The 138,670-nt window shown below is 41.3% G+C and overlaps 10 protein-coding genes and 1 long non-coding RNA gene across 25 annotated transcripts in view; 6 read left to right on the top strand and 5 right to left on the bottom strand.

The window, feature by feature from the left end:
- The first annotated feature begins 1,916 nt into the window (after positions 1-1,916).
- Positions 1,917-28,250, top strand: prrc2c (proline-rich coiled-coil 2C). Of its 5 annotated transcripts, none has more exons than XM_007550570.2 (34): positions 1,917-2,292; positions 5,662-5,831; positions 6,626-6,800; positions 6,940-7,049; positions 7,760-7,885; positions 8,848-9,155; positions 9,235-9,314; positions 9,435-9,580; positions 9,685-9,772; positions 11,220-11,385; positions 11,479-12,088; positions 12,160-12,332; positions 13,639-13,900; positions 14,129-14,339; positions 14,429-16,900; positions 17,411-17,574; positions 17,684-17,838; positions 18,940-19,363; positions 19,715-19,800; positions 19,886-20,080; positions 20,165-20,422; positions 21,039-21,131; positions 21,224-21,325; positions 21,413-21,584; positions 22,367-22,588; positions 22,667-22,788; positions 23,418-23,572; positions 23,657-23,888; positions 23,965-24,075; positions 24,159-24,353; positions 24,876-24,976; positions 25,378-25,504; positions 26,103-26,345; positions 26,424-28,250. In XM_007550570.2, exons 2-34 carry the CDS (start codon positions 5,717-5,719, stop codon positions 26,676-26,678), a joined length of 8,454 nt encoding a protein of 2,817 aa, XP_007550632.1. In that variant the 5' UTR covers positions 1,917-2,292; positions 5,662-5,716; the 3' UTR covers positions 26,679-28,250. The 5 variants fall into 5 exon arrangements, with proteins under 5 accessions (XP_007550632.1, XP_007550633.1, XP_007550634.1 ...); XM_007550571.2 differs by having other exon boundaries at positions 22,370-22,588; XM_007550572.2 differs by having other exon boundaries at positions 9,444-9,580.
- An 874-nt stretch (positions 28,251-29,124) lies between these two features.
- On the bottom strand, positions 29,125-40,155 carry myoc (myocilin). Its single transcript, XM_007550574.2, has 5 exons — positions 39,152-40,155; positions 34,988-35,053; positions 34,362-34,454; positions 31,291-31,502; positions 29,125-30,529 (listed from the first exon to the last, which is right to left on the bottom strand). Exons 1-5 carry the CDS (start codon positions 39,645-39,647, stop codon positions 29,948-29,950), a joined length of 1,449 nt encoding a protein of 482 aa, XP_007550636.1. The 5' UTR covers positions 39,648-40,155; the 3' UTR covers positions 29,125-29,947.
- A 2,017-nt stretch (positions 40,156-42,172) lies between these two features.
- Positions 42,173-47,133, top strand: LOC103137055 (uncharacterized). The gene is made up of 3 exons (XR_476088.2): positions 42,173-42,675; positions 43,355-43,409; positions 46,846-47,133. It is a non-coding gene; the product is annotated as an uncharacterized LOC103137055 (long non-coding RNA).
- Positions 45,383-57,346, bottom strand: vamp4 (vesicle-associated membrane protein 4). Of its 3 annotated transcripts, none has more exons than XM_016670742.1 (9): positions 57,159-57,345; positions 54,588-54,704; positions 53,745-53,846; positions 52,213-52,259; positions 51,323-51,373; positions 50,003-50,103; positions 47,142-47,221; positions 46,589-46,640; positions 45,383-46,493 (listed from the first exon to the last, which is right to left on the bottom strand). In XM_016670742.1, exons 2-9 carry the CDS (start codon positions 54,588-54,590, stop codon positions 46,465-46,467), a joined length of 465 nt encoding a protein of 154 aa, XP_016526228.1. In that variant the 5' UTR covers positions 54,591-54,704; positions 57,159-57,345; the 3' UTR covers positions 45,383-46,464. The 3 variants fall into 3 exon arrangements, with proteins under 3 accessions (XP_016526228.1, XP_016526229.1, XP_007550638.1); XM_016670743.1 differs by lacking the exon at positions 57,159-57,345 and adding an exon at positions 56,074-57,152 and having other exon boundaries at positions 54,588-56,042; XM_007550576.2 differs by lacking the exon at positions 54,588-54,704 and having other exon boundaries at positions 57,159-57,346.
- rangrf (RAN guanine nucleotide release factor) lies at positions 57,339-59,204 on the top strand. Of its 2 annotated transcripts, XM_007550577.2 has the most exons (3): positions 57,339-57,414; positions 58,173-58,318; positions 58,439-59,201. In XM_007550577.2, the coding sequence occupies exon 3, from the start codon at positions 58,462-58,464 to the stop codon at positions 59,044-59,046; it is 585 nt and encodes a 194-aa protein (XP_007550639.1). In that variant the 5' UTR covers positions 57,339-57,414; positions 58,173-58,318; positions 58,439-58,461; the 3' UTR covers positions 59,047-59,201. The 2 variants fall into 2 exon arrangements, with proteins under 2 accessions (XP_007550639.1, XP_016526227.1); XM_016670741.1 differs by lacking the exon at positions 57,339-57,414 and having other exon boundaries at positions 57,870-58,318; positions 58,458-59,204.
- Positions 59,205-63,325: 4,121 nt separating this feature from the next.
- Positions 63,326-65,865, bottom strand: itpa (inosine triphosphatase (nucleoside triphosphate pyrophosphatase)). The gene is made up of 8 exons (XM_007550581.2): positions 65,712-65,865; positions 65,510-65,567; positions 64,474-64,538; positions 64,291-64,364; positions 64,174-64,205; positions 63,952-64,064; positions 63,794-63,870; positions 63,326-63,610 (listed from the first exon to the last, which is right to left on the bottom strand). The coding sequence occupies exons 1-8, from the start codon at positions 65,772-65,774 to the stop codon at positions 63,505-63,507; spliced, it is 588 nt and encodes a 195-aa protein (XP_007550643.1). The 5' UTR covers positions 65,775-65,865; the 3' UTR covers positions 63,326-63,504.
- Positions 65,866-65,944: 79 nt separating this feature from the next.
- On the top strand, positions 65,945-70,538 carry mettl13 (methyltransferase 13, eEF1A lysine and N-terminal methyltransferase). The gene is made up of 9 exons (XM_007550579.2): positions 65,945-66,175; positions 66,284-66,556; positions 66,638-67,109; positions 67,190-67,389; positions 67,907-68,090; positions 68,575-68,730; positions 68,839-69,051; positions 69,152-69,283; positions 70,174-70,538. Exons 1-9 carry the CDS (start codon positions 66,023-66,025, stop codon positions 70,455-70,457), a joined length of 2,067 nt encoding a protein of 688 aa, XP_007550641.1. The 5' UTR covers positions 65,945-66,022; the 3' UTR covers positions 70,458-70,538.
- Positions 70,539-70,847: 309 nt separating this feature from the next.
- On the top strand, positions 70,848-98,543 carry dnm3a (dynamin 3a). 3 transcript variants are annotated; one of them, XM_007550582.2, is made up of 21 exons: positions 70,848-71,452; positions 74,520-74,593; positions 74,853-75,002; positions 75,113-75,316; positions 76,164-76,262; positions 77,689-77,849; positions 77,926-78,068; positions 78,152-78,287; positions 78,399-78,466; positions 78,551-78,689; positions 79,895-79,981; positions 80,093-80,163; positions 80,242-80,302; positions 80,930-80,956; positions 82,951-83,064; positions 89,907-90,016; positions 94,512-94,623; positions 95,248-95,406; positions 95,544-95,767; positions 96,959-97,117; positions 98,173-98,543. In XM_007550582.2, exons 1-21 carry the CDS (start codon positions 71,292-71,294, stop codon positions 98,204-98,206), a joined length of 2,493 nt encoding a protein of 830 aa, XP_007550644.1. In that variant the 5' UTR covers positions 70,848-71,291; the 3' UTR covers positions 98,207-98,543. The 3 variants fall into 3 exon arrangements, with proteins under 3 accessions (XP_007550644.1, XP_007550646.1, XP_007550645.1); XM_007550584.2 differs by lacking the exon at positions 96,959-97,117; XM_007550583.2 differs by lacking the exon at positions 80,930-80,956.
- Positions 98,544-100,034: 1,491 nt separating this feature from the next.
- pigc (phosphatidylinositol glycan anchor biosynthesis, class C) lies at positions 100,035-104,274 on the bottom strand. Its single transcript, XM_016670748.1, has 3 exons — positions 104,157-104,274; positions 102,346-102,579; positions 100,035-102,251 (listed from the first exon to the last, which is right to left on the bottom strand). The coding sequence occupies exons 2-3, from the start codon at positions 102,571-102,573 to the stop codon at positions 101,595-101,597; spliced, it is 885 nt and encodes a 294-aa protein (XP_016526234.1). The 5' UTR covers positions 102,574-102,579; positions 104,157-104,274; the 3' UTR covers positions 100,035-101,594.
- Positions 104,275-106,873: 2,599 nt separating this feature from the next.
- tmed5 (transmembrane p24 trafficking protein 5) lies at positions 106,874-111,312 on the bottom strand. The gene is made up of 4 exons (XM_007550586.2): positions 110,955-111,312; positions 110,232-110,329; positions 109,971-110,154; positions 106,874-108,729 (listed from the first exon to the last, which is right to left on the bottom strand). The coding sequence occupies exons 1-4, from the start codon at positions 111,141-111,143 to the stop codon at positions 108,511-108,513; spliced, it is 690 nt and encodes a 229-aa protein (XP_007550648.1). The 5' UTR covers positions 111,144-111,312; the 3' UTR covers positions 106,874-108,510.
- A 1,474-nt stretch (positions 111,313-112,786) lies between these two features.
- suco (SUN domain containing ossification factor) overlaps positions 112,787-138,670 on the top strand; it is a 37,842-nt gene continuing 11,958 nt past the window's right edge. For 3 of the 6 annotated variants that reach the window (XM_007550588.2, XM_007550589.2, XM_007550592.2), the window contains exons 1-13: positions 112,787-113,082; positions 126,643-126,757; positions 129,393-129,488; positions 129,739-130,076; positions 130,647-130,787; positions 131,097-131,295; positions 132,813-132,924; positions 134,017-134,144; positions 134,315-134,382; positions 134,464-134,571; positions 135,793-135,898; positions 137,086-137,106; positions 137,380-137,435. In XM_007550588.2, coding sequence (XP_007550650.1) covers positions 113,030-113,082; positions 126,643-126,757; positions 129,393-129,488; positions 129,739-130,076; positions 130,647-130,787; positions 131,097-131,295; positions 132,813-132,924; positions 134,017-134,144; positions 134,315-134,382; positions 134,464-134,571; positions 135,793-135,898; positions 137,086-137,106; positions 137,380-137,435 — 1,541 coding nt within the window. In that variant the 5' untranslated portion in view covers positions 112,787-113,029. Of the gene's footprint in view, positions 113,083-126,642; positions 126,758-129,392; positions 129,489-129,738; positions 130,788-131,096; positions 131,296-132,812; positions 132,925-134,016; positions 134,145-134,314; positions 134,383-134,463; positions 134,572-135,792; positions 135,899-137,085; positions 137,107-137,379; positions 137,436-138,670 lie in introns of those variants that run through there. The other 3 variants (XM_007550590.2, XM_007550591.2, XM_016670745.1) reach the window with 3 other exon arrangements.

Here is a 138,670-nt window from a genome sequence, read left to right on the forward strand (position 1 = left end):
TCCCCCACCCCCGAGGCGACGCTACATGAAGTGTAAAACTCGCTACATGTACCTCGTTATGTGCGAGAGGTGAAGGAGCCCAATGTCATAATCCGCGCGTCGCCCCCTCCAGACGGGGTTTTGGCGCCCCCTCTGGTGCTGCGCCCCTATATGTTGCATAGGCTGCATACCCACTCTTTGCGCCTCTGGGTCCACCACATAAAGTGTCATTAATTTACAAAATGTGAAAATGTGCAGCAGCAAATAAATTACTTAATTCCGAATAAAATGAGATCTGCTCTTTGCTTCACACTGACTCGACGCTTAGAACGACATTCAGATCAGAGACACTTTGTTGGATCAAGTCATGGACAGACAGACGGACAGAAGAATCAACACTGATTCAGTAAATCTGTGAAGTTCAAACGTTGCGCCGCGCGTGATTCGCCGGTACGCCCCGGAAACAGATTTCGTCCACGCGTGACTCCTGAGAGTTTGGGTTGCCAGGTTTACACATTCAAGTATTCAAAAAAGTTATCCACAGGTTGTCTTGACTTTTTGATGTCCTGGGCTGGACTTTACTTTGTTTTATTTCGTGTAGAAATGCAACACTTGGAAGAACATGAGGTAGAGCTGCAGAGAGATGATGGGGAATTCTTATAAACTAAATGATGAACTGTGTAAATTACGGAGATTTAAATGACAAGCTGGAGAAAAGGTTACCTCCTGTTGCTGTCTTTCTTATGAAAAGATTTTTACAAATTGGAAAATAATTGAAAAGAGGCCTGATCAGGTCCAGGTGTGGACCTGATGGCAAGGTATTATTTATTAAAGCACCCACTGTCTTAAAGAGTAGCAAAAATTGCAAGAAAATCATAAATGATATCAAATCTGAAGGTTCTGCTCAGATTTTATCATCTTCAGTCAAATGAAAAACTAAAGTTAATGAGACCTCCAACTCAATGATATTTAATGATGTAAAAGCCAATATTTTCAAATCCTTGGCAAAAGTCGTTTTGCATTAAAATTAATCTTAATGAACTTGCAAATTGTTCAGCTATCATTTGACACACTGATTGTTTTTTGGATAGCCAAAAAATAAAGAATTTAAAAACCAAACTGTTGAAATTGTTGCAATATTTGCCTCTTCCAGAGTTAAGCAAGTGAAAGTCTGACAATTTTTTTCTTATGTTCTGATGTCAAACAGAAAATAGCCAACAAGGTCTTTATGTTGTAAAAAATTATGTGAAGAAACACAAAAACAATTGAAAACTATTTGTGCCCCAGTCTACCATTTTAACCTTACAGTAATTGTCATTCTGCTTCATCAGTTGCTACATTTATTCATGAGGTTATACAGAGTTTACACTTGCTGTTTTTAAATCATCAGTATTATTTTTATGTTTAAATTAATTACCTTTAATACATTTTTTGTATACATTTTAATGAACCTCAGCACACATCTCTGACCAACAGCAGCCATACACTTGAAGAAATAGCTAACATTAAATTCCTTCAAGCACACAGCTCTATTTACCTCTTGATAGGCACATTCATAAAGTTTTAGAAGGGGGTTTTATTTATAGGTGTTCTAGGTACTGAATCAAAAATCATAATGGGATTTATCATGCTTTAGTGGGATTGTTGGGACAGACCTTCAAAACCAATACAATATATTTTTTGCTGATATTTTAAACTCTGTGATGTGCTTTCTATACACATAATCCCGAAAAAATACTATTTTTGCTTCACAATGAAGTGACAATAAATGAATTTGTTTGAATATGACTTTATTTTATTTGAATGAATGCTTCAAAGAGGAAGCTTACCCGATATGACAGCAAACGTAGCTAGCTAGACATGTTTGAGCTCCAACGCAGACTGTTGGAAGCTCTGAAGGGGGATAGCAGACGATAAATCTGGCAACAAACGTCTGCCATCTTTGATTTTTTTTGGGGACAGGCCGCGGCGCGAGCGGGGCCTCACTCAACCAGAAAAACGGTCTGGCACGAGATAACGGAGCCACGGGACAACCGGGAATACAGCGCGCCGGCTCCCGCTTCAAAGGCCGAGCACACGAGGACAGACGGGGGGCTAGAAGCGTCGGAGAACGCACAAAGCAACCAACCCCCCCCCTTTTGCATGTGGACAGCGGCTTGTTGGCAGCTAGCGACCAGAGCTAAACAGAGCTAGCCAGCTTTTGTAATCCGCCGGCCAGACAGACAGTCGTTCACCTCCGACCAGGCCGAAACCGGATTTTTAGTGGTGGACGCGAAACATTGCAGAGGACAAGGGACACAGCGGCGGTGGCAGGTGGGTCTGTGTTTAACGCTGGAGTGTGTGGCTTCCCTGCGCTCTCTCTCTCTCTCTCACACACACACACCGCACAGCGCTAGCTGGTTAGCATACGGACGGGCTGTGAGTGGATGTGATGGCGACCAGTGAGGAAACGAAACTACGCTGAACGATGCGAGCTTGTGGCCTGCTCTGTTGCAGCACCACGTTTAGAACCATACATGTCGGGTCGAGCTGCCGAGGACACTACAGCACCTTTTACGTGCAGCTTTTATTGACTTAAGCGGTGGCATTTGCTTCGTTTCTGGTGTATTTCTGGGCGAAGAAGGCCTGTACCCCCCTGCCGGTATGAGCCACCCACCCTGCCCGTTGTTTGACTCATGGAAAAGGATGTTGACCCATCAGCGGCAGTGGGTCTGAAAACTTAAAGAAAGCTGCTAGATATACTTTGTTCAAGCAGCGAAACCTGTGGTTCTTATTGGTTTAGATTGAATTGTGAGTAACTTATGAATTAAGTCAAAATGGCTTTTTTTGGTGAAACTAGTAAATGATTTTATGGGTTTTGCTTATTAATACACACTAATTGATGAGCAGAAAGCTGTTCAGATATCGATTGAAGCTTTGATTGTCGATCGACTGGTCCGACATATGACGGGGCTCATGGAAAAGTATGGAAGTAGTTACCCAGGTCTGGATCAGCAGGGGGAAAATCAAGATGGGTTGAGGATTGTTAAGTTGCATCCATCCATCTGAATACTCATCAGACTTTCAGCTCACCTGTACTGACATCCAGCCATCGATCTGTCCCATCCATTCCTCCATCAGTTTGTCCATCAGTCCAGCGATCCACCCATCAATCCACTCGTCTGTCCAGCCATCTTTAAACCTGTCGACTATTCACTTCTCCATCCTTCTCTCAAATTTTCTGTCCTCTATCATCTATTCAGTCTGTCCATCCATCCTTCCTTTCTGGTCCATTTATCTTTTATGGTATCCTTTCATTCGTCATCATCTTTCATTCTTTCGTCCTGTTCACACGGATGTTTGCAGGTGCCAGATTTAAAGTTTGACCACTGTTGCAGTAGCTTCATAAAACTAAAAGTAAAAGCGTTTGCGAACCAGAAAGGTATGGAGTCTTCTGACAAATGTGTGAGAAACAAGGATGCCATGTTGGACAAGAGGGTTGATTTATTTATTTTTTTGTAATAAATGAATGCTCAGGAGTCATACTTTGATTTCCTCTGACAAGAATCAGACATGGCTGAAGTCTGACTTTACATTCTACTTTCTACACCTAAGAGGCGTTAATTAACACTTGTATTTGCACTTGTAAACTTAAATATATCCACTTCCCTTTAAGGCTGACAAAACTATAGTTTCTTTGACGGGACAACCTGATTTGAACCCCAGTAATTTGACATTATCTCCATTGCAAATCCCTCTTGACGACTGTACGGTCTGGAAAATCAGGGTGGTTGCAAAGATGCTCAAGCCTTCTTCTGGTATTTAATTGAAAAGGAGATTGGATCCTTGCTGTGTCTGTTCATCGTAGCATTTTCTTTACACAAGATTTCAATTAGCAGTATAGGAAACCATTATTGTCAGGATGTTTGGTTGTTCTGCATCAGCGAAGGAGTAATTGTTTTAAAGAGCATGCGGCTCAACGGATGCCTGATTTGTACAGGTCTTTAATTTTAATCTCGAGCCGCACAGTCGCTCCTGCGTTTGCCGAGTTGTTGGATGGAGTTTGTCCGTCTGCACGGTAGAAAATGGCCGTGATTAAGATGTTGCTTGATGACATCTGGCAACCACGGTTGCAGCTGAGAAGCCAAGACCGGCCGTCCTAATGCACTTGGAGACGGATCTGCGGACTTTAATGGTCCGTCTTTGTCCTAGTCTTCCTGTGCTGACCTTTCATTAGGGAGGAAATTAGTGAATTCCTCAAGGGATTTACTCTGATTCATGCCTTTCGAAGGTGTTGCTTTCTGAATGTTTGATCCTGCCACCTTTGTGCCTCTCTGTCATTAGCAGTATGTCTGCATTTGCCCTTTTATTTTGTCTCTGAGATGAGTGATTTGTCTCACTGTAAATTTCCACATCAAACCGTTTACTTTTCCGTCTTGTTTTTAGAGCATTTGGGTTAATTGGGATTGAGAATTTTGACTCATCTTGTCATTTATAGTAAAAAAAAGTGGGATTTTTTTGCACTTTTCCAACTTTATTTTAGATCTCCCCGGCCCCCCATTTTGCATCACACACTTCCACTGATTGAAATATTAGCAGCAATAGTTTTACTGGAAAGATCAGTTGCATGTACTGCAAATTCAGTTTTATGCTTTTGACATTTTACTGACTGGTAACATCTGTTTGCTTTTTCTCTTGCTTTCCTCTCGCTCGCCGATTCCGATTACAGCCAAATTCCTTAAAAAGAAACTCCTCTGCAGACATTTCTGTTCCCGTTATTAAAGGGAGAGGTGTGAACATAGTGGTGCTCTGACACAAGCTCTGCTTCTTTTCTGTTTGATGAGACGTTATCTGCAAAAATATCAGTCGTTTGTTGCTTAAAAAGGTGTTCTATGATATAAAAGATGTAAACAGGGTTTTTTTTTCTGACCCTTTCTTCCATAGTTCCTCGTAAGAAAAGACGAGGACGAGTCGAAGCAGGAAGTCGCCTCGGCTGTAGCTAGAGTAAAATTACCTTCGTTTTAAATCACATCATTCCCACTAAAAAAAAAAAAAAAAACATAAAATTTTACTTTAAAACAGAAACTCAGGAATTGTTCGTACTACTGCTAAAACAATATATGGTTGGTTTAATTATAATTTTGCTGAAAAATTTGATACCCAGACTCGATCTAAAGGTCGGCTGCCTGGTCGAAGCTAAATGGGCCTTTTATGAATACGGTAACTTTGTGAACCTTTCTTGTTAGAGAGATGTTCCTTCTGCCTGTTTAAGGGGCGAGTTCAAACATTTAGCCCCGACTGATCGGAGCTGTCAGCTCTTTTCAGCTTAACACACACTTCAACTCGCTACAGCGGTCACAAGGTCTGTTTCACCAATCCACTGTTAATAATAAATGACCTCTGTGTTGCTTGGGAAAGACTGCAGTCCCAAAATGTGCTTTGTCTCTTATCTTAGACGATCCACATTTTTAAATTCGTATTCTAGACTATAAGCCTCGCAACATTCCCTTCAAAGACCGTATTATTGTTTCCTTCCTGCCGTGTTGAGATAAAACTGAAACTATGAGTAAAATTCACCTTCTCTTGTAATGTCTGTGTTTAAAATCAGCAACAAAGCTCAATATTGTAAAAAACAAAACAAAAACAAAAAAACAATCATCTTCTGCTCCATTTGAGATGTTTTTTTTTTTTCTCTTCATGCAGGAGGCTGGTTCTGGGGGCGAGGCCAAAGGACCAGACTCAATGAGTTTCCAGCGAAATGTCAGAGAAGTCAGGGCAGAGCACCAAGGCAAAGGATGGCAAAACAAAGTATGCAACCCTTAGCCTTTTCAACACCTACAAAGGCAAATCTCTGGAGACCCAGAAAACTGCTGGTAAGAGTCGGCCGTCATTTGCTTTGTTTTAATTAAACAATGCTGGTTTTAACTAAGCCTGTAGCAATTAATCACCTAAATTAAAATGAGCCCAATGATTTACATTCTGACATTTTTTGAAGGGCAGTTTTGTTTAGAGAGACTTCATGATCATTTTTTTTAATTATTTGATTGTGTGTAATCTTTTTTTGCCTTTTTCTTTATTAGGTTTGTGTTTTATTTAAAATGTCTTCCTGTTCCAGTATGAAGATTTCTGTACCAAATCTATGAGATGGTGAACTTGCATTATTATGCCATTATCTTTATATGAGTTGAATATATTGTCTCAAAACCACAATATTATTGTTTATCACAATAATTTCTAGGACAATTTAGCATCCAGCAAAAGGATGCTAAATCCTTTTGCTGGATTTAGCATCCTAGTAGTAGTATAATTACTAGTTATAGTAGTTATACTACTTATAACTAGTATAACTAATTATACTAGTTATAAGTAGACTTACCTACTTATAACTAGGATAACCAGTGTTACACAGGACATTAAAATCAGCTTTTTGGACGCAGCATATTTGATATTTATGTTGTTGAACCCTAAAGAGAAAATTGTGAAACTAGTTGTTTTTCGTAATGGATTTTTAAGGCCCTGTTTTGTATAACTGAAGGTCAAAAAGCTTCAATTGGCTGATCAGTGATTTTTCATTTTGAAAGTCCTGTGTCGACCTTTCGTTTTTCTGAAAGCCGTATGAAAGCTTCTGATATTGATGCTTTTCTTATGTCTGAAATGTTCCCTCCAGTGGCTGCCAGACATGGCCTCCAGAGTTTGGGCAAAGTTGCTGTCAGCCGGCGCATGCCCCCTCCAGCTAACCTGCCCAGCCTGAAGGCGGAGAACAAGGGAAACGACCCCAACGTCAACATCGTCCCCAAAGACGGCAGCGGCTGGGCGTCCAGAGCCGAGGCAGGAGACGAGAGGTACGCTTCTGTTTGCTTTGGTTAAAAAAAAGGAAAAAAAAAAAAGCTGAAAAGGAACATAGCTGATAATGGAAAAAATAAAAGGTGGTGATTTAATTAAAAAAAACAATTAGCTTAATAATGCCATTATCTTCAACAGGCAGCAGGAAACACCCCCACCCCAAAACAAACCAGCACCACTCCAGCCTCAAGAGCTCTCTACCGGGGGAAGCCGCTCCTGGGCAAACAACAAGCAGCCACAGCTTGATGGTAAATATTGTTCCCATCTGCTCCCAAAGTCTTATCTCTACTTTTAACTACTTAAAAAATAAAACTTTCTATGTTTCAGCTTCATCTGTTACTGTTAAACACAATACAAACTCTCTCCATTGATGAGATTTATTAAGACCGAATTTGGTAAATAACCTCAAATGTGACTTTGGTTTAATGTTAGCAAAGTTTTTGCATAAAAGCTCCACACACTGCCGCCGCCATGTTTCCCAGTGTAGCCATGGTAACATGCACTACTCACTTTCCCAATAATTTAACCCAAAAGTTGCATTTTTAGATCAGGTGACTGGACAAATTTCTCCGTTTCCTGACTTGTGGGGAATACTAAACTGAATTTCTTTTCAGTCGCACTTCATTCATTAAGCCTTATTTCTTTAAAGTTTTCGACTGATTGTCTTCTAGCTGTTCTCTCGTCTGAGTCGTAGATCTCTCCAGATTTAGTCATTAAGAGTTTCTCTTTAAAATTTTTAACGTGTGCCTTTTGTTTGACATAACATTAATAAGACACTTATTTCTGTGATTGCAGTGTGAAAAAGTTTAAAATGTTTGCGTACATTTTGCTAATTCTGAATTAAAATGACTGATTTGTCCTGTTTTCTTTGGTTGCAGCTGTTATTCAGCTCCATAATCTGTCAAACCTTCTAACGATATGCTTTTTTTTTTTTTTTTTTTTTTTTTTTTTGTTGAAGGATCTCCTCGCGTAAGCACCCAGTTTCATCAAGAGTTTCCCAGCCTGCAGGCAGCTGGTGAAGCGGAGAAAGGCGATGGTCAAGATGAAGAGCCCTATGGACCAGGCCCAAGCCTCAGACCACAAAGTAGGGCCACACTCACACACATAAACACGAGGCTGTGTTGGACCAAATGGTTTAAAGAGAAAGCTTAAGGAAGAGGGGGGAAAAAAGAGTAACCCCCCTTAGAGGGAAAGTCTTCAAAGTTCAGCTTATGTTGTATTTGTAGCCCAGATGGAAACACTAAAGTTTTGTTTGAATCACCTTACAGAAGAAAAGTCTTTCATTCCTCCTTTGCGCATAAACAAACTTTGGCATGTACTGTAATTTATGAGATTTGTAATACCGTCTTATTATGACTTTGGCATTTTTGTTTTACTTTATTCCTTATGTGACGTTTAACAATCTCTCTGAAAGTCTAAGGCTCGTTTCTAGTTGTCAGCTGTTTCAACTTTTGTGCTGAAGTTGTTTGTGGAAGATGATTGAAACACCAGAGTGGATGTTTTTGAGTTTTCAGACCTTATTCCTTGTTCCTTTGTCTTGGATATATGGTCCGTTTTGTTCATTCTTTACTCGCCCGTCTTTTAATTTCTCCATGAAATAATTCATTGTCTGTTATCCGTTCATGGCGTTTTATCAATGTTTACATTTTTATTTGTTTTTGATCCATCAATCTGGCCATCCTTCCTTTCTTTCAGACACTTCCATAGCAACTGTCAGGATAAAATTTGAGAGATTAAGTATAATGTATCAAAGCAAAGGACCTTTTATCTGCATACCAACAAATTCCATCAATGTACAAATATGGTCATCATTTAACTTTAAGAAGTACTAATGCAATGCAGAGACAGCTATTTACTATATTTTTACTAATATTTTGCGCAGTTTTATCAATGCATTCTGCCACATCCGGCCCTTTTGGGGACGTTCCTAATCTTGATGTGACCCGGAATGAAAATGAGTTTGACGGCTTTCAATTAAACCACACATTTCAACCCTGCCTCACAAACAGGAAATGTCCAACACCTCCCTCCTCCTTGTTATTTCAGACGTTGGCAGTTGGCGTGAGGGCGGAGGCAGGAATCTGAACAGTGCGTCCAGCCCCCCTGAGATGGACGTCAAGCCTCAGGAGGAGGGCAGCACGAGCCTTGGTACCTCCACGCCCCCCGCGGAGGCTGAAGAACCCGGCCGAAACGCAGCAGGCGACGCTCAAAGGGAGAAAAGGGAAACCCGAGAGAGGTTCCCCCCCCCTGCTGCCGCCGCCGCTTCTCAGCCTAAACTCAACGGGGGGCAGCAGCCTCCTGCAGGGGTGCCAACCCACTTTGACCCGGCTTTCAGGAGCATGATGCCACCTTATGTAAGTCTCATTTTGGCAGCAGAATCAGTAACTTTTTGTTTGTTTTTACCCTGTATGACAATGTTTGTTGTTGTTGTAGATGTTCCATGCCTACCCGCAAATGTCGTTTGCCCCGGGACAGGGTAACTTCAGATACCCTGTGCCACAAGATGGGGGAAAGTGAGTTTTTTTTCTATTCAGAATCATTTAAATTACTTTTAATAGTTGCACTAAGATGGCACAATTAATCTCCTGCTTGAACCAAAATATATAAGCTTGTTTCTGCTTTACCCCCCGTTGGATCCTCAGGGGTCCTCGTTCGGCCCGCCCCCAGCAGCCGCCCCCCCAGTCCTGGCTCCAAGACCCCGACAGACCCTCAATCATCAGTGCAACAGAACTGAAGGAACTCGACAATTTGGACACCGACGCTGATGAAGGCTGGGCAGGTCAGTAGCTCCGGCTTGGTTTGTTTTTACAACTCGTTAACCACATTTAGGCAGATTAAAGATCATTTCAAGTTTTAACGGATTGCGTCCTGTGTGCCGTTCAGGAGCTCAGATGGAGGTCGACTACACCGAGAAACTGAACTTCAGCGACGACGAGGAAAACCAAGCTGCTAAAGAAAAAGGAGAAAACTGGTGAGGATTTGAGCCATCTTTTCAGTGTTTTTGTTTTAAACTTCTTGAGCTTGCTTCTGCCTGTAACTTCAGCAGCAGGTGCTTTAAAGAACAGAAAGCTTTTAGAGACTTGAATCTTCCTCCAACCTGGAAATGTGCCTGAGAATCTTTGCTAAATTGTATTGTGAGAAGAACAATGCAGTGAATTACAGGTCCCTCTCTGGAACTACTCTACAGTAAAAGCTTTTTTTTTTTGTTGTTGTTGTTGCTGTCTGAATGCTGGAGACAACTCACTGTTTGGTAATTAATTATTTTAGAGTAATCTTAACCATTTTCTAAGCTTTCTGGAGGGCTTCCAAATCTGATTGTAAATGTGTGATTCTTTTATTTTTGGAGAGAGCAAGGCCAGATTTTGATTTGACCAGTTTTAAACATGAGTACTATCAGGAGCAGCATCTGACATGAGAGAATATCTGAAAGTCTTGTTTTAGAGATTTTCTTGAATAACTTGAACAAAAATGCAACAAAATATACCTAAACGTTCAGAAGTTATTTCAGAACAACCCCTCTCTTACCAAAAATGTAATTTAAAGAGGGTTATCATGTAAGTAGACTTTTATTTTTTAGCTTTGTTATAATGTTATTTCCTCATCTAAAACACACCGGTAGTGTCGCTTTGATTCCTTCATGCATGTTTGAGGAATCCTTGAATCCCCCGTGGCGACCATTCAGGTCTGCAAAGCGTTTTCTCTCACCAAGCTGCGCCTGTTTCCACAAAGCTCCTCCCTGGAGCTGCGGTCTCCAAGCTGAGCTTCCGCCTCACAGAGCTCCCCTCTGCTCCTCCAGACCAGCCAGCAGCAATTAGCAAACATCTGATGGAACTGGGTGTCTGCTGAGCGCATCGTAGGAATTACTGCCGAGTCCAACTCTCCCGAGTGTTTGTAACTTTAAGGGTAAAACTTTGTTGTGAGGTGCTGAAGGCAGAGTGTTGGAAAGAGCAGTAGCCTCTTAAAGAGACGGAGGCCCAATTTCAAGGAGACAAACTTATTTTAGGTTTGATGTCTGCAGCATTTTTATAATAATTGAAGCACACTTAATTACTTGATTGTGCTATAAAATGACACAAAGTGCCTGGAACATGCACAATACCACTCTTAAAACATGTTTTGAACTTCCACACTGACATGGCTTTGTCACCCATAGCAATGACCCCACTGTGATTTGGCACACAGAAAAAAGAAGATGACCAATTACCAGCTCAGATCTTTGTTCATCCCCCTAGAAATCTGCATATTTCACTAAATTGCTGCAAACTATCAAAACCTAAATGGTGTCTCAGAATTTTCCATAATTACCAGAGACTTTTCAGCCACAATATAAAGTTAATTGTGTGGTTGCATTTGAAGCTTCAGAGCAGAGATTAGTGAGAAGACTGTCTAGTTGACTGCTTCTTTAATGATATTCTCAGGGAGTGGATGAGAGCTCGAACATCGGACAATCAAGAAGGCTGGAAAGAGGGACCTGAAGACTGTGGGGGCTCCAAGACCTCCTGGGCCAACAGCGTTGATCCTAGAGCGCCCTCACCTGGCAGTGTGGGGCAGTACAATAAATCAGCTGCTTCACAGGACTACCAGGTAAAAGCATGTTTGGATTGCATGAGCCCACCGTGAGGTGCTCACTCCTCCTCAATGGTTTCTCACGCTGTGTGCGTTTGATTTCGTCCGTAGAGCGGCGCTCGATCCGTCGGCAGCGGCGCTCCACGGGGGAACAAGCCGCAGGCGACTGTCGCACCAGGAGCTGACGAGGATTCTGACGCTTGGCGACAGAAGCGAAAGAAGCAGTCCGAAGTCTCTGAGGCGGTAGAGCGAGCAAGACGGAGGAGAGAAGAAGAGGAGCGGCGCATGGAGGAACAGAGGCTCGCTGCTTGCGCTGAGAAACTAAAGCGTCTAAATGAAAAACACCGACAGGCTAATGAGGGCAAACCAGCTGTTGGCGATCAGACCACTAACGAAGAAGCGGGAGCTGCTGGGGAGGAAGTCCTGTCGGCATCTGTCCCTGCGTCCAGCCCTGTACCAGCGGTCCCAGTCCCACAGCCAGAGCTCCCAGTTGTTCAAGCTGAGAGGGAGCGAATTGAGAGAGTGGAAACAAACGCTGAGGAAGAGCCTGAGCTGGCCCGTCAGGCCAGTCCCCCCATCCAGAGACCTGTAGCTGTAGCCCCGGACCCTCCAGGCGACGGAGAGACCTCTCTGGCCGAGGTCGGACCCTTGGTGCCGGAGAACCAGACCGATCGGGCCGCAGCGCCCATTCGGGACTATTTCAACATGGAGGACAACAGAGGTAGGCCAAGTCCTATCAGATGTTTTAATATTCTGGTTCCTTCCTGGTCTTAGGCTGTGATGTGTTTGCAGTGGATGAGCCCCACCTGTCCCTGTCTCACATGGAGCCTCCTGGAGGGGACGAAGTCTCCGTCGCCCCTCCACAGCTGGAAGGAGAGGCAGCTGCTGCTATGCGTCCCTCTGTCATCTCAGGCTACTCCAAACAGTTTCAAAAGTCTCTGCCTCCGCGTTTCCTCAGACAACAGGTAAAACTGTCTCAATCAGGCGCACTGATTTCTTCAAGAAGATGCAGTTATGACATCTTTATTTGCTGATGGCTCAAGATGTGGAGAAGCTGTTTTAAATTTATGTTCACAGGAACTTTCATGATTCACTTATTTAATAATTCAAGAGGGTTGAGTGAAGCAAGGTGATGGTGGATTTATTAGTTTTTGTTTAAGCTTTCATCCTCAGAACTGATTCCTGTTTCTCATTAAATACTAGAAAAACTTTATATTTTTCCTGCAGTGAGTCATCAATGATTATGTTAAGAACTGTGTGTGAGAACAGCTGCTGAAGAAAACATGATCTTATTTTAAAATGGTAGAGCTGACATTTTGAAATCAACTTAATCTAATTTTAACTACTTTAGCATTGCATAAAGATTTCTTTGAATTATCTCCCCACTGACACTGAAAACCTTTGTTTCTGTATCGGATTATTCCCCCCTGCACCTAAAATCTCCTCTAGACGCACCCCGCCCCAGCATTTCTGTCCAGCAGCATTTCCAACCCTCACACAGACTCAGTGGTTAATAATTAATGGATTGATTGTTCTCATTACTATTGTTTTCTGTTTGAGTAATCTCACTTGGGCGAGCGTTTTCTAACATCCACACTACAAAATAAGTAATTAAAGTATTTATGATTCATGCCGATATTAAATCAGCGACCGTTACTCAGACTGCAATATCGCTTTTGTATTGGAAGTGAAGAAGCTGTAATGGGGCGTCATAGCAGTAGCAGTACCTTTTACAAGAAAAAAAAAAAAACAATCAGCAAAATGCTGGCATTGTAAGGGTGCAGCAAACAATCTCTTGCAGATTATTTTTACATGTTTGACCAGGCTTGTGAAGCTGTTGATGTATTTAAGTGAACTGTTCTGGAGCAGAGTTATCAAATAAATTTGTAATTCAATACTTTTATGTGTGCATTTAAAAGCCAACGTTTTAAGTCAATTTAACTGTTTTTCTTTATCAAATTTTTACCGACTGATACTAAATTTCAGATATCTGCATTGGTTTCAGAAGTGGGAAAAAAACAGCCAAAACTTTCCCTCTCATTCATACATTTCTAAAGTTATTGAGGAATTGTCAGATTTATTAGATCACATTCATATGTTAACATATTTATCAACTCTCGGCATTATTCAGTGGATTCCTACATTGTGTTGTTTATAGTGATCTAATCATTACAAGGAAAGCCTCATTTTCTTTACGATAATTTATACTTGTCTGTCGCTGGTGAAAATGGATCAGTGTGTTGTTAAAACGTTAAATCATTGTCTCCCCAGGAGCAGATGAAGCAGCAACAATGGCAGCAGCAGCAGCAGCAAAGTGGAGGTACTGTGTCTCCATCAGGTGGCAGCAGCGTTGCAGCTTCCCAGCAGCAGCAGCAGCAGCAGCACCGCTCCATGTATCAACCTATGGGCCCCCACCACCAGCACTTGCCCTCCATGGGGTTCGACCCCCGCTGGCTCATGATGCAGCCCTACATGGACCCCCGCATGATGTCTGGACGCCCCCCTATGGACATCCCTGCAAACATTCACCCTGGTGAGGCTAAATAAGTTTGGAAAAAATGGCTGAAAAATTATTTTTACGTAGCAAAATGCCACAACAATGAGATATTCCGCAAATTCACATAATTTTGGTAATCCTGACTTAAAGGTGTGTGCACAATTGTCCGACGTTGAGGGAAGAAAAAGGCAGTCTCCCTTGTCTTAGAGTAATGATGGTTGTCGGATCAGCTGAGCAGATTTGCTCTGGTTTCAACCTTTTCAGGGCGAATGCCTCAGAAGCAGATTGTCCGCAGAGAACCAGGTGACAACTCCAGTTCCAGCTCCGATTCATTCGACCACCTGTCCCGACCAGTTCGAGACCACGGCTTCCCCTCCGACTCACGGATGGTATGGGGTTCGGACCCGTACCCTCCGTCAGAACCGTTGCCATCTGTAACTCCTCCTAAAGCTCGTGAGGATAACAAGGAGCAACGGTATGGCAAAACGTTTTGCACTAGAGCTGTTAGTTTATTGTGACAGTGTGGTGAAAGCTTGGTGAAACAGACTCTCTTCTTCTCTTCAGGATGGACTCTAGTTTGGATCTGGACAGGGGTCTGCCAGCTATTTACGCTCAGGATCACGGTGCGGCGGACTCTCTGAAAAATAATTTCTTTCGGGACTCGGATTCCCTGTCTGCGTTTACTCAGGGCCCAGAGGATGTTCCTGGGCCTCTAGATAGGGCGCCCGTAAGCTCGGCCTTTGACGCCGATGAGCGAGGCCTGCCTAGTGGGGAGGAGGTGGAGGCCCTTGGTCACGCCATGCTCCAGAGAAGTGTCTCTCAGGGTTCCAGCCACTCCATTAAGCTGGATGAGCCCAGGTTTGACGGGTTGCCGCTAGCAACAAAATCACTAGAGCTCCAGGACGCAGGGGAGCGGGCCGCTGATAAGCCCCAAAGCGAGCTCTACTCCCAGGCTGCCCTTACTAGCAACAGGGCGACTCCTCCAGCAGATGGATTACACAAACCGGAGAAGCTCCCTCTGCCAGCTCCCAGCAAGCAGAAAGCCGAGCTACGTTGGGGCGGGAGATCCGGGTCTGGTCGCAGAGACGGACCAGGAGGAGAGAGACCTGTTCGCAGGTCGGGCCCCATTAAAAAGCCCGTCCTGAGGGACATGAAAGAAGAGCGGGAGCAACGAGAGGAGCGGGAGAAGCGTCACGAGAGAGGAGACAGGGGGGATAAAAGCGAGCGGTCCAAAAAGGATCAGTCGGCCAAAGCTCCGTCAGCAGCTGCAGCGGTGTCCGAAAGCTCTCGAGCTCAGAGCGATGGGAAGAGGGAACCCGCCGAGGCAGACGAAGCCCCGGTGTCCCACCATAGGGCCAGAGACTCTCAGCCTTCCTCGGGGGTTCCTACCTCATCCTCTCAGGAGGAGAAAGCGGACAAACTGCCCAGTAACGACAAGCATCCAGAACCAAAACTACCCAGTCGGAAAGAGTTGCATCTTCCTGCGCGTGCCTACAGAAGAGAGGAGAGGGAGAGGGAAAGGGAACGGGACAGAGACCGAGACCGGGACTGGGACAAGGAGGCCGACAAGGAGAGGGAATGGCCCATTGACTCCAGTTTCAAAGGACGTGGGCGAGGGGAGTACTACTCCAGAGGACGGAGCTACAGAGGAACTTACAGCGGGCGCAGCAGAGGGAGTCGCGGTCGTAGCCGGCCGGAGTACCCCTACCGAGAGCCGCGCTTGCGCTCCGATTTACCCTCCGCTGGAGGCGCCGCTGCCTTTCGCAACAGGGAGGAAAGCGAAACGCGTAGCGAGAGCTCAGACTTTGAAGTCATTCCGAAACGAAGGCGGCGGCGCGGTTCAGACACGGACTCTGAAAGCGAAGGCGGGAGAGAATCAGCCAGCGACACCGGGCCCTCCGACCGGGAGCCGAGCACTAAACCTAGCCGTCCGCTAAGAAGAGATCTCCCCGGCGACGGGCGTTCAGGACCCCACAAGTTGAGCTTCGAGCCGCCTCACATCGGTGAAAAAGGTGGAATGAGAGGGGATGACGACGGCCGGCCCAAACCAGGGTTTCTTCCCAAAGGGGAGCCTTCCCGGCGAGGAAGAGGAGGATTGTATAGCAGACGAGGCGGCACAAGAGAGCGTGGCGGTCCTCGCTCAGCCCCCCTCAGAAGGCCAGGACCCAGAGACTCTTCCTCTCAGTGGCCTTCCAAACCGATGGAGACGTTCAGGCCGGAGGACACAGAGTCTGCAACAAGATACAACAATCCCCCTAATGACCGTCGACCCCCGAAGTTGGAGGGAAAGAAATTTGGAGAGGTGGCTCCTCAGGGCAGCAGAGAGCGGCCTCGTCGATCTCGACCGGCCCGACCCCCGAGGCAGGACAAACCTCCTCGCTTCAGGCGCTTGAAAGAGCGGGAGGCCGGCGTGTTGGGTCCTGGAGATCCTGCTACAAGTCCTTCTACGACGTTGGCGTCTGTGCCCTCTTCAGCCACCCCAAGTTCTGCTCCCGCTCCAGCGTCCCTCTCTCCAACGATGTCCAGAGCTCCAGGGACTCCTCTTACTGTGCCTTCAGAGGTGGCAGCCACCACATCTGCACATGACCAAACGTCTCCTGTCGAAGCCTCCCGGCCTGAGGCCAGCAGCCCCACCATCACTGCAGTGGGCAGCAAGTCCCCCGACCTGTCCAACCAGAACTCCTCGGATCAAGCCAATGAGGAGTGGGAGACCGCTTCCGAGAGCAGCGACTTCAACGAAAGGAGAGAACGGGAAGAGAGGAAAGGAGCGCTGGAGGCTGCCAACGAGGCAACCACCGCCTCAGCCCCAGCACCCACTCCCTCTCAGGGCACACTGACGCCCAATAAGAGTCCGCCGGACGGAGGTGTGACTCCGAAGCGAGAGGGGTCCCAGGCAGCTAAGAGGAGCTTCTCAAGTCAGAGGCCCACGGAGAGGCAGAACCGCAGAGGCAACAGCGGCGCCAAACCGGGCCGGAGTTACGCAGGAGGCAAGGGGGAGAGGAGAGGCGGCGGCAAGGGCAAGGCTGGCCGTAAAGGGTGAGTCTCAAACAAGGGGCCTCTGTCTGCTGTCTCTCTGTGTTCTTCCATTAGCATTTGCACAAAGAAATGGACTCGATGAAACAGTGTGGCACAGACTGAGATATGGAAACAATAAACCTTTGTGAAATTTGGCTACATGATTGAGATCAGCGCTGACTACCGCAGACCAAACCCAAACATCTGTGGGAGGGAGAATTTGATTGGAGTATTTTCCTAAAAAAAAAAAGAGATTATAGAGCAATATTTGCATTTCCAGACTTTATATTATATCTAATTATCCAATAATAATCCAAGTTTTGGCACCTTTTACATTAAACCTGTTGACTTAATACTCTGTGAATCATATTTAGTGACATGTTATTTACTTGTTTTGCTTATTTTATGTTAGAAATTAGTTAAGAGCATTCCTAATTCTTGGTGCATCAGCCTTCTTCCAAAGTAAATTACTACTGTCCAAAACATTTACAAGTTTATCTTATTCTGAATCTTTTTTTTAAATCTGATCAGCCCTCCAGCCCAGCAGAACTCCGACGCATCAGCCCCAGCATCTGGAGGAACCTCTCAGCGGGCTGCCAAAGAGCAGCCTGCACGACGCAAGGATGAGGCCAAACAGACCGCCAAGAAGCCAAAGGAGAACGCTCTTTCCCAGTTTGACCTCAACAATTATGCAAGTCAGTAAACACTGTTTTTCAACCGGCTCGTTCCGTTTACCAGTAAAATAAGCATGCTTTGGATGGATGGATACACAAGGGCTCAAAGGCATATTTCTGTTTATTGCAGGTGTTGTGATTATTGATGACCATCCTGAGGTGACCACCACAGAGGATCCACAGTCCAGTGCCAACGACGATGGTTTCACCGAGGTCGTTTCCCGCAAGCAGCAGAAACGGCTGCAGGACGAAGAGAAACGCAAAAAGGAGGAGCAGACATCTCAAGTAAGGATTCTCTGAAATATTAAGAAATGTCGCCTTCTAAAATGTCTGGATCTAAATTAGATTTCATAACTTTAATTGAAGTTTCCAGAATTTCTACTTAAAGGATTTGTTTTTACCATTTGTCATCTTTTCTTAGTTTATTTGTGTGGGGGGGTTTTTTGGGAGGGGGCGGGGAGGCTTCCTGACAAAAATCCCACTGAAAGAAATAATCCATGCAAAAGTCAAACATGGGCCTGTCACTGATTAAACGTTTAAATTTGGGCTTTAAACATGAATTGTAGTTTGTAAAATTGGTCTAATTGAAATAGCCAAAAAATACAAAAAATTTTTTGCTCACTAAGAATCAAAGATTACAAACTGCCTGAAAGAATCAATATTTAGTGTACAGCTCAGGTGTCAAACTCCAGTCCTCAAGAGCCGCTGTCCTGCAACTTTTAGATGTGCCTCTGCTGCACCACACCTGAATAGAATAATTAGGTCATTAGCAGGACTCTGGAGAACCGATCTACACAAGGAGGTAATTAAGCCATTTCATTCCCGTCTTTTGTACCTGTGGCACATCTAAAAACTGCAGGACAGCGGCCCTTGAGGACTGGAGTTTGACACCTGTGGTGTAGGTTAATGCAGTCAAGATGTGAGAAATGTGTTATGGATATTAAAATGCATCACAGCTGAACTCAGGCTTAGATCCTTTAAAACAGCGGTCCCCAATCCTGGTCCTCAAGGCACATTGCCCTGCATGTTTTAGGTGTATCCCTGCTGCTGCACACCTGGGTTAAATGAACAGGTGATTAACTGGCTTCTGCAGCAATTGAAAGGATGCAAAGGAGGTGATGCAATCATATGAATCAGCTGACTCGTCAGAACATGCAGGACAGGTTAGTCCCTGAGGACCAGGGTTAGGGACCACTGCTCTAAAACACTGTTAATCCAGGTGTCCAAGTATTGTGTAGCTGTATAAAACCCAGCTAGGTATGCATTTCAGAATGCTGTTTTAAAAAAAAAAAAGTAGTAAAAAGTTTTTAGAAATAGATGCAGAAATTTGTAGAAACTTTGATATCATCATCAAGCCTGAAAGTAAAGTTGCTGCTTCTCCTTCAGAACTGGGGTAAGAAAGGCTCAGGCGAGAAGAGCAGAGGAAGCGGAGGAAAGCTGCCACCAAGATTTGCCAAAAAGCAGTCGTCCCAGCAGCAGCATCCTCAGCAGCCGCATCCTCAGCAGCCGTCACAGCAACAAGCGGCACAGCCTCAGCCTCCTGCAGCCTCGGCGGCCTCTACCCAGCAGCAGCCGCCGCCGCCGACTGCTTCTGCTCCACAGCATCCCCACCACGCTCCCTCACAACCTGCTGCTTCTCCTCAAACTCTGGACGGACCGCCAGCTCCTCTACCCTCCATCTCCACGGCGACCGTGGAGTTCGCCTCAAAGAGCCTCCCCCCTGCGCCTGCACAGCCGCACAGCGCTCTCGGTACAGAACTGTGGGAGAACAAGGTGGCAGGCTCCACTGTCCTTACTGATGTCAAGAAACGTAAGTGTTGCGGATGAAAGTTATCGATTAGTGAGTTTATCTGAAGTTGATTTGTCTTATTGATCAAGTCAATTTTTTTTTTTTTTTTTTTTGCATTATGCTTTTATTTCACCACATCCTCGCGTTCGTAGCACATGAGTAGTTTTTGAATGAGAAGTTGACGCTGCTCCATTTTGCATCTCGGCTCAATGAGCGCTGTGAAACTTAACACTTGTCAGGTGTAAATATTAAATATTAACTGACAATCGTAACTCGATTATTTGCATCTCTTAACTGTGAAGGTTTTACTTTTCTGCTGATAACAGGATTTATCAACACAGCATGTGTGAAATGTTGCTTTGTTTATTCCAGTGGGCCCCATCAGCCCCCCACAGCCGCCCTCTGTGAGCGCTTGGAACAAACCTCTAACCTCCTTCACAGGCACCGTGTCGTCTGAGGTAGGTTGAATAAATAAGCTGGTTTGTTCGGACTGGTTCTTCCACCTGATATTCCTCATTAACATGTCTCTCCATCTCCCTGCAGGGTGGGAAGCCTGGTGCTGACGGCAGTGTGGAGTTGGGCATAGACAGTATTCAGTTTGGCGCCCCGTCGTCTGCAGGAAGCACCGACAGCGACGGAGGACCGGTACTGTTGGAGACGGTCTCTGAAAGCAAACTACCTGCTCCCAAAGAACAAAGACAGAAACAACCTCGAACCGGTCCAATCAAAACCCAAAAGGTAACCCTCGATTTCCAGGTGAATAATGTGGATTCATATCGGTCATCTGTCCCCTCCCTTAACATCTGACCTGTCTTGGTTAAGCTGCCCGAGATGGAGCCAGTAGAACCCAAGGAGTACAAGCCGGGTCCAATCGGTAAAGAGCGCTCTCTGAAGAACCGCAAGGCCAAAGACGCGCGTGGAGCCGAGGCCGAAGGGATGGAGGGAGGAGTGACTGGAGGAGGGGTCAGCAGAGCCACGGACTCCAGTCCCCCCACCAGTGACACCACAGTGCCAGAACTGGGAGGGGACATTGAGGGGATGATCACAGTCCCCTCAGCAGAGTACACTAGCAACTCTAAGGTAAGTAGAGCCTCTGTTTACCTAAAATAATAAATACGTTTAGGGTGCATTCACGCCAGCCCTGTTTAGTCCGCTTTAATCAAACTCTAGTTCTTTTGTCTGGAAAGTTTGGTTTGATTGGGGAGATTTGAATGTGAAAGCAAACTCTCTCGGTCTCAGTTTGTATCCATATGTGGATACAAGCAGACTGGAGACTACTTCAAAAGCAGGAAGCGAACTATAGCACACGGCATTCTGGGTAAATGCAACCAAAACAAACGCACAAGCTTGGTACTAGTGGGAGAAATGACTTGTGGTCGTTTACCAAGGAGAAATCCTACAAAAGCTAAAATCTGACGCTACTTCATGTTTTACATTTGGTGAAGAAGAAAGTTGTTCTCATGTCGTCTTCAGAGGTTTTTATTTCCTTCAGTAGTTGTTGGTGCAACACAGGTGAGGGGGGGACAGGTCTTTCAGTTAGTTTGGATCATTTGCCACAGTGCAGTATGAAAGAGAACCACACCGGCTGAAAATGTAACAATGTTGCAGCTTTGGTCCACAGTCCAAGTCCACCAGACTATCAGGTGTGAAAACGCCCTCAAGTCGTTGAATCTTGTTTCACTTTTTGTCCTCCCAGGAGTCTGTCACCGACTACACTGCCCCCTCTTCTTCTCTGGCTGACAGCGTTCCCACAGGAGGCAACAAAATGGAGGAGAGCTTAGTGGCTAATGTGGGTACAAATCCTTTTTCCTGCACACATTTTCTCAAAAAAAAAAGCATAAATATTTCAGGTTAGTGTATTAACTCCAATTTGTTTCCCAGGTGGCTCTCCCCCACTCGCTGCCCCTTCCACGCAGAGAGACCCTACAGCAGAGCTCCAGCCTCAGCACAGTTTCTCCTGCTACTGTTGACCTAACACTAAAGGTAAGGCAATCGTTTTGGCCTCGACCAGGAAACGATTTGCTCTCTAATGAAATGTCACAGAGGACTCGTTTTGCTGCCCCTCCTCAGATGGAGTCGGCTCGGAAAGCTTGGGAAAACTCCCCGAGTTTGGAGAAAAGCTCCCCAGTCACCTCCTCTTCCTCGCCCATCACTTCCTGCGCTTCCTCGTACTCGTCTTTCTCCTCGGCCTCCATGCCCCAGATCCCTGTGGCTTCTGTTACCCCCAGCACCTCACTGTCAGGTAATGAGTCCCTCACAGTGCCTGGTTAATGGATTCAGATGGAGAAGCTCATCAGAGCTAAACACAGGGAAATTAGCTGGAAAACCCTAAACGTACAGCTAGAACTATAGAAGAAACCATGTACTCTTGTTAGAATAACAAAGTCTAGTCAAAGTCCTACATCCCTAAATCCATTTAATTGTGAAAATTAGTCTAAGCCAGTAACCTTTAAAGTCTAAATATCAGTTTTGTTCTCCAGATGACAAAATAACTTTTAGAGCTGCAAACGCCATATGTGAATTTTTAGACAAATATCTGCGTTAATAAATTTCTTGTCGTGTTTAAAAAAAGAAACGGTTTCATTTCTATTTGTAGGATTTTAAATAAATACAAAATAGGAGGATATCTTTTTGTTTTAATCATAAATTCCAACCTAATGACAAGGAAAACCCATCCTTAAACATATTATTGGTACTTTTGGTGTCATTCCTTGTGATAATTCAATGCAAATATTGAAGGAAAAAATAAGCGGTTAAATAGCTGCACTATTGCATATGTATTTAAATACTTTAACTGGTTCCTTTTAGTTTTTATCCAGTTATTAAAAGCCGTTGTGGAAGATCCAAAGAGCCGCTTGTGGCTCCGGAGCTGCAGGTTGCAGACGTTCTCCGTCTGAACTGAACCGACTGAGCTTGAGCTGCTTTGTGAAAGAATGGGCTGAGCTTTCATTCTGAAGCTGTGCAAAAAAATAAAAAAGCTTTTCCCTACCTGTTAAAAAAAAATATATATATATGTTTTCCAAGCAGCGGGCTCCGGTACATACACCACCTCATCTCTGAGCACGAAGACCACCTCGGCCTCCGACCCTCCTAACATCTGCAAGGTGAAGCCGCAGCAGCTGCAGGGTGGGAGCCTGTCCTCCTCCACCAGCAGTAGCAGCAGCTTCTCCCAGCTCGGCTGCGTGCCCCCCCTCCTGCCTCAGCAGCAGCAGACGCCGCAGGTGTACGTCTCCCAGGCTGCAGCAGGTGAGAGAAACTACAGCTGCTCGAATGCAGTTTGCTGCATATTGGGTGCTTCTAGTGACCAGGTTATTGCTTGTTCAGGTTCTGCAGCTCAGATTCCAGCCTTCTACATGGACACTAGCCACCTCTTCAGCAACCCGCACCCCCGCCTGGCGGGGCCTTCGCTGGCTCAGCAGCAGGGCTTTCAGCCCGGCCTCTCGCAGGTGGGACTTTATCACTTCAGTTACAATGCCGAAACGATGAAGCATGCTGAATCAGTTGTTAAAATAATCAACTAATTTAATAACTAACTGGAGTATACAGACAAAGCTGTGCGACAAATGTATAAATTTTCCATTTAAGATAAAAATAAAAATCTAACCTTGTCTGTAAATATGTTCTACTCAAGCTCTGTCTCATATTAAGCACCTTGTGCAATCCATTTACTAATTGGTTAATCAAAAAAATAACCAATTTTTTTTTCTCAAGTGGTTGAACAGATTAGATTATATTGAAAAAGTTGAGGTTTTCACATGTTGGAATTTTTTTTTTTGCTGCAAATGCATCCTTTGCTACAGATGATTAAGCTTATGCTTAATCATCTGTAGCAAAGGATGATTAAGCATAGTGTCTGATTTTAGTGTTTGAAAATAAATATTTCAAACACTAAAATATTTTCTTATTTAAAAAAGGAACTGAATTATTTGCATCTTTTATTGTGTTTCTAATATTGTATAAAAAGACTCGAGTGGTTAAACAAAACATCTGCAGAATGTGCCCTTTTTTTTTCATCCAGAACAATTGATGTTTATCTTTGACTAAAATAACTGATGTAAACATGTTGCTTCCGTAGCCAACAGCAGTCCAGCAGATTCCCATTCCCATCTACGCTCCCCTGCAAGGCCAGCCTCAGCACCAACACACCCACCAGGCTCAGCTCGGACTCGGCACCGGTCCACCGGTTTCCCAGCCGCAGGACCTGTTCAGCTCTTCGCTTCAGCCCTACAGGTAAAAACCCGCTCCTCTCGAGTTCAGGCTCCTCCAGACTTGATTGTCTCTGTCGTCTGATCGCTCCGCTCCGTCCTCTCCCAGGTCGCAGCAGGCGTTCATGCAGGGTAACCTGTCTCAGCCGTCTATGATGGTCTCCGGCCCGTCCCTGCACAGCTACCCCGGAGTCCAAGCTCCCGAACTGGGCAAGCCTCAGTCCAGTCTGGCCTACCAGCAGCACTCCTCCACCCAGCACATTCCCATTCTGTTTGAGCCGCAGCTCAACCAGGCCTCAGGGATGGGAGGCTCCCAGCTCATCGACACACACCTGCTGCAGGTAAACCTCACCGTGTCGCAAAGCTGCTGCTGTGCGTCGTCGCGTTCCTCCACCTAAAGCGTTGCTTTCTGCTCAGGCTCGACAGGGCATGAATCAACATTCGAACATGTACTCGGGGCAGGTGCAGCAGCACGGTCAGAGTAGCTACTACAGCAACACTCAGTCTCCCAGCTCTGCAATGCAGCAGGTAATGCAGCTATAAACTGATCCGTTTTGTGTCAGATAAGCTGCTACGTTTCTTTTCAGGTCGTTAATTTCTCTGTTCTGCAGGTGACCGTCCCTCTGCCGGGCTCCCAGTTGTCTCTGCCTAACTTTGGGTCAGGGGGAGGTCAGCCCCTGCTGGCTCTGCCCCCTACTACTCCCCAACCCCAGCCTCCCAACATCAACCGGCAGCCCCCCGTTTCTCAGCCCTACCGAGGCATCATGGGTCCCAACCATAACATGATGCAGCCACCGACCAGCAAGGTGCTGTTCTTCATATGCGTCTCGCCCTGCAGTGTCTGCACACCATTAAACAGTCTTAAAGTCATTGGAAACAATAAATTGTCCTTAAATACATTAATCACTGGTCTTAAATGCAGGGGTAGCAGAACTATTTAATCTCGTATTGTCATTTTCTGTTTTCTTGCAGGACTTTACTGTGGTTGATCTCTTCAGTGTGTTCTGTGACTCAATGCAATAGCAACTACTGCTAACCAGCTGCTAAGACGGCCTTGCTAGCTAGCTTTTTCTTTTTTATATTCTCAAAGTTCAAATTTATCACCAGTTGGCTGGATGATGTCTCTGTTAGTCGTTGACTTCTGTTGCCAACCCAAATGATTTATTTAGTGCGATTCTTCTTTTGTATATCTCTTGTACACCTGTGATACGGGTCTTAAATTTGATCCATAATTGTATTAAAAAAAATCTTAAATTTCAGTTGGTGAAACTTGCAAGTACCTAAGTTTGGGCTTCAGGTTAATGAGTTTCTGTTTTTTCTTTATGCAGATGGACATGGATCTCAAACTCTTTGGCAGCGGGATGGACGTGAAGCCTGGAACTCCTCCGGTCAGTGGCCGGAGCACCACACCCACCTCCAGTCCTTACAGGTAATCATCTTCATTTTCCTGTGGCTCTGGAGGATCGCACCTCCCTTGGATTCTTGTTTTCATGAATCCCCTTTCAAAATAAATGACCTTTATGACATAGCTGTGGTCCCTCATTTTTAATCTGAATTGTTTGTGACGGCATAATCTGCCAAAAACACTGACCTGAAGCAGCTACAGGCCTCACATGATGCAGTTTTTCCTTCATTTCAAATGGTTTGTTTTAAAGATTGGAGGAAGTGGGTTTTTACTTAAATTGTAATGTGTCTTTTACATCTAAAGAGAATAAAAATAAACTCAGTTCCTGAGCAACAGAGCCCTCACACCAGACCAGTGAAAGCCTTTCCTCTGCCTTTGTTTTGCTTTTTGTGTCACTTTAATGGTTTCCTGTCTGCGCGCTGCAGGGCCAGCTCCACTTCTCCCAGTAGCCAGTCCAGTAAGATGAACAGCATGCTCTACCAGAAGCAGTTCTCGCCCAGCTCTGCAGGCATGAGAATGACTCAGCATTTTCCTGGCCAGTTCAACCCACAGGTAACGCATTAAATAATATGGATCAGCATATTTGTGTGTTTTTATGCGTGGGCTAGTTAAAAAAATAAATGGAAACAATTCTCAAGGGTTATGATTGACTGGTATATTTCCCCACCATATTTCTGAGAGCTTTAGCATCTCATGATGCATTTGGTGTGTAGTACAGACATTTAATGACCATTAGATTGACTTTTTATCTTCAGAGGTGGATTGCAGTCTGGTATTGTCAAAATGGAAATCTAGAATAAAGGCCTGCATAATTATGTGATTCTAAATTAAATTGATTGTGCACAATGTTATCCGCTCTTTGTAGCGTAGCAAGTAAAACAAGCTAACATGAGCAAGGTAGTTAGTTTTACCATCTGGTCCAGCAGAGCCTGATAACCTGCAACCTTTAAATTGATAAGATAATTTGTGATTAGATTTAGTCCCATGATTCCTTGAGTTTTGGCAATCAGAAAAAAATCCAAAAAGCCAAACTTGTATTTCTTGCAAACAAGGGAAATATCTGATTGCCTTCTTTCAGCCAGCTGACTGGCAGTGCTCTTCACCACCTGATTCATTAATATCAGCGTGGTTTGTTTTTCTTTCCTTTTAGATTCTGTCTCAGCCCAGCATCGTGTCTCCTCTGGTTCGCCCTCCTCACGCAAACTCCTTCGGTGGAGGCGTTCAGCGCTCACCCATGGGTCCCCCCATTTCACCCAACATGAGCGGGGGCCTCATGCCCCACCCGCGACCTCAGCACCCGCAGCACAGTCAGCACCCTCCCCGAGGGCCTCCCGGTTCTTCCCTTCCACCCAGAGGCACACAGGCGGCTCTGAAGGCCGAGCAGGACCTCAAGGTGAGGCGCTGCTGCTGATTTTTTACGAAGCGTAGCTCTGTCCCGAATGGTTGATTGATTTCCTCGTTTCCTCTAAAGGCAAAGCAGCGAGCTGAGGTTCTTCAGTCCACTCATAAGTTCTTCTCAGATCAGCAGCAGCAGCAACTGAAGGCGCCTCCGGTCAGCAAGCCTCGGCTCGACCAGGGAGGAAAAGCTCCGCTCGACCCAGCAGCCTCAAACCACCAGGCCGGTGGCGAACGGCCAGACGCAGACAAACCCCCCGTCTCCACAGCCAAGCCCATCCGAACTGGCCCCATTAAGCCACAGGCCATCAAACCAGAAGAGGGCAAATAAAGAGACTGAACATCTTGGATGGAAGAGAGACTCGATTCCCCCACCACCACCATTTCCGCAATCACAGCCTCATATCAGCCCTGGAGGACGGTGTGGGGGAGGACGACGAACCGGTTGGCGTCACGAACAGGAAGCGCTGTCATATACAAGTGTAATCCTCTTCCTCTTTCTTTCTCTCCCTGCCTCGCCTTGATGCAGGCAGGGCGACTTTCATCACACTTAGATGCTGATAAAATTGCTGCTCAAGTTGTTCCATAGAAATCCACCATCTGACTGAGTTGGAGAGAAATCTGAGAATTGCTGCTGAGTTAGCCATTTTTATAGCAAATTTTAGTTCTCCCCTCCCCCCAACCCACCTAATAGCTTGACACATTATTGAAGAAAAATGTTTTTGTTTACAAGAATAAAGAAATCAAATTTGTTTTCTTAAGATATCATTTATTGAAGCACACCTTCTTGTTTGACCTGTCATAACTAATCCAGAAAATTTAGTGCTGAACGGTTGGAACATGTCGCCGCAGGAAGACATGAAATCAGAAATAATGTCCTTTTGTTTTATCGGAATGGAAATGTGAAAATCTGCAGCATTTGATTGACTGTAATGATCGATTTCTTGATTTGTGAGCCTTCTGCTCCTGCCTTCTGCTCTCATCTCCTTACCTGAGAAGAGATCGTGTGTCGAGGGTCGTGAGTGTGTGTATGCGTTCAACGGGGGAGAGGAAAAGCATGGTGCCGGACTCTCGCGTGTTTTCTTTTAGCCAAAGGTTAAAACGGCACAGAGGTGACATCAGAACCCTGCAGGGTCGCTCTTTCCCGCTGCAGCAGTTTGCGTGCAGGACGGAGTCGGCAACTAGGATCGTTTATTTACAGCTGCTCTGTTGTCGGAGCAGTCCTCCACACACACAACCTTGCACCGCTTTCACACCCATCCCAGTGTGGTCACACAAATACTCGTATACACACACCTCACTGTAATTAAAAGAAAAAAAAAAAGCATCCAGAGCTGCTGCTAATGACTGATTTCAGTGCCCTTAGCTAGTGTTTTAGCAGGACAGGGCTGTTTTGAGGAAATGAGGCAGAGTTAACTTTTCTTTTACTTTTTTTTTTTTGAGCGTGCATGTTGACCTTCATAACGAGAAGGAACAGGACGAAGAACAAGGAAAAAAGATTAAATGTAAAGCCACAAGTACTAAAGCGGTTGTGCAGAAGGACACTTGCTGTTTCGTTTTGTCTCTACTGATGAGAGCAATCAGCGCTGTTTTCCGTTCTCTGCCTCAGTCCCGCCGGCTGTCCTACCCGCAGCAACGCTCTCATCCGGGGGGCTTGCAGACACGAGACGGTCCTTCAGAAATGTATAGTAGTATGCACCTCGAGATGGCGAGGGGACTCCCTTCACATCTGCCCTAGCTGGGGGGAGACTCTTTTATTTGGAGAATAGAAGAGGGAGGGAGGGTAATGACTCTTTTTTTTTGTTGTTGTACAGGGGTTTCATCACTGTATTAAGATATGTACGGTCTTATTTACATTCTCTTGGTTTGGTTACAGAAACTAATAAAAATAATATACTGTTGAGATTTGTGTTATGTTCTCTTTGTTAGATGTTTCACACTTGACCACAAGGTGTCAGTAGAGCGCCTTTATGTCACATCGACATGCGTGTCATGTGTAGTGATGCGCAGAGACTGGCAACTAAAAGTGCTGTTAGTATTTATGCGGGCTTAGGATGGGATGACATGAATGCCGTTTTGTTTTTTTCCAAAAATTTGGATAAATATCTTAAAACATAAGAGGAAGGAAAGATATTTGTATTTTATTTTCTATATGTTGAGAACTTCTTTCCTTCCTAACATCGTTAATATTTTTAGGCCCGAGCAGCTAAACGCTGCGAAGGCCTTTTGTAATCGTACTATTAATGCTCCGTTCCTCACTGGGCGGGACGTGAGCAGCAGCAGCAGCTGTGGCGAACTCTACTGATCTGCAGTGAACAGTTGACCACAGCTGCAAGGCACACTCAGCAATGAGAACCTTGACGTTCTGATGAATAAACCCAAATATTTAATTTTGTCTAACAGAAATTAAGTAATTTGACTCCACTGCGCCCCCGAGGTTATTCCATCAGCTATATCTCCTCACTGCATCAGTCGATCTCCACCATCGTCAGATAGCGCTGCCGAACGCATCGGTGCATATCGCCTGCATATCGGCATATCGGTGGAGCGGGAACTGCGCGAGAGTGTCTGCAATGGCTGGCGGGTGGCGTCCCCGGAGCTCCCGCGGTCGCCAGGAGGCCGGAGCGGCGCTGAGCTGCGAGGGCCGTTCGAGGCTGCTTCTACCTTTTCTTTGGTGTATGTCATTCATCATCTTGTTCAAACCTGCTGGATGAAATTGTTTCTGATCTTTGATTAATCCATCTATACATTTCTCAAAGTGAAACAATAAACAGGGCCGTCGTTAATAAACTTTATTTTATGAGGATTTTGGACACATATTGACTACACCGTGCAAAAACATGCAAAATTCAATACATGCTGTAGTGGAGCAGATTAATAGAAGGATGTTGGCTGATAAATCACTGAAGGGCATGTAAAACCACAGGAGCTGGCATCATAGCATTACTGAATCAAATGCATCTCATGTTTTTGGTTAAACTGATTCATGGTTTATTTAATTCACAAATATATAGCTTTACACAGAAAACAACAAAAATCACATACATGGATTAAAGGCGGTACAAAAATAATTCCTCTGAAAACAACATTGTGGACCATGCCACGGCAAAAAAAAAAAAAAAGGAACGGGAATAAAGGAAAAGCAGACCTGCGGCACCATGCCTCCAATGTTTATGGAGGTTGGTAGTTTTCCTACAGGTGAACTGGCGTTAGCTTTCTATGGAAAGACAAAAGGGTCACAATTTGTCCGACTCACTTGAAGAGATTATGTACAAAATGGATTAAGTCAGGATGCTGTAAAATATGGCAAAACAGATTTTTTGTTTGTTTGTTTTCTTGAGAACACCTCTAGAGTTACTAAACAGAAATCAGCATCAGGTCACAAAACACTATTTTATTCTATTTTAAATCATCCTGACTAATTAAACAAGGATTTTTTTTCCATAATTTCTTACACATATTGGGTGGAAACTGACTAATTGTGAGCTTTTTGCTTTTTCCATATCTTTTGTAACTGCTGCTACTGCTGCTCATGTTATGGTCTAAAACTGTGAGTCTCTGAAGCAGGAACAGGTGAGCAAAGAGTCACTGGCGTTGGCCTCAGTTAGCCTGCTGACGACCCAGCCTGAGGTCGTAGGACACTAGGTGGAAGTTGTCCCAGGCAAACAGCTTCCTCTGGGCCAAGCTGTAGTCAATCATGCTGTTGTAGCCGTACTTGTTCTTGAAGGGGATGGACACGGCCTTCAGCTGGCCGGTTGCTGTGTCATACACGTGGTTGATGGTGGTGTCACGGGCTGCGTAGCTGGCCACGGTGTAAAGCTTCCCGCAGATCATGAAAGAGTTGGCCACGGATGCCTTCCTGATGCTGGTCTCCCAGCTCCTCTTCACCTCCAGACTGTGTGGGTCCAGCTTCGAGATCACTATGGCCCCTTGGGCCTTGCTGGTGGAGTACACGGCCCACAGCCCCTTCTCGTCCACAGACAGGTCAATGTCCGTGTAGCCGCCCCAGGAGTAGGGGAACTGGCCGTGAAAGCCAGCGTGGGGGAGTTCACGACGGGCCGCCACGTTCTCAGAGACCAGGTCGTAGCGGATCAGGGTGCGACTCAGCCGTCTCTGGTAGTACAGGGACCCTCGGTACATCGTGGCCCCGGTACTTTCCAGTGGGTCCGGCAGCAGCAGGACCTGTCACAGCAAAACACGAGGCAATAACTGGGACTGATCCAAGACTTTGAGGCGCTGTCCAGGCACCTCAAGGGATTTGAGGCACCTTGATTGTCACAAATTAGGACATAATTATGAAGTGGAAGGAAAGAGACCCATGGTTTTCAAGAGGTTTTGCAGAAGAATGCCATCAGAGTCAAGAATGTATTTTTATACACATCATGTTAAGGGGTTGTTGTCCTTGTTGGGAGGTGAGCCTCTGCCCCAGCTGGAAAACATTACAACCTTTAGCAGCCTTCATTTTCCACAGCAACTGTAACCAGTTTTCCTGTTTTTGGTAGAAAAGCATCTGCTTACCATGACGCTGCCACCAACGTGTCTCAGTGCTGTGGTAGTGAGCTCAGCGCAATGTTCAGAGCCACATGCAGGGTCTTTGCCGGTTTTACCAACTCAAAATTAAGGCTATTAAAGACCTTTCTAAGACCATTATGAACGATACTTAAGACCTGCATCGTGATAGAAATGTACAAAAGAAAACTACACATTTTACATAGCAGCACTAAAAAGCTTGGCACTACTAAGCTCTTTACTAAGCTAGATTTATGTTGTGTTATCTGTGTTTGGAAGCTCAACACAAATGTCACAACTTTCAGATTTTAATTATAGGTAGTTCTGAAAACCATGTATAATTTCCCTTCCCCTTCATAAGTGTGCACAGCTCTAGTAGTGCACTAGTTTGTGGTAGGAGCATGGATACTTTTGCAAGGCCCTGCTACACGTACCTTGGAAGGGAAGCCTTTGGAGAGCTGCTCCATGTCATCATAGCCGTAAAGCTGCCTGACCTCGGGGCCAATCGTGTCGATGCGCCAGAGCATGCTGGCCCCATAGGGGGAAACAGCCTCAGCATCCTGCATCCAGACACCGTATTTACCTGCGATGTTGTCGGCCTTCCTGTGGGTGACCGGCTCGCCCACGGAAATCAGCTCCCCACATCCTGCAGGGCAAGGGAGACGAGACATGGGAGAGAGGGGAACGATGAAGAGGCTCAGTGTAGTTGTCACAAGTCAACAGAAGCCGTGATGAAAGACAAGTTTTAAATCGTGTCAAAGCTTTGAGATGTTCACTCTACAAGACTTTGACGTTCATTGGATGGCCCGAATCTGGCAGGCCTGCGATGTAGATGCATTGCTACTTAAACCGTTTTATTAATTTTTTTTTTAATAAAATGGTTGCCTGGGTTTGAATCCCTGCCTGGGTTCTTCTCTCTTCATGGGGTTTGCATGTTCTCTAAGTGCATTAGTTGGTTCTCTCCTGGTTCTCTGGTTTCCTCTCATAGTCCAAAATGATGACTGTTGGTTTAACTGGCTATCCTAGTTGACCTTTGCCCCATGTCTTCTCCACTCTTTTTTGCTTTAAGCAAATGTCAAATAAAACACTGTAGATTATACTCCATCTTTGACAGGCTTACTTGAAACACTGCCTTGAAGGCAAATCTTAATACTGATCAATCAATGAAATGTCATACAACTCATTTTCTGAAACTCTACAGTCATTCTGATAATATTTTGTAAGCCGTAGTAAACTGGTAGCAAATCGTGAACTGCACCTCTTTAGGTACCGCAACACAAATCATGGTTTCTAAAATAAAGGGAGGTAGTTTTGAAACTTTTTTATTAAAATTTTTGGTATCTTACAAGGGACTTTCATTCATAAATGGTGGGAATGAATTAAGCAGTGTTTTGAATTAATTGTTTTCAAGGTAAAGGTGCAGAGATTTTTCAACTTGAGGCAGAACTCTGACGTTGAATTGCTTTAAGAGTTTTAAGCACCTTTTTATTAGTAAACCACATTAGCTAGATATTTTGGTGTCATCTGACGATTTGTATAGTTGACCTACTTTCATAATCAGCTCACAAATAAAATTGTTTACAGAGAGACTTGCCCAGCTCCCTCTTGAAAAGGTTTACCTGGGGTTTACCTGGTTAAATAAAGGAAACAAAAAAATAAATAAATAAGCCTTCCAAAAGTATTTCTACCCCTAGAACTTTTCTACTCTGTGTCAAGTGACAAAACTTGTAGAGTGTGTTTTTTGGAAATTCCTATAAAAAAAAACCCAAAACAAAGCAATACAAAGTAGAGCAAAACTGTGAAGTGGAGGGGAGATTATGTTTAAAAATAAATAGAAATAAATACAAGAAAAGTTAGGCATGCACTTGAGTTCAGCCTCCTTCAGTCAGTACTTTACAGGATTACATTTTGTTGCTATTGAAGCCGTATAAAATGTCAGGTGACAGTTAATAGATTGGATGAAAGTGGTTTTGGCACATATTTTTAGATTTCAGTTTGGACTTTGACTGGGTCTGTTGAACACATATACACTGTGTGTTGTTTTTCTCACATCGAATCTCAATAAAATACTAAGAGGTTTGTTGTAAGATGACCAAATGTGGAAAACTTTAAGCGCCTTGAATATTGTGGAAATGACTGAGAGTGACCCGTCTCATCTCAAACGCATCAGTGCATTTGAGATGAGTCTGTAGTCACAGGTTCAACAAAAAGTGATTGATGTTCCGGAAAACTCGTAACATTTTCCGTGAAAACAAAATTTGTGTGATTTTCCAAGAAGTGGCGTTCAAATGATGTAACAGGTGTGTTGATGTATAGCAACAGCAACGAATCCAAGCATCTTTGTCAACAGATAAATTCAGTATTCAGTAGTTTTCAGCGCTTAATTGAGGTAAAAGGTAGTCTTAAAACCAGTTTATTTTTAGCACACACAACTTTTTACTATTTTATAACAACAGGTTGGAAAGTATGAGGGGCGATACTAGGATGTGACCTTTAGGGGTGCTTAGCCCCCAGCAGGGCTAAGACCCATGAGAAGATATTTGTTGGTGCGGTTTTCTAAATCTAACTGCTTATTTACATACATTCACAAACAAAATTAAGAGACATGCTGCACACAATTTCCATCCATAAATATAAAAATAGCCAGTCTAAAATAATTAAGTACTGATCTACACTTCCGGAATCGAACCAAAAAGGGAACCAGCGTGTTTTTTTTTAAGCCAATACGAGTGTTTCATCCTCAAACAAACTTGCGTCGAGGAGTTTTTCTCCGAGTCACCGCCTTCAGAGGAGAGGCTGCGTGACGCAACTCATCCCGGGTTTCAGAGAAAACGAGAAGGTTGGCTTTATTTTTATCTCTTCCTAAAATACCACCTTCCTCTCGGGTTCCGGATGTAGCCCCAGATTTAAGATTGGATGGCAAATACGTCTTATAAATACACCCATTACTATGTTGCCTCGGAGCGCTTTGGTCTCAAGTAAGATGGAAAGATGCGCCGCGCCGACTCTTTGCGTTCCCCTACAGGGGAGACGCAGGGTGTGGTTTGGGGAGCCCACCCGAGGAAACGTTTAACAGCTACTTTAAACGAGAGCCTTGTTAAAGGTGCTTTCCCACTTCATTTATGAGGCAAACATGAAACTCAGAGGGCGCCTCATACCGACGGTTCGGCATGACGTCGGTATTCTCACCCTGAATGCCTCGGTATTAATAGTCGTATTTGCTTTGAGGCTGTCAGCAGGAGGGGTGAGTGTCATGTTTGCCCGGTCGCACCAACGGAGGAGGACGAAACGGGGCTTGTATTTAAATTTCAGCTTCTTTTATGTCTTTTTATGGACACATTGGCTTCTTATTGTGTATGATATTCTCTCTCTCTCTCTCTCTCAAAAAAAAAAAAAAAAAAAAAGCTGGATTTGGGTTAGTGCGCTTGGTGGAGAACATCCCGTGTGTTTAGCTAGTTTCAGGCTAAAGAAACTAGCTAACTAGCCGTCGACAACACGGCCTCACCTGTGTTGTCCACGTTGGCGTCTGGTGCGGGCAGCTCGGTCACCTCAGCCTTCAGTTCCTGGAAGCCCTGGGCTCCATGTGGCCAGGCTGAATCTAAACCAACAAGAGATACACTGATTTACATACAAATAATCACAACATTCATTAAAATGTTACCGATTAACATCTGAAAAAAACAAAACAAAACAAACAAACAAAAAAAACAAAACAGAATGTTGCCAAGTATTTTTAGTCCAGATTGCAATAAGACAAAACTAACTTACAAGTACATTTTCAGCAACATATAGGACCTAGTTTTGTGTAAGTAATTCTTCAATATTGATTAAAAAAAAAAAATGCTATTATTCAACTGGAAGATTTGTTTTCACTTATAACATTTTCCCCATGATATAAGGGAAACAATCTGCCAGTGGAACTAGTATTTTTTAATGAATATTGAGGAATGATTCCTTCAAAACAAGCTCCTGTTTCTTGCTGAAACGTTGCTCGTAAGTCAAATATTGTCCCACTTCAAGTGTACTAAGATACTTGCCCTAAAAACTAGGCCAAAAACACTTGCTCTACATTTTGTGTTTCTACAGTGCGGTCTCAGGAAGGGAATGTTCTGCGGAAAAAAACGGCCTCACCTCTCAGGTTGCTGCTGTCGCCCTGCCTGTTGGGCCTCGTCATGAGGTGGGACATCTGACTGGAGCCTAAACACACAGACACACCGCAGCTCACCGATCCGTGTCACAGGTCTTAAGGTTGTGCACTCTGTGCAGAGTGCCTTGGAGTGTGTTTCAAACCACCCGATGAACTGAACAAGACTGGATCTGGATCTGTACTTTGACTAGGTCATTCTAACACATGGACACACATTTATCGAAACCGTTCAGTTGTATTTGTGACTGTATGTTTGGAGTCGGTTTTTTGGCCTACGACCAGTTTCCTTCCTATGATTTGGCTCCATTCAAAGGAAGCCGCTCCCACAGCATGATGTTGCCACCGCAGTGTTTCACCATGAAGGTCGTGTTTTCTGCCACGTAGGCCAAAGAGTTTGATTCTGGTCTCTAAGCAGAACTCCTTTCACATGTGATCGTTACTGCTGTGGATTACAACTGGGATTGAAGTGGAAACATGTATAATCTATTTGAATCAGTCGAATGAGTTTGATTATATAATCTTGTGTATAAATTGGGTCTGTTTGAGATTATATTTATAGTAAATTAGTGCTCAACTTTTAGTTGTTTTTGTCTAATTAGGGGAATCTGGAAAGTCACTTAGTTGCACAGTTTCCCATTATTTCTTTGAAACGAAATATAAGCTATTTATCATTGTTGTTCGCCATTACAAACTACTTTGTGTTAGTCTGTGATGTGGAATCCACTAAAATAAAACACAGGGTGTGGTTGTGGAAAAACCGCGATTATAGTTAAGTGGGTGTGATTACCGCTAAAAAGCTCCGTATCTCTTTCAGATACCACGATGTCTTTGTTATATTTTTGCTCTCTAGATTTCTTCAAACCATTTTTTTTGGTCTTTTTTTAGCTTGTTTACCTTCCAAAACTATTACAGTGAAACGTAAACCCTGTCAAACTGAATCTGACAAACTGTAAACGGCTCCGTACGGAGACTCCTCATGGTCTAAACACAGCGCTGATTACAAAAGAGAAAGTGAGACGCCTGGATGTGTTTTGGTGAAAGCTGTTGGTGCGTGAGTCCACATGGGATTTGATTTGAGTTTTTCTCCGTATGCTTATCGCACTCGCATGTTGCACAAAAATGTTCCGCCGTGTCGGGCAGGCAGCGAACCCTGACGACGCGGAGAGCATTAAGCGTCAACATCTGGAAGCTGATGTTGATTTTTTTCCCCCGTTAATGAACAGAAGCAGCAGGTCCGTAAATGGGGCAGATGATGACCAACAGGTGCTGTCGGAAAAACTAAACGGGCGCACAAAGTCTCGGTCGCTCGTAAACTTTGTCTCGTTTCCTTGCTTTATGACTGAGCTTCGGGAAGCGTTCATAGTTTGGGGATTTTATGTGACAAACCAAACCAAAATAGTCCGTAACCGTGAAGTGGAATTAAGTGTTGTATTCGTAACTTTTGGGGGAAAGTCTGAAAAGTTTAGCATTCATTTGATTATAGGCTCAAATCCGGATGGCACTTTTAAAAAGGAGTACAGCTGATTGGTTTCAGAAGTCAGCTGTATGTTTGTGTCTCTGCACATGTAGAGGCCTAAATCACCCTGTTTAGTCTTGCAAAAATAGCTCAAGCTCAGTCAGATTAGACAAAGAGCCAACGTGAACATCTATTTTCCAGCTTTTCCACAGGCTCTCAGTAAGATTTAAGTTTGGACTTTGACTGGGTCGTTCTATGACATGAAAATGCTCTGAGCTAAATCATTTGGATAAAGGTCTTGTTGTCGTCCAAGATGTTTGCTTCCAGGAATGTCCTACGTTTAACTCCATCCATTGTCCCTTCAGCTCTAAGAATCTCCCGTTGGATTGTACATCGATAACTGATTTGGTTTCACAGAATTTTATTTCAGGGTGTCTGAGTGAAGAGGCTTAATACAGGTGTATTACATACTTTTCAGATTATCTGTTTCCTCCAATTCACAGTAGTGATTTACTTTGTGTTGGACTACTGTAAAAAAACAAACAAAAAAAACAAATCCAGACATTTATGGTTGTGAAAAATTTTTAAATTTTCTTTGGGTCTTAACAGATTTGAAAGGCACTGACTGTATCGACAAGTTATTTAAATCTATTGCTGAAGTTCCCTCTTCATCCCGTTCTCCTCCAGAAATGTGTCTTTTTTTTCTCCTTTTTTCGTCCCATGTGCTCTCTTCTATCTTGCCACCTTTTTTGAGATGTTGCAAGTCAAAACTGTATTTTTTGAAAGTCGCGAATCGATGCTGCTGCAGCAACATTCATGACCGCCTTATGCCTTGGCAGCACTTTCAGAAATCACTGTGACCCATCTGAAATATGTCGGACCTCAGCGAGCCTCAGTCTCGTAAATTCGACTGAGCACAGCAGGCCAGGCCTCATATAAGGAAGATTAATACCATTTGCAGTGTAGGGTTAGCACTTGCGCTCTCAACTGTATTTAAAAGCCTGTTTTTAAAGCAAAACATAACAATCAGAGACCATCAACTCGTATATTTTAACTGTTTAAAAAGGTCACAGAAATACTGTGGGAGTTGTGAGCGATAAAAATCCTCCTGTCAAGGGTTTCACTCTTCCCTACAAGCCAAAGTGGCTTGATTTATGTTCTCTCTCTCTGTCTGCTCTGGTCCCACAAGCCTCGCTCTGAGCTTGATCTATCCGGCATCTGCCTGTCACCCTTAGGGGGCCCTCCCTGTGTATTTCAGTCTGCGGGTGAAAACATGAGGAGCTACGCCCATAGCTGAGCGGATGTAGGAGGTATACAAGCATCCCGAAGCAGACGGGGTAGAGCTGGTTTTGTAGGACGACGGGAAAAAAGATTTATCGGTCCAGGAAATCTCAATGTTAAAAGCCAATGATGCAGAATTCCAGGTGGGTAAACAGAGAGACGCTTCGCTGGGAAGTAAAGGAGGAGCGGTGAATAAGAAAGAAGGAGGAGGACGGGGAGGTGGAGGGGCAGGGGAAGAATTTGCCCCGGGGCACATCATCGTCCTCGTGCTCTCTCCTTTTAGGGCCGCTTGCGCGCATTTCCCGCCATGCTGAGTGGGGAAACACCAGCCATAAAGACAGCAGGGTCTGCCCTTAAATATGAAGCTGATCCTCTGTGGCCGCCCTCCAGCGTTTCTAAAAGTAAAGGCAGGAAGACGGGATGGCTGGGAGGGGGGGAGGGGGAGCAGGGGGCAAGGGGGGAAACTTGAGCCCGGGGGTCTCTGCTGTATAAAGGGGAAACCAAAACATTACCATGCAAACACAAACACACAAAGATGTATGTGGCATGAAAACATGGAGGTCATCCATTTCTGGTTTTTAACCCTTAAAAGCCCTGATGCAACTAGTCAGAGATAATAAACTTTGCTGTTTAAATGCTTTGGACAAAATACATGTTTAATTATTAATATTGCTACACCGATTAGCTGTAGTGACGATGACAATAGAGATAAATGTCAAATTCCAATCAAATATATATTCAAATCTAGATAAGGTTTTCAGTATAAACAGAACAAATTAAGTATCCTCCAAATAGCACGTTGTACAATGATGGATGAAATTTACATGGATAAGTAAAACAAAGAAATAACACATTTTGACCAGTTTTTCTGTAAAGCTGTCAATGATAATTATGTTTTTTTTTGTTTGTTTGTTTGTTTTTGCTGTATGACTCTAAAGCCATTTTTTTTAAGTTAACATCTTCTCTTTCCTTGGAAATAAACTTTGTAATCCGTGCAAACTGTTTCTTTTTAGCTGTGCACAGAAAAAAATGACACCTGTCCTCTGCAGAACCTGGAGGATGAGACAGCTTGAGGATCTGATACAGCAGACTTTTTTTTTTTTTTTGAGAAAGCTACCTGCTTTTTAGGGGTTTCAGAAACATCCGTATTAAAAGTGCAACATTTAGCGATGTAGAATTAACAAGCTAGATACACATTTGTGATTATGAATAAAAGTGATCAGAAATGCATGTATCAAAAAAACAATACACTTGGCATTATAAGTTTGATTAAATGAATGCGGATCACAAATTGTGGATAAATAAGCAATATTTTTAAAGTGAGAAATGAATTTTATGACGTAGTTTTTTAATATTCTTGATCAACATTTAAGCAGATGGTGGGGTTTGTTTTGTGTGTATTGTCTCTTACCAGCAGCCGGTCTGCCTCTGCCCCAGTCTTGCTGGGTGGCGGTGGCAGCTGCCACTGGGCTCTGCGACAGGCAGGGTCTGCTCCTCAGCCTCTCCGTCTCCCGCCTCATCTCTTCCATCCTGAGCTTCAGCGTGTCCAGCTCCCTCTGCAGCCTCTCTTTCTCCCCTTGCAGCAGGTTCCTCTCCGACACCACTCGGTTGAGAGCCTCCTGGAGCTCGGGCTGCAGTTTGGCAGCGGCCCCCTGCTGGCCTCCCCGCGGCTGAACGTCCCTCCCGCCAAGCTGGGCCACCAGAGCCTCCAGCACGCCGAGCCTGGCCTTCAGGCCGTCCAGCTCCGGACCTCCAGCCTGTGGGCAGGTGGCCTCCGCGGGGCTGGGCACGGTGAAGGTGTACTGGCATCGGCCGCTCCGGTCGTTCCCCCTCCACAGGGAGGCTCGGTCCTGGGCATCACCTCGCAGCAGGAGACCACATACGCACAGCAAGGAGAGGAAGAACATCTTTCAGACAGGCCTGAGCAATTTATACTAATATCTTAAGTCTTTTTTTGTTTGTTTGTTTGTTTGTTTCCCCACAATCCAACTTTCTGTTCCTGTGCAAATTTATTATTATTATTTTTTTATCCAAGCCAATTTCCAGATTTCACTCAGATATTTTTCTCTTATCAGGCTGTCTTGTGCCTTCTCCCCTTGTCTTGTTTTCTCTTCTATGAGCAGCTCTGCAACACTGAGCTCTTCCCAACTGCTCTCAGATATTTATACAATCTGGAAGGGACACAAGGAGGGAAACTGGAAAACAGGGAGGAGAGGAGAGGTGAAAGGAAGAGAGGGAGGGGAGAGGGAGGAAAGGAAAGGAAAAGGTGAAGGGAAAGGGACAAAAACACATGACTTTTTGAATGATGCTAAATTTGAAAAATGATGTTTTGGGATTTTAGGATGTTAAATCTGACACTTTGTAATAGTTGGGATTTTTCATATTTTTGAAGATCTTATCTGGAAAAACTGTCTTTTATTTTTTTTATGTGCCATGCACATAAAAATAGACTATTCCTGTTCAAATTCTCAGGAATTTAAATCATAAAAAAAGCCTTTTTTTTAAAGGGTTTGTTAAAAGTTTACAAACAGTTGTAGTAAATTATTCTTTTGGCTTCAAAAGAATTTGATCCCGGAGGCTGAACACCTAGTTCAGGAGTTGGACTGTTTCCAGCGTAAAACGTCTCAGCAGTGTATGCAGACGCCGGTTAAACGGTTATTTACAAAAAAAAAAACACTGATGATTATCTAAGCGTGAAATGGAGTTTGAAGGTAGTGGATCATAAATGATGTGTAGTCAAGTTGACTGGCTCCACCTCCAACTTCCACAGTAAATAATCATCAGCATCACCAAGACAGTTCTCACACTTAAAACCTTTCAACAGGACCTTCCTTCAACTACCCCTGTAAGGTCTGGGTCCAACATGGTGGCGAGACATGATCCCTGTTGGACACAGTTTCCTCCTGAGGAACCGGGGTCTCCTTACATCTGGTTGGGGGGGGGGCATCGGTGATCGGATAGGACGCTGACCCCCAGCACACCGTGTCCCTCAGAGCCGAGACTCTTAGGTGTGAAGTGTGCTTCAGACTCCACGCTGTCTCTGCAATGGGTTTTTACTCTCTCACATTTAAAACAACTTAATTTAGCTTTTTTTTCTTTTTTTTTTTATACGCTCACGTCCTCTCCGGTCGCCTACATTTAACACGGTATCTCACCTCTTGCTCTTCACATTTTCCCTTCTCCTTTCTTGTACGTGCATAAACTTCCTACCCATCCATCTCTGCTGACTCGATAGGCCGTGATGTCCAAAGCATCTCTGGGTCGCAAAGGGCCTGAACGCCCGAAACGGGATGAAAACTTTTAGTTTACCAGCTGAGAAAGGCAGCGTCAACAGTAGTAACATGGGAACAAAAGTAGCTAAAGCTAAAAAAGGAGAAAAACAAAATGTTCTTGGGAAAATGATGGGACTGAGAAAGTAGTTTGAAAACATTGCAAAAGTCTATGATATAATAATTAATTAGGGTAATTTAACCCTATCTCCAAAGAAAATACAAGTTAAAACAAAAACAATAGAAAGGCTGCCACTTTCTCTGGGCCTCAACCCGTTTCAATAAATCATCATGCAATTGGACCAAATAATTTAATTGCTTTTATAAATCATAGATGCGGCACTATGCCTTAATACGCACACCAAATAACAGCAATATACGTCATGACAACAAGACTTGCCATGCAGATTGTCTATCTTTGTATAAAAACAGCAAGACTTGACATAAATAACCCCACAGACAGTTGGACTGTGGATTCATTTGTCTACACTATTACGAATATATATGTTTTTCAGATCGCATTGTCCTTTTTTTTTTTTTTACTATTCTCATTTTTGGATGTGTGAAGTTGGACTTGTGAAGCACTTCAGAACAGAGTACCTTTGCCGTATAAAAACAGAGAGGCATATGAAAAAGAATATTGCCGCAGTTTAACTTTAGATGTACTTTCTTACATGTCTGAGAGGCTTCACAGAAATTGTTTTAAAATTTTACAGGGAGGTTTGGTAAAACGGTTATGCAGCTAATATCTTCCTTCCAGTATATATAGCTCTCTTGGTGACCGCGATAAGCAGAAATCCATATTGTTCACAGAGGCCGAAGCTGCCAGCCCAGAGAGGAACTAAAACCAAAGGGGATGTCTACTGTCTTAAAATACCTCAAATCGGAAAACATTTATGTGAACCTAACACTATGAATCTATTGTGAGATTGGGAGTATTTAAAGAAAAGTTGATAATTACATACAGAGTAACTATAAGTTGGAGGCAAAACAATAGCCTTCCTGTTTAGAACAACTGAAAAAGAAAACTTCGATAGAAGCATGTATATGGAGAGCCATTTCAGCCAAAATTAAATAGATAAATGAGTGGGTAAAAATAAGTAAATAAATTAGTAAAATAAATAAATAAATGAGAAATAAATGAGTTTTACCCATTCATTTATTTAATTTTGGCTGAAATGGCTCTTCATACCTGTAAGGCTTTTTAAGTCAGTGTAAACTGTCCAGTAATATGTATAGCATTTAAAAAAAAAAAAAAGCTGAAATAATATAGCAATTTAATTGAAACTTACGTTATTTTGTTTTGAAGGGCTTATTTCTCTATCATGTAGATACTCAAACATGTCTTGTTCTGAATACTTGTTTCATACGGGAAGATTGTTAGTGGCGCACATCCTCCAACATCCATTAACGTGAACGTTAATGGACGTGCTTATGGACACACAGTTTGTTTCTGTGTAATAAACTGACCAATCAAAATGTGACAATGGTTTAAAAATTCTGGAAATAGTATTGACATAAACTACATCACATGGATTGGAGCAGAGATAAGGGAGTAAACATCCGCCATGGTCCAGGCCCCACTCAGGCTAGCAGCTAGCTTTAGCCTCCAGGACCGGGTAAACTGGAGTTATACTGCATGAACACGACAAGAGATCTACTGCAGGTAAGATATTAACTTTTGAAACATTGACTCATACTCTGATAAACTTAAAAACTGATTGCTAGTCTTAATTTTGTCAGTATCCTCAGTTGTTGTACTTGCTAGAGCAGTCTGACACAGAGTAACATCTTTGCCATGACACAGGTTGAGTTTCTTTTTTTTTTTGGTTTGTTTGTTTCTGCTACTGTTGAATGAATCTCAAATTAACCACTGTCATCAAGTAAGGTGTTGGCCTCTGAAACCTTTTATTATTCAGCATAGTGTTGCTATTTTCAAGCACAAGGCTCTGTTTATTTTCTAAAATACATGTGAAGCCCAAGTACTGCCAACCCTGCTACTGTCCCTGCTTTGTACTATCATAATGAGAATAAGCATATTTATATTTTTTTTATCGCAGCCTTTCTGTAACCTGAACTGTGAAATGCAGTAGACTTATTCATCAGTGTCAGAGTGTCTGGCCAGGCTCTCGAATGCTGGTTGGCACATTGTCCACTCTCCTCTCCCGTTAAATTGACTCACTTTTATGTGACTCATATAACCATCACTATGCCCGGAATCTGAGGTCATCCAGCCTGAGGATCAAAACATCCTCTGCTGCCAGCGCGGGTGTGTTTGTGTAGGCAGACAGGAAAAAAGACCGTCTCATTTATGTGTTGTAGTAAAATCTGTCTAAACTACACAGGTGCTGACCCGAGGCGAGCTCATTCAATAACAAATGCTTTCGCTCACAGTAAAAGGTAAGCACTGTTATTTCTAACCGTTTTATGGAAAGAATAATAATTTTGAGAACCCTTATTGGTTCTCAAAATGAGGCACCTCAAATGACCAATATCGCATTATATCTCACACGTTGTTTTTATTTAATATAAAAAAACGAAGCAAAAATCTATAAAAAGGGGAAAGGAAAAAGTAATTAAGTAGGTAAGTACTCACTGTTTCCAAAGGAATTTGGAGGGTAGGGAGCAGTCATGTGTAGCTCGTAAGAATGCACTGAGTAAGTAAAGATATGCTGGTGGTCATTGGCTCGGGGAGTTTATGAGCGTTCACGTGCGCTAACTCAAAGCAGACAAGAAAAATTACATCTATGATTGATGCTATCCATCAGTTTGGAAACTTTATGATTGTCAACAACAAAAAAAAGGACAATCTTTCCAAGAGTTGACAGGAAGATATGCAAATGAGCTGATTAGAAAGGAATTCAGCAAAAAGTTCCTGAGCTCAGATCCTGGCCTGTGGGTTTTAGAGGCTCTCCTTATGCATGTCTGTGTTCTCCTGAGGGACAATGAAGTAATTATGCCACCTCCAGCTGTTATAAAAATGCTGCGTGTATCCAACAGGACTTAAAAGAAATTTGATTTTGCAATTTAATGCCTTAACATTGGGCCTCTGTCTCTTTAAGAAGTTCCTGCTCTTTCCAGAACTCTGCGTTCAGCAAGTCATCTCAGCAGCGTTCGTCTATCAAGGCTTTACAAATGTTCATGGGAGAAGTAGCTCCTACAATGAGCTCAGCAGAGGCGCATCTCCACCAGGTGTTGGCTAATTGCTGCTGGCTAGTCTGGAGGAGCAGAGTGTGGGGAGTCGAAATCCCTGAAAACTGGAGCTCTGTGGAGGAGCTGCGTATTGAAGGTGCCACTTGGTTTCCCCCCCCAAGCGTTTTACGAATCTGAATGATTGCCAAGGGAGATTCAAAGATTTTACAAACAGGTATGAAACGTTTTTGATTAGGGAACAACTCTATAACGCGATGCAACGCTCAAAAAAGTCGACTTTATGTTATAATTCCCCTTTAACCATGACAGACTGGGAGTTGCTCTTGCATGCAACACCCCGTCCAATGAGTTGAGATTGAATTAAGGCTTTTAACGAATCTTTACTACGACTTTCCATAATTATGGCTAGCACTATATGCACAAACAAAACCCGTCAAGTTCTGGAATCATGAAGTCCGTTACCATTTCAGCTCTCATCTAACGCACTGAACTTTAGGAACTGGTAAGGATCAAAAAGTCTTTAATATGCGCCAGTCCATAAAACCTTAAACCTGAAAGAAGGTCAGCTTACTTTGAGTTTCTTTGACCTATGACCTTTCTGGAGTGTTGGCTGATTTATAGGTGCTGGTGCAACCAGGGGGGGAGGGGTTCTGAACAGCTTTACCTACGCCTGCTTTAATCAACATCCAAACAATGCGTAGCAGATTAAATTACCGCTTCGACTTCAGAGCGGAAACAAAGCCATCGTCCCTGTTGTGTGCATCAGCACCAGATGTGACCCCTAATGTCCAGCCGCCGTATATCAACAAAGCAAATTGTCCCTCGGGGCCAGTTTAATGTCTGTTCCTGCAGCGGAGTTGGGCAGTTCTGGCTCGGTGCAGGGCACAGTGGCCCGTGTGTGTGTGTGTGTGTGTGTTCGTGCCTGCGGTACTGGGAGGAAGAAAGGCCGAGGGTCTGTCAGAGCAATAACGCTTCATGGGCTCCAGACCCTGCAACTTTAGTGCCATCTGGGGACTCCACGATGCCAGTAAAGTCAGGAGCCAGCAACAGTCGGATAAATGAGGAGATAAAAGTCCTGGAATTTTGCAAGCTCTGCAAGCTATTGGACACTTAACCTGTGCTTAAAACTTTAGGGATGGCATGACGATTGTTTCTTTTTTTGACTTCATCCACTTTTTCCTACTGCTGATTCTAGTTCAAACCAGAACAAACCAGACGTATTGCCCTTTAATATCACTTTATTCCAGAGCAAAAGGAATCACAGTCTTCCAATGCAATGTCACAGAGTACTGTACAGTATCGTTACAGAATCCATATTTACAAGCTAAAATAAATTACACAAAAATAATCAAATTACCATGTAGACTTTAACCAATCACAACTACACCTATGGTTTCCATCCACATTACGTAAGACCTTCCATCTCAGTCATAACAGTACAGAGATAAACCGTCCCCCTCAGTAGCAAATACCAGCACTCATTCAGAACTTCATAAAACAGAAATAATAGTGACAACCTAAGAAGGAAAGTAAGCAAAAAGCAGCTTTAAACCGAACAGAACTGTTTGCAGAGTTGGGAGTAAATTGAAAACCTGAACAGCTGTGATCAAAGGAGCCCAGAGATCAGCACAGTCCTGCAGGAAGTAAGAGGTTTAGAGCACAGAACGGTGAACAGACATTCAGAATGTGGCTGTTTTGGTTTCCTATTGTTCTTTTCTTCACATTAAAACGAAAAAAGAAAAAAAAAAACCTCAAATGAGACTCAGATGTCTTCTTGCTTTGTGCGGGAGAGAATTTTAAAAATGTGCTTTGTACTTCTTAGGTGTCCCCTTTAAAACCGTCTCTCCTGTTGGTATTTGAGATGCACATGTGGGAAGACATCAGAGGTTCATCTGCTCGGAGTTTACAGCCTCTTCATGCGAGGCTGCTGCAGCAGATTCACAGGAGATAAACTAATGCAGACTGTCGGATTCCCCCAGTCCTGGAGAATTTATCTGAGATGCAACACGAAGGACAAAGGCCCAAAACCCCAAAACCCCCACTGCCTTGCGATACGTCTCATGGCACGAAGCGCTCCCTTTACACGGACAACATGGCCAAAATAAAAGTCAATGTTTTTGCTTTCCCTCAACTTCATCGAGCAGAACTGATCTCGGATCAGGATATGACTGTAAGATCAGAACTGAGGGTGAAGAGGAGAACTCTGAAGACGGTTTGGACAGCGTCCCGGTGAGTGCCAGATGAGAAGATGCAGGTCGGCCGGGGGGCATCGAGGAGGAAAAGTCCACCTCATCCTCATCGGTCACTTACGATATCGAAGGATTACTGGAACTGGAAAACAGAAGGGGGGCGTAACATTAAAGGCGACAACTGCGTGTCTGTAGGTTTCAACTCTGCTGAAGTTTATAAGACATCCAAATACTCACTGATGATGATCAGCAGAAGAGCGACAACTACCAGTGCAATGATCATCCTCATCTGTTGGGGAAATGAAACATTTGCCTCAAAACAAAACATGGACCAAAGCCAACGCATAAGTCCTCAGATTATTAAGGCCGACGCAGATCGTTATATAATAACTGGAATGTGATGCATGGTTTATTCTTTTTATTTCACAAACATTTTTGACTCTTTATTCCATACTTTTAGAGACTCAAAATGTTTCCCTTTCTTTGCAAAACAGCTGAGTGAGACTGGATCGAGAGCATCCATGAACATCAGGTTATAAGACTTGCCACAGATTCTCAACTGGATCCCCACACCATGACGCTGCCGCCACCATGGCCCACCATGGTGAGTTCAGTGTTAGTTTTTCACCACACATATAGTTCTAACAAGAGGTGGAACCCAATTTCCTCCTTCCTTTCTGGCTTTATTTAACACACACACACACCCAAAAAAAAAAATCTTAATTTTATTTATTTATTTATTTTTTATGTTTGTGTATTAAGATAGTCTGAAAACAGACGGATAACCCACCTTCATGTCTCTCCACCACATCCTCCTGTGCAGCTGTTTGGCTCTGCTGCTGAACGCAGACGCGTGGTCCGACAAGCTCTCTGCACCACGATGCGACCGCAGCGCAGAGCCAGGGAGCACACAATGAGAGACAACAGGACAAAAAAAGGACAAGTCAGTCACCGAAAAGACAAACAGGTTTCACTTAAGGCGTTAGATACACCGGCTTTACTGCTCTGGGTAAATGCGACATCTTTTAAAGACAGCTCTTTTGGCACGGCCTCTTACATTTCCAAAATAGCAACATTTCCTCCAGCTTCCTCGTCGTAACATCTCCCCGCCGCCAGCTCGCCCCCGCGCTGCGGTCTGTTTCTGCGATATCGTTGTTAACGTGGTGTCTCTGAATGTTAACAGGAGGGTTACGGCTCCCTAGCGTGCGGCGCTGCTCACCCTCGCTCTCTCCTGTTTTTTGCGTCTGCTGTTTCCATCTCCGTGTGCCTGTTTACGACCCGTCGCTACTACAAAGCGACGCGCCCACACAGGGACTTCTGGGAAGGCGCTCGTTAATCCCGAGGAATTTGACAACGGGTCACCTGTTCGCGCGCGCGCGGCGAGGTGTCAGCCGGAGCGCGCAGCGTCGTTCATGTACAGACAGCCTTTAAGGACGAGACTCGCGGTCGAGACGGGCCATAAGTCACAAACGCGTCGCATAAACAAGCAGAGAAGAATGTCCTCCAGATGTGCATCGTTGTTTTGGCAGGCAGGTCAACATGACGGAGCGGAGCGCCTGTGTAGCGTGTGTGTTTGTGTGTGAGTGAGAGTGTGTTGTCGATGCACGAGACAGGAAACAAACACGTGGATTTCAGCATCGTGTCTTCATCAGTGAGGTGAAACAACCGTGGTCGCTGTGATTGGAGCCTGGCTAGTGCGTAAATGTTATGTAACGGAGGGAAGTCAACACAACAGAGAGAGCAAGAGTTGTTAAGAGTTTTCAGATGGACAGCTGGGAAATCACTCAGAACCTGAACACAAAGTGAACAGCGTGTATTTACACAGAGACATCTACTCACTACAAGGGAAAGTGTCTTTAATCAACCATGAAAATCATGATGTTTAATCTAGCTGTAATGTATTATTGTCGATTCGAGACTATATGAAAACACTTGTAGGGGCTCCTTCGCAATCTGATGAAGTGGCACTTCCTTGGAACAAAGGAACAACTATTTGAAAGAAAGTTTACTCTTTCTTTACTGTTTATCTTCCTTTTACATGGCAACATGTGATGCTGACTTTTCCCGAGCAACCTTGACCTGCGGTGTGCCTCAGGGGTTAGTAGTTGGACCTGTACTTGACTTTTCTCTCTGTGTACCTCTTGTGTTTCTTACCACTGCTATGCTGATGACACACAGGTTTACCCTTCCCTAAAGCCAGATGATCTTCCAACTCTCAAGAGCTCCACACTCATGCTTAGCAAATATTAGCAAATTTGGAACATATTTCTAACAAAAAGGGAAAAGGTTTTTCCAGGTAGCATTAAACTATCATTAAGGTCATAAAATAATGTTTTCTGTTATTGTTGGACGGGATTCTAGTGGAGACACCTCACAAATGCATCACACTTTACAAATATTGACAAATTATTTTTGTCAATATTTACAGATCTGGTTTTTCTTTTTTTTTTTTTTTCTTTTTTTTTTGGAGGTTTGGCCAGAAGTTTTTAATATGATGAAGATGTTAAGAGTTTCCTGGCCTCACCCCAAAAGCGTCCATGTTTTAATCTCCGAACAATCTATGACTTTTTTGCCTCGTTACATGCTGTTCCCTTGCGCATAAAAACAAACGTCCTCCATCGTCAGACTTTTACTGGATGTGTGAGCGAGCCGGTTCCCGTTGAATGGGAGGCGCTCCCACTCTCATTAAATCCATCATAACACCGAATAGTGTCGTAATCATTCACCTCTTTGTCTGCAGACAGCTCTCCTTAATAATTGTCCACATTTTCCGAACAGATGCTCCCCTTCCCACGCACCCCTCAGAAAATTTATTTTACCCCCAACCAATCAAATCCTGGTTCTTTCTACAGAATCTCAGTCTTTCTTGGGCAAAAATGGTTTCTTTATGCCCGGACGTCGTTTGAAAGTGTCAATCCCAAGCAAGCTCCACAGAAGGAAAAGAGCAAAGAGTAGATTTGTAGTAATCGAGAAAAGAAAGATTTCAAGGATCACTTCCTTTGTTAAAGCATCCAACCTGCTCTTCTGCAGTCACTAGAGAATTCGCTCATAGACAAGTAGCTTTAAGAGTCATTAGATCTAAACCTTAACATTAATAAATGATCGGTAATAATGTTTAGGTTTAGATCTGGACAGTGTACTGTCTAATTTTAGTTGCTTGTAATACTGTAGCACCTATTTAACTCTCTTAACTCTCGCTGAGGCATTATTTTGTTCATTCTGCACTGAGACGTCCAGGTGGTCCCAAGGACGAAACAGGACTCGACCCAGCATGACGAATCCTAAACCAGGCGGATAATGCTCTAAAATCCGCCATCTTTTGCAGTAGTTGTAACTTCAAACCTTTCACTGCCTGGTAATTTGAGGATTTTTTTTTTCTTTTTCCAACAAATAACCCTAATTATATTAATTGTGTTTTTCTCTTAAATTGGAAGCACATTGCAGAGAGTCTCAGTCCCACTCAGGCATTTCCTTGTTGACGTTGTGCGCTCTCAGGGCCCGACGGTTCTAATTGCAAAGTAAATGTTAGTAAAAACAACACAGATACATGCTCTGTGGACTCGACTCAAGTGGATGAAAAGCACAAACGACCCGCACACGCGCAAAAAAACAAAAAAAAACAAGCAAAGTACGACAGAAGGTGCGGCTCACCGGACTTGTCCTGCAGGTCATCGAGGCGTTCGCCCCTCTCTATCACCTTGGAGATGTTCTCCTGCATCACGTCAATCACCTCGTCAACCTGGGACTGCACGCTGAGGACACAAATTAAAGCAGGACACATATGGAATGATAATTAAAAATAAAAGTATATTTGTTGCAAAAATCTAGAGTTATTGCCTTGTTGAAAAAGAAGCGCTAGCACTTCTGGTTACTCCGGATCTACTGTATTAGCATTTTGAGGATTCAAATTAAAATTAAACTGAAATACTTTTCTATTTATGTGATGTCATGCAAAAGCAGATGCATAAAAGACTCCAGTCAGGAATTGGAAGGGGGTGGCATAAGAAAACAGGCGGCCGTCGCAAACACCCGAGGAATTTCACGGCCCGGGTTCAGACAGGCGGACTCATTGAACAGCCTGGACTTCTTATATTCCTGCACTCAGTAATGACGGCGTCTAATTTCACGTGGGCACGACTGTGACAGACTGCAAGGTATGGAGCGAGCGTGACGAAACAGCTCCGCGTGCCAGACGGCCTCAACAATGACCTCCTCTGTTCTCCAGCTGTCTGCGAGGTGCTGGTAAAGATCGAAGCAGAGCCTGCGCGATAAATTCTCTTGCACAATATCCTAACAACCGGCCACTTCTGGTAAACACGCCGGAGCCGCGGTTACGTAACGGCAGCTTCAAAAAGTGTGGAGCCGCTACCCCCGGCCCCGGGGCTCTACAGGGTTCGGGCACTTTTCCCACAGTAAAATCCGAGCGTTTTCGAGTGTTTTCAAGGTGGCTTTTCAAACTTTTCTGGCACCACCAGCGTCTGGAGATGAAAACAATACAAATGGACTGAAGAAGAAAAAAAAGATAGTTTCAGTTCAATGTTATATGGCTTCATTTATTACTGTTACTAATAATATCTTGTGAGAGTATTCCACATTCTACAGCAGAGACGAGATTTGTCTCCTTTACACATGTGACTGGTCCAAGAAAACTACAAAACAAATCTCTAAATTGTTTGAGATTTTTCAAATAGAAATAATTTTGGCAATTCTAACTGGCCTAAAACAAGAGATGTTTGGTGTGATTTAACTTCACACACTGAGGGAAAAAAATGTGTGTGTCCTTTTATTATCCTTCAAATATCTGTTTTCAGTCGTTTATAACAAGTATTATCAAGCACTTTTAAGGACTTTGTACAGAAACCAACCGGTTTCCAAATCTTGATAAGACATAATTGAAATTCAATCATTTTCAAGGATTTCAGAAACACATACATAACCTGTTTTTAGCTGCGACGAGGAACCCGTACTTACTGCTTCATTTTGTCATTCTGAGGTCCAAATCTGGGTCCAGTTGGACCTCTCCTGGAAAAAATAAATAAATAAAATGTTAAGAAAGTTAAAGTTACCAGGTAATGTTTGAGTTGGGTCACTCAGGAAATCTAAACTGCATTCTAAGATTAAGAACTGAGCTGCACAAGAATTTAGTTATTGTAGTTTTCCTCCAATTCTCACATGGTCAAATGTATAAATACACCCCTACTAATATTTGGTTAAAATTCCAAACTAAAATGAGATTAACCACTAATTTTCACTGTGGTTCAGCAGGTCGGGGTGCATCCCAGAGCCTCTTCTCTTCCCATTTTCACAGATTAAAACATTTCAGTTAGCCCTCTTAACTGAGGGCTAACTGAAATGTTTTATTTTATCCAATTGTTGAACGCACGTGTGCTCAGGAGTTTCTGCAGGTTTCACCAACTCACATTTACTGCTTTTTAAGACCCCTACTAATGGAATTTATGACCTATATCTCCACAGAAATGCACCATATCAGCGGTAAAGCATCTCGCAGCATCTTCAAGTTTGCAACAGTTTGCAGCTTTTGGTAGTTTCCGTTTTGTTTGTCCCAGTTTGGATTGCACGAGTGAAACTTGGACACATAGCTGTGTGTGTTCCAACTGGAAAACTATTCCAAACTGGTTTTGGAAACGGATGAAACAGGATAACGGTTCGCATCTGAGAAAGGCCCTGACCTCAGCTCTATTGAACATTCACAGGCTATGCTTCACAGAAAAGCAAATCATTTAAATCAGTTCTACAATTTTTGTGATGAAAAATGAACAAATATCCAGTTAGGGCTATGCCAGGAACTGGTTGATGGTTACAGAAAGAAAAAAAAAGCATATATTCCAACACAAACTCACAGAAAAAAGTCTTCCTCTTCATCAGAGTCTTCCTCCAGCAGATTCCTCTGTTGAAAAAAAAAATTAAATATTGCGGTTCAGATAAAGACAAGATCAAGATGAGGAATCCTTAGAGTTGAGAACTCTGATATAAAAATAAAAGGTGTTTTCCCCCCCCCCCTCTAAAACACTATTTCAATGTGTATTTTTCTTTTCTTATTAACATGGATAAATTCAGTTTAGAGTTTAATAGATGAACACCCGTTTATGTGGATTGCTTTGTTTCGGGACACTACCAGGCACGCGGCGTCTCGTCTTGTCTGGCGGATGACAGGGTGTGGTTCATCCGAGGCGCTCGGTGGTGATGCTGCTGATGCGGCAATAGAAACATTTCCGTACAATACGGCTGAAATAAGCGATCGATAGGAACCTTTTTCCTTTTGCTCCTCTGAAGGCAAAGCCAACAGTGGGATCAATCTGTGATGACTGGACGTCATCTGTGCAGCTGTGCATGCCAAAGCTCAATCCCCTGAACGTCGTCTAACTCCGAGCAAAAACAATCAATATGCTGGGAAGTCAAAGTTAATCTAAATCAATTCAAGTAAGAACAATACAACATTCATGAGATCTTAAAGTTGATTATTCTTCTAAGGCACAGTCTTGGCCCAAAACCTCTGAATGCTTTAATCTGGGCACAATCTGTGTTTTTGTGTAAAATCCTATTCAGAGAAGAAGAAAAAAACAACAAAGCAAAAAACATCTAAACAGCTGCATTAAATACTCATAGGAGCGGATGGAAGAAGACAAACAAAACTCAACTCTGCTTCGATGGAGTTTCTTTTATGTGTATGAGTAGTTTAGCAAACAACATTCCATTTTATAGAAGCTGCATCCATTACCGTCGTCTTCCGAGCACTTCAACGCTACAAAGAGCAGAGAGCGACGAGGAAGCACCCGCATACCTCATCAGACACCCAATGCACGTTCTACACACGCCTCATTTTCTTTGCAGGTCATCTGCAAGAAATCTGAAAAGATGGCGGCCACGTGATCGTAAAGCTCTTCATGAGCGCGAGGGCTAACGCTCTCCGTCTGCGCGACCTCTCTCCTGGTACCGGAGATGGGAGGAGAACTGGTAGTAATTATCAGAAGCAGAAAACTAGAAGGAGAGGAGGATGTTACGTAAGCGTCCCACCCCCAAAACTCCCCCCCCCCCCCCCCCCCCCCCACACACACAGTAAGTGTGGCTTTGATCCGAGCTAAAAACAACACAAAAGAAGAAGGGGATGGGTGAGGAAGAGGAGGTGGGACAGGATGAGCAGCCTGATGAGGAGCAGATATTTGGCCGCGAGACTTTTCTGGAGACTCCACCGCGTCGCCAATATTTTTATTGTTTGTTTGCTGCTTGATCTAAACGGCGATTTCTATTTATTCCGTCTCCCTCTTCCGTCATTGTGTGCGTTTGCTTCTGTCACTCCTTGTTTACTCGAGCCCTCCTGACAAACCAGAACCCCAAAAACAAGTTATGTTTTTCCACTGCGTCCGGACCTCACCCTCTCGCTGCGGACGGATCCGGTGACCTCGTCGTCGTTGAGGTGTCGCTTAAACTTGGGGGGCATGTTGTCTTCGGGCTGCTCCTCCCGTTCTGGCTCCCTCTGTGGGACAGGAGGAGAAGATCACCAGTTTGGACAGAAAAGAGGGAGAGAATGGTCTCAAGAGAAAACGAGTTAGCTGTCGATGCTGCCAATTGATCTAGCGAAAACATAAAGATCGACTTATGAAGTCAGTTATTCGAAGGGGCATCTCAAGAAATTAGAGCTAATCAATAATTACCAATATCGACTGATATTAAATGCTTATATTTTGATACGTTTTTCAGCCGTATCGTCCAGCCTTAACCTTTCAAGGAATGAGTCTCTATGTTATGCATTACATAAGTATAATATATCAACTGAATTACTGAAATAGGTTCAATTTTGCTGATATTCTCAGAATTTGTATGAATTTGTATAGCTTTAAAATTATTTTTAATTTTACATTTTCTGACAGATTTAAAACTAAGATTTACTGGTTATAAAAAAAAAGGAAATGTCATCACTGCTCTGGATGCCACTGGGCCAAAAAAAAACAAAAAAACATGCTGTCTTTCCAAAAAAACATCCTTGAATCTCATTTTGGGTGCTACGTCTTCCAAAGAGGTGGGGGGGAAAAAAAGAAGAACACACAAACACATCTCAATAAAATCCCTCTGTGACACTGAGCTAAAAAACATGTGACCCGAGCACAACAAGCAATCATCCGAGGGGCAGGGAAAAATGCTCATTCACACACCATACACACACACACACACACCATACACACCACCCCATTTCTCACTGCGACAGTAAGACTTGTACCATTGATTCCGGTTAAGTCTGATACTTTCTTAACGTCCGTTTCTGGCGTTGCGTTTGGAAAAAAAACAGCCTTTCCCCAGCCAAGAGAGCAGAGGGGAGGAGAAGCAGGGGACAGATCTGAAGAAAGTGAAGAAACACAGAGAGAAACAGGAGACTGCAGGCCGAGCTAAAGAGACGACTTACAGAGACAAATGCACTAAATTCAACTAAGTTCTTTGAAAGCTGCTACCAATGAAAAACACTGCAGAATTTACATCAAAGAGCAAAAATTGCTTAATAATTTATGCTTGTAAAATAGTAATAATTATGAGGCGTTTTACAGATAATAGTCTTACTTAAACGGAAAGAGAGAACAGAGTTTCTACACATCTTTCGTTTGAAAATTATTATTTTTTTTTTTACCTTTATTTACCAATTCTGGACATTTCATTTGAAGTAATTTACTTTTAAAACACTCGTGCAACAGACAGATTATTTTCTCTGTACGGTTCATAAAATACACAATAACTTGATGGAGGGGTTGACTTTTGACTCAGCAGCATAGTGAAGTTCTGTTTCACAACAAAATTACGTCACTTCGAAATCACTGAGGCTCAGATTTCTCAAATCGGGACAGATTTGGAACTTTGAAATATTTATTCTCTTTGTTAATTAAAAATAATAATAATAATAATAAAAGAAATAGCTCTTCCATTGCCTTTTCATTTTCAAATGAGTGTGTGTTAACGTGAGGTCTCTTGGCCAGAAGCTCAGCTTCATTAATGTAATTTCCCTTGGGAATTAATGAAGTATTTCTGACTCGAAGTTGAACTGAATATTATTTATGGAAACATTTAGACAAGGGGTTTCCATCTCCAGTCCTCAAAAGCCAACACGCTGCTTCAGCACGACTGAATAAATGGATGAATCGCCTGTGACGCACGCTGCCAAGTTCTGCACCGGCCTGACTTCACTGCTGAACCAGGAAAACATGAAAACATGCAGGACTCTGACTCTTGAGAACTGGAGTTGGACACTCTTGGTTTGGGTGCATGTGTGTGTTAATGGGCAGCCTCTGTCACATATAATTGTGAAGATGTTGATATCTAAAGTGCATTAAAGTTAAACGAATAAACTCATAAATGCCTCACAAAGTGTGCATGAACACAAAGCACTTGCAAGACACATGGAAATGTTAGTCTCTATCATCATTTTTAAATAAATGTCGTAATAGAAACACATTCTCTTCTGTTTTGAGTTCATTCTCGTATGATATTTTGAGTAATATTGATTAGCAATGCTCATGTATGAGCACTAAGATCAATGTTAGTCATTTTTAACATACTGGTAGCTGTTCAATAAGTACACCTGTGCCGATATTAATGGCCAATGTTTATTTCCATCCTGTTGACATTTGTGTATGCGTTTCTAGACGGGTGGATGTTTGGACATGTCACAGTGATAGTGACATGTCCACTATCACATGTCCACATGTGATAGTGGACACATTCCTTTTAGGTAAAGGGCTGTGGGATGTTTAACTGAAGTAAAGAAGTGATGTCAGCAGTGCAGCCATTATTCATGGTGGCAAAAGAGTACAGAAACATATTCAATATAAATAACATTGGTAAATATCAAATATCAGCCATGATGTCAATATTGGCCTAAATGTTCATATAGGTGCATCACTAGTATTGACAAAGACATAAATAATAAAAGCTCAGTTTGATTTATTCCTAGCTTTTATACAATAATGTATTTATTTCTTTAATAGATAAATCATTGTTTATATTTAACTTTTTTAGGAGGCTGCGTGTAATAAATTTGACTATTATGCTATATTACCATTGAATGTTGTGATGACAATATTGTTTACAAGAGTAAACCGTATTCTTCATCATTACTCTCATTTCATTCATCTGGATGTTTCATAGATGTTTTCAGCATACAACAATTTTTTAAAATTCTTTTTTAAAACGAGGTAAAAGTTTTTTCTGTTGTTGCATCTTAATGTCAAATTCAAACAGCGTTTTCTTTAAAAGATTAAATGATCTGTTGCCTGAGTGACTCTATATTCAAACATCAATTGCTATTTCTCTTTTACGTACTTTCTATTTCGTTGCTAGTGTCCATCAACTATTATTTTAAAGGCACAATCTGCACAAATTTTCATTGTAAAGCTGTTATAGCTGGTTGTGTCGTCTTGTGAAGTTTGGGTGGTGGGATGCGTGGAGAGCCCAAAACACATCCTATTAAAAGCAGATAGTACAGTAAGATGATTGTTTTTAACCTGCGCATATACTGATTGATTTATGTCACATCACACCCATTTCAACTTTAGCTTTTCATTCAGCTTTGTTTATATTACCCTGAAAAAAACCCAGTCGAGTCTCGTTTTCTACAACACACGTAACTTATTACAGAGTTTTAAAGCAGAAACTACCGTAAAAACTAGTCAACTACAAAACGCCACAGAGTAATTACAATATAATAAACCCATGTAAAACAGGCCGCTTCTAGGCTAGGCTAGGCTAAGCTAGCCTAAGCTAAAGTAGGCTAGGCTAGGCTAAGGATGCCAACGTCACCAGCTACCTGCTGTTTGTCCGGAGATCCGCTGAATAAACTCCTCCACACAGAGCTCCTGTTGCCAGTCCAGAAATTTCACACTTTTAGAGGCCTTATAGATCGCTCTAATTCATTTTACAGGCTGTCGTGAACGATGAGACACCGTAATCATTGTGGATGTTAGAGATGAGCCTCCGGTCTCTTTCCTCGGTCTGAATCAGCTGACCACACGCAGGAAGTCGCAAACAGCTGGATAAGGAGAGATTGCAGCAGATTTTTGAGGGTAACAAGATTATTTCCGCCACTTCTTTCAGTATTATTTCGTATGCTTTTATATGTTCCGGTTCTATCAAATAATATTTTGATCATTTATTGGTTTTCTGTATGTTGTAGTGATTGAATGGAGTAAAATAAACAAAATCGATAGAGTCAACATTGTTCTAATCATTATCAGAAAATACTGATGGAGTCTATCAAATGAAAAAGTTTTCATATATTACAAAATTTAGCTCATATAATTGCAAAATAATAAACCGACTTTTTTTAGGTCATCTTCCTCTAAAGCTGCATGTCTGCAGTCTGATATAATTTCTGATAAATATCTACTATAAGAAATATATTGCTATGTTACCCCCATTTTATTTTTACTTTTAGGTTTTAAAATGAAGAAAAACACAAAACATTTGCAGAAAAAAAAACGTAGACACATTTTATTTTCTGGGACGTTGGTATTTGTGGGAAATTGTGTAGAAAAAAACACATATTAATACAGTCAAACCTAGAACCAAAAAATTACTTATGGTTCTGGAGCCACAAGTTTCAGAACCCTGCTAGAAGCTCAATAAATAATCCAGCACTTGAGTCAAAGTATTTTAGTAGTCTGGTTGGTGATGTTTAGGTCACTACCTTAAGCCTCAGGAAAAGTTAAAGAGTAACTCACTACATTAAATCTCAGAAAGCCTTCGATAAATTATAGTTTTTTTTTATATTGCTTTCCTTCCAGATTTATTAGTTTCCATCTGTCTACTGTTACTCTGTCAGATTTTTATCAGAAAGTGTGGTGCTCCACGTCTTCCTCGCCTTTAGGGGGCAGCAGAACGCCTGTTGAACCCATAGAAACCAAAACACGACGCAGAGCAAAGTTTGAACGGGAGTGCATGTGGATATTTTGCACGACCACGCCGCATGTAAGTCAATGTTTATTTCGGTTTTTAATGTGTTTTAATTATTTTACCATGTAGTGTTTGTGTGCCTGCAGTCAGTCCTTAATACTCTACGTGTTAGCTGATGTTTCTCTTCCTCGGCAGCTGTTTTTATCCCTAAAAGTGAGATGCAGACCGCAGCAGGAGTGGGCTCTCCTCAGCTTCGCCCTCTATTTGGCGGAGCTCTGTCGGCGGTCGTCCCCTACAACGTCACCGATATTAGCGAGCTGAGGGAGATCCCGGACAACCAAGAGGTGTTCGCCCACCCCCACACCGACCAGAGCCTGATCGTGGAGCTGCTGGAGTACCAGGGCCAGGTGGCCGACCAGGACGCAGCCAGGTACCACTTTGAGGACATCGCGGGCAGCAACAAAGCTCATGAACCAGGGGCCTTCGAAGTGAGTGACGTTGTGGCCCTACCCAAAGCCGAGGTGTCCCTGTCGGAGTGCAGCAGCGCCTGGATGCTGAAGGGGACACAGTGTGTGTCCAAGTTCAACGAAGAGGCCAGGAACACGGTGAGCATTCACTTGGGTCTGCTCCGCCTGCCGCAGTTCTCCACAGATATCCTGATAACCTTCAACGACCCGCAGAGCATCAGCCCCGACAGCAGCAGCGCCTCTGCAGCACAGACGCACAGAGAGCCGTGGACCGTGGACGACTTCCGACGCACTTTACTGTCTCTGACTTTGCACGACTCTGGCCTGTTTGGCTAGAACTTTCATCTCTTGCACCACCAGACTCGGTCTATTTATTGTTTTTCTCTCACACACGCTATAGAACATCCATGATTTTGAGAACTAGAGATCATAGTTGAAATACCTTCTTCTTTGTTTTCCTGGCAGGCAAATTAAATTATAATCAAACTTCTTGTCATGTGGTCATGGCTTTTGTTATAAATGATGTTTCATGTAACTCTGACCTGTGACTGACTGGCACGCAAACATCCCCTTTAACATCCTTTCTACTCAGCATTAAAAACGACATGCTCGTATATCTGAATAAGCATGATAGAAGTTCATAATTAAAAAAGAATAAGACGCTTAGAAAAAGCACAGAGTTTGTCCCACTGTAGCATGCCAGCTACAGTTGCAAAAGCATCAGTTTGTTGATATTTTGTAAACCACAAACTTCAGATTGTTTCCTAGAATCTTATGCAACACACCACCTCACGTTAGTGCATAATTGTTGAGTGAAAGGGAAATTATGTGTTCATTTTCATTTCTATTTTGGTCCCTGTAAACATAACCCAGGGCCACTAATTGACTTCAGAAGTAGCATATGTAAATTATCCTTACTAGAATGACTCCAGTTCTTCTGTGATGTTTGCTAGAGAATAAGCAACATCGTGAAGATCAAGCAACTTTAGATGAACGAGGGAGAAAGTTGTGGCAAAGTTTAAAGCCAAGTTAAGTTCTTCATTCCAAATTTTGAACATCTTACGAAGAGTTCTTTAAAATATCTAAAAGCATAAAGAGTACAAGAACACTGAAATCCTAAAAATCCCACAGTTGTCCAAAAAAAAAAAAAAACGCGATGGAAGGTATTTTGGTCAGATAAGATCAAAATAAAATTTTTGATTAACATACCCAAAGATGTAAATGTAGAAAAACTAACACTTACACTGGGCTTTTATTGTATCTTTTATAATTCTAGTTTATTGACACAATAAATTCCAATAAAAAAAAAAACTGCCCGTATTGTCTGGATTATTAGGTTTACGGTTTTCTCCACCGTTTGTTCAATGGGATCAATAAAGTATTTTTGAATAAATAGCAAATTTGAAAATGATTAAATGCAGCTACTGAGTGCAGATTAGAGACACAAATCACAATTCTTTATGTGGCTCCTAAAGAAGTTTTTTTGGTTACAAATCTATGTTTTTCAAGAGCTTTGTGGGGCTATGATTGCTGTACCGTAAAGAAAATGTCATAAATAGTTCTAATCATCACTTTTGTTATTATCACAATAGAACCTCAAACTATCATGATAAAACTTTAAGTCCATGTCACCCCCCCTACACTGCCCAGGGCGTCATGCTAGCACGATGTTTTTCTTCAGCAAAGACGAGGAAGCTCAGAGTTGATGGAGCTAAAACATGAGCAATTCTGTAAGAAACCTGCTTAAGCCTACAAAAGACCTGAGAATGAGGAGGACAAAAACAGAAATTGTTAGATTTTTATGTTAAACATTAATTAGAAAGAAAGACAGACATTTATTCTACCACAAACTGACAAGTTTTCTATAAAATATAATAGAAATACAGTTTCTAATGAGAAATAATTAGGACAACTGGATATTTGTGCTTGGCTGCGGTAGGACCGGGCCTGATCATCACCATAGAATCATTATGAATTCTACCATGTATCAGAGGGTGCTTGGGAAAAATATGAGACCATCTGTTAAAAAAAAAAAAAAAAGTAAAAGCTGAAGCAGAATACGTCCCTGCAGCACGACAACGACCCAAAACCTGCCAGGAAATCCACCGAGGACTGGTTGAGAGTTAATGGAAGAAATGAAAAGTCCTGGAAATGAGACCGAGCCCAGACCTCTTTCCTTTACAGACTGTGTATAATAGTTCTTAATCATTAATTTATTGAACACAATCTTTGTTTACTTGAACCAGTGTGGGTTTTGATGCGTGTGTGTGCTACAGAAACGCCAGGTAGATACGCAACTGTGCGTCAACCGGGTCGTGGCAGAAACACATTCTGGCCCAGAGAGACTCTTTAGAAGTGCACTTAAACCATTACCTCCCATCTCAGATTATATTATTAGTCCGGTTAGTGACTGCCAGCTTGGACTCCACAGTTTAAATCACCATATTTCTAAGAGTACAGTGGTAATACAAACTGTATCAACAGTAAAAGTTCATATTAGTTAAGGGGAAATGTGATCACACAGATGAGGGGGCGGAAAAAGGTAAACTGTAAGTACTAAACCACTAAACTGAGTGTTTCGGTGCTCTGGATTTGGCCATAAACAGAGAGCAGCCTGGGGATGGCTCTCAGCAAGAATATGTATTAGGTCATGTGTTTCCATCATTCACAGCAGCGGGTCGTTGTGGAATAATTCATCCTTCTGAACCTTTTAAATGTCTTGGAGGGACTTCATTCACGAGAGAGTTTGTTGAAACGCAAAATTTATGGGACGGAAAATGGACGCCGCTTTGAAAGGTGAAACCAGTCTTTTCGGATTTGAAGTCACGCAGAAGATAATTCGAGCCGTTTTAAAAGGACGAGGTTCAATCATTATAAAGGGGGGAGGGGGAAAGTCAAGTTTCAGCAGGCGTTTACTGTTTTAATAAAACTTGCCACAGCGGGAGACGGCAGGTAAGTCTTGCATGCCAGCTAACAGGAAGTGCAGCTTGTCTCCCCAAAGCCACATCAAACCCTCCTCTTCCTCTGGCTTAATCCTAATGGATTAAAAGCTCATAAAGTCAGGCATCCTTTTCTCCTGGAGCAACACATTCCTTTTAGCAAAACACAACATTGTAACAGCAAAGTCTCCTTCAGATCACTTTGGATAAACCGGCCATTACTGCCCCTGTTTGTCGTAAAGTTGATAATGTCCTTGTTTTCCGGGCCTGATGAAGAGGTTTCGGGGAAAATGCATCCAAGCTAATGTCTGGAGATGGTTTTCCAAACTCCATCAGGCTGAGGCTTTTCCGGAGCTTTAAAAACATCATCAAGTTTCCCCGACTCGTAATCACAGCAATCATTTTTAAATGCTGTCATGATGTTTTATGTCCTGACTACCGAAAATGTTGCCAACATATCCGTGCCGAAAGGATGTGAGTATGAATGCTAAACATGCTTTGCTCCAGTATATCTGATACTTGCTGTAAAACAAACTGGTTTTCATTAGTCAAGCAAAATGCATGAGGTTTTACTGAAACATAGCAGCTTGTCAAGACATTTCTTCACTAAAATGCTCCAGTTTTACAGTAACACATTTCATATCTTTGATATGCTTCTGGCATATTAACTCAGAGCCAGCCTGAAGCATAAACAAACTGAGAGAAGTTTGATGGGGTTTTTTTAGGGTTTTGGCCCATCTTTTGTAACTCTAATAACTTCAACTGTTCTGAAGAGGCTTTCCACAAGGTTTATGGTGATGCTTATGGGAATGTTTTTTTTTTTTTTGACAATTTCTTAATTTATAAGGCCTGACTCACAGTCCTTGCTTCATATTTATCCCAAAGGTGTCTTGTTGGGTTGATGTCAGGACTGCGTTTCTTTTTTGACCTTGCGTTGTGCGCTTGTGAGCAGTTGTGTTGGAGCAAGGATCCTGAAACTGTTCCTACAAAGTTGGGAGCATGAAATTGTCCAAAATGTCTTGGTTGTTTTGATCTTTGGGTAAATTATTGAGTTTATATGCTGACACAACGTATAAGCTAGAAGAACCAGAACTGTACCAATATAAGTATTCCAGACATTCAGCTGTAAGAAGTTCCAACTGGTCTAAAAGAAAACACGTTTATGAGCTTGACTCACATCCTCAGTGCTTCTAATAGGCATCAGTCACAGGTGAATGCATAGTTCCTGTTCAGAGAACATAGTCATTTTGTACCAAATCTCTTCTGGTATCACTGTGCTATGTCCACTGAACACCCCACTGTCCCCTTCAGGGACCGTCTCCTTCCAAACGTCCCTCCCTCCATCTTGTCTTGGACTCCATCCTGAACAACTTTCTGCTTCTCGTGCCAAAATCCACGGGCCCAGCCTTAGAAACAGAGAGATCTGCTGCTCTCATCAGGACCCTGGAGCTTTTCATTTCATGAATTATGGTCTTCTCTGAGTCTATCTTTGTCAGTCCCAGGAAACTAAAACTCAAACAGGCGACTTGGAGATTCTACTTTGGCACAGCAGAGCAAAATTGGAGGAAGTGATGGCTGCCTTTAAAAAAAAAAAATACCTTAGTTATTTTAATCATGGTTTTTATAAATAAAACATATCCCAAAATGATTTGTGTCAAAGATTAACTCACAAAATATAACCTTTGAAAGTAAAAGTTTATTCAAATTAAAGAACAAAACAGATATAACCCAAGCCCTGTTCAACAGCAGGCTTCACAACACAGTAATTACAAGGGGAACCATTTAATTTCAATCCAAGTTGGTGTACTTTTGTGAAACTAAAGAACTTTTAATCATCCTGCTTCTTCTTCTTGCTCTATTGTGAGGTACGGTTGATTTTTGCAAAGTGCTCGGACATTGCTGCAAGTGCCTGGTAGCGGTGAGACATTGAATTCTTTACTTCTTTGGGAAGTTCAGCGTAGCTACAGATCAGAGAGAAAAGAAAAAGTTAGAGCACAAAGAAAAGTAAGTATTTTTAAAACAGTACATTGACAAAGGCACTTTTCCCCCTAATACGACGGGGGCTCTGATTTGGTACTTTCTGTATCCACTCTAACGTTATTCTCTGGCTCCCTCTTGTGGTAGAAACACAAACAGTTGTTTACGTTTTGTCATATCCATCTGGCTCGAAACAGGGATCCCATCCAAATTCCGGAGGCCCCCTGGGCTCCACGATCATCCCCTAAATTATGTTGAGAAGCATGTAAGAGGCAACACTACACAACGCAGCCACTGAAGAGATGCCAGCGAAACAGAATCTAACCTCAATTTTCCCTCTGAAGAGCTGCACAGGTTCATCCTTCCCAGCGCAGAATGCAAAGGTGCAAAGAGCCCATGCCGATTTGTCCTCAAAGCCAGCTAAGAGCTTGTGTAGGCCTGGATTACAATCCCACAACCAAATACCAAAAGATTAGAAATATTGCAGAGCTTTAATCGCAATTTGTTTACACATAACAATTAAATTAACAATTACTTTACTACTTACCTTCTGGCTTCAGTTGAGCAAGAAACCATTTGCTAGAAACAAACAAAAACTATTAATTTTGGTAAAGTTTTATGATCTGAGATGTACGACTTTATTAGGAATAGGAACTGCACTTACATGTAAGGACCAGGCAGTCCTCCTAAGGCCCTGAAACACAAGCAGGTATCCTCCACCATGACTGGTCCATCAATCTTCAGGATAAAAAAACAACTGCAGTTTCACTTTTATTCTGATAATATCAGGTAAAAATGAGGGGTGGGGGGGGGAGTCTTGCGGTTTTATAGTTACGATATAATGTACCTGCCGCGCGGCCTCCTTACACTTCTGTATGGAAATTTCATCCGGCTCCCCCTGGTACTCGGGCACTGGGTTAAAATAAAGAAACGTGTTCAGAGATAGAGAGTTATGCCATTATTTTCTTTATATGTATCCTAACTTGTGGTGCACACGTTTCCACCCCCCCACTCCTCCCCGCAAAAAAAATACAAATAAAAATCAATAGAACTCAATAGTGTTTTCACGAGAAGGGGACTGTGAGCAGAAACTTAAAGTTGCTTTCAAACTTTTGGTCTGTATTTGCTGATGGTAACCTTATAATTGTCTAAATGGAATTTCAAAGCAGATAATTATAAAGAGAAACATGATTAGAAGGAATAATGTGGTATGATCACCCTCACTTTGTCAGTATATCCTTAACCCTGGATCGGGCTTTGCCTCGCTGCGGTTATTCCTATTGCTTTTCTTTTTTCTTTTAACCACAGTTTCTTCTTCCACCTAACGTTCCATTACCATGCTTTTATTATTAGACCTTTTGAGGCTTCCCCTCCTTGTGGAGTGTCAGTGACTGTCATCTGAACATCTGTCAAGTCTTTACAATAATTGTGCAGCCCACGGTGACCCAAACTGAGGTTCAGGAAACCTTTGGATTTGTTTTTGGTGAACTGAGTTAGGGTGCAACACCAATTTGTTTCCAATATTTAACCTATTCAAGTTATCCTAATTTTTCGAGACACTTATATTTGGGGGGTTTGTTAGTTGCACGCCATGATCATCAGATTTAACACAAATAAATTCTTGAAATATTTTTCTATGTGTTTTTCCACATTAAGGTTCTCTTTTAGAATTGAATTAATGAACTGAATTGACTTTTTCTGTTAAATTCTATTTTATTGAGATGCAACTATATGCTCTATGGGGTCTTGCTGTATGACGTTCATAACAATATCAAATATCAAAAATGGAAAGTGTGGTCCACAAGTAAAACTCGATGTTTTACAAGTGGTTATGTAAAACATAGTCCCAGAATGAGGTTATTTAATTTAAGTGATGTACTTACAATCAATCTTTTTTGACACAACTTTGTAGGGGAATTGGTCTCCGAGTATGTGGACGACCTGAAGAATGGAGGGAAGGAAACGAAATTAGAAATATAAACGGTACAAACACAGCCTGGAGCGGAGTGAATGGGATCGGCGTAAAAATAGATACTTTAAACATAAAACAAGACAGTAAGAAATAACAAAACGTCAAACTCTTACTTCTTCGAGTTTCTTTGCGTTTCCAGTCACAAAGACCACAGTTTTTCTCGCTGAGACAGCCATGATTATCCACAGCGGGAGAACTAAAAAACCCGGACCTTCAGAGTTCCACTTTAGCCAATGAAATCACTCCATCCACCTCGCAGCGAATCAGGTACCAGGAAGCATCCTCGCAACGAAAGAATTCACCAATCACCTTGAGGTACTGTCAGAAATGTTGTCCGGGTAGAAAACTGAGTCCGAGGAGCCATGCGGAGTGAAAAATAGTTCTGGAAAGTAGCAGTTGAAACGAGTTCACACCCTAGGATAAGATGAGCCTTTTACCTCGCACCGCTGAGGAGTTCAGCTCTGCAGAGTACTGGGAGAGGTTCTTCAAGAAGCGAGGGGAAAGAGCTTTTGAGTGGTACGGAGACTACAACAAGCTGTGCGGCGTTCTTCACAAATATATCAAAGTGCAGGATAAGGTGGGAGAAACAGTATCCTGCCACAGTTTAAAACTTTTATAAACCCATGACTGCAGAACACAAGCCTTTTATTTACAGCTCTTCATGTCGCTGCGTTCCTCCCTGTAGGTGCTGGTCGTCGGCTGTGGTAACTCTGAGCTGAGTGAGCAGCTGTATGATGTTGGCTACAAACACCTGACAAACATAGACATCAGCGAGACCGTAGTGGCTCACATGAACCAGCGAAATGCGGAGCGCAGACCCGACCTGACCTTCCATCAGGTGGATGCCACCCAGACTCCCTATGAGGATGCCAGCTTCCAGGCCGCTCTGGACAAAGGCACTCTGGATGCAATGGCATCTGAAGAGGAAGGAGCTCTGGCCAGGAGGATGATCACCGAGGTAAGACGGCAGCAGATGCAGCACCAGACAAATTAACAATAAGATTCACGTTTTTGTCCACCCGTCATTGTGTGCTCGCAGGTTGGTCGGGTCCTCAAAGTCGGTGGGCGGTATGTGTGTGTGACTCTGGCTCAGGAGGCTGTGATCAAGCTGGCTGTGGAGCACTTTGTCCACATGGGCTGGGCGGTCAGGCTTCACTGCCTGCAGGAAGAAAGAGGGAAAGAAGAAGAAGACACCTTCGCTCTACCTGTTTTTGTCCTCGTCTGCACCAAGTTCCGCCAACCCATGCCTACTCCCATTCTAGAGATGTGTGTCGGAGATGATGGAGCGCCTGTCAGACACACACAGGTGTGTGAGCTTTTGTCTGCCGTGAGGGAGTATCAGGCTTATTCTGTTCTGAGGAAGAGACTTCGTACAAGCACAGACCCTGGTTCGAGTCTTTCCCTAACGCTCTGTAACGCCAAGACGGGTCTTCCCAGATACACTCTCACAGTGCAAGATTGTCCACCTGGAGCTAAAGTGCCCAGATCAAACCAGTTTGCTATATTTATAGGTGAGCTCTTCATGTCTCATTCACATTGTTTTGTTTGTTCTTACATGGATTCCAGTTGCCTGACTGTTTTGTTTTGACAGTACCCAGAGGGAGTGAGACGGCTTGGCTTTATAGCTCCACTGAGGGCAGGAGGCAGCTGGCTGCCAGCGCCAATTTTCGTCGCCTGGTTATTGCTTCGATGCACAGGAATCAGGAGTACACAGACATGCAAGCAGTCCAATCAGAGCTCTCACCGGTGGTGATGGACTTGGCTCCACCGGGTATGCCAACCAACCAGCAGGTAAACACGCAAGTATTCTGCCGCTTAAGTGTTTTTTTTTTTTTCTGCATTTTGTCACTATCCAACCACAAATTTCAAAGATTTTATTTTATAGATCAACACAAAGCAGTATGTAATAAAAAAAAAAAGAATGGAATGCATTTGTATCTATCCCTCATGAGTTTGTAGAGTCACCATTTTTTGGGGTACGTCTCAATTAGCTTTGGGCTTGTAGATTGAACGGTTTCCCCATGATTGTTTGCAAAATAGCTCAGACTTTTTCAGACTGGATGGAGAAGAACATGTCAGAAAATCAACTTTCAAGTCTTTCACAGCCTCAAGTTTTTCTGCCACACATAATGTTTTTGTATGTACAATAAAAACAAGTCAAAAAGTCAAAGGTTGGTCTCACTTGACCAGAGCGCCTTCCCCTACATTCGGATGTTGGTTTCTAAAACCACCTTCTACAAAAATGAGCTTGTCGCGGCTCTAGAAAAGCTCGTCCGGTAATCCATTTGGACTCTTGTTCCTCGTTCAGGTGCCGTTTCTGTCAGTGGGAGGGGATCTCGGTTGGCGAGAAGAAGTCAGCAGGGGAGTGAGTCAGCTCAGTGGGGAGTACTGCGTGGAGAATGTCAGAGGAGAAGATGGAGAGCTGTATCGTAGGCTCGTGTTCCTGTCCAACATTTCCTTGGTTCAGTCAGAGAGCCGACTCATCCCATCAGGTACTGGTCATTCCTTTTTATTTTACGTTTTAGATTTTTCTTTACTGTACTGCATTAAAAAAAAAAAAACAATTTTAACTAATGGAGCATTTAAGCAGGATCAGCACATGTGCAGTGCGTTGTTAAACATTTAGTGTGACATTTTCCTGAAAGGACGAGTTCATTCAACATGTACTTTTTTAATAACCCTTTCTCTGATTTGCTTGGAATGTCCTTTTGTCTTCATGCTATAATGGTAGCCAGTAATACTGATCAGTGAATGTTTGTGCTGTTGTTGCAGTCAAAAGTGAATCTACTAAATACTGATGGAAGGCGGCGAATGTTTAAGCAATCACTTATTTTATGCTACATATTTTTTATTTAACTGTCATTTATGTTGTAGAAATTAGTTTTCACTTTGACATTAAAGGTTTTATTTTAATATAATGAAATGGAGAGCAATGATATGAATAAATTAAATGGATGAAAATTTGTATCTCGGCAGCATCAAGTCACAAGAAGAAGAACAAAAAGAAGACCAAGGCAGCAGTTACACCTTCAGCCTGTCTGTCAGTGGACAGCGGCTTCCTGTGCTGCGCTCACCACGAGGTGATGGTGGCTGGTCTTTCTATGCTTGGCGTGGGGACCCCACAGAACAAAGGTGTGTGTGTCTGTGCAGACCCGACATTTTTGGATGTACCACAACCTCTGCATAAGTTAGCATTTGATTCATCTTTTACAAACGTTTTCCGACCGTCTTCCTTCCTAGACGTTCCGGTTTCGGTGCTCCTGGTGGGCCTCGGCGGAGGAGGCCTGCCTCAGTTCCTCCGAGACTTTGTGCCTGATGCTGCCGTCGAGGTAGTGGAATTAGACCCGGTCGTGCTGGAGGTGGCAAAGGAATGGTTCGGATTCCGACCCGACGATCGTTTGACCGTCACCCTTGGCGATGGCCTGGAGCGCATCTGTTTCCTGGAGAAAGAAGGTCGGCGTGGACATAAGGAGTCAGGAACGTTGACAGAAAAAAAAATCAACAAACTCACATCTGACTCTGTTTTTTTTTGTTTTGTTTTTATTCTTTGTAGGTGGCCATTTGTTTGATGTCATCATGTTTGATGTAGACAACAAAGACAGTTCTGTGGGGATGAGCTGCCCTCCTGCTGCCTTTGTAGAAACTGCTGTTCTGCAGAAAGTTTTTAACTTGCTCACTCCTAGAGGTAAACAAGGGTTCGATTTTACTTCATATATATTCCTGGAAAAAAAAAACTTAGAATATTCTGCAGTAGTCTTGAGATTGAAGTGGAGGTACACATCTAGCAAAAAGGTACAACAGCACGGTTTTGATCAAACCTAGACCCTTCTCAAAGTCTTGACCTACTTGCAAAAGACCTCTGATGAGACTTGGAAGTTGCTAATTTCAGACACACACTATTCAGTCTATATGTGATTGAACTCTTTTGTAAAGAAGAATGACTTCAGTTTCTAGATGTACAAAGCTGATAAAAAGTTTTGACTCGGGGTTAATTACATATGAATGCCACATTTCAGATTTATATTTATGAAAAAAAAACAAAAAACATTGAAAACCTTCATCACTCTCCTTCCATTTAAATTGACTTCAGTATGCAGCACTTTGTGTTGATCTGTCACATAAAATCCCGATAAAATACACTAAAGTTTATAGTTGCAACATGACAAAATGTGGAAAAGTTCAAGGATTAATAAAATTATTGCAAGCCACTGAACCCCAAACATGCTTCATTGTAGCTTTTAATGCCGGAGTGATTTAAGATGTGTGTCAGTGTCTTAACATATGTTTTGGGATTATGTTATAATTCTGGAATGCAGATGTAGAGGAATCAAGTGTGTGTGCGTGTGTGTGTGTTTGGGAAGTGGGAAGACAAGACCAAACATGAAATAACTTGGGATCAGGTATCCAAAAGAAATCTGAAAGTAAATGCAAGACTTTTGTGTTCATTTGAGTATTTTAAACGTTACCGTTTCTTTCTACACACATTCCCAACTTATTTAGATTTAAGGCTATTCAAACAGAAATATAGTTTTTCATTTGTTTGTAATACCATCCTTTTGAATCTTTTGCTGCCAGGTATGTTCATATTAAACCTCGTGTGCCGCGATCCAGTCCTGAGGAAAGACGTGCTCGAGCGTGTCAAGAGCGTGTTTCCCACTGTGCTCTCTCGAAAGATCGCCGAGGAGATCAACGAGGTCCTCCTGTGCTCCCGAGAAGAAAAGAATGCCGCGCACATCCTTCCATCCTTGAGCCAAGCAGCCAAGAATTTCCAGAGCATGTTGTCCTGTGACAGAACTGAACCCAAACGAAGGCCACTCATAGACATTGCAGAGATGATAAAAGATCTAAAACTAGAGTAACTTTTTAAGCACAGATTTAGACTGAGGGAAAAAAAACTGAACATGCATTTGTAATGTATCATTAATAAATATCAGGCACATTTTTTCTTTCACTTGCCTCTGGTTTCTCTTTCACTGTGCACACTCCCTCACAGGCTAAGAATGCAGCAGCGTTATTTACAGTGGATGAACTACACACTCTGGCTCTGGTTGCTGTGTTCATAGGGCTGCAGTTTGTGCCCTACCCTACTCTAGACCTGTGGGAGTTTAAATAGCTGCAACCCCAGAGCAGTGATTGCATTTTTAGGTGTTAGCTAATTGGCTACAAAGTTTGTCTGTCTTCTTATTTCGGGGGAGGTGGGAGGGGGTCAGAGGAAGGGCTGCTCAGGGGAGGCAGATTTGTTCGCTTGTGCGCATGCGCAGAAAACTTCATTCCGTTAGCTGTCAAAGCAGAACGTTCCTACTTTGTTTTCCATGGAGCTAACTTAGGGAAGAGGGGGAACTACGGAAACTTGTCCAGAGTTTTGAGGAGAGGAAACACTACAAATTTTTTAAAGTTTGAGTGAAGAAACATGTCTTTAGCGAACTTTATAGGGAATATTCTTTCTTTGACAACGACAAGGACCGACGTTACTTTCTTTACTCTGAAGTGCTAACGGCTGGTCCTGCCTTGGAAAAAGCAGCAGCAGCCCTGTTCGTGTGTACTATGCTTTAAGTTTTTATGTTTTCACTTCATAAAGACTTTATAACCCCGAGTAACATTAAAATATGGTAGTTTCGCTGTCGAGTGGCGTTGACTAGAAAGGGGAGGAAAACAGGAAAGTTAGGGCTGGACAGGTAGCAGCCCTCGTTGCGATGGGCAACCGTGGGATGGAGGACCTGATCCCGCTGGTCAACCGGCTCCAGGAAGCTCTGAGCACCGTGGGACAGAGCTGCAGCCTCCACCTGCCGCAGATCGCCGTGGTGGGCGGCCAGAGCGCGGGTAAGAGCTCCGTGCTGGAAAACTTTGTTGGCAGGTAAGATCATCATCACTCAACTGTTAACAGAAAAAAAAAAAAAAAAAAACCTTTGTGCGTGAATCACTCCACGTGGAGTTTCACTATCTGCAGGGGCGCATCCAGAATGAAGGGGGAATCTCGGAGTGACTAAAACAAAAAGCCAAAACAGAACTTCAGGTTTATGTATTCGTATGTTCTGTTGGAAATTTAAAACCTTTACATTTTAAACAACCTAATAATTTGTATACTGTGTTTATTAGTAACAACACACCAAAAAAAATCAGCTGATTTGGTGTGTTGTTTTGATATGTTAGGACATTTTTAAATTCCTGCAAAAAGTTGTCAATTATGCTAAATTACTGTTCCTATTACATGAATATCTATATTCACAGAAGAATGTTATTCCTCTCCCTAAAAGCCATGCATTAAAATATTAGGAGCAGAGATACTAACATCATAAGGTGTCCATTCCGGACCACCTCTTGGTTGTCCCACTGCATAAGTTTGAAAATGTGGAAAAGTGCACAGGTGGGGTTAGTTTTTCAGCCAAAGTTATTCATCACATCCTTATGTTTGGGATTTATTTATGCTTATCTAATAATATGCTGTAAGAAATTTGACATGTATTATAGTTAGTTAACAGATGTTTCTATTGACGTAAAGCCATACAGAGAAGAAACTCTGGCACTTTATTAATTATGAATTAATAAAGTGCCAGTTCTACCAAGAACTTCCTCCAAGTTCTTGGTAGAACTTGGAGGAAGACTGAAAAGACAAAGGATAAATGCTATGCCTTACACAATCTAGTATTGCTGGTTCTAACCTGAATTGTAAGCCTGCCTCACACACATTTGCACCAAAAAAACCCCACATTTATATGTCCATTATCTATACCAGTTGCATTTGCAAGGTGCCGGGACACAGTGGAAGAAAACTGGAGTATCTGGTAAAAACTCAAATGCATGTGGAGAACATTAAGTCTCTATAGAGAAAGGGCACAGGCGAAGATTCAAAATTAGAACCTCCTTGCTGCAAAGCGTACGTCCTAACAACTGCTCCACCAACACATTTTATTATGTGTCATGTCAGAAACATTGAAAAAAAAAATCTGAATTCCCCTTTTCCAAATATATTGCTTTCAATATAAGCCTTCTCAGTAATATAAAGTGGCAAACAATGCCATAAGAGGCATTCAAATTCTCTTTGGTATTTCCAAAAAAAGAAATATTTAGGGGGTAGGAGTTTATAAGTTCTCACTTCTTCCTACCCCATTTTGAGCATGATATGTTAACTGAAACAAAAAATCTGTATTTTCTCTTCTTTTTTATGCACTTCTTGTTACTGTGCACTATTTTATTTTTATATTTGTATCATGTTCGAATAAAATTTCATTTCATTTCATTTCAATATTTTGTAAATCTCAAATTGTGTTTGAAAAACCTTTGCTCAGTGTGAAGTAATTTTGACATCTTACTCGTCTAAATATGCAAGATGCTGAATTAGAGATGGTAAAATGTCTGTGCTATCTAAACAGCGCTTCAATTTCCAAATCATATACCAGCTTCAGTAACATATGCCAACAGCAATATTTCCTCCACTGTGCGCAGCATAGGTGGTGCCTGCTTCCTATTGACTGGACATGCAAGTAGGAAATAGAAAGCTATTTCTGGGCTTAACTGGGTTAAAGCCATACCACCAATATTAAAAAGCACCACTGCTACATTTTATTAAATACTTCTGAACGGCAATAATTTAATGCTCTTAATTTACAGCATAAACAGAAGTGTAGGGAGTGATGAGGAATAGAAAAGGTCTAATGAATATGATCTAAGCTTCTGCCTAATTTGTAGCTATTTAGTTTAGATTTTTCTGCTTTCTGTTTTAAAAGTGTCTCACTCTGGATATTTTCTTTTTATTTAGAGAAGTTCATGACTTGTGGGAAGGATGGACATTTATTAGCTGGTGTTTGAGTCGTCACCCTTTTGTGGGTCAATTTATCAGCAATTTGTCCTTCAAAAATCTGTATGTTTGTTGTTATTGATCACTCTCAGAACTATTTCTGGATCTTTATTAATTTGTCTTCTATTCCTTTAATCTTCTATCCAAAAAAAAAAAAAAAATCAAATCTATTGATACTACAAGTCTTACATGCATAAATTTGTAAAGTACTGTGGGGTGATTTATTTGGTCTAAAGTAAAACAATAAGGGCCTCTCGGCGACCAAGTGAAACGGATATTTCAGGTTTCAGTGTTTGTGTGTTCTACATCATGGAGTCCGACAGAGCGTCCTGGACATGTTTGCCAGTGTGAAGTGGTGGATGCCAGGCGTGGCGTTGTGACGGCACTCAGAGCAGCAGTTTATCTCACACGCAGGCTTTGTTGAAGGCGGTAATGAGGACTGAGGTCAACGTGACTCCTGGAGCACAATCGTAGTCAGCTTACAAGTTATTCATATGAGTAAAAACGGCCCGAACAAAGCCTTATTTTGTCCCATCTTCCCTAGACGGATGAAAGATTTCATGGTTTTAAAAATACTACTTCTCTCTTGGTGAATAGCGTGGTTGTTTGAATAGGTTACAAAGCAAACTGAAGCAGCAGTTGTGATGAACACACCAGTTCCCATCTGTGTCCATGTTGATATTTTAGCCCTGTTTTGCAGGCCTTTGTTTCAGGATTGTGTTATGACAATCCTTTCTGTAGTGGACCTCAGAAGCTGTCTGACCGGCAACAGGATGTAGTAAAACAAACTTCCTGAATAGGATTTTAATAGGAAAGGGGAGGGTTATTTTGCCCCCTCTGCGTCACTTTCATCAAGTAATAATCTGTACGTTTGGTGAAAACCATTTTTGTGGTCTTTGTCATCAAGTTTGTCCTGCCAGTGCTATGTAAATTGTATGACGCTTCGTATTAGGAAATCATGATATCATCATTGCAGTTATTGTCATAGCTTGGTTTGTTCCAAATAAAAACCATGTTTCTGAAACTGCTGCTTGCCTGTTGTCTGTCTGTGTGTGTGCGCGTGTGTGTATGTGTGGGTGTGTCTGCATTTTTTATTTTTTCAAAATCGGTCTTCCTTGCCTAACAGAGACTTCCTTCCACGGGGTTCAGGAATTGTCACACGGAGACCGCTGATCCTTCAGCTCCTAAACTCAAGCGCAGGTAAACATCACAGATGCAGTTCATGTGTCACTCCCTAGTACGTCCTCCCTGTTACCACTAGATGGCAGTACATGTTATACCTTAAAAGGCTGGAGTTGTGTTAAACACTCCTTTGCTTTTTCTCGTTTAATAAAATGCTTCCAAATAGAAGTAGAATTGCTTTAGCACTGTGTTGGTGATGACGAGAGTCAAGCAGACATCTACTGATGGCGTCGCGCTTGTTTCACTGATGTTTCTTTTGCTTACTGTGTCCTTCAAGAATACGGGGAATTCTTCCACTGCAAGGGAAGGAAGTTCACAGATTTCGGTGATATCCGCAGGGAAATTGAGTCGGAGACACGCAGACTCACAGGATCAAATAAAGGCATCTCTCCTGTCCCCATCACCCTCAAGATTTACTCACCTCATGGTAACGCAGTTTGTCTTTCCTGTGTTTCTCAGTTCCTGTCCACTAGATACCATATATCTGGTATATCTGGTATAGCTGTGACCTGTGTGTGTTTATTTCTGTGCTTAAAGTGCTGAACCTGACTCTCGTGGACTTGCCCGGCATCACCAAAGTACCTGTGGGAGACCAGCCAGCAGACATAGAGTACCAGATACGAGACATAATCATGCAGTACATCTGTAAGGAAAACTGTCTTATTCTGGCTGTCACGCCCGCTAACACTGACCTGGCCAACTCAGATGCACTTAAGCTGGCCAAAGACGTCGACCCGCAAGGTAACTTGCATCTATCTGGGGGATGACTGGCAGATTTTTGACTCATTAAGTTCTTGTTTTCGATTGAAAACTCTCGATTGTGTTTACATATCCCCAGCAAATGGAGTATCAGAAATGATGTTGACCAATGAAAGTGTTAAAGATTCCCCTACTGACAAACACTGGTTAACCAAGCTCAGCTGATTAGTAGCCAGTATAGATGAAAAGCACACTGGACAGTGAAATAACTTGAAACTGACAAAAAGGAATTTGTTGAAACAGAATCATAAAAAAAAATAATGAGACAGGCCTGGACATTATGGAATCTTGAGCAAAACACTTAAAGTCAATACGATTGATAGTAAAAAACTAGGACTGAGGCAGTAAGCCATTTAAAGCTTTATTGCAGAGGCTGCCTTTGTGGAATAGCTTTGCTGCTGATTTATTCTTACAGATGGAACAGGAAAGCTAGTTTCAGAGATATATGTGCAATAGGGAATCTTAGTGGAAAAATACAACAATAATTGTACATTATGAATCATTATATTATGTTTCTAATATTATGTTAAGTGTGTGTAACTGTTTTTGTGATAAATGTATTTTTTTGATGCTGTAGACCCTGGGAAGAGTAGCCATTGTTACAGCAATGGCTAATGGGGATTCACATAAACAAACAAACAAACCATGACACTGTGTGAAAACAAATTAGCATATCTTAGAAGAATATGCTCCTGATTAATAAAAAATATATATATTTTGGCCAAAGTTTAAGAATGTATTTGAAAGCTGATATAACATTGATATTATATATTGTAAAAAATAAATAAATAAATAAATAAATATAGTTTTTTGTTTTACCTCGCCTTAGGTCAGCGGACAATTGGTGTAATCACAAAGCTGGATCTGATGGATAAAGGAACTGATGCTAAGGAAATACTAGAAAACCGGTTGCTCCCCTTACGCAGAGGTTTGTTGACAAAAAGAAATTATCTTTTATTTTTGAATAATTTGTCACACTTCCAGTCTTAGCCACTTTTTTTTATTATTATAACTGAAATAGTGTGTAGATCATGCCTACACGCATACATTTGTACTTTGTAACAATCTACGTTGCTGTTGAGTGGTTAGGGGTGAGAAATGTGGACAATGTAGACTGCAGGCGTTTTGAGTGTGTGAGGGAGAGAGTGTGTCTATGTGCAGAATGAGTAAAGCATCTCCAGTTGCTGGGATCCTTCATGCTTCTCCTGCAGTGGAAATCCATTAGCCATGGGAGCCCACTGGTATAAGTGCTCATGTAGCAGCACTGAGCTGAGCATTACATTTGAAGTCTCCTGCTATTACATCTATCACTTTTTCTAAGTCAGGGATTTGGCCCACTTCATACAACATGCCCCTCTGTAATACATACACACAAATTTCTCACTGTTGTCATAATGGGGAGAAAAAAATGGCTGTAAGGGAAAAGTTCCGAGCTGAATTTGTCTCACATGAGAAGACTTTCTATCTTGCAAAAGTGTCCACACCATTCAAACCTTTCCACATTATGTCATGTTACAACTGCAAACTTTAGCATGTTGTAAATTTTATATGAGTATCATACGCAAAATAGTACATTATTGTAAAGAAAATGATGCAAGGTTACAATTTTTGCTGGTGTTTGACAAATGAAAATCTAAAAAGTGTGGCATGCTTTTGAATTCAGTCTCCCTGAGGCAATACATTTGCAGATCCACCTTCTGCAATAGAAAGCTGTATCTCTTTCTGGGGTGTGTCTGTATCATTTGGTTGGAAGCTGAAATTGTTGCTCACAGCTCAAGCTTAGTCAGGCTGGATGAAGAACAACTGATTTTTTCACACATATTGCCACAGACGATCATTTGGATTTGAAGTCTAGATTTTGACTGGGCCATTTTGTCTGTTGAAAAGACTTTGACCCAAACTGTTATATTGCTGACAGGGTTTTTGCAGTTATGCCACACTCCATTTTTAGATAAATTAAACAGTTCTCTGTGAGTTATTGAAGCTTGGAGTATTGTTTTTATTACTTAACAAACCTCTGGGGGGGTTCACTGAATAGCTACTTATACTAACATTAAACGACTCACAGGTGTAGTTTGCACTGCAATTGATTTAGATGTATAAGTCAAAGTGGCTATACCCACAAAATATTTGCTCCACATTTTTAAAAATAATTTCTTATTTACACAAAACATATCATTTTCCTTTTAATTACTGACATTTACAATTACTGACAACCAGGTTAAATCATGAAAGTTTGTGAATGTAACGTCTACAGGGGTGAAAAAGTTCAAGTGACGTGAAGAACTACATTGTTGGTGTAGCCTACAGTGACCAGATGCTCATTGCTTGTGCTTTACCTCTTCCTCCTCCAGGTTACATAGGGATTGTGAACCGCAGCCAGAAGGACATTGATGGGAACAAGGACATCATGACAGCCCTGGAATCAGAGAGAGATTTCTTTATGTCCCATCCAGCCTACAAACACATTGCTGAACGCATGGGGACCCCATATTTACAAAGGATACTCAACCAGGTTAACGTCAATTCCCGCATGCCTACTTGGGATCAGAAACGCGTTGCACTTGAGCATTGACAGTACTTGTTTGCAGCAACTGACAAACCACATCCGGGAAGCGCTGCCGGCCTTTCGCAGCCACCTACAGAGCCAGCTTCTGGCCTTGAATAGAAAGGCTGAAGAATACAGGAAGTTCAGTCCAGACGACGCTTCACGCAGGACCAAGACGCTGCTACAGTCAGTCGCTCTTTGTGTTTATTCTTACGTGCGCCTTCTAATTGATGCGTATGTGGATGTCCAGTGTGTTTTTCTGTCTTTAGGTTGGTTCAGCGTTTGGCTGTTGACTTTGAGAAGCTAATCGAAGGGTCCGGTGACAAAGTGGACACAGTGACACTCTCTGGAGGCGCTAGGATCAACCAAATCTTCCACGAACGCTTCCCCAATGAGCTGGTCAAGGTATGTGTGTTTGAGTTGCGCTTGGCAAGCGGCGATACAACTGTTCTCTGATGAGTTATGATCCTCAGTAGCTGTAATGTTGAATTGTAATGGTGTGATGTCCTCACCAAGATTGAGTCTGACGAGAGGAAGCTCCGCCAGGAGATCAACTATGCCATCCGAAACATACATGGAGTCAGGTGCAGTACAGAGTTCAGCCCCCTTTCCTCATTTGTAGTCTTCAGTTCCAAAATATAATTCTGTTTTTTTTTCTCCCCTCACAGGACAGGCTTGTTTACACCTGACATGGCATTTGAAGCCATAGTAAAGAAACAAATAACAAGTCTTAAAGGGCCGTGCATTAAATTCATTGACATGGTCAGTCAGGAACTGATTACGACTGTTTACCAGTGTATTAGCAAGGTATGAAAACGCTGTACTTTGCAAATGTGTTCAGACCCATTAAACTCTCTCTTTTTATAAAAATGAAAGGGAAAAAAATCTAAAAAGTGTGGTGTGCATTTGTGTTTAGCCCCCTTAACTCTGATACCTTTAAATAAAATCCAGCCCAACCCAATTGGCTTAGAAGATCACCTAAGTAATAAATGAAATCCATCCTTGTGCAGTTCAATCACAGTTTTCTGTAAAGAACTTAAGAGAACAAACACATCATGAAGACAACAGAACGCAGCAGACAGGTTAAGATTCTGGGAACATTTAATATAGTGTTAAATTAAAAAAAAATAAATTAAAAAAAGAAGAGACTCGCTCTTAAATCCATCATCAAAAAGGTAGAGAATATGGAACAACTGGAAACCTAAGAACAAATGGCTGCCCTCCGAAAACTGACAATGCAGACAGAGGGAAATTGTCAGAAGGCCCATCATTACTTTTTTGCAGCTGCAGAGATTCATAGCTAAGAGGGGAAGAATCTGTTAACAGGACAGTTATTAGTCCTGTAATTCACAAATCTGAACGTTACGGAAGAGTGGCAAGAAGAAAGTCAGAAGACTCATCATTTAAAGTTTTCCGCAAGCCATACAGGGGACACATCAACCTGTGAAAGAAGGTTGTCTGGCCACATTAGACCAAAATAAAGTCTTCTGGACTGTTTGTGTGGAGGAAAACTAAAACTAACCTGGAACACACACCGTTGCTGCAGTAAAATACAATGGAGGTTGCATTATGTTGTGGGGATACCATGTTTTCAGTTGGGATCATCTGTTTTCCTCCGATAAAAGATGATCGGAGGATGAATGGAGCTGAAAGACTTGAGACAAATGTTCTACTTTCCAGCAGTACAACATAAATCTACAGCCAGAGATACCTGAAATATTTCAAATCAAATATCAAATCCTTGCCCTCTTGTTTTAGACAAAAAATTGTTAAACAAACTTTTTTCAAAAAATTTTTCATTTTCCTTCCACTTGTCCTACTTTGGTTCAGATTGTCACATAAAATCCAGAGAAACTACATCGGGGTTTGTGTGTCATATCGCTAAAAAATAATGCGGCAGCGTTAAAGGGGTTATGAATGCGTTTGAAAGGCACTCTGCATGTCTGGTGTGCGTTCGTCGTACATTTAAAGCCGCCGCCGTATGTGATTTCCGTTCTGTTTCTTCCACACAGCTCAGCGCCTTTCCCCAACTGCGAGAAGAGACGGAGAGGATTATTATCACTGAAATCCGAGAGCAGGAAAATAAATGCAGAGACCAGGTTGTTCACACACACACTTACACAGTGCAAAGGAAAATATTTTAGGTAATTTAGCTGAAATAACAAAGTGTATAACGGCCCATTTCTCTGATTAATGTCTCCTCTGTTTAGGTCTTGTTGCTTATTGACATCCAGCTTGCCTACATAAACACCAAACACGAGGACTTTATTGGCTTCACTAAGTGAGTTGCTGAATTTGTATTATTGGGAAATAGAAGTTGAAACAAGGAGTGAGAATATCTGCTATGTATCCCTCTCAGCTCCCAGCAAGTGAACAGCCAAAGCAATATGAACTCTTCAGTACAGATTGCAAGGAACCAGGTGAGTTTTAAGCAGACTTGTTCATTTCTTGTTACTTGCCGTTTTTCACAGAAATTAAGACGGATCAAACATGCTTTTTAAAGAGATTTTCCACTGAACTACCTTGTAATATTCTATTATTTTACAGTGAATTTGGATTCATTTAATCTTTCTACGTTTTGCCACATCTAAAGCTTTATTATTATGTTGTGCGTTATTGATGGGAGTTGTTCTGTTCTGGTAGCTTCAACTTGTTTTGTATGAACTGCAGTCTTAGGTCCTGCAATGAAACCATAATTGTTTTTGAATTTTCCCAGAAATGAAGACTTTTTTTTTTTGTCCCAGTCTGCTATGATTTATTCGTAACACATTTATGCAAAAGCAGGAATAATGGAAAACACATTTCCCGTGCCTTGCATCGGGAACCTTGACGTATGAAGCTGACAGTATTTGTTCAACAGCAGCAGATTGTAACTACGGCCTGGGGAAAATAAAAAAAAAGAACGTCGTGCTCTCTTGCACAATCTATCACAGAGCTTTTACAGTAGTTAGCTTAGAAAGGATCAGCATCTACGAAAAATCCTCAAAAACGCTGTAGATAAAAAAAGCCGAGTTAATGGTGGTACTTTATCTTCTGCTTTTCTACAGGGTGTGGTGTTTCGCTCGAATCGAATAGTAGGAGACAAATCTTTTTTTAGCTGTTTTTCTTTTTTTTTTTTTTCTTTTTCACTGCCGCTGTTTCTTTTGAAGATTTGTATGCCAGATTCAGGCTCCAGGGCTTCGGGGTCAGCATGCTGCTTCTGTTGAACCTTCTTCACATTTTTCTCAGTCGCAATGCCTACACTGCCCTACCGTAACGATATGCATGTGCTTGTTCTTTTCTTATTTTTAAAATATCTACAGATGTTATGCAAGGTTTTTCCTATTTGCAGGATGTATATGCCACATCATGGCATTATGTCCTGTTTCCTCTGGTTTTACTCGTGGCACATCTTTCCTCTACAGTGCATTGTCTGTCACCCATGCTGAACTCTTTCTTCCTGTTTTTTTTCTCAGATCAGCTGGTACTCCTGTCTTTGCTTTCTACAAAGTCTTTACCTGTTTAATAAATCTTTGATTACTAAAACCTAACTGGTGGTAAAATATTCTGGGTACCAGGCAATATCAGAAAACATATGTGATGCATTTTACAACTTACTAATTTGCAAAATCTTCTTTTTTCCACTTAGGTTTACTAAACTGGTTTACCGTTTTTTTTTTTGTTTTTTTTCTACCAGCAAGTTCTATTCTTTGTGTTACTGTGGGGAGAATAATCATTGAAGCTATCTGGTGTTTTTTTCAAGTAAATTTATTTCTGAAAGGGCCAGTTGACATGAAATGAAACAGATCCAGTTGTCGGGACAACCCAAGCGATACACACATACAAAGAAATCAAAAATAATTGAATAAATTAATAATAATGGGATGCAAACTCCAGAATTATGCACTCAAGTGTTAAGTTCTTTCCACTGGATTTTTTTGGTGATTGACTTGGCCACTGAGCAGCTTCATTTTCTTTAGCTGAAACCATTTAAAACTATACTCGGCTCTGTGGTCGGACTCATTATCTAGCTGAAACAAATCCACCACTGTTGTTTTATCTTCACATTCTTATCGCGAACATTTAAGTAACATTAAATCTTTCTTTAATTATATGAAAGCCTGCCATGCTAGAACTACATGCAGAAAAACAGCGATATTATAATATTCCCACCTCCAAACTTTACTGTTGTTACAGGGTTTTTGGGGCGATGTGCAGTTATGTTCCTGCTCCATTTATGATCCATAACAGATATATCCAGAAGGTATTAAATTAACTTCTCTAAATATTTTGTAGCAAGCTACAACATATTTTTTCTTGTGCAGTGAGTTTATGTAGAAATCATTATAGTTAAATACAAAGCTTATAGTTTTTATGGAAAAACTGTAACTGCTGAGTCCAGGTTTTTATGAAGCTCTCTGCCATAGGCAGCTCTCTTTACAGCTGTTCTAACTATTCTTTTTGACTGTCTGAAATCTCACAAGGAGAATCCAGTTGCTGCTGGTTAATGTTTTTTTTTTTTTTCACTTCTAGATTATGATCCAACATTTAGAAATTTAGAATTATGCCTACAACCTGTATCATTTGTATTTTTTCCAAAAACAATGTTGTGATATTCTGTACTGTTAGCTATTATTATATGTTTCTTGTGAGATACTTTGATAATAAGAAGCATGTTTTTGGCACCCATTTAGATCTGAATCAACTTATGTTAGTTTGAATTTATATGATGCAGTAATTTTTTTCGAAATATTTTATTTGCTTTCAATAAGTCTTTGCATCTCATTTTCTTTTGGTTCTTTTGTCATTTATTCCCACTTCATTACAAATATTTTCTGAAATGTTTTTGGTGTTTTTTTTATTTATTGATTGATTGCCTGGGTTGTCACCAACATTTGGTGTGAGTCTCAGCGTGCCCACTAGAAATATATTTACAGAGGGGAAAAAACACGGAGATGGTCAATTATTATTTTCCCCGCCGTATTTCCTTTGCTTAGCGTCTCACTGCTTCCAACAAGCCAAACCTGTCAACATTTCCGCGGTGTTGTCATTGTACTTTCTCAGCTTCTTGTTCTTGGCTGATTTTCAGGTCATACAAAAGGGCTGGCTCACCATCAGTAACATTGGCATAATGAAAGGTGGAGCCAAGGAGTTTTGGTTCATCCTCTCTACAGAGAGCCTATCCTGGTACAAAGATGGAGAGGTGAGGCCCCAGATGTTCACATTTTTTTATTTTTTATTTTTTTGCATGTTCATTAAACAAGAAACCCGTTTACAGGTTTTAGAATTAACTCACAATAGTCAAACCAAAACACAGCAGTCCAGTCAGTTCACCCAAAGTTTATTAGCACACATCACAGCTCGGAGCAGTATGCTGAAGTGGTTAAGCACAGGGAATTAGACAGAGTGACGAGCTATTACTTTTGTGATCACAGCTTGAAGAGGTGGTCAAGCCGTTCTGATGTCAGTGGGGCTGCCATCTGTCTGCCTGTCTGTGCCTGCTGTACAGGAGCAGAAGGTCTGCACAGCAAGTGTAGACAGGCAGACACACCACAACAGTCTCATCCGGTCACTGCTGATGACGCTGGAAGAAGGGACGGCCTGAGTATTGGGATGTCGATCAGAAAAGATGGGGAAAAAAAGCATAGCAGCAAAGATTCCAATTAACACCCTAAAACTTAGGAAAAAATAATAGTAATGCTAATGAAATTTGACTTCATTCCTAATCGAATTTCAAATAACGTGGTTTGTTGAGCATTCACGTAGCATGCTTTTGCATATACCATGGCTGAATAGTTTGAAGACCATGTTAAATAGCTAATTAAGGTCTCTGTCTCTTCAGAAAAGTTATGACTGCATTACTTGCAGAACTTCAAGATGCTCTTGAAGTTTTTTTTTTCTCTGTCCATCTAACTCTTGGCTCTCCTCTCCTGCCACCTGGACCTGCAATTGACCCCCACCATTTCACCCATTCATTCCTCCGACACCCCCAGCTTCCCCGTCTTCCTCCCAGTTTCCCCCTCGCTCGTCCCCCCTTTACTCCTCCTTTTCTTCCTCTTCTGGGAGTTCAGGCATTTGGAGCGGCTCACTTTGACACAGCTGGAGCTGCCCCAAGCCAAACTAAGATACACACACACACACACTAAGACTGAGTGGCCTGAGTTGTATACACAGCATACAGAGCACATGTTGGCTCTGATGTAAACAAAGTGGCATGCAAATAGCAGAGAAAAATATACACTCACTCAGACATACACACGGTCACTTTTCAGATAAACAGTGGATTGCTTGAACGCAGCGTTCCAGATGCAGCCCCAGGCGTACACATTGTACACACACTGTGTGTGTTAGAGAGGCCTCTGCTGGTATGACCTTACGAAGCATTTACTTACTCATAGGACATCTGCTAGGAATGATATAAATACAAGCGCCCTTTGGTCACATCAAAACAACAATGACTTGCTGCTTGCAAAACTCAGATTTGCTACCATCTGCGTCTAAGTTGCATCAATGGGTTTTGGCACTGCCGGACAAGTTCTTGGTCAACGCTCGCATCCCCTCCCCATTTTGAGGTTTATCAGCTGTTTGTGTTTGGAAGGCCTGATTACATTCTCAGTCACGCGTGTTATCACAGTAGATCAGATCCGCGGCCTTTGTGTGAACAATCCGCGCGCAGACACGCACGTACAGAGAGTTGCACAAATCAAAACTTCTGCTTCTTCTCTCGCTCGGTTCCCGCCCTCGTAACTCCCCCGCCCACGCACTACCTCCACAGACATTTCTCTTTTCTTTGACTGCTGCCTTCTTTTATTTTCTCTTTTCTTGGGCCTTCGTTGCCTGTTACTCCTTCTTTACTCTGCCTCTCTCAGTCTGGCTCACCCCCTCCCCAAGTCTCCGTCCCTCCCCCCCACCTCTGTGGTTGGCAGTCTCTCTGGGACTGTGCACATTCCTGGCTGGAAAATCTGAAGCTTTGTCCAAACACCAGCGTCCAAGATCTGCCCAGAGAAATCCCACATGGCTGCTCCTATGCTGCAGACCTCCCCTTTGTGACCCTCCCCAGCCCCTCCATCTCAATCCCACCTTTTCTCCTCCCTTACTTCTCCGCAGCAAATACTCCATCTCCCATCTCTCCCACCATCCTCATGTCAGCTAATTACAAGTATCCACACTTTAAAAAAAAAAACTGCAGCTGTGCGTTGCATCTGCTTTCTGTGCATTTGTACCCTGCCTTGACCTCATACCGAGGGCCTAGAATAATAGTTCAGAGTTTAAACTGAGCAGCACACTGAGCAGACACACATTCCTGCACCCATTTCACTGCCAGGGCTCCACCAGGCATCCTGAAGAAAAACAGACGGCTCATGCCTATATACACTCAATCTAGATGCTACTCCTCTGTGTGTGTGTGTGAGAGAGGCCTGCTCCATATCACAAATCCTTTAGTTTCAAGGAAAAGGAGTGGACGGCTTCAAACGCCACAGCTCGGATGCACAGTACTTCGCAAACCGCCCCGATACCACAGAAGACGAATTCCACACATGTATGCACCAACATACGGTACATTCCTGCAAATAAAAGCTATGATTAAGAGCTGTTGTGTTGCATTTCAGATCCACATGCAGAAACTCAAACAAAAAGCTAAAAAAACCCCCGAAAAGGTTGCTGTACAGTCTTGATGCAAGAGGTTTACATTTAATACTAAGGCATTATCACAATGGTAGTCACCTTAAGTCATGCAATTCTTTTCCTTTAGCTTTTACTCTCTGACTTAGACATTCCTTCTCTTTTACAGACGACAACTGAAAAATCTACAAAATCGATATCACTTGTCTTGACATTGAACTGATTTCTATGTAACAAAAATTAGAACTGAACAGACTGTTGAAAGCATTTGCACATCTTGCACAACACGACAATGCTAGACCATACAGTTGCCCGAGCAAAGACTACGTGCTAGTTGTCATGTCCTTGCAAGCAGATGCTGCTGATGTCTTGGCCGTTGATGCTCTTCCATGCACAGTCTAACCAATGTGCAGACTACTGTACACCAGAAAGATCCTGAACAGGTAGTCTGAACACTGGGATGACGGAGCAGGACCCCTTTTCTTGTTTTCTCTTCCCTCTCTCCGGCCTCGCCCCTTCCATCAGTGGTCGTCGGCTAGCTCTCCCGCCAGAAGCCAGAGGACGAGTTGGCGAAAAGTTTCCTCTATAATTCAGCTGCTTTTCCCGCTATCCGGTCTGGACGCCAGGTCGAGGGAGTAAGAGGTCTTCATGTGCATCGGACATCCACTCCAGTGGGTGTCTGTCCTGCACGGACGTTAGCGTATGTCGGGCCGGCTGTCCGCAGGACTGTGTCCCAGCTTAGTATCCAGTCTTGACGTGGCACATTCGCTCATTCAGCCAGAGATCTGCCTGTTCACTCTGGGAAGGCATAAGGAAATAAGGGGAGTGAGAGACGGAGAGAGAGTTAGGGAGGAACTTAGCAGCCATATATGGGTTGATGGAACCCATGGGGAATCAACTTTGCAGTGGTCTGGATTTTTTCGCCATTTCTTCTTCACTGCCTCCTCTGCTTTCCATGTTCCTCAAAGTTTCCTTGTCTACTTTTGTAAAATTCACTTCCCTCTATCCTTCTTGTCATCCCCTATCCGTCCTCCTCCTCTCTTTTTACATCTATACTTTCTACTTCTACCCCATCAGAGCACCCTATACTCACTCCATTCCCCTCCCCTCTTTCTAAAGCGATCCCAGATGTTGCTGTACTAGCGCCAATCGCGTTCTGTCATTTTTTTTTTTTCAATGTCTGTTACAGGAAGTGGGCCTCTTTTTAAAAAAAAAGGAAAGGGGAGAAAAGGAAGAGAGTCATAGGGTTCAGGGGAGCACTGAGAGAGGGAAGACCTAAATGTATTGTCAAATCTCCAGTACGCATGTTTGCACTTCTTAACTCACAGAGCATCCAGGACAGTTAGCAGATACTCTGCATCCTCAGCTTTCTATGGATGTCGTTATTTATTTTACAACATCCATGGCTGTTCCTATGACTAGTCTTTCTGGAAGGCCTCTTCTCCAAGGTTAGTCAGAGGGGCTGGGGAAGAATGAGGGGGAAGGGCTGCGTTTCAGGAGAAATGTTGTGTTAGAGCTTTAGTCCTGAGTAATGACTTTCACATGTGGGCCCGGCATCTTTCTTGCTTTTTTTTTGTACTCCCCTCTTTTCCTCCCTCCCCTCTTCACTTCGACATCATACCCTGCCTCCATACCGTCTGGTTCTCCTCACACCGGCTTCTCAACTCCTTCAGCTGTTTTCTGCCATTCAAGAGTCTCAGTGTAGAAACTTATAGACATCTCTTTGGCTCTTTTCTGCGGCGTATCTGTTGTCTCTTTTGTCTGTGAGTGAGTAACTGGGCAGCAGAAGAATTATCTCGTAAACAGTGCCTTGAAATGTGTGCTTATCTCTTTTTATCATGTTAAAACAATGAAGTTTAATTTAGTTTATTGAGATATTATGGGATGGTTCATCACAAAGTAGTGTGGAGGGAAAATGATACATGGATATCAAACGGTTTTACTAATAGAAATCTGAAAAGGCGTGGCACCCGTTTTCTTTCAGTTTCCCAAAAAGTCAATACTTGGTAAAACCACATGAAATTATAGCTTCAGGGTTTTTTGCTGTATGTCTCAGCCAGTTTTGAACATCTCAGTGCTTTTTTTTTTTGGTCCTTTGCTGCATCTGCGTCTGTGAATGTCAGTTTTCAAGTTTACCACAGATTCTCAATTATACGTGGGCCCAGACTCTGACTGTACAGTTCTGCTACACGATTATGCTTTGATCTGATTTAGCACTGATTGTACAGAGCATCCAGAAAGCTTTTTGACGCCGCTTCACTTTTTCCACATTTTGCTATGTTACAACCTTATTCCAAATAATTAATCTCTTTCCTCAAAATTCCACACACAAATATTTAATTATGGCAATGTGAAAAAATTTGCCAAAACAGTTCTCGATGTGTTTTGCAAATTCGTTAATAGCAGAAAATGAAGACATGACATTTGCGAAGGGAATAACACCTCATAAAGCTAAGCTGTTTCTACTGATCATCCTTGAGATATTTTCACAACCTTAAATGGTAAATTTAGTTGATTGGACTCGGTTTGGAAAAGGCACACACCTGTCTATGTAAGGTCCAACAGTTGACGGTGCAGGTCAGAGGTCAAACATCAAGTATGAAATCAAAGAAATTGTCTGTAGACCTCAGAGACAGTATTGTCTTGAAGCCCAAATCTGGGGAGGGATACAGAAAAAAAAATCCTGCTGCTTTGAAGGTTCCAATGAGCTCAGTGGCCATCATTGGTTAATAAAAAAATCTTGGAACCTCCAGGACTCTTCCTAGAGCTGATCAGCCATCTGAACTGCACAATCTGGGGAGGAGGGCCTTAGTGAGGGAGGTGACCAAGAACCTGACGGTCACTCTGTCAGAGCTCCAGTGTTCCTCTATGGAGAGAGAAGAACCTCCCAGAAGGATAGCCACCTGCAGCAATCCACCAGTCGGGCCTGTATGGTAGAGAGTTCAGACAAAAGACACTTCTTAATAAAGGACACATGGCAGCAACTCTGGAGTTTGCCAAAAGGCACCTGAAGGACTCAGATCATGAGACGCAAGATTCTCTGGTCTGATGAGACAAAGATTGAACTCTGGTCTGAATGCTAGGCACATCATGTTTGAAAAACAATAAACCAACCACGACTCATCCCCAGGTCAATACCATCCCCACAGTGAAGCATGGTGGTGGCAGGATTATGCTACGGTAATGTTTTGTAGCCGCAGGAACTGTCAGACTAGTCTTGACCTCATTTCTCAGCAGGACAATGACCCAAAACTCATGGCCGAGATCTCAAAGGAATAATTTTCAGAACTCACCTGGAGAGCCAAACCAGAATCCATACTTGAATCCGATTGAACATCTTTGGAGAGATCAGGAAGTAAAATGTCTGCACAGACATCTCCATCCAACCTGATGGAGTGTGTGAAGTAGTGCAAAGGAAAAAACTACCTACAGATAGGTGACCTAAGCTTGCGGGATCAATTTCACAAAGACTTCAAGCTGTAAATGCTTCCAAAATGTAGAAAAAGCTTCTGCCTAAATTTAAAACATTTTCCAACCTCAAATAGTTTACCTTTTAGAATAGTCATTTATGTAGAAACTAATAGATATCCTCTTGATAGATCCTCCCACCTGTGCTGTGGATTCCCGCAGGTGCTCCAAAGATATCTGCCTGTTTTTTATTTTTGTTTTGTTTTTTGTTTTGTTTTTGTTAATTAGTGCTCCGGCCTGTCAGGTTAGGCAGATAGTAACGTCTTTACAGGTTTGCAGTTGTGCCTCTCTTTTTTGGAGAATGGCTTGAACGATCCTCAGTTCATTGTTACAACAAGCTTTGAATTTTTCTTTACAATCTACCCCTACTTTAAATGAACTTTAATTGTGACTTCCCTGGCGTGGTCCTCGGTCTTCATGATGTTAACTATTGTTCTTTCACAATCTTCTGAGGCCTTCATTGAACATTATTTCGGCATATCAGAGTAAAAGGCGCTCGCTATAAATGCATGCTCAACCTTTCATATTTGTATTTGTAAAATAACTTTGGAAATCTAAACCTAAAGTGTCATTTTTCTGATTTACAGTTTAATACAACTTGGTGTCGGTCCATACCATAAAAACCCGAATAAAATCTGTTAAAGTTTGTGGTTCTAACATTACCCAATGTGAAATAGCTCTGCGAAAGTACTGTATAATTGAGGGGCTCTATTAATACAGTAGTCAACAAGTCCTCCTCCCCTCTCCTTGCCCTCCCGTCTCCTGGCCCTTCTCTCTTTAAGGCAGAGAGTGGGATGTATTTACTACCAGACAATTTTTTATCTTTAGCCCCCAAATGAACCTGCCTCAGTCTCTGTTGTCTCTTGCTATCAACACTAATGTTGCCTTTTTTGTGATGTCATATTTTACTCTGCGTGCCTCTGTCAAATTTTATCTTTCCACACTCTTTTCCAGGAGAAGGAGAAGAAGTACATGCTTCCTCTGGACAACTTAAAGCTCAGAGATGTGGAAAAGAGCTTCATGTCCAGCAAATTTGTTTTTGCTATCTTCAACACGGAGTTAAGGTTTGTGTGCGTGCACTTGTGCGTGCGTGTGTGTGTGTGCATGTGTGTGTCTGTGTTTGTTTGGTGAGTCAGCGTCTGAGTCAGAAATGGGAGTGCTGCTCATGTCACCTGTGTGTTCGAGTTGTCGGTGATATTTTATGAGGGTGGACAGTGTCAGGCAAGGAAAAGGAGGAGATGTTAGATTGGTAATTTGCCCTTGCACTAACCCTCTTTCATTCAGCTTCGCCACTTTAACTAAAAGCATTTGCATTTGGGTACTAGAGTACGTCCCAGGCTGTTAAGGGGAAGATTTTATGAGTGTGAAAAAGGGAGAAAAAAGTGAAAGCAGTTGAGAAATGAGAGCAGTGTTTAGGAGCTGGAGCTGACCCAAAGCCTGGCTTGATTGTACAAAAGCATATGGGCTTTGTCTATAATTCCGTTCAGCCCTGTGATTCGGACGCAGAAAAAACCCCCCAAAGTTTGAAGGTGGCCGCAGGCGTTTGAGCATTTGGGTACGCGTCTTCGCAAAGAATGCGCCTGTGGACCGCAGCATACCGACGGCAGGCTCATTAAGCAGCTAATCAAAGCCAGAGAGCTTGGATCAGAGATGAGGCTGCTCATGTTTGGAAAGAATTGCTCGACTCACCACAAAAAGGAGAGCGGGGTGTGGGGGGGGAGAAGAATTGGAAGAGCAGAGAGAAGAAAGAAGGCAGGAGAGAGTATCAGAGCCATCAGCCAGGAATGTGTCAGAGTCTGTCCTGTGGCGCCCCCCTCCCCCCCTCGCCCCAACCCCCTTCACACACACGCGCGCGCACGAACACTCCCCACCTCTTTCTGAGACCTCATGCTCTCTGTTTCTCTTTCTGTGTTTGTGTGTGTGGAGGGGGGCAGACATAGCAGTTGCTTTGTCCCTACATGACAGTAATCAAAAACCTCAGGAAACTTTAAATCTGAGGCGGTTGTGGCTCTGCAAAAATTCCCAAAGCGAGTGAGTGAAAAAGAAAAAAAAAAAATCCAAAAAAATAAAAACCTCCCAGTGCTCATGAGCAGAGCAGAGGCTAGTAAAGATAACAAGAGTGAAATCATGATGTACGTGATAAATCAGACTAGAGAACATTTATAGTATGTGTACGGATGTTAGTGTCTTTCTTGTAGCATAGTAGCGGTCCAGTATTGTCATGGTTGGCCTAACTCCCTCTCCGTTAGGCCACCACACCCTGACATATTAGCCTCACCCATCATAGACCAGTTATAAGCCCACAAACTGAAAGACCATTTCCTGATCTTTCTATAAAACTCTCTCTTTTTGGGGGTTTATTTTTTTGGTACAGCCTTCCCAGTTTCTTGTCTTTATTCCTGCTGTTTTTTTACACAAAGGTTTCGCATTTTTGAGGTTCATTGCTGCATGTTCCGAATGTGAGAGAGGAACAACAAAACAACTGGGCGATTAAAGAAAAATGTTTAACAGATGGGCCACGGCCCCGCTCCGCGGCCTGAAGTTGTGTCTTACTTCGCCGTGCTGGCTCCACAGCCGCTGCACAGAGACGGTAACGCCGACTGAAGTGGGTGGGATGTTTAAGACCAATGGCTAAGGGAAAGATGAGCTTTAAAAGTGGGAAGGTGCATGATGGAAATAACAGCAAAAGGTTTTCAAGCAAATTTATGGGGGCTGAAATTCAGAAATCGTCTTTCTGTTTAAGTGCAGGACTGTCCTTGAATGTTTGCACGAGGGGCCGTTGCCGGTATCAAGGTGTTGCAAGGATTTAATACATTTAAGAAACACAAAACCTTTTACACGATACCGTTCCCACGGTTTAAAGTCCTTGTAATAAGACGCCACAGAAAGAATGAGTGAGTGAGTGAGTGAGTGCGGTTTTTCCCCAACTTACAGGAAAGCAGTGCCGATCAGCTGGCAGAAAGAAGACTCCCACGTTTTGCCCTCACTTACAAGAAAAAAAATCATTCATGGTGTGTAAACTAAAAGAGCCCCACTTATCACTCCTATTATGGAGAGTGCTTCTTTTATTTAACGCTCTAGTATTTGGAGTTTTCTTGCTTAGACTTGACTTTATTCATTTTTTAAAACATATTAACAACATGCAAAATGACCTGTTTTTTTTTTTTTGTTTGTTTTTTTTAACACTAAAGTCGTAGCTCTTGTATATCTTCTCAACCCTAAAACTAAGCCCTTCTTTTCTGTGGTTAACATTTATTTTTTCAAGAGTCTGGTCTTTAAGGGAACATCGAGTAAATGCACTCCAAAGTAAAAAGCAATACCGAAACTTTAAGTTATTTCCAAGTGTTTGGTAGGCATCGTAATTTTTATCTCGTTAGGATACGTGTGCTATGTCTGTAAAGCAGTTGACTGCAGACTACATACCCAAGAGATAGCCCAATCCTGTAACCAGCTACTTTCAGTTCGTCATACTCACACTACCATGCAGAGAGTAAAACAGTTAGAATTTTCTGCATAATAAGCACTTTAAAAATCACATTCAGTTTTGGGGGATGCTTCTTCAATATTTTTCCAATAGTTTATTCATCAAAATCAGATTACCATATAATAGTGTTATCATAGCTGTAACAGTCAAATCATGCTATTTTAGCAGCAGTAGGAATAATTAGTGCTTCCTGACACAACCGGTTTGCACAGATTGTGTAAAATGTTTTTTTCTCTGTCTTCTTCTGCATCAGCTTCTCTTTACACTTGATTTGACTGTAGCCCGTGCTTCATGTAAATCTGCTGAATGCAGCCCAACCACAGAAATATTTTCTGCTTTTTTTTTTTTTTTTATTATTTTTATTTTTTACAAGAAGCCTGTTCTCCCGCTGCGGTTCCCATATTAAAGCTGACCCAGCTTCGGTTTACACAGAACAATCATGCTGCGGTAATCATTACAGCAACAGTCATTCAAAGGGAACACGGGGGAGGCCAGCCCGACCTTCACGAGTCTTCACGCCGTAAATTGGATTGGTCGTAAACATCGTTCAGTATTTTGTTCGACTGATATGTTTCTGATGACTCGATAATAGTTTTTCCTTACCCATTGAGACCGATGGCTGAAATCTCAAAAACTTATTAGCATAGGGAGCACTATTTACAACACACTTAGGACATAGATGTTCTGGTGACATTTACTGTGTCTGACACGGGAAGCAGCGACGGTCGTGATCATTTTAATACAAATACACCTCAATCTGTTGGAATGTGTCTTCCAGTGACGGTTGTTGTCTCAGTAAAACTACATTTTTGTATTTACCTCCCTGATCAATTAGAGCCACATTTTCAGCTACAAGTGTTTAGGGGAATGTCTCTTACAACGTTGCAGATCTAGAAGTGACCCATTCTTCCTTGAACATAGCTCAATCTCAGTCAGAGTGGATAGGGAGCATTTGGAAGCACTAATTTTCGAACCTTTTCAAAGATTCTCGATTGGATTTAAGCCCATGTTTTGACTGGGCCATTTTAACACATCGATATGCTTTGATCGAAGTGATTCAGTTGAATCACTTCAACTGAAGTGATTCAAATGAAGCTTTGGCTGAATGTTTAGGTTGTCCTGCTGGAAGATGAACCTCTGCCTCAGCTTCAAGTCTTACGAAGTCTGTTTCTGTCTGCCTCTCTCTCTATCTCTCTCTCTCTTTCTCTCTCTCTCTCTTTCTGCAAAACTCAAAGTGGGACTTCTCGTACGTTTCTTTTGACGTCAGCTTTCACAGAAGCAGATTTATGGAGTGCACCACTAATTCAATTCAGTTCAAATTGATTTAATTGAGGACAGCACATTAAACAGTGTTACATGTGAAAAGCAGAGCAACCGTTGTTTGGTGCGTAGGTTTTAATAGGTGTCGTGAACCTTTTAACTGCTTCACTGATTAATGTTCTTCTTGCCCAACTTATTGTTATTGGTGGATGTTTGTGTCTTGCTAGGTTTGCACTTGAAGCATTTTCCATTTTCAAATGATAAACTGAACAATTTTCTGTGAGTTGTTTCATAAACTAACCCTACTAACTGCTGTGTGTTTTGGTCTTTATGACGCTGTTCTCTGATGTTCTCTGACAAACGTCTGAGGCCTCCACAGAACAGCAGGATTTAAACAGATATTACATTGCACACAGATGGACTCTATTTACTGATCAGGTGACTTTAAGGCCAAACGTAGTACTGGAATTTATTTAGGGGCATGACAATAAGGGAGGCTGAAAATAAATTCACACTTTTCTGATTTTTGTTTGTAAAAAAAGAAAAAAGTTAAACCTTTATATATTTTTTTCTCCTTCTACTCCACAAATAGGCATTGCATTTTGTTGGCTTATCACATGAAATCCCATAAAATGAAATATACCTCAGCGTGTGGTTGTAACATGTAAACAAAAAATGAAAGGTATAAATGATTTTCTCCCAGCCAGTGTTTACAATTTTTAGAGATTTTGAAATATCTGTCTGTTTGTGTGTGTGTGTGTGTGTGGGGGGGGATTTTTTTTCTCCACTTCTAACATTATTATAATGAATTGCAGAAACGTGTACAAGGACTACAAATGCTTGGAGTTGGCCTGTAACTCTCAGGAGGAGCTGGACAGCTGGAAGGCATCTCTGCTGCGGGCCGGAGTCTACCCCGAGAGAGACGCCGTCAGTACTTTAACCCCCGATTTAGCCTAAATAAATCAAAGCCTGACCTTTGACGCACCACCTGCATGCACCGCACCTTTGTGTCCCATGCACCCCATTGCCTTTGCTAACCTTAAACCCGAGGAACAACCCTGCAGCCCTCTCTCTCCATGCTCCCCCTTTACTCCCCCCCACTTTGCCAAAGTGAAAAAGTGAGCCCTCCACCCCTTCCATCCCGCTCTGTCGTTGGCTCTTTAGCCTGCATTCTTGGTCAGTGATGTCACTGCAACATGTGTGTGTGTGTGTGTGTGTGTTTGTGTGTGTGTGCGAGAGAGAGAGACAGAGAGAGAGAGAGAGAGAGCGTGTGTGTTCTAGTCTGTTTCTAATCAGCAGCTCTCCAACCCTTACCAGTTCAACTTTTTTTTCTTTTCTCTTCTCCCCCTCCTCTCTCCCTCCATCTTTTTTGTTCCCCCCATTCTTGTCTCTTGTTCTTTTTCTGTCAACTGTGTTTCTTCTCGACTCCCTACATGACACAACGTTGCACTGCGTACACATTTATGAGTAACTTTATCCCCGCACTATCTCACGCTGTGCTATGTGTTGTCAGTATGTCAGGTATACTGAATGGTTTCCTGTATCACACAGGCAGAGGAGCAGGAAAACGGAGCTCAGACCTTCACAGACCCTCAGCTGGAGAGGCAGGTGGAGACCATCCGCAACCTGGTTGACTCCTACATGAGCATCATCTATAAGACCGTGAGGGATCTGATGCCAAAGACCATTATGCACCTCATGATCAATAGTGTAAGTTCTTTAGGCCGCACTGTTGAATCGTTTGTCATTCGTGCTTTCCACCATATGAAATTTTAAAATTCGGAGCCAGATTTGCTTTGCCTCCTCGGTTAAGGCTCGTCACATCAGTGTCCGGTCCCTTTGTGCAGGTGAAGGAGTTCATTAGCTCCGAGCTCCTGGCTCAGCTCTACGCTCTGGGGGAATGCTCGGCTCTGATGGATGAGTCACCGGAGCAGAAGCAACACCGCGAGGAAGTGCTCCGTAAACACTCTGCCCTGAAGGAGGCGCTCACCGTCATCGGAGAGATCTCCACCTCTACCTTCACCACCCCGCTTCCTCCACCCGTAGACTCTTCCTGGATACAGCACCAAAGGTACAAATTTGATGGGTTTAGAGGCTCTTGCAGCTGCTGAAATGTCGGTTTTTATAATGTAAAAAAAAAAAAAAAATTAAACTTTGATAACCTATTGTAGATTTCTTCCACATATGGGACATAAATCCAAAAGACAAAGCACCTTCTTCGAGAAAGAAAAAGGAAAAGTTGCAATAATCTTGCGTATAAGTGAACACTTTATTAAAGCAGCTTTTGATTTCTGAATGCAGTTAGAGTGAAACAGGTGAGCAGGAAATAAATGTAAGCGTTCTAAGTAGAAATTTCATTCCTTTTACGTCTTTGCATCCTTTAGCCAAAGTGAATCTTAAAGAAATCTCATTGTGCAATGGTATCAGTCAGGACAAGGGTAAAACAAAACTGACTGCATCACATGTAGACCATGGCACTGAGAAGACAACCACTAATAAATGAGAGACAACAACACAGACAAAAACAAAACAAAACAAAAAAACGACATTTCAGAAAATGAGAGAAACTCACCAGAGAGGCTGAGAAGACAAAGAAAAGGCCTGCAGAAACTTCTTAACAAGTACCGGTTGTGTTGTACATGTGACACCAATCTCCTGCACTTCGTGTTTCTGGACAAGACGGCATTCTTTTCTTCCAAAGTGACCAAAACAAAGCTGAACTTTTACGCCACAGTTCTAAAAAGTAAATTTGGCAAAAAAAAAAAACAAAAAGGGATGTATGCTTGGTCTCACAACGAGACCAAACATACATCCAAATAAACAAAAGAATGACTTCGTTTGATGAAAATGTAAAAGGTTTGAAAATGGTCTAGCCAAAGTCCAGAGCTAATTTCACTGGGAAATTTGTAGGGTTACCTAAAGAGTGCTGTGGACAAGAGATGTTCCTACAATCTGATGGACTTGGACAAAACTTCAGGTCAAGACAGAAGCATGAGTACTGATACTGACCCAAAAGGTTTTTTTAACAAAGGGTGTGCATACGTTTACAGCCAGCTTAAGGCTGATTGTTTTTTTTTTTCTTGTTTTTTTTTGCCCATCCTAAGAGACCTAATTCTATTTGGGGGGTCAGGGGGGAGTTTGAGAAAGTTTATCATCGTTTTGATTTTTACATCACAAAAGCCTGGAATGTCAGCAGGATGTCATGGATACAGGAAACAAGGGGGTGAAAGTTAAGTTATTTGAGGTTCTCTTCTCCCTCCAGCTCAACACACCCCAAAAACTCGGCGACCGCTGGCAGGCCGGTGATCCGGGGCCACGCTCCGCCTGCTCCTAGTGTAAATCCCTCTGGACCCAACTCTTCCTCAGACGGTCTCCAGCAGCTCACCGGTCAACACAACCGCGTCACGACCAGTGTCCCAAGGTGACTTCGAAACAGAGAAATCCTAACCCCAAAACGCAACTCTTTGTATCACGTTGACCCGAAGGCCTCGAAAGATCTGGATATTTAGGCACGCACTCTGCGCAAGTACACAATCACCAGCTACTCTGCAGAGGCACAGGGGCAGAGACTTGATATTTGAGCTGGGTGGGGGTCTGCTGGAAAATGTGTTTCTCATATTCACCCCCCCTTCCCAACAGCCTCAGTAGACAGGACTTTTCTTCTTGCAGCTTTCTACCAGAGCCAGAAACAACAGGCTGAGTTCTTAGTCAAGTTTTCATCTTTACATCAGTCATTCATCTCCCCCCATTTTCCCCTTTTCCTCAAGCATGCATTTGTTTTATGGCCGTTCAGAGTTTCCCCTCATGCAGTAACAATTATTTTTCCGTTCCTCCATATGCCGTTTTCTGGTGCTTTTTCTTCATTTCTTCTCGCTGGTTCCTCCCCTGCTTTTGGCGTGGCTCTTCTTTTTCGCTCTGCCTCATTTCCTCTGTGCTCTCCAATGGTTCCTTAGGTGCTTTCGTGCACTCAGTCTTTCTGTTACTGCCTCTTGCAACCACACTAACCTCTCTTTAGGATTCTCTACATTCACATTGTAGTGTTTCTGGAATTATGAGCAAATAGAAATAAGTCTCGCAAAAGTATTCATAGCCTTTGAACTTTTATGTGTTTTGTCTGCAACGAACGTTTGAAGCCTTCAGAAGGAAAATGGCTGCGCTTGCTTTTTTAAAAGTGGTTTCAGAGTAAAAGGGACCGAGTGCAAAATGGATGACAAGCTTTTCATATTTTATTTGAACAAACATTTTGAAAACGTATACCCTTTTCCGACCAATTAGGTTTATTTCATGTTGGTTTTTCGCAAGATGGAGGTTAAAATGCGAGATAATCTGGAACAGGTTCACTTCGCCATGCCCTGCATGCACAGAAACCGCTCTGGCCAAAGACTGTCCAAACTATGTCCCTCACATGATTTCTCTCAAACATACTCCTCGTCGTCCAACCCTACAGTGATATATTGTGTCTGATCTTCCCTCCAGGAGGCAACCCCCAGCAATCCCAGGTGTGAAATAGGTCCGTTCCGCAGAGCTCCCTTCCAGCTCTCGTTGACCACTACCAAGAAACGCCCATGACCTGCATGATGTATAATCCGGCTGAAGCACTTTTCCTGGGCTTCTTTCCTTCTCCGCTGGGAACTGATGTCTGCAAAATTCACTCCGTCCTGAGCCTGTTTTGTATATAATGTGTCTGCCCATTAAAAGCTGGAATGTGTGTGGCTGTCTGCTGATTCTTCTCAAGTGCCTCAACTATGTATTATATAAACAATATGCTTGAAATTATTCTAATGCAGAAGAATACAAATGTATTGTTCTCACTACTGTTGTTTGTGAATAAAAATGAGTTTATTTTCCGTATGTTTTGTTGCTTGAAAAAGCCCCAGGATGGGTAAAAAAAAATAAATAAAAATATTCACAATCATTGTTAGTTATTTTTGGTTTTCAAAATATGTTTACGTTACTGGACATTTTCAGCCATGCATCCTTTAGCGGTGTCACCACCAGGAGAGGGTCAGAGTTCCTTTTGTGTGGGTTGAAAGTTTGTACTATTAGGAAGTCTGCCGCCTTTTTTTCGCCAACTGCTTAATCTGATGGCACATCCCCTCAAGAACAGCTTCTTGTCTCAGAAATCCTTGTGGCTAACAAAAGAAAACACCCAGAATATAATTTGCCGTCCTTTTTTTCCAGCTCCATAAGCAAAACTTGCAGCCACTTGTTAATTTACTTGAAGATGGATGGACTTTTTTAAGGTAAAGTTAATCTAATACAGAAGCACAGGCTTGTTTAGCCTACAAATTCCAGATTCTATTGAAAATCTTATTTTCAGAATTTGTTTCTTGAAAAAGAACATTTTCAAATGTTAAGCAGAATACTTTTATTGTTTGTTTATTGGCAGAATATTTCTAAGTAATGAAAATATGTTCAACATGGAGTGTGACCTTTCGGCAAAAATAAAACTCAATTAACTGGCATTCAGCTACAAAAAGAAAAGAAAAACATGCAATGTTTAAAACGATGTTTATGTCAATGTTGTGTGTGTGTGTGTGTGTGTGTGTGTGTGTGTGTGTGTGTATTTGTTCAACTTTCCATGCGAGTAGCTAAATTACCCAAGAGTTTCATCTTTTAAAACAGTCTAAATTTTGAATCTTTCCTGCTCATTCTGATTGGTTTGATATTTGAAACCATGGCGGAATTTAGAATCCTTGTTAAGAATCCGGCATTTTCACCATAGCAACAGCATCACAACGCTTAAATTCCGTTATGACTTTTGTTTTTGTCTGACTTCCATGGCTATTAGGACTATCGAGCTATTTTCTTGATGCTCTCCCCCCTTTTTTTAGGCTTAGTAACGTTTTTTGTTTTACAGAAATAAAACTTTTTGTTCCTCCTGAATTTCAAAACGACGGTCATCTCAAAACTCCCCGATATGATTCACTTAATTTAAGACTGGCTGTTTCCATGACGACCTTGCGGTTCTCTGAGGACGCCGCACTGCCGAAGACGGCCCGGGTGAATCCGTGTTGAAAGTGCAGCTTCTTCCTCAGCGCTGTTTCAACCATGGCACCGACTAAGTTGCCAGCTGCAAATCCCCCAGTCACATCCCGCAGCAAGACGCACCGAACAGAGATGAAGGTATGACACCTAGCGACCACAGCGCACTACTGGTAGACCGGCTGCATTCAAGCTCTTTATCAAGTTAGCGGAACGGGTAATTCATAGCTGACAGCTTAAAAAAACAACAAAAACACCAAAATCTTCGCTGTAGCGATTTTATAACACATTGCCTCTTACCGCACTGAGAGGTAAAATGGAAAAAAACAAAACAAAAAAAACACCTTGTCTTGTTATTTGTACTTTATTTAGACCCACTACTTAATTTTTTTTAACAAACAACAGTCAAAGTCAGCGACACAATGTTTGATTGTATAAGGTTAAAATTGGCAATAAAAAGTGACTTTTACGCGAGATATTTCAATTAGCCAAACAGCTGTTTGTAATCAGCAAAAAGCTGACGTCACTGTCTTTTAAATCAACATGGCTGACTTTCTGCTCATCAGGGACTGATTAGGCCAAATATAACCTTTGTCTAGCTACGGCTAGCTGAGCAGTCCGGTATAAAAACAGAAGTCCTGTTTGTTTAAATAATGGCTCACATTATTGTAAGTAATTTGCTGAAGAACTTGACCTTTCCCTAAAAAAAACAAAAAAATGCAATATTGATAGTTTTTAAAAAATATGTCTGCCCTTCATGTTAGTTATTAATTATTCACATAAAAAAGAGACAAATTGTTCAACTGTGCTTTTTTATAATATTTTAAAACAAAGATAACATTTGGAGTTATACCATTTTTAATGTTCTTTAGCATCCTATTTTGACCAGTAGTGTATGGATAGCATTACTAACTGCAAAAACAAACTGAGTATTCCCTACCGAGGGCAGGCCACACCTAAACTCTTAAGATGTCTAAAAGGTTGCCAGCATTCCTAAAAACGGGATGTTCTAAAACAAAGAGCTCAAAACATTAATGTTTCTGTTATTAAATAAATTTGGCAAATTGGTGGAAGGTCTTCTTTTTGTTTGAAATGATGGAGCAAAACGACCCTCGCCTGATGAAGTCTGGTTCTTTGTTACAGGAGCCTGAATGAACACCTGCCAGAAAATACAGTTTATTTTTAAACAACCGTTGTGACTCCTCTGACAACAGATTTGAACACCTCACTGAACGTTAAGACAACAACTTGGAGTCTTCTCCCCACAGTAACAACTTGGACTTTGGTACTTAGTGCAACCTTGAAGCACTGAGTAGGAGTATTCACTTATCAAAAAAGAATGGAGTTTTCTAGTTTTTGGCAGGCTGATTTTTTTTAGTGCACCTCTTAAGAAACTGTGGCATTTTCAAAACCGTTTCTAAGTACCACATTTTAAGTGAATAAAGTTACAATCATGTACATGTCACTGTTAAAACCGAGCTAAAACTTCCACCATAAGTTACACACAGTATCACTGCAGCCCAGATAGAAAAATTATTCTCAGTACATCATGAGGTTTACCCAACTGAACTAAAATAACCCAGGTAATCGGAGCCCTTATTCTTATGTACAATGGAAGTCCATTGTCTGAACTCAGAACATTAAAAAAACTTGGTGCATGGCTTCATATTGTTCGGTAGTTCAGGTCAGCCCAGCGCACTGGTTCATACCTTTTGCAGAAGAATTGAGGTCAGTGCTTAGAAAACAGTAGCAGCATTATCATTAGGAATCATCTGTGGAAAGCACAGTTTGCTGTGGCTGTCCAAACAGACCATTACGAAAATCTGTCAGAAAAGACATACAGTACAAACAGGAGTGGTGTAAAATGAGCCAATTGCCAGTTTGGTCATAACAAGCTTAGTTTGCTCTGTTCTTCAGTGGAGGAAGCGGCTGAGGTCCTCGTGAATCTCAGCCTCATCCCACGGCCCGTGGATGTTGTCCTTGTGCCTTTGCAGCCTGACCAGCAGCAGGGGACAGATTAACGTGACACTCACTAAGGCCAGAGACAAGAGCACAGCTCCCCCAAGTGACTGGGATCCCAGACCCCCTACTCCTCCGACACACACTCCCACACACACCCCGGTAAACTGGCCGGGCGCATTTGCCCTTATCCTCTGGAGCAGACAAGGCCACAGGGCAAACACTAGCAGTGCACAGGTGAGCATGGCGAAGGTGTGCAGAGCACCAGGTAACCTCGAGGCCAAGCACACAGAGGCAAACAACGCAGCGTTCAAAGAGAGGCTGCCCGGGGGAGAGGGGTGGGCGTAGGGAAATGACACCAGGTGGGCCAGCAGCATCAGAGCCGACATGGCGTACACGGTGTCTGTGCTAACTGACTCCGTTAACGTTTTGAGAACTGGCGAGAAGCCGAAGGTGAAGGAAAGGAACAGCACGGCGCTCTGTGAATCCGCCAAATGTATGTGGTGGTCACTGCAGGATTCAGTCTGAGAGGTCAATGCCTGGTACAGTCCGTAACCCAGGAGGGCACATGTGAGACTGGTCCAAAACAATGTCTCAGGAGCAAGCAGACCCTGTGAGAGAAACAAAAGAACAAGATGTCGACCAATCAGAGATTTCCTTCGGAACAAGAACGGTATGAAGTTAAAAGCTGTTCTACAGGTGTACCTGCTCCATGTAGAGCCAGAGGGTGATAAAAATGGCCACACAGGACAGCTGCTGTCCCACAAAGCCTGCTTCCTTCACTACGGCCCAGTAGCGGTACTGCCGGATGCCCTCGTTCCTCCGTAATTCCTCCAGGAACCTCTGGTCCACGTAGTTGTCAGGAAACGGCTGCTGTTCCCACAGCACCTTTCGCCAGGGCACAGACTGACTCGGGGCCCCATCTGGCCCCATTGCCCTCCTTTACCAAACAGAAACATACAGAGAGCAGCACAGTCACAGTAGCCATTAGTTTATTTTTTTTTTTCCTTTTGCAAAGCACTTAAAAAAAACAACAAAAAAAACATGCAAGTAAAGTGAACAGTTAACTAAATGAGTACATAATATTAGGTCTTGTCTTTAATTACTTTAGATATATTGGACACTTATGTGGACAAACACACTTAGTGGTGTTTATTTGTTCTTCACCCACACACCCATGAAGCTCTTAATCAATGAACCCCAAAACAAAACATACTTTGCTAAAAATCTGTAATGTTATGTGTATTTTCACCAGTCCTGGGAGAAAGTTTGTGTTTGTACAACATACCTCATGGCTGTAAGAGCACCTTTTAAATGGTTCATAAAATGAAAGACAGAAAAACACTGTCTAATATCCATATTGGTGGGAGTCGATGAAGGGGTAAGCGCTTCTCGTTTAAACTTCCCTTTATTGACCACTAGGTGTCCTACTTGAGCAATGTTATTGAAGGCTCAAGTAATAAACCATTTTATGAATGAAGTAAGGATCACTAACTGAAGGGTAATGCATGGCGGTGCTAACAGCTACGGTTGGACTTATAGCAACTCTGTCTGCCTTGCAATTGTTTTGGATGAAAGTCTCGAATTGGACCCTAGTTCTTTAGAAAATCCTTGAAAATCCTCTTAATGTAACACAGTTCAAAACGATCAATGAATATCTTTTGTAATCAAATCTGACCATTCCAATTGGTCCTGTATGTTTGATAAAAGCATACTATGATGTTCATATGTAGTGTTTTAACATGAAGTCATCTAACTGGGCGTGGTCATGTAGAACATATGGGAAATGCAAACCATCAAGCATTTTAATCGATCATTGAAGTCTGTCTTTTAAAGCCCAACAAAAAAATAATAAATAAATAAAAAGAAAGAAAGAAAGAAAAATAATCCAAATTCAAATTGCTCTGAGTACGAGTCTTTAATAAAGCAATAGGAACAAGAGAAATACAGATAAATACAAGTCTTATAATTTCTTTTATGGCTTCTGTGAGGAAGCCAGGGTACATGTACTTGTGTTTGTTTTGGGGAGAAATTTTAGTTTCTTAAAATGCCGATACAGAACAAACGGCCAAACCAATAGAAAACCAAACAGACGGCAACTTGTTGCTTCATGGATGAAAAGAAAACTGTACTTGAAATGAATCATAATGGATGCTAACACTAGTAGCTTTAACACCAATAAAGCATCTAACGAGATTTAGCCCAAGAAGCGAATTTAGTTTCAAGTCATTGATAACTTTGGATGTAATTTAAGAAGTTGTCATTACTAATCACTGCGATTACTATTAAAAGAGCCAAGTAAAGGGTAAAGTTGGGGATGTATGGTTAGCGTTTTCTGTTAAATGCTAAGCTGATCAGGCTTGATGTACAGAGTCTTCCGGTTTGGTGTAAATATAAAACTAGCCTTGTTCTACTGAAGACGCATTTAGAGATAAATTATATATATCTGTATATATATTCAGGGTTGGTTATAATCCTCCTGTAGTTGAATATTATCAAAAGCGTTATCCACCTACCTAGGCTGGTTTTATTCGTCGCTATGGGGGCAGACGCTTTAACTTCATCCCGATTATCCCGGAAGTAAATCAATCAGTTGGTGCTCACAGCGCCCCCTGCTGTTAGAGGTTTATAAAGTAATGAATCGATTATTTCTGCTCTGTCCAGTTCCAGAAGTTTCACAATTTAAATGATAGATAAATTAGTCGCTAAATTAATAACTATGCGTGATTGAAAATTGAAAAATCATACACTAACTAAATAACAGATTATCAGAAATTAACGTTGATAACTGTCTGAATGTTTCAATAATTTGAATTACATAAATCTTTATTGAAATGTGAGAATCTTTATTCGATTGTATTTTCAATTATTTCGGTCCAGTGTAGCACAAGAAATATAGAACATTTATATATTATATAGTATATACAGTACATGGCAGTCAAGTTTAAATTCACATTTTACAAATGTAGTTAATTTCATTTCAAAATTATTGGCACATTTATGTAAATACTGTTAGATTTTTCTTGTATTTGTTCATAAATATGTAAATAAAATTGCATTTCTAATTCTGAATATCTGCCAGCCATTTTCCCATTAACTTTATCTGTTTTTTTTTTAACAAGATGTCTGTGGTGAACATACGTGGCCCATTCTCCTCTGAACTTTTAAGACGGAATCAACAGATCAACTCATCAGAGTATCCTGATATTTTTCAGCTTACAAGTCTTACAGTTAAGAGGGCTTGTGTCCCACTTTTACACATTCTTGTGTTTTTTACAGCTTCTCAGAAAATAAACTACAGCCAGAAAAGAGATCTATCAAAGTCAGCAGACGATTTGAGGAACTGCAAACATCCAGAACAATGGTAAGTTCTTCCAAAATCCCAACCCAATCGATAGAAATCACTTAAACATTTTAAAGGCTAATAATGCTTGAAACTTCTCCAATGCATCTTAATTAGGATAATGATACAAAGAGTGAATCTGATTAATTGCTAGTAATTCTAAATGCTTGATGATACTTAGTAACACCAATTAAGGCTTAAGAGACACTTTATCACGAAGAGGGAAGTTGCTTTGAGTAGTTTTATTTCGTCTTACTGAAACCAGTTAAATCTGCTCTTTGCATTTACTGAGATTTTGGGGGAGAAAAAAATCTGAAGGAGAGAAATGACTCAAAGTCATCTACCTCTGTTTTCGGTATGATTCACCAAATATTTATCCACTGCACTTTTTCCTTGAGCAGTTTTTGATAACGCTGAGATCAATGTCCTTGACCAATTCTTCTTCTTTTTTCTTTTTTGTTTTTTTTTTGCTGTTAGCTCTTCTAAGCTCTTAATTAATTAGATCACATTTACCTGAAATAGACAGTAAAAACAAATCTACCAATAAGAGAGAACCAGTGGTAATTGTATGCCAGATTGAGAACAATTGAAGGTCCTTAGAGTTTCATTTTAGAAAAAAAAAAACACTCCAGACATTTACTGGTTTACATTTCTATTTCATATGACATATATTTCTTTCAGACGGTGTCAAACTTCAGCAGCGTTTCCAGAACTTCTTCATCCTCATGGTACCTAATAGAAGGTTAAGCATCATGGGTCAAAATGAAAAACATTTCAAACATTTCTGACAAGAATCCCAAATATTGTTTTTCAACTCTCCAAGGATTCGCTGTGCAGAAAGGCCGTCTTCGCCTGCACTGAAGAAGTGTCTGATCATCTCGTCTCTCCAGCCTCACTCAAACAAAAAAGCAGATATCCATTAAAGGTTTTCTCTCTACCAGTAAACCAGAAATACTTTATTCTGTTCTGCAGTGACATCTGAACTACTGACTGACACAGAATCTCTTTAGCAGTCCAGCATTTTCAAAACCTCTGGCCTCAGGTTTAAAGTGTATTTTCATGAGATAGCAGAGACAGTGCTAAAGTATAGAGTAATACTGCATTGCACCTGTAGCTTTTGCTGCTGCACTCTGCCACCCAGCAGGCCGAAAGAAGCTATAGGACACTGTTGTCATGCTCACAAAAAAAGACAAATTTTGTTGTTTGGAAATATTAACAATTGCAAAAAAACAAAAAAAACAAAAAAAACAAACAGTCATGGAGTGAAAACTAAGTAACCACCTATGGCTTCTTTTTTAGAAACAGCTTTTCTGTTAAGCAGTTCACTGCAGGCTGTACGGAGCAGACAGCCCAACTAATTTTTACACCGCAATTATTCTGTTCTTGAATTGTGACGCTCATGGTGGCAACATGTTGAAGGAGCTCTCTCAAGTTAGTTCTGATTTATTATTTTCCTAGACTTGGTTCATAATTTGTTTGACTGAAGCACTGCATGTTTAGACAATTATTCTGTCTGCATATGCTGCTGGATTTTTGCTCTGACCTTTATTTTTCCCAGGGACAAATAAAGGTTCCAGTTGTACTCTTGTCACAACTGGAAGCAGCTGATGAGGATCTTTAAAGCTCAAATAACACCTGACCTACGAGGCTTCATGTATGGAGAGCAGGATCAATGGAGAGAGAGAAGGAGGAAGTTCTCTGAGGGGTTTTCACCATTCAGAAGACATGAATTTAAAGGGGAGTGGCAAAAAGCAAATGAGGTGGATTAGCATTGCTTGTCAACAACAAATCTTCAAAATTGTGGTATTTTATTTTATTTTTTTACCAAAGGTCCCTTTAAAAAAGAAAAACTCCTGCCTGCCTGTGTAGACACACAAGGAGAGACACAGATGAGAAAAGATAGACTTGTTTAATTTATACACATCTACAAGTGCAGGACATTGGTGGAATAAATGTCATGTTCCCTCAACCTGCCTCCACTGCTTCATCAAAATAGTAGAAAATATATGTTTTAAAAGAGTAACAGAGTACTTTATTCCTTCTCAGTAATGTAGAAATACTATTAGAAATGTTTTAATCTACCAGGATTGCAAAAGCATTTTAAATCGATCTCTTATAAGAATACCAGAATCTTAACACACAGTGATGAAAGCTGAGCAGATGAATGCTTCATATATGAAAAACAAAACAAAAGAGGAACAAGTTACATAACTAATTTGCATAATATTAACACAGCTAGTAAATGTTTGGTTTTATGCACTTTAAACATAAGGCTCTGAAGTAAAGGCCTGATCTCATGATGTGTCTTTACTCTCATAGCATAAGTCATTTAACAGTGAAGTCAAGTACAAAGAAAACATTTAGGGGGAAAAAAACAAACAATCAGCATAATTTTAACAGAGAAAAGGTTAGAAGAAAAAAGGAAAAAAAAAGAATGAAGACCTTCAGTAGGCGATCCAAGACCGCCTACTGAAGGTCCAGTAAAGACCTCGGTTCTTTACTGGACCTTCCTCTAACCCACCTCCAAAGTTCCAGTGCCCAAAGTCAATTTGTTAAAATGTTTTTCAAAGGCAGTGCAATAATCATGACAGTTTTTGTTTTTTTTAAGTATATGGAAGAGAACGCTGACGAAGGGGAGGATCGTGTTAAACGGAGCAGGTGTGGCATTGACCTTGCAGGTGTCAGTCAGACAGAAATAGCCCTCTTGTCACTAGAGAGACAAGCGGACCCGTCGTCTTCACACAGTAGGTGGGCTGTAAGCAGACACCCACCAGCAGACATGGGCCTTCACAGTGGGACGCCGCGGACCCAGTCTCTTCCGCTCCACAGTCCCTAGGGTGGGTCAGCAGCGCAGCCCCACCTCACCTATCCACACACCTGACTGCTCAGCAGCTGTGTGGGAACAAAGCATGGCTAATTTCCAACAGCATTCGTACTTGCTGCCAACTTCACAGACCTCAGAGATGAGTTAAAAACTGACAGGTAGATTTCTTTTTTTTGCCCTAGTGCAGTTAAGACATGCTACCTAACTGGTTGCTCCTCCTCTTCCTGTTTGGCAAAAATAAGTTATCTCAGCAGCAAGCGACTACTTCAACTACTTTCACTCAGGAAAAAAACAAAAAACAAAACAAGACAATATTTGCAAATTGGCCACTGGCCTGGTAACGCTCTAGCTCTATTAGAAAAGTAGTTGCATATCGTAAACTTGTTGTTACGTGTTGTGTAAACTGCTACAGCAGCTAAGAAGGACCTTAAAACAGTATAAAGCTATAAAGAGAGAGAACAGTTTTCTTGTAAAAAGGTTGTTGAGTGGAGGTATGACTAGTCGACACTTGTGATTCAAACTCCAGTGGACAGAAAACTTGAAGCAACAACAGTAGCGAATTAGTTCTGAACCTGAATATTTAAAAGACATAATGGTGTTGAGGAAAACAAAAACAAAACAACAAAAAAAAAAAGCATCCCTAATGTAACCGTGTCAACATGTGTTAGTTTCATGATTTCTGTCCATCCAGTTCTAGGCGATGTTATGTGCGAATTTTCCTCTTGTCCTCGAACAACGAGCGGACTAAGTAGACCTGGACGGCCGACACCACCATCATCACGAAGAGGTTGACCACCGACCAAAAGTTCACCCTGTCGAAGTTGCTCTCCTGGAGGTTCCGGTCGCGAGCCTCGAACGCCCGCAGCAGCGTCTGGATCTGCATGCTTTTTCCCAGGCGAGACTTCACGTTGTTGATGGTGTCCTGGGAGACAGAAAAGAAAAAAATATACATTTATAAACTCATGAAAGAAACCGAACAAGGGCCACTTCTACAAATACTTTAAGAGAGTCATATGCATTTACATTTAGCTCCCTTCACTCTGATGCCACTAAATAAAACCCAGAGCAACCATTTGCTTTCAGATGTCACCTAGTTAGTTTATAATTAAAGTCGGTAAAGTTGTGTGCACTTTAATCTCAGTATAAATCCACCTGGATTCATGAACAATTACTGTTCGTCGACATTAATTGTTCATTAATGTTGAAGGACATTAATGAACAAGCAGCGCTGAGGAAACCAAGGAGCACAGCAGATAAGGTGATCCATATGAAAAACCTGTTCAACTTTGCTTATATATTGCAAAACACAAAATCTTACCAAGTTATTTTTGTCCTAGTTTCTGGTACAAATATCTTAGTACACTTGAAATAAGGTAAAACTAATTTACAAGTGACTTTTGAGCAAGAAACAGAAGCTTGTTTTAAGTCAATAATTCCTTAACATTGATGAAACAGTACTAGGTATGAAATAATCTGCCAGTGGAACAAGTCATTTTTGCCATATTATAAGTTAAAAATTGTTTTCCCACTGGCAGATCATGTCACTTATAACCAGTACTTTCTCAAAAAAATATTTACAATTTATTCACTTAAAACAAGTTCCTATATCTTGCAGAAAATGTACACACGAATTAGTTTTGTCTTATTTCAATTGTCCTAAGATGCACTAGAAACTTGACCAAAAATACTGAGTCAGACTTTGTGGGTTTGCAGTGCATCTGCAAAGCAAAGCTGGAGCATGTTCCTAAGCAAGCTGTGCAGTCAGGTGTGCTCCTTCCTTTTTAAGAAAGCAACTTCCTCCACATCTGGAAAATACGTCTCCTGCTCTTTACCACGTCACGGCTCTGTGACTTCTGACACAAATACGAGCCATTTATGGAGACGGAGGCAGTGCTAGTCACTGTGGCGAAACTGACAACAAGCTGAGTGTTCATGACTCTCTCCGTTCTTGTGACACATGCTGGACCTCTTAGGACGCTGCTTTGTGGGGAAATTATTGGGTCGTTAATGGGACTGTGTCAAGACAATAGAGGGACAACGTCTAAAACGCTGAAGTGGAAATATAAAGGAAGACTATGCATGTCAGATTTTTAATTACGCCACTGAGATCAGACGGTTTAGAAACATGTTAAACTATACGCTGCGTGAAAAGGTCTGCCTCACCATAATGTCCTCCAGCTTCATGTCCAGCGAATCTGTACCAATGATGTGCTCCTTCCAGTTGTCTGGGTCTTCCTCCTGATCCATGTTGTCCAGGATCAGCTCGAAGAAGACGAGCTTCTCGGATATGGAGCTGAACGTGTTGTCAAAGCAAAACACGTAGTCCCCATCCTCATGAGTTTCCACGCTGAAGGACAGAACAAGCTGTAAGGACACCGTGGACGTGCAAAGCAAATCAACGGACGTGCTGCTCGAGTCGCTCACGTGTGGACGCCGTCCGACTTGCGCTGATCGCTGAAAAGCAACTGGCCGGAAGGAGAAGAGATGGAGAAGTCCACGTCGAGACCGGCACCGTCTAACACCTGTTGATGGTGAAGGTAAAAGGAAAGGGATCAGATGTCAACAGGGCTCATACACACAACTTACCAGGAGACAAAATAGTTAACTTGCCAGTATTCAGAGCTGGATATCATTTTTTAATATTATTAATGTTTTGAAAAACACAAATAACTGAATTACTATGTAGTACTTTGTGATGGTTTATCACATAAAATCCCAAGAAAACACATTAATGTTTGGGCAGTTGTGAAAAATTATATGAACAATTCAAACATCTGTAAGGCATTGCATATGCTGTAGTAGGACGTCACCCAAATATGAGAAGTTGTAGTTTTTCCTCATTCTACAGTGAAAACAAAAACCCTCAGTTAATACTTGAAGCTACACACCACAATGTTAAGAAACTGCTAAGAATGTCCATCATGGCCCAGACAGTCAAACGGGATTGCTAAATGTTTGTGCACATCAGGGTCAAACAGAGAGACTCATTTTGGGAAATAATTTGTGCTCTGACAGGCAAAACTGGTTCCTGACAATATGAAAAATCAAGGTGTGAGCCACAAAGTCAACTGGTTCTACTGATACGTAGTAATTTAACTCAGCAGAGCATTATTGTGGGTAACAGACAGCCCAATATTTGTTTATGACCTGATATTCAATCTCCAGGGAAGCCTCTTTCTTCATGGTTTGGTAGAAACATTCCTTTCGGCCAGCAGGTAAGCTGAAGGTGAAGTCGCTGTCCGTAGCTTGGGAGAAGGAAGCCAACACCACCAACCTGTCCGAGACTAGCGAGATAAACACGGACAGCAGACACAGAACCATCCGGACCGGCTCCATGCTCAAACCTGTGATCCTGAGAGTCCAAAAAAAAAAGCTAAAGTTGTGTTTCAGCGGCCAAACACAGAGTCACAGAGGTGAAGCAAATGCTTCGGTGAAATTTTTTGACGTTCACCCAAAGTTGACTTCTGTTAAACTGTGCTTAGCCTCAGCGAAGACTGCTAAAGCATCAGGACCCCGCCTGTTCATAATAACATTTATTTATGGCTCAAATTAATATCACATGAAGCTACAATATGTTTCAGATATTTTTTATTCTTTTTGCGAAAAATAACGTCAATATACAATAAACAAAAATAATTCTAAAAGGCAATTTTAAGGGCCTTGCTCGAATTGCACTGTGGGATATGTAGTTCATTTGTACCATGTGTGACAGACGACAGAATTCGATGTAATCAAAAATAATCAAATAAAATTAAATTTCGAACTTTAACAGTTTACTTAGGTGTTAAATTTTCAATTTGTTGTACCTATAAACCTTTAAATATGTCACACTTTTGCAGTGCTGGTTATTTTATAGTCAACTTTTCGGAGTGAAATCTAAAAGACTGCCAAAAGCTTCACACTGAGCATGCGTTAATCCTTTCGTAACCCTTAAAGTTAACTTTTTTTTTAAATATATTTTTGATGTCGCCTGTTCTTATGTCCGAGTGGTTCTAGCTCACAAAATAACATTTGAATTAATGAGTCAATCAAAGCCAATATTAATATATTTTTATCTCTTCTAAAATGTGTCATATAAATATCTTTTGCCATGACCCTTTTTATAGATAGTTTATTTTTGAAGAGAAGAGGATCTTAATGCTTATGGTCCCCAGATCTTAACCCCAGTTTATTTTGAGAACCACAAATCGATTGTAATATTCATCATGTAATTATTAGTAGATGATGTCTACAAGCAAGAGTTGCTCAGAGTTTGTCATAATCTGCTGTGCTTCTGAAGAATCATGCCAAAACTGAAATCAGAACCATAATTAGAATAATAATTAAAAAAAAAAAATCTTGTGGAAATAATATACAATTAACTTATAAGTTTGCATAGTTATCTATCACCATATTTTATTTAAAAATACCAACCACACAAAAAATAAGCCTAAATACAATGAATATGATATGGTTTGTTTGTGGGAACAAAATAGAAGAAGGGACAATTTCGCAACCCTGGTGAACAAAATGAGTTAAATAACAAGCACACTCATACAAACAATATTTTCTCTTTGTTTGTTATTTTTACCATGAATAAAATTAGTTATTTATGGTTCGTCCAGACTAAAGAAGCCACAGGTAAACGGGCAATTCTATGTTGTAGTGGAGAAATATCAGTCTATTTGTACTAAAACATATTTGAATTTAATTAAAGAAAATGATTTTTTAATGACAAAAATTCCGATTATATACAAAAAACTAGTAATTTCCAATGAATCGTGATGTTATTGTGCAATGAGTTGAAATAAGGCGTGCTTTGCTGATCAGTTTATCAAAAAGCGTGACGCGTCCAGTCGTACAGCCACCAACTCATCCTCAATACTGGAGGCGGGGCTTCTTTTTTTTCAAATACGACACAGCCACGTCTTCTATGATTGGTGGATAATTTCCTTTCTGTGATTTGATTGGTTATTTCTGGGGCAGGCGTTACATTACCTGGAGCACGGCAACTCGTCAGTAGCAGTGGCTGTTGAAACTGAAACGGAGGCGTACGAAAGGTCCTTGTAATGAATTATACTCCTCCTGAAGTGTGGGTTTTACCTTCACAGCATCGCGGCTTGCTTGTTTTCTAATTAAGGCGGACTCACGGCCAACACACAGCTGGTTTTCGGTGTATTGTGCAGCCGCGACAGACCAGAAACAAACCAAATAGCGAGGATGTCGGTCCCCGCTGGAAGATAATGAAGAGGCTGCGCGTTTTGTTGGTGTGCCTCATTGTAGCTCTCCTGTGCTGGTAAGCTTGGCCTCCTGTTTTCACCCAGTATTACGAAATGTTTGGTAAATAGGCGTTTAAAGAATAGGTTGACCACGTTAAACATACATTTGTGCCCAGGCATACTTATTTATTTATTGTCTTTTGCTGCACAATATTTACGAGTATACATGTTTACTGAGACGAGTCACCCCTGCTACATTAGCTAACAACATATGCCTGTTTCAGTGTGTTGGATTCAGTGCATGTATGAGTTTTAAGAAAATAGCTGACTTTTGTCCTGCTTGTCATCGTAGATAACCCCCTTTGCTGTTTAAATGGGCGTGTTTGTGGGGTTGGTGATGAGGCCAGCTGTTGATAGCAGCTGAGCTAGCTAAATCCAAGTTGGTCAGTGTTGGCATATGTTTCTCAGGTGGGGGGCTGTCGCGTTCATGTAGGTAAAAACAATTCAAAGAACTGTTTAATTTTTTATTAGTCTGTAGTTTAAGATAGCCAAACAAAGATAATTTATGTTTTTGTTAACTAACTTAAAACAAAATATTACGACCCATACTGAAAAACTATATAAATTGTCTTTTGGTTATTATAATTTTTTCGTCAAATCATGTAACTAGTTATGCAGAGATCAGAATCGACCCATTTTCTTTTAATTGACATTGACTGTCGATTGCCAGGATAAATCCTAGCCCCCGCTCAAGAATAAAAAAGCACCAAATCTAAGAATTTCCACAATTTTTTTTTGAACTATAAATGCACCATGACACAGCATGCACGTTTTGAGTTGATTAAAAATGAGATAAATATTGGTATCCATTGTTATGACATGTACTGTTAAATATGCAGCTTTGAATAAACTAAAAAAAAAAAAAAAATCAGTTTTGTTCCAGGCAGTAAATTTAAATAGTAACTGGCAGGTTTTAATTTAAAGAACGAAGGTGAACTGAGGTTTTTAAATGAGTTGCATACTTGAAATAATGATGCTTGTTTAGGGAGTTTTTCTTCCAACACAGCTCATGCATTTGCTTAATCTCGGAGGCACGCAGCAGGTAACAATGTGCTGGGTTTGTAGAATTGGATTAACAGTCCAGCTAACATTCCAACTTTATCCAGATTGTTTGTTCGGGAGAGGCCAACTGTCCCATTGGAGGCACGCAAACTGGACTTCCGATTCTGTCTGCCCTGGAGATTTTGTTGTTTTAGCCTATTGTAGTGTTTGTGTTTGAACATATGAAAGGTTTGTTTCATGCACAGTTAAAAAAATAAACGGCTCATTTTTCTTTTTTGCTTCCAAGAAAATTTCCAGGGGCTTTTTTTTTTTTGTCCAGTTTCAGAACCAAGTTTGTTTTTGTACACAGGGCATCAGAATCACTTCCTCTTACCGGAGGACAATACAACATAAACATTAGAAACATTATTTTTCTCATTTCCTCCTTGCCTTAGAATCAGACTTTTAGTTGTTATATTTTATTAATCGTGCCAGGGATTAGTGTTTTGTAAAGCCACCATTAATAAATAAAAACTTTCCTAGCTCAGGAAATTAGAACCACGGCACCACTCATTCCTCGGAAAGGAAATTCTGTTTTGGTTCTGTATTTGATGGAAATGAGAAACAGAATTTGAGTATTATATATTTAGTATTCCACATAATCGCAAAATATTACCATTTTTTTCCCCCTCTAATAAATTAATTCCAATTCCTTTAGATTATTTTTTTTAAGAGATTTTGTGAGATGGTCTTTGATTACAGGATTTTAGGTGAGATGTTTTATAGGACTCAATAAAGTCTTTTTTTTTATTTTATTTTTTTTTTTACAAATATTTCATTTTTCAATTTTTTTTTTTTTTTAATCGTAGCCAATTCAGTATTTTCAGATGGACACGTTTGTCTCAGAAAACAAATGCTAAAGGAAAAGTCTCAAGAAACACAGAGCGCAAAAAGAATACAGCAGACTTTTAAGGCAACGTTTGCGTGTCAAAATCATTGATGCCCTCTTTAGACTTTCCTGCGTAGCGACTAATGGCTGCGCTCTGACATGTTCAGCAGTCATTACTAATTCAAACTCTTTTTAGCGTGCTGCTGTTGGCTTCTCCTCCCCTGGTGCCAGCTCTCTACAAATTCCCAGTAGGAGCAGGGAGAACAAAAAAAAAAAAGGGAATGAAGTCCTTGCAGCAAAACCCGGGGTTTCCAAGCAAGCAAGCAGTGATTTTTAGGTTTGAACAGCAGCTGTTTGTTTTAAAAGGGCGGTGGGGAAGGATCACTTGGAGGTTTGTCGTAGCCAAGCTGTTGGCATTAACCAAATACTGCTTCAAACTGCCAGGGCTAACGTTGATATTTCTTTTATGTCCATTTCTTACGTGAATTCTCGTCCTTTGTGTAGCTGCGGTGCACAGCCCCACAGCAGACTGCTTTCTGTGGGTGTCATGCTTCTCCTCCACTCTCACGTTGTCAGCAAAAGAGATCTCACTGCTTCCACGGCACGCCAGCTCCGGCTGTTGACATCAGCGCTGCTGAGGCTCTGTGTGAACGTCTTTGTGTGGAGGCGCACATTTCCAGCCAGGTGCATTGTCAGTGATAGTAGCTTTCTTGCAAACCTAGCCATTTTCCTCTCTATTTAAAAGGTATTCTTTTTACTGCATTAGGATTTATGGCAGGTTATTACTGTTTATGTTCTGCGAAAGCTAGCATAAGCACACAGAAATAAAAAAGGAATCAGATTGTTTTTATTATATTTTTAGCGCAGGATTTTAAACAGAGGGTGTCTTCATTAGCTCATTTGTCGATTTTTCCATGAGCTAATAAGATTCACAGTCATTGGAAGATTATTATTATGTAATGTGATTGGATTAAAAGATAATTCAACTGTGGGTTGATCAGTAATGCTCCATAGACTGTGGATGGTTGAACAAATGGGTAGAGTATCTGCAGGAATCCAGAAAAGCTGAAGGCAGTTGAGTCCTTCTGTTATCGAATTATTAATGATCACTATTGTTTTCTATTTATAAAGCAAGTTTTTTTTTTTTAATTAACTCCTAAATTTAGTTTTGTTTAATAAAAAAGAAAAAAACTTTGTGGCACAAAAATACCTATTTTACAGCTCTGCTCTTTGTAACGTCGGTGTAAGGAGTTGGTAGTCGGACTATCTGCTCTGGTTGCCAGCCTGCAGTCTGAAGTTTACTGGACGTGTCGCTTGTATTCTGCCACCTCTGAGCTCCTTTTGACCAATAAATCGCAAGTGAATACCGCAATATCTTGCGCAAAATGTGAATGTACAGAAAATATAGCTAGCAGTGCAAGATGACGAAACATCATTCGACATCCACTGTGCATGAATCTGTTGCAAGTGTCCCTTTAAAAGTATAATGATGGATGAACTTTGTGCATCTGTGTTGCTAGCCAAAAATATTTATCCTAAATTAAATTGTATCTCAGCTTAATCGTCCTATGTCTGAGTTTTGTTTATGATAGATCCTGCTGCTGGTTGGTTGCTTAAATCCGTGTCATCATTACATCACTGCGTTTACCTGTGAAGGTGGCTTTCCCTTATGGAAGTCGATCGATGCAGCCCTTAATACACTTGGCTAAACGAATAAGAGGTGTAACGGAGGCAGGCTGACTTTAATACCTTCACCACATAGTTTTTTTGTTGTTGTTGTTTTTTCCCCACAGTACAATCTGAGGTGGCAAGTAAGCGCCTTAATCACCTTGAAGTGTTTAGTGTAAGGGGCTAGTGATGCATTTTGCACCTTGTAAGGCAATGGACTATTGATTTACAGCATGTGTCCATGTTCCTCTTAACTCAGCCTTTATCGAGCTTCCCCGAGTTGTTGCTTTCCTCTGGTGTTGTCCACTTGAGGCGACTGCTGTCTGTTATGTAAAGGTGAAGGAATGTGAAGACTCTCCTTTGTGTTTATTCTAATTTTAATACAGGTTCAGCAAGTGCAGATTTTATGTTCTTCCTGGTTTTGAAGTAACACATTTGTCAGTAAAAATAAATTCACTTTATTAAATTATTATTTATTTGACATTGATTTGATTTACCCAGTTTTACCTGTTACTCAGTCTTATCACATAAGGCTGTATGTGTTGCTATTTGCATAAATGCTCTGGGTTTGAAGTGTGAAACAAGACGGTGCTCTTTATATTGCAGAGGTGCCATGCAATTGTTCAAGTTCAAAAAAATACTTTGAGTATTGAATTACAGCTTACAGTACCTCGTATTAATTCAACATTCTTCATACAGAACATACTTTTCTGGAAGAAGAAAGTTAAGTAAGCTTAAAAAACAAGATGTTACAGAACTGCATGGTTATTTATTACAAAGATATAATGTTTTGCTAGTTCACTCTCAAGAGATTTTATGCAACGTTTTGCACCTGTAAGGAGCGTCGTGTATGCTCTGTATTTAAGCTAAAATAAACAAAATGCATTATTTTGTGAAGTGTCAAATCAACTAGCCTGTGGGCTATTACCTAACTAATTTAGTTGAAAATCAGTTTAAAAGCCTTATTTCTCAACTTCTTCCCACATAGAACCACGTACCTATTGTCTGGCCTCTGTTATTACAGCCTTGGGTTCAACACTGTGGTTTGGCAGGTCCAGTCTTGTGTGATGAGACCGAGCCGGTCCTGACACGGGGTTTTGTTCCTGCCCACTGGCCATGGAGGCTAACGAACACAAAGAGCTTTCTTGCTCCCTGCTCTTCCTATGCCCCACTTTTCACTGCACATTTCTGATGTGATATCAAAAGCCTTTTCAGACGAGGCTTCAAGATTACAGTTACAACTAAATGAAAGGCACATGTTTTGCCTCCAGCTCTAAAAAGCAATGTGAAGGAAGTCTAAAAGTAGCTACAAAGCTTTAAGGAAGGTTTCTCACTTGAGGTGTGATCTGCAGCTGCACCTTGAAATGGCCCTGTTTTTAAAAGAAATCGCTGTTGTTTTTGTTCAAGTTGCAATAAAAAGACAGAATCCTCTCCTGTTTCTGTTCCCTTGGAGAAAGGTGATATTTTTCTGGGAAGAGGCAGGCTTGCGTTTTTAATTGAATTCAAGCTAGTAGCCTCAGGCTTTGTCGGTGGTTTAAAAGAAAAATACTTCTGTTTGCTGGTGAATCATGTTCAGAGGGTGGAGAGTGTAATTTTTTTTATTTTTTTTTAAGGTAACGTCATAAATATTATCAAGCATGTGTTTGCCTGTAAAACAGGAGGGCACAACTCAGGACAGAGACTGGATGAATAGAAGCATTTAAATGTTTTGTGATCAAACGTACTTACCACTTCGTTATTATACATGTTATTGTTCTTTGAGAACATTTCTAATATCTAGAGGCAGTAAAACTTCAATTTTTTCCATTAAATTTTTTCCCCCTTTGCTTGTTTTGTTGATTCATGGATTTTTGCAACTCTTACTTTCAGCACTGTATATTTTTCCTTTTTTGGTTTTCCCTGCAGATGTCTTTGTACCTGTGTTTTTTCCTCTTTTTTTTTTATTTTTTATTCATGGGGAAAAAGGCCCCGTCAATGGCGGACCCATGGAACGACTAGAGAACATTGCGTACTGAGGCGGGGATGTTCAGCTGGAGCGTTTTGCATAAAACATTCACCATCAACTGGCTGCTTGAAGCAAGATGCTGAAGTAACTGGTTGTAATATTTAGATGGTGAAACATCAGACTTAAACACATGTTGTGGCATTGTTTCGTTTGCTAAATTGGAAAACAATTTAACAAACGAGCCAAAACGATCTGTGTTGTTCAGATCCAAAATGTCAGCCTTCAATGTTTATTTTAAACAACTTGATATTTTGGAGGCTGTTGTGTATATGTGAATCGCTGACTCAGCAGTTTGGTAAAATTAGTCTGAATTTGGGTTTTTGTTTTGTTCGCCGGCTGTCCCGACAGTATTGTGGTATTGACGCTCACACAAACTAACCCGGACGAGGACGCTGGCTTCTGCTTTCAAACTGAATTATATCACATGAATGAATCCTTCCACCTCATTGTTCTGCTCTGATGTTCCCAACATCACATTCCCAGGCCTGTTTGATCCCAGTCTGACTGGAACCAGGGAAATGCTCTGGATTTTTAGCATAGACGGATAAAGACCCAGAGTTGCAGTTTCCCTAAATTATAAAGCAAAATTATCCATTTTGCTTTATAATTTAGAAGACTAAATAATAAATTGTTTTCAGAAAACCTGAAAAGTGTGGCATACTTTTGTTTTCCCTTCTTTTTTTTTTAAATGTGATTCTATACATAAAATCCAGTGATCCAATTCCCCTCAGAGGTCTCTTAAGTGATTGAATCCATCTGTGTGCAATTTAATCTCATCAGATATTTGTTAAAAGAACATGAGACCGAGGAACGCAGCAGGCAGATCAGGAATGACATTGTGGAAATGTTTAAAGTGTGACGGGGGGAGGAGGAGACGACGACGACGACACTTTTGGATAGATGTTTACCCAGAATGCAAATGGAAAAAACCGTGAGTGAAACGGTGACTGACGAGTATATATTCCATTGAGGGAAAGTAAGTTTCACATTTGCTCAAAAGCCCCCTGGTGGTTGAAGAAAAATCCACATATAAACCGGAAAATACAATATATGAAAAAAAACACTGAATGCTCTCTGGTATGAGCAGGCGGGCCGGATCCGGCATTGTTCAGGGGGCCGGACCAAATGACGTGGCGGGCCGGATCCGGCCCGCGGGCCGTAGTTTGGGGACCCCTGATTTAGATCAAAGGGTATTTATTTATTTGGATGGTCCAGACTTTAGTCAAACTGAGAATCAATACCTGAAAACGTGTCTACAGACTCCTTTTGTCCAGTTTTTTAAAATTTAATTTCCCTTTGGGATTAGTAAAGTGTTTTTGAATTTGAGCTTGAGCTGAATGGACAAAGCCATCAGTCTGTATGTGTTCAGAGCTGCACAACGTGTTTCTGCAGAAGATAGACTCTGTAGAAACACGCTGCACATTTTAGATTGTTTTTTTCTTAACTTATAACACACATTTTTGCCATATTTTCCTCTGCAACTTCACAGCTATGTACCAATTTTGTGTTGGATTTTCACGTAAAATCTCAACTTATTAAATTGAAGTTTGTGTTTGCAACAGGGCAAAATGTAGGCTGTGTAAGGGGATACAAATGCTTTTGCAAGGCACTGCAGATGGAAAAATAAACATGTTCAGTGTGATCAGACTTTTTTTATTTTATGGATAACTGGGTAAGGCTAATTGTCTTCTTTAATGACGTGTAAATCTCCGTCGTCCCCGCTCTGCGTTGTTATGCTGTTCGTCAGAGGGCTTCTGGCTTGTTAGCTTAACAGGATCCATTGCCTTGTTCTTCGTCATCTGGTGACTTGACCCGGTTGACGTTGGCAGGAGTTTCGCCAAACAGAGGTGTGTCTGTTCAGCCCTCAGAGAAAAGCGTCTGTGTGCATTTGGGAGGATTTGTGTGTGTGTCAGTTTTTTGTAGTCAGGGATTCTTGCAGATCAGATACCCAAACAAGGCTTACAAGAGGCCTAAACTATTATGTATTAAATTGGTTGGTGACCTCTTAATATTAAAATTATATTTTTATAAAATTCTTGTCTCACATTTATAATAATTAAGATCAAGTAAGTTAATTTAGTCGGTAGCTAACAAGGTCGTGCTTATGCACATCTTTCTTTTTGCCTTCCAGCGAGTTAAAAATAGAATCTCTCGCAACTTGAATTTTAAGCAACACAAAGCTGTTGCAGACGTGACATTAAAACAATAAATCCCACAACCGTTTTAAAATGTATAGTTTTTTTTTTTTAAAGTCTTGTTGTGAAAACGTATTACTTAATTTTGCATACAAAACGGCAAACTATCTGGAAAGTGTCGGCATCTGTTTTTAAAAAAGGTGTTTGTTCCCTTTTAAGCAAATGAAGTGCTTCTAAAAAAAATCCCTGTTACTTTTAGCGGGGAACATCATTTGCACAGTCTGTTACCGGGTGAATGTGCATGCTAATCTGTGCTGAAAGTTGCTGCTGAGAGCAGCAGGTTTTGGTTGCGATTCCTCGATTTAAGGGAAACGGAAAGCAGCATCTTTTTTTCTTTGGTGTGCATCCTAAAAAAAGGTTTAGTTTGTTACATAAAGAAGCTTATTTTATTTCAATGGGGTTTTATCCTGGCAGAATAAATATTCATATTTTAATGCAAGGTAAATTGTGATTTGTTTGTGTTTTCTGTGACTTGCTGACATATTTTTGGCTCAAACATCGACTTTCTGATCTGTAAAGTTATTCAGCTTTCTATTTTGGAGCCTTGGGTCAGGAACCACCGTGGGTCATATTTCTTAAAGTGTACTGTTGCATCTATTCCTCCAATATAGCAAGTCAGCACAAAGCACTGAACTACTTAAGGAAATAAGCTCCCAACTTAAACTCAGATATTTGTTGGGGGGGAATGGAGTTTCCACATCATTGTTGAACGTTGTAGGGACAATATTTATCGTGATTAAGGAAGATTTATTTTCCAACCTGATCCATAAAACTGTACAAATGTGTCAGGGTTAATGAACAGCTAAGCAAATATTACATGCAAGTTTGGATTTTGTTCAAAATGAAAACTAAAGTGGTCATTTAAATTTTTCCAATATCCCAATTACTGTGAAATATTGGTGCTAAGTAGCAATTGGTATCAAATTCTTGATCTTTATACTTTTTTATCTTTTGACCTTCAACCCAGTAAAAAAAGTTTGGGATAAGGTAGAGTCGGCTTCGCTTCTTGCACCAGATCTGTGGTGGCAGGAAGCCTCAGAGCGGTGGCCATGTGGGCAGCAGCAGAGCTATTTGCCAGTTCAGCCACTGTCTCCCGGCTGCTATGACGACACGCAAGCGGGTGGGGGGATTACGGAGGATCAGCAGGCTTTACAACAAACGGCTGCTCTACATTGTTTCCTGCTTCGATGTGGAAGAAAAGTAGTCCTAACTAACTTGCACACACACGCATCCAGTTGCCCCAAAGCTGGGCGCTTTCGGCTCTCCCTCCCTCCTCCTCCAGATAGTGATGGCATGTTTTTGTCTGCTGGCCAGATGCAATGGCCTACTTTGTCTAGGCAGGCCTGGCACATCTCCCTGCTCTACAATCCTCGTCTGCCCGCGTGGATCCTGGATTGTCTCTTGTGCACTTTTTTTTATTTTTTTATCTCTACCACTGCTTGCAAGGATGTAAAGCTTGTTCTTACACTCAGAAAAATAAATCCATCAGCTTGACTGCTTTGTGCCTCTTGGTTGGCATTTTTTGCCCCAAGAAAGATGATGTTCAACAGCTTGAAATCTTTTCTTTCTGGTGGAATTAACTACGTTCTCGAGCTCCTATCTTCACATAATATGATCAGAGGATATGCCGAGGTTCAGTGAAAAACATCACAAGACTCTCCTTTCTGTCAGAACACCAGACAGCAGTAATTTAGTTTAGCTTTTGTGACTGCTCAACTGTTTTAAGCTTATCGTTGCATAGATTAGATTAAATTATTTTATTTTTTTTTGACATTCCTTTATTATTTTAGCAAAGAGCTGACGTCAGGTTCAGGTCAGTAGAGGTAAGGAGAGCTCCCCATCTGCTCCGGTTAGGTTACCACCAGTGAGAGTTGCAGCGTAATGCTTTGACAAATGGGTTTGAATGAGTGGGCAGAATTACAAGGTCAGCTTAAAGTGTCACGCTGGTTAAAAATAAACGCGAAGACGAGCAAGACCCGAAGCTACAGCTGGTTACGTGTTTGCACGCTCGTTGCCTTTTGAAAACTTGCATTCGCCAGGAAAACATCCTGCCTCCGTGGGGACGAACGCACACTTTACATGCCGGGCATCTGGTGATAATTTTGACTTGCTGCGTCACATCCGCTGGAGCTTCATCTCCTCTGCATCGGAGCTGTGAGCCGTTGCGGTGCACTCGGGCAGTTTTTGCGATGCTCCCCGATTCGTAATAGCCTCTAAGCCAGAAGGAAATGCGGGGGGCTTTGGCAACGTGGAGCCAATTCAGCCAGCGTATCAGAAGACTGCAGCCGGAGAGCCTTTTGTAGCCTTTACAACAGAGCTTAAAAGCTGAGGGATGTCTTGTAAAATCCCAGGGTGCTTGTCAAGTGGGACAAGAAATGGGGATAGAGACCAAGTGAGGAAGATGCTGAGTCATTTGGCATCCCGCAAGCTCGACCCTCTGCTTGTATAAAACGCAAACAGCAGCAGGAATAAATGAGTGATGTGTGCATTTCTTTAACTTTCTGTAAATATCAGTGTTTAAGCTGAAAGTAGGTCATGTTGCCCCAAATACGCCCCCAAAGTAGATGCTCTCAGATTGGCTCCTGGTTTCTCCTCCTCCCTACCATGACTTTCCCTTTTTTTTTTTTTTTTTTAAACCATTGTAGGAATGTTAGCTCTGAGGACTTTCTGTTCATTCATGACTGTGACGTTAAGGGAGCCCAAAAAGAGCAGGCAGCGTGTTTAGTTTGGCTTGCATGTATTTGCATAAGCATTTTATGCTTTTCAGTTAAAACCTCTTTCTGATCTCTGTTTGCCCATGTCTGTAATTTCAATACGAGACTGTGAGACTGATAAAGTCCAGTTAAACATTGGTGCATGACTCCCATCACAGAAGTCCATTATATTTGCATTTGTCATCACGGAAGTTCATGAGGATGCTGTGCTTTATGACTTGTCCAGAATTGATTTGTTGCCTGCATCTGTAGCTTATCTTTGCTTATCTGATTGATTAAAAGCCGAAGGTCATTAACGTGCAAATTCAGGAAGGGCGAATGACTTTAGTCATAACTTATTTGTTTATTTAAGATAATGTATATCAATGTAGTTTGGAATCATTTCAGTTACAAAAGATAAATATTTTTGCATTTATATCTAAAACTAGCTTTATCTCATTAAGTGAGACGTTAAACTTTGATGTGGAAAAAAAAGGACGTCTGCCTCTGTTAAAGTGTAAACAGCTTAAATTCTTCTGCAAGGATTTTAACCACAGACGTCACTCTGCCACTTCAAGGCTTTGAGTAAACGGAGCTCGACTGATTGAATGATGCAGCACATCCTCTCAGGAGTTATGAGGTGAAGCGTGCTGGATCTGGTATCCTGTGTTCATATAAGGATGTTTGTGGTTTTAAACAGTCACTTTCCAACATTCACACATAGTTAATCGTTTTCATTTTCGCTGCTTGTGCTAAAATTGCAGGCATGAGCTGCTTGGTCCTAGAGCGCAAGGCTTGTAAGTTGTGACCACTTTTGCTCCTGTTGGTCTGAACAAGTTGTTGCATGAAGGTTTTTTTGCATTTCTGAATTTTGTTGCTGCTTGACACGATTGCCATCTGTCAGTACATAAGCATTTTATAAACGTATCCTGTTTTTTATCATTTTTATTTGAAAAGCAAATAATTATTTAGCATCGTTGATGCCATTTTACATCTTGCCTTTTGTGATTTTCTGGTGGGTTTAAGGCGGTTTCAATTATTTAATGTGCATGATAGACACTTGTCTAAATGTTGACTTGAATATTGTTTGTAATTTCCTGTAGTTTTTTGTTTGTTTGTGGGATTTTATGTTGCTGTGTATAATATTCACTTTACAGCTAAATATAATCAAAAAGTGGTTTTATTTCATTAATTTGCATTAAAATGTGATGCTCATATTTTATATTGATTGAATATTTGCACATTTCTCACATGTATTGCTGTTCCTTTTTGTGAATTATGACTTACAGCTAATGAAAATCCAAAATACAATTATCTTATAACCTGCACATATGACTGTGTAGGTTGCAACCTACATATCAAGACTGCAGACTTGATATTGCCAATGCTGTGTGAGTTATTACAAACAAATAAATGGAAAATTGAGTGGAAGAAAAAAACAGGGATAACCCCAACCTCTAGACAATTGAGAAGAAAAGCATACAAGGTGCACCAGAGTCAGGAGGAAGAGCAGAAGAACACAGAATTAAAGTTATGTTTAGTGTGAAGTTTCCACAGTCTGTGATTTGGAGAGTTGAGTCATCTGCTGGTGTTGGTCCACTGTGTTTTATTGAGGAGCAAAGTCAGTGCCGCTGTAGGAAACTATGCAGCACTTCCTGCTTCCTTCTGCTCACAAGCTTTATGGAGATATGTTCCAGCAGGACTTGGCAGCTGCCCACACTGCTAATGGCACCTGTAGCAGGTTTACTGATCACCGTGCTTGATTGGTCAGTAAAACTTTCCCAACCTAAGCCCGATTAAGAAAAGGTCCCCTGCTCCTAACCAGCTGAATCGAATGACTTTCACTTTCTCAGCCTGTCATCGTGTTCTCTAGTGGCCTGGTAATAAGCCATTGACAGGATTTCAGGTAACACTTACTGCAGTTCAGCTTGAGTTGGCAGGGGGAAAAGCTCAAAAGTCTCACTGAAAGCAACATGATCAAGTTGGTAAATTGGCAAACAAGTGGAGCGCATCTTTAGATACATCTTTAACAACTTCAGGTTTTATTTGTTTGTGAACTTAAGCAGAATAGCACATGGAAACTCTTAAAGTAGCCGCATGTTGTTGTTGTCCGTTGTCTGTCAGCACTTGATCATTAACATGAAAGGGTGGCAAAGCCTCTGTTGATGGCTGGAAAACAGGTTTGCACAGATGGCTGGATCTTATTGCTTGTGGGTATGCATGTTCAGGACTTCTCTCCCTTTTGACATGCTGGCTGATGAGGTGCTAACAAAAGTGTCCATGTGAGCCGTTCTCCAGTGATGCAATTACTGCTACTGCACTTTCTTTTTGCCACGTTTACAGATGTAGCTTGTCATTCATGAGGTCATTGATTACAGGATGACCTCTTGCTTAGTTTTCATCTGTTTGTGTTTTCTTAACTTTGTTTCAGTTGCTTTTATAAGTTCTCACTTTTGTTTTTTAACTTATTGACCTTTCTGCGCCTGATTGTGCTCCTTTGTTTTATTAAGCTGAATTATGAACAATTGCTTTTAAAAGCAGTCCACTCTACTTGCAGCATTAACCAAACAGCTTCAGCTCAGTTTTATCATGCTGGTTCTTGTAAGCAGGATCTCAGCTGCTTTAGGCCTTTTTGGCATCAAACTCTCTGACTTAAAAGGAAGCTGGTAGGATTAACAGTGATCCACGTTTTGGCAAGCCTTTTTACGAGAAAGGTGCAACCAGGAAGAGAGTCAACAGAAGTGAAAGTGGAAATGATTGAATTATATGAAGCAGTTCTTATTGAATAACTTTAAAAACATTAAACGAAGAATTCAACTTTGTGCCCAAGTTGTTCTGTTACTTTACCCTTTTCTGGCTCTATGCCTCTATTTAAATGCATTATCTCAGCTAATTATGTGATTTCTAATCTCGCTTGGGCATCTTTTTTTTCTTTTCTTTTTAGCTTCCGTCATCTACTGGTTTTATAACTTGTATTTTAGACGCCTTGCATATCTTTCCTTCCACTAAAAAAAAGGCATGGTATGCGCATTACAAGCATTCTTTGTTTTTTTTCTTTAACATATTTAGTCCTGTTTCTCCATCAGTTGCTTTATTTATTTTTTCCTGATGTTCATTTAGTGCTGATCAGTGTCACTCTGTTGCAGGTACCCCAGTCAAGATGTATATTGCTCAGAGCAGAGCTCGTCTGGCTCAGGTCCCTCTGCCGAGGACGGAGACCCTGAAATCCACGAGCAGAAGCAGGACTCCACACAAAACGAGGTGAAACCTGACCACTTCTACTTCGCTCAAACTTATTGCACAGTTAACATGTCATATTCTTGCTTCTTTAATGAGTTGCATATTTCTGAGCAACGTAAATTTCCAATGTCAAGGCTTTCTCCGTCAGTGGCAACAAAAATAGATGAGGTATTTAGAGGACTTACCTCGGCTCGTTCAGGTCTTAGATGGTGAGCGGTTTTAATGGTCGTGCTGAAATGAATGAGTTTGCTGAAATCTTAGAGGTTAGTAGTGGTCGAAGTTTGGTCTCTTATGACCCACAAACCTCTATAAATGGACGAAGGGAGAAAATGTAGGTTGAAGAATGAGGTGCAAGTATGGAGTTTATTAACCTTAGAGAGCAGACTGTGGGGCCATGAGCTACGGTCGATATTGCTGAATATCAAGATATTAATAATTTGTGGTGAAACAACAATATGATGTTTTTAAATGCAGTGATCTGGTGTGAAAAAGACAAGATCCTGTTTACATCAGATCTCTCTCTTGCTTTTGTTGGAAAAATGACTTCATTTGTGTTTCCTGTTTATCAGCTACTAAAATTAGCTTTCTAGAGTTTTTTTGCTAGTCTTCAGTGCATAAATCCTGAGAGTTTCTCTGGTTTGTCCTCCTGGTGCTGTATCTTCCTAGTGTTTCAGAGGAATTTAAATCAGATTTGTTCAGTAATCCTCCATTTTTTTTATTTATTTATTTTTTTATCTGAGTTTTTCCTTGGGGAATTCTCCAGGATTTTAAAATATTATTCTTTCCAAAGGTCAGCTGCTTTATGAATGAAAACTTTCAGGACTTTGAGGATTTGACAATGGTTAACCTTTAAATGATTAGCTGGATCTTGATACATTGCATAGGATAGACTACAGTATTGTCCATTTGCATACATTTGGTTTTTTGCTTTGTATTCTGAATGTGATGACTCTTTTGAACATCTGCAGTCATCTGAAAAAGTTTTAATTTTCAGCTTATAAATGTTAACATATTGTTTTAATCCCAGTTTTTATTCATCTCTGAAAAATATGTTTTATGCTAAATCAAGAGATCCAGTTTGTTTTATTCAGTACCCATGTCAACAAAAATGTGATTTCCACAAATGAGAACAAATAAGAACTTCACATCCCTGAATAAAAAATGTTACCCTCTTTGGTTTCAATAACTTCAGTGGAAAGCTTTTTGTAGCCATGCAGAGCAGCCTTTGCAACACACAACACTTCCACCTCATGGTTTTTGCCAAACATGTCTGCTGGTACAGTGTCCAAATGAGCAGCAGTCTACTAATGTAGAAGAAATTGAAGAAATCTTTCTTCTATGACTCTTAATATCAAGAGTCGCAAAAACATGCTGCTAATATTTACATTATTTAAAATGCCTTACCAGACTCATCATCTGTTGGTGTTTTTCTGCTGGGTTCACTCTCACTTCAACAGTTACCTACCTTATATTTATGCTATATTTAAATGTGTAATCGTTTTAGCTCTTTTTATCATACTAAATGTGGCAGAGTCTTATTTTGCTCACCAGAGGAAAAAAACCCCAACAATTTTACAGAAATAAATTAAATTATTTGTTCAGTTTAATTATTTAGTTAAATTAGGATTTATAAATGTTGTCGAATCTGAAATTAAATACCCATATATTTATATTTTCACTGGTGGATATTTGATTCAGATTGTATCAGCATATCAGACACTCTTCGTTTGAGCCTTTTTTCAGAATAAACATGTTCGATGTATTGCAGACTGAAAGCACATATTTAAATCGCAAAAATAAAGAGGTGTCAAGTTTTTTTTTTTGTTGTTTTTTTTAAACATACTTTCTTTAGGTTTTGGTTTGATACTGGACATTATTTTGAAAATGACTCAAGTGTCTGCATGGCCAAATTTATTGACATGTCACAAATAATTTCTTTTGGACATATCCAAGAAATCATTTACCTTTTGTTTTAAGCTTATTTCATTCATTATCTTGTAACCTTTAGCTATGCTTCTTGTTTCATTGATGTTAGCAACATTTTCTTAAGTAATGTCCTTAACCTGAAAATAACTTTATTTCATTTTGCAGCATTATCTTGCGTCAAATGCAAGATAATGCCTTTGAATTTCTTGGAAATTCAAAGGTCACTGTGACGTGTGTTAAGCTTTTATTTTTAGGATTTGACATTTTCTATGGCCTTTGATTATTAATCTGTAGTTGTTGTCAAGCTCATTCCTTTTCCTTTGGAGTAATGGATTGAATTGGCTCAAAGCTCAGCCTAGATCAAACATTTTTGAACTTGTTGGTTCTTCTTCCTCGAGTCTTTAACAGAGCAGCATTGTGTTTATTTGCAGCCACATATCAAATGAAGGATAATTTGTAGTGAGTGTTCGGTGCGCTGACTGAAGAAGGGGAGTCATTGTGAGATCCAGGCACAAACAGCCTTGCAGGGGCAGTTCAGCAGGCCTGACTGTCTGTCATCAGCCCCAGAGCATGGGCTTTGTCCATCAACAAAAGCCCTTTCACATCCAGAAATGCAAATGCCTTCCATTCTTTCTTCTTAAATATGCATCTTGCAAAATATTCTTTCTTTTTTTTTTCCATGTGCTTTCATGGTTTTGCTTCTGTTAATAAATCAGATGTTTTGCTGTAGGTGGTGGAAGAACGGTCGACGCACACCTCATACGAAATAGGATTAGAGACGGAGAGGGCAGCACTAGAGAAGCTAGCAAGCGTACAACATGAACAGGTGAGAAGAAACATGGCTCTCAGTAAATGTTTTCTGCATTACACAGTAGAGCACGAAATTATTAACCCCTTTGTCTGACTTGGATATGAAGTGATCTTTTTATTTCCACATGGTTTTTGTTTTTGTGAAAGTAGCTCTAGCATTTTTGACATGTAATATTTTTAGTAGAAAATGTGTAATTATTTTCAAAATTTAGTTTATTTTGTTTTGTTTTTAATCACACATTTTTTCTGTTTTTTTTTCTCTGCAGACTGTGAATCATTTAGAAACTGAGGCAAAAGAGACCAAACAAAGCCAAGAGTTGGATACTGTACCTGTCCTCGATGAGCCAGAACTTCCCACAGAGACTCACCCCGACCTGCCGACTGACCCACAGGACCACGACAGTGAGAAAGCAGGCCCAGAGCCCCCCACTCCAGAACCATTGCCAGAACTGGTCCATGTGTCACCAGATGCTGTAGTCCAAGCTGAGTCCTCTAGTGATGATTACACCGCACAGCCGCGCCTGGACTCGGACCCGTCGACACCTTCAGATGAAGCTGAAAACGTACCTACCTCAGAGAGCGCTGGCCCCGCCGACACAGGAGGGTAAGTTCAGATCCTCGGTAACCAAACGTCACAGCAGATGTTATGCATTTCATTTGGAATTTTTGTTGGTTAACTTTTTGGTTTTCCCCTCAGTTTTTTTAATTTATTTATTTTTTTCATTTTAATTAAAAAAAACAACAACAACTGCTGGTCTTAAAAAGAGGTGTTTGCATCTTGGACAAAACCTTTTAAGGAACTGCTGACCTGCTTTGAGAGACATGAGACTGTTGGCACTTTCTCTTTGTTTTTAAACGCTGAAAGGACGTTTGTGGAAATTCAAAAGCATTTTGGAGACTCAACACTCTGGACATGAAAGCTGAACTTTAAAAGAAGAGCCTGCTCCTTCCGTAGCAATGTTTCTGTCAGGACATTTCAGATCTTTGTACCAAGCGCTTCAACGGCCCACAACTGTCCTCCATCCCTACTGTCAGTCCATCTGCTTTCTCTCCTTCTTGCTTCCTGCCCCTTTGCCCCCCATTTCCCTCTCCAGACCCTGTCCCTCTGTCTCTGCTCTCTGCCCTTCCCAGTGCTAGGAGGTGTGGTAAAAGCCATGTCCTTTCTTTCCCTCAGTGCAGTGCGGGTTGCCAGTGCAGGCGATGAACTGCCAGTAGACAGCTTTGTCTTTGCTGAGCACTCTGATTCACAGTGCAGGGTCATTCCCCCCGAACTGGCAACCTGTGAAAACTCCCCTTTTGGCCGCCCTCTCTTCAGGTGAGTTTCTATCCACCACCAGCCAATCAAAGCAAAGAGACAGGTAATCAAGCTAGAAGCTACGCCTCTCTGCTGTGCGTAACCATCAATCGCTGGCTTTATACCCAACTTATGCTTTTTTTTTTCTTTTTTTTTTTCTTTTGAAATTTAATTTCCTGTTATTGCCTGCTCCAACCCAGGACTGTTAATAAAACAATTATCGATCACATTTAACTCAATATTTCCAGCATTTCTGAGGACTAATTTGTTTGTCTGTATTCCTCCCTTGTCCGTTTTTTGCCCTCCATTGGACCCATGTTTGTGATGCAGTGTGGAAGAAGATGGCACAGATGACCAGATGTCGAACCAGAGAGCTGATCTCGAAACAGAGTCCAGTCAGTCCAGTCCACATTTAGCAGAGCCAGAAGAATCAGAACCTGGAAGCCGGAAAGAGGAAGAGCAGCTGGACGATGTGCTATCCAGTTTGGAGCAGGAGGGCAACACTTCCCACCTCCACCATAAGCAGCAGGTCAGCAGCTTTATAGTTTCTTAACCATCATAAGGGGTTTTAAAAGTAGTTTAATTGGATTGGAACCATGGATGGACCAATGGAAATTCAAAAATCTGTTTTCCCAGTAAGTGAATGTATCATACTTGAGCAGTCTTTGTTCTGAAAGTTACAACTGAGACTCGAAGGAGACTCAAAGTTTGCTACTTTTTTAATCAGTAAGATGTTTAAAAATGAAGTTGGTATGAGAGACGCCATTGAAACGGTTAACTGGAAGCTTGAGCAGAGTGCAGCAAAGTTGTAATGTTTTATCAGTATTTTTTTTCAGTATTCAACCTCAGACTATTTTTGGACATACTCTATTTGGAAATGTTGACAAAGTTTTCTAAAGTTCAGCGTCACGGTAACAATGTATCTTTTCAAAGCACTACACACAGGGAGGGCTGCGATAGTTACTGTAGGAGAAATAATCTCTAATTTAAGATGCTAAAGTCTATCAACAATGTCAACTCTTCAATCATATTATCTTTATTTTAAAATGGTAGAACCTACTTTACATTAGGGCTTCTCTTAACTGTATCATAATCAGTATCAAAAAGCTTTTATCATTTGAACTTGCAAGGAATTCAGATGAACACAGAATAAGGAAGTCATATTTGGAAGACATGAGCTGCCAGATATGGACAGAATGATGGTTAGACGCTCTTCATGTACATTATTTATCAGCTGTTTTATTCTCTAAATTACTACTTCATTGGCAATATTGCCCATTGCCAAATCCCTGTTCCAGCTGCAAACAGGGAAGAGGCAAAAAATAAGGAACAACAGCCACTCATGCTTACACTCACTAATTTACTTAACTAATTTTGGATCAATCTCTTGGTCAACTTTAAGAAGAAATGTGAACATCAACTAACAAATGAATCGACTCATAAATAAATAAGAGACTCTAAGCAGAAAGCTCCTGATTACTGCAGCATCTTACCAATATGATCAGTGGCTAACAGATCAAAACTGCACATCTGATACTATAAATCAACAAACAGCAGTGTGTTTTAGTGCTCTTTTAGCCTGCTTTGAAATGTTTTGCTCATTAAAAAAACAAAACAAAAACTAGGACATGTTTATTTCAAACAAATGATTTGCATTAAATGGGATTGAGCTAATCGGGTATGTCAACATTGTTTTGCTGATTTGGAGCAAAGAGCTAATGGCTAATCTCTCTGTTGCTGGCAAAGAGTCTTGTCTGGGTGTTTACATAACTAGTGGATTTCCAAGATCAGATGCAATTGCGAGATATAGAAGGTCACTTATATAATACACCAAAAATATTATTCCCATCTCAGTGCATCTCTGCGGCCTGAGGCTAGCTGAATACCATTAGCTGAAAATGGAGGTCTTTCAGTTTTTACTGAAATTGAATATTATCAGATATGACCCATAACTCTTATCCCATGTAACTGATCTTAAATAACTTTATTATTCATATTCACTGAGCTACAATGGATCTCTGCATGGTTGGCATGTTTCTGTTTCAGATGGGAGATGCTAACGCTGCCAGAGAAGCTGATCCCTCTGTACCCAGTAAAGATGACATCCCTACCTTTGATGAGTGGAAGAAACAAGTTATGGAGGTGGAAAAGGAAAAAAGTAAGTGCATACAAACCTGATGCCAGCAAAGTTTGGAGCTGCTGTGAAATGCAGGTTAACATGATCACATAGACTTAAATTTCTTCACAGAAAACAAAGATAAACACCCCAAATGTGTAAACCAGGTAGAAAGAGAAATAATTTTTAATTTGCTGGAAGCTGCACAAGTGAATAAAAATGTTGGGACAAAGTTGTGTGTACCACTTTCCAATACTCAAATAAATAAAATGTTGGAACCAAGGAGACGAAAGACTGAAGGATGTGGAGGAGAATATCTGATTCTTGTAAGATGTGGGATTCTAGCTGTTCTTCAGTTCTGGGTTTTTCTGATTTCTGGTTCCTGATGAGCCAAATGTTTTCAATTGGTTCAGTTCAAGTGATTTTTTTTTAATGGCACCAATTCACAGCACAAGTCGTCAAGACATTTTACAGGAAAAAAAAGTCAATAAAATCCAATCCTTCAGATTATTTCCAAGTCAGTTACACATGTTCCTACTTATGAAAACATGCAGTCAAGTTCATTTTATTCAAATTGGTTAAAACATTTTCTGTCGAGGACTCCGAGTCTGAGAGGTTTCATCTGAGTTTTAGATTATGAATCCATCCAGTCAGAAATGCTGAAATAAGCAAAGCTTGGTCAGAAAAGATTTTTACCACTTTTAGCTGCACAAATGTTTGTATTCCAAAGTTGCTGCGAAACATTATTCAGGAAATGTTTGACTATTTTTATGCACAGTTTTGTACTGATTGATATCTTATCTGCACATCTGAAACTTTTCATATCTAAGCTTACATGACTCACATTTTGGATTTTGAGTTGCAGATTATTAAATTCCAGCAACATTGTGGTTCATTTCAGTTCTGAATAGGTTGGTGAAAATGTTTATTATTATTATTATTATCATTATCATTACATAAGGACTAAATTGATAGAATAAAGATCATGAGCCCTTTGGTGCAGTTTACTACTGCATACCTTTTGCCTCTCTCTTTTCCGTGAGCTTCAGTGCTGCATTCACTTTTCTCTTTTCCAGAATTTCTTTTTCCAGCTTGCCCTATAATCAGCTTGATCTTAATCCTCCTCCTTTCCAGGTCAGACTCTCCATACTTCAGCCGGTGGCAGCCTACATTCAGCGAAAAAGGTCCAGAAAAACTTTAAGAATAACTACGCCTCTGTAGAGTGTGGTGCCAAGATCCTCTCTGCCAACAACGAGGCCAAGGTGAGACGCGTTTCTCCTATGCTACCAACAAACACTTATGCTCTGACATGTCATGCTGTATAAGCAGAGAAATTAACTTGATTTCAGATGTTGTGACTGTGCATTTGATGTATGAATGTATTCCTGTTACTTGCAGGGAATGCTTAATTATGTCATTTGCAATCTTTTAGAGTATGTCAGCTATCCTTATGGAAAATATGGACCTTTACATGCTAAATCCATGCAGCACCAAAATCTGGTAGGGCCTCTGTTTCACACTGTTCACTGACTTTACTGCTTTCACAAAGCTTCCTCTTCACAAGCGTTTCCCCCTCTGTAGGTTCGTAATCGAGCTCTGTGAGCCGATACAAGTCAAACAGCTGGATATAGCCAACTTTGAGCTTTTCTCTTCAACACCTAAAGACTTTCTAGTTTCCATCAGTGACAGGTAAGCTCTCGTTGTTTTCAATCATGTCAGCACAGTGTCATGTAAGCTCATAAATCAGGTGCTTAATTTCACCCAGCTGTGTAATGTTAGGCAGCTGTCAATTCCTCCGTTTCTGAGTGTGAGTTATAGCCGCAGAGCTGTCATTTCGACTAAACCTTACCTCATGCAGCAAAAATATTCAAATGCCTCCAATCCTTTTATTGGAATTTTATGTGATAAACAAACACTCAGCAATGCATATGTGAAGTAAAAGACAGGTGGCACGAGGTTTTGATCTTTTTATTTTATAACCAATTATCAAACAGTGTGTCATGCATTTTTATTTTCCAGTCTGATTTAATGGGTTGTAGGACAACTTTTGTTTTCAGTTACAGATATGTTTTGGGTTGTTGCTACTAGCTTTGTACATTTAAAGACAAGCTTTTGCCCTTCGTGCTTCTGTAAAATAACTTGAGCTGAGTAAGATCGAACAGGGAGCATTAGTTTTTATTGGATTGGATCTTTGATGAATCCTTTGCAGCCTTCAGCAATTTTGCCCCACAGTAGTCCACTATAACCAGCCTACCGTGAACTCTGAAGAGCTTGCCTAATTCCTGCTGAAGAAACTCACATTTGCAGCATGATGCTGCCACTATCACGTTTTCATTTAGAGATGATGTGCAGTGTTAACTTTCTGCCACTCAAAGCTCAGTTTTCTTCTCACCTGACAACAGCACAGTCTTTTGCATGTCCACTGTGTCCTCCAAGTGACTTGACAGCCTGCTGATGAGACTTCCTGTCTTTCTGTCATTAGTTTCTTCCTGCCATTCTTCACAGAACAGCTGTATTTATCCTGAGATTAAAATGCACACCATGCCACACTTTTTAGATTTTCATTTCTAAAAATGTTTAAGCCATGAAACATTTCAAGTTATAAAAAAAAATGTATTTAAAATACAATTTACTTTTACACTTTTGTTCAGCTATAAATGCTATTAGGCCACTTAAATTTAATGAGATGGTTTGAGTATTCACAAAGCACAAGTACGTCATCATCTCTGCAGCCTTACCTCCATGTCTGGCGATGTTAGAGATGCTGTTGTGTTTGTCCAAGACATTATCCCTCAGCATTGATCTCCAGCTAAATCTCAGCAGACCCTCAGACATGATAAATGCATTGTCATTCACATCGACCCTGTGACAACACGCTGGTTGATTTCACATTTCTTGCTCTTTTTGCAGATATCCCACCAACAAGTGGGTGAAGCTGGGTACTTTCCACGCACGTGATGAGCGGATAGTCCAGAGTTTCCCACTGGATGAACAGCTTTATGCTAAATATGTGAAGGTACTCAGCTTTTTTTTTTTTTTTTTTTTTTTGTAGTAAAGCACTTTGGAGTGTTGAATGAACACTGGATTTGTCCTGTAGCCATTTCGTCAGTGTAAAATCAACGTGTGACGTGTTTCTCCTGCAAGAACCTGAGTTCTTACAATCTTACAGATGTTATAACCAAGAGATCAAACCAAGCAGTGTGCAAATTTAGAGAACTTCAGTCATTTTTCTTTCTTCTATATTGTTGATTTCCAAGATCTGGTTAAGTTTAAAACTTATAAAGATGGGATTTTATGTGTTTATAACAAGAACTGAGAGGGTTTTGTGGCTAAACGGGTAGAGCAGCTGGAAAAACATTCTCACAAATTGATCCAGTCACTTTAAAAACTGATTTATAGAAACTTCAGTAACTTTAAGGTTAAACGCTCTTAAACTAGTCATCATCATAGTTATTGTTTACCACATGGAACATGTTACTTTTAAAATACTAATAATGTTAGTGACACTAACAATACAGTTGTTTGTTTTTAAAATCTTTTATAACATCATGAAGTCATCACAGTTTTTTGTCAAATGAGCTGTGTTTTGTTTTTGTGTGTTTAATTAAATGGTCACATGACAATAATAGTTTTAACACATTTTCACTTTTTTATTGATTATGTAATCAGTCCTTTGGATATTTAATATTTGCTTTTAGCTTGACTTTATAATGTTTGGACTAATCATGAATGTTGAAATGCAAACATTCAACATCTCTGTTCATCTGAATGTGTGTGGATGTACTGAATGCGTTTCTTATCTCACTGCTCAGTATTTTCAGTTCTGGCATGTTAGTTTATTCCTTTTGCTACTATTTTTTTAATGTAATGAGTAGATGTTCTCTGTGTGTGAGTCTTCATTTCTCTTTTTGTGTAGCTTAATAGTTGCTTTTATTACACAAACATTTTTTTTGTATGTAGAGCTTGTCTGTGCATCTTTTCCATCGTTTGTTCATAATTTCTGACTTCCCCTGAAGTATCTCTCTGCCGTGCCTTTGCCTGTGAAGTGGAACTGTACATATCAGTCGTATATTTGTTTTATCTGAAAGCTGAAATGTTTGCAGATTCTTGACTTGCTTGTAGCTCGATACGATCTTCACTGATTGCTTTTTCTTGTTTTATTTCTCTTACTCTGTCCCTCTCCTGCTCTTCCGCTCACATCAGATGTTCATCAAATACATAAAGGTTAGCACTCTTCTCCTGCTGTCAGAGCCTCACATGTGCTGAAAACATAAAGGGTGACTTATCTTAATGGATGGCCTTTAACTAGACTTCTTCCTTTTATGCATGTGGAATATGTTGAAGGGTTAAAACATCTACACAGTTTGTATTATCACAACCTTATGCTTCTCAAATGGTGGATATTGGTGTATGAAGTGGGCATATAAAGGCTTTTTTAATGTCTTTTTTTATTTAAATGTTATTTTAGTTTTAAGAATTTGCTTGTTTTCCCTGCAGGTTGAGCTCCTCTCTCACTTTGGAGCCGAACACTTCTGTCCCCTCAGTCTCATCAGGTACAATCTTAAATTGCTGAATTTAAGATTAAACCATCCTAAACATTGTTTTTTTTTTGTTTGTTTTTTTTTTATTCCTGAATCATATTTGAACAAGGATTCACATTTCCCTGACGGAACATTTGTTTTCACTTTTGTTTTTCTTCTAAGGTGTTTAAGATGTGGCTTTACAGCTTTACAGCAGGTTACTCAGAGACATTTTAAGTTCACTGCTGTGTTTATCCCTCAGGCTGTCGTACTTCAAACTTCAAACTGCAGCTCTTCAAATGGCAATATTTGCCGTATTAAAAAAATGTTTCCTGTAATTCATGGGTGGGGAAGATGTTTAGGAACCAGTTTAACGACCTAAATCTGTCTCTGTGCTTGTCAGTTCTTCCATACTGTCTCATTGTAGTTTTAAGAGGTTTTCTTTTTACATCTTTCACTTGAACAATAGTTCAAACAGATTGCAAAGTATAGCAATCTTGTGAAATTCACTTCCTGTATTTGTGTTGCACAGGGCAGTTAAGCTCGTTTTACATTGAGAATAATGGCTTTAGTTTTTCAGAAACGCATTTTGGTCCCTCTAAGGCACTTTTTACACATTACGGATTAAAATGGCCATAAAACCCACATCTTTTATTTATGCAAGCATGCAGTGTTTAGTAGGGAAAGTAATTTTTATGCCATGTTGTTAAATCCCGATCTCAGAAGTGAGTTTCTGCATTTGCTTTTACCCTCCAAAATGAACTTGAACATTAACCTTTTTAATGAACAAAGCGTACATGTCACAGTCACAAAATTTGTTTAAATTGAAATCTGAAAGGTGTGCCATGCACGAAGCTCTTTCAGCTCTTTTTACTGATAACCCTAAATAAAACCCAGTGGCAGCAGTACTTTCAGTTGGTCACCAAACACTGCAGGGTGCAATATAATCTGGGTTATAAATCCAGGTGTTCATGAAGGCCTCAGGATTAGGAGAAAATCTGGTTGTGACGCTTAAGGTTGTGACTTTTTAATTTGAAATGACTCACAGACCCTGATTTGACTGAGCTTGAGCTGTTTAACAGAGGAAAATGAGTAATAATCTTTGGCTCCAGATGTTTAAAGCTGGTAAACTTATCTAACTCTTTATTGGCAAAAAAAAAATTGAAGTTTCTTCTACTTTGCAATTATGAATAAATTTCTAATCATCTGAAACATAAAATGTGAGCAAAATTCATTGAATTTTGTTATGTTGATAGATGTGAAAAGAC

Source organism: Poecilia formosa, unplaced genomic scaffold, assembly GCF_000485575.1.
Source record: "Poecilia formosa unplaced genomic scaffold, Poecilia_formosa-5.1.2 Scaffold37, whole genome shotgun sequence".
Lineage (NCBI taxonomy): Eukaryota > Metazoa > Chordata > Actinopteri > Cyprinodontiformes > Poeciliidae > Poecilia > Poecilia formosa.

Excerpts from the sequence above, each read along its gene's own strand:
- prrc2c (XM_007550570.2), top strand. The coding sequence starts at position 5,717 with ATGTCAGAGAAGTCAGGGCAGAGCACCAAGGCAAAGGATGGCAAAACA. Across the intron at positions 6,801-6,939 it reads GCCGAGGCAGGAGACGAGAG|GCAGCAGGAAACACCCCCAC; the intron begins GTACGCTTCTGT and ends TATCTTCAACAG. Across the intron at positions 9,315-9,434 it reads GTGCCACAAGATGGGGGAAA|GATCCTCAGGGGTCCTCGTT; the intron begins GTGAGTTTTTTT and ends TACCCCCCGTTG.
- myoc (XM_007550574.2), bottom strand. The coding sequence starts at position 39,647 with ATGTTCTTCCTCTCCTTGCTGTGCGTATGTGGTCTCCTGCTGCGAGGT. Across the intron at positions 31,503-34,361 it reads CGCCAACGTGGACAACACAG|GATGTGGGGAGCTGATTTCC; the intron begins GTGAGGCCGTGT and ends CTTGCCCTGCAG. Across the intron at positions 30,530-31,290 it reads CCAAAGGCTTCCCTTCCAAG|GTCCTGCTGCTGCCGGACCC; the intron begins GTACGTGTAGCA and ends TTGCTGTGACAG.
- vamp4 (XM_016670742.1), bottom strand. Across the intron at positions 52,260-53,744 it reads GATCCGTCCGCAGCGAGAGG|AGGAATCTGCTGGAGGAAGA; the intron begins GTGAGGTCCGGA and ends TTTTTTCAACAG. Across the intron at positions 46,494-46,588 it reads TCTTCTGCTGATCATCATCA|TTCCAGTAATCCTTCGATAT; the intron begins GTGAGTATTTGG and ends TCTGTTTTCCAG.
- rangrf (XM_007550577.2), top strand. The coding sequence starts at position 58,462 with ATGCAGACCGCAGCAGGAGTGGGCTCTCCTCAGCTTCGCCCTCTATTT.
- itpa (XM_007550581.2), bottom strand. The coding sequence starts at position 65,774 with ATGGCTGTCTCAGCGAGAAAAACTGTGGTCTTTGTGACTGGAAACGCA. Across the intron at positions 64,365-64,473 it reads GTAAGGAGGCCGCGCGGCAG|ATTGATGGACCAGTCATGGT; the intron begins GTACATTATATC and ends TTTATCCTGAAG. Across the intron at positions 63,611-63,793 it reads CCAGATGGATATGACAAAAC|CTACGCTGAACTTCCCAAAG; the intron begins GTAAACAACTGT and ends TCTGATCTGTAG.
- mettl13 (XM_007550579.2), top strand. The coding sequence starts at position 66,023 with ATGAGCCTTTTACCTCGCACCGCTGAGGAGTTCAGCTCTGCAGAGTAC. Across the intron at positions 66,176-66,283 it reads ATATCAAAGTGCAGGATAAG|GTGCTGGTCGTCGGCTGTGG; the intron begins GTGGGAGAAACA and ends TCCTCCCTGTAG. Across the intron at positions 66,557-66,637 it reads CCAGGAGGATGATCACCGAG|GTTGGTCGGGTCCTCAAAGT; the intron begins GTAAGACGGCAG and ends GTGTGCTCGCAG.
- dnm3a (XM_007550582.2), top strand. The coding sequence starts at position 71,292 with ATGGGCAACCGTGGGATGGAGGACCTGATCCCGCTGGTCAACCGGCTC. Across the intron at positions 76,263-77,688 it reads GTTGCTCCCCTTACGCAGAG|GTTACATAGGGATTGTGAAC; the intron begins GTTTGTTGACAA and ends TTCCTCCTCCAG. Across the intron at positions 79,982-80,092 it reads AAAATAAATGCAGAGACCAG|GTCTTGTTGCTTATTGACAT; the intron begins GTTGTTCACACA and ends TCCTCTGTTTAG.
- pigc (XM_016670748.1), bottom strand. The coding sequence starts at position 102,573 with ATGGGGCCAGATGGGGCCCCGAGTCAGTCTGTGCCCTGGCGAAAGGTG. Across the intron at positions 102,252-102,345 it reads TCTGGCTCTACATGGAGCAG|GGTCTGCTTGCTCCTGAGAC; the intron begins GTACACCTGTAG and ends TTTCTCTCACAG.
- tmed5 (XM_007550586.2), bottom strand. The coding sequence starts at position 111,143 with ATGGAGCCGGTCCGGATGGTTCTGTGTCTGCTGTCCGTGTTTATCTCG. Across the intron at positions 110,330-110,954 it reads CCCTGGAGATTGAATATCAG|GTGTTAGACGGTGCCGGTCT; the intron begins GTCATAAACAAA and ends CACCATCAACAG. Across the intron at positions 110,155-110,231 it reads AAGTCGGACGGCGTCCACAC|CGTGGAAACTCATGAGGATG; the intron begins GTGAGCGACTCG and ends TCTGTCCTTCAG.